Below are 119,884 nucleotides of genomic sequence, written 5' to 3'. Positions count from 1 at the left end.
GCAGGCTCTTGAGGGTTTCCAAACTTACTATGGGCTTTTATTAATTTTCAAGGGTCTCTCTCTCTAAACTTGGGGACCATACGGGCATATAAACACATAGAGATATCGTAATCTCAAAAATAACATTTATCATGTAATTCTACCCATTTGTAACTAAATCAAGGCGAAATAGTTCATCTTTCTTCCGATTCTTCTACATAAACCCAGTCAACAAAGATCATGTGATCCTATCCCTTTCTCTAGCCTTCATATGTGAGGAGCATTCACTCTATTCCTTATATATAACCTTTTTCCATGATAGGGCAGGAACCCTTTTTGTTATGTGTCAACATTGACTCATCACCTGCTCTCTTCCCCATTTGTTTGGTCCCCATCTCTGCATAAAAAAGGGGTATCACCCTGGTTTAGGTATCAAGAATCTCTTGAGAGGTTGCGGTCCAAATCAGCCAGGCGACTGGTTCAGAGTGGTTCCACTCATTTTTCTATATTCGGACTCTCAATTTAGCTTTTACCCTTTGGGCCTTCAACTCATTATTAAATACGATAAATAGAGGAAGTGGGTGTAACATGTGAAGATATTTCATCCAACACTTCCTTATAAATGGGACCCACTAACCGCCCCCATGGAGACAAAACTCAGAGTTGGAACTTGACTCAACTCAATCCACTCTTACTCTCAATAAATGGTTCAACCCAAACCAGGCTTCTCTTTTTAAACAACCCAACCCAGTTTGATACCCCCCTACGGTTCAATTTGTTTCTAGACGATGGAACGATAAACGGTAACGTGACCAGATCGATCGAATATCGTGCCGGATATATTTGGACTTCGCACCCGAACCAACAAACAGGTTTTGGTTACCGGGCCAGTATGATTCACAGTCGGAGCTCCGGAGAAAAGAGATAATACTTGGTTTAAAAAAATTGAGACATGAAAATGCTTTTGAGCAACGTACCAAATCGGTTCGTCTCCATCATATTCTACGTACATTTACATAATCCGATCAAAACCCAGGAGATATGGGAGAAGAAACACAGTCCTCTGTTCTTGCTTCCTCTTCACAAAACGAATCAGTATAAAACACAGCGAAGCCAGAGCTTATTATTATTATCTTATGTAACATCTGAGACAGAAACGAGAAAGGAGGAAGAAACTAAACAATGGCAGATGAATGCTATGCTCCTCTGTTTGGACGCAAGAGTTCAGCGTCTCCTGTTAGATACAGCCAAAAAGAAGAAATGGTATAAAAAATAAACAATTCTAAAGTAATTTTGGCGAATGTTGGCACATGGGAGGCACACAGGGAAGAACACACTTACAGGGTTTTGTTTCTCTTTGAATCGACTGCCGGTGACCTCCTAGTGGGGCGAGGATCTCCGTGGTGCCATTTTTAAGGGAAAGAGTGAGGCTGTCACAGCATGACCTAGCTAGGCTTGTCCCGAGTTTTTTTCGGAAAGATACTGTGAATATTTTCTTTCTGGCCATGAGAGCTAGATCATGCTGGCAGCTTCACTTGTTCCCTTAGGCACTCCTTTCATATACCCAACGTGATGTCCTCCATGTGAAGCTGTTTCTTCGGATGGAAGGAAGGGGATGACGAGGCAGAAACACATGGTGCTGGTCTGGTCAACTAAGTGAGATACTTCGAGAGCGGTGACGATTCGTTTTGGGGTTGCCGTGATTGAAGAGGAGAGGGCTGAGATGAGAAGAAACAAGACAGACTATGCAATTCTAGATGTGGAAACAAGCTGAAAACGAAGATTGTTTACGGAGACAACGACAAGAACATCACATGAGATGGAGTGAGATGTGATTTGATATTCCCAACAGAGTCTATAGAGAAAACATTGTCTGACCTCCAGATTGATAGATCCAAGGTGGTTTAAAGACGGGTCAGAGAGGAAAACAAGAAACGAAGAAACCCAAAAGAATCGATGACTCTAACAAGAACCTGGAACACTTTGAAGCACCGAGAAGGAACTTCGCATACTCCACACACTTGGGTGGGTGCGATTTATAGAGAAAAGAAGATCCATCGTCTCAGGGAGAGACTGTGTTCCGAAAGAGACTTGAGAGGGAGAAAGCTAAGGGAGAGAGTGGCAAGCGAGTAGGCATTGGTAGGGAGTGGAAGGGCTAAGACTGAGTAGGGCGGCACGGCAGCGGTGGGGGTCGCAGATATTGGTGCAGGAAGAGGAGGCCGTACACCTAGCTTTTCTCTTTTTTTTCTGGAGCAATTATTGGGTCGAAGTATCGATACTATCGATGCAAGGAGTAACCCTATTTAATGGACATAAAGCAGTCCCTCCTTCCGAAGTCCCTTTTGCTGGGTTTTGTTTTCTTCCTCCTAGTTACTTCTTAGGGTGGCTGAATTGCTTCTGCTGCCGCTGATGCTTCTGCTTCCGCTGCTGATACTCGTTTCTGCTGCCGCTGCTGATGCTTCTGCTTCTGCTTCCGTTTCTGCTGCTACAAGAAGCTGCCCCCGCTCTTCCATGCCAAAGCCAGAGTAATCCAACCGTCTGAAATTGCCGCAGGACAATGGGGAGAGGGAGACAGTAAAGTACCCGCCACTGCCAGACAACGAACCGGACCATCATCTCATTAGTCTTGTACCAGTCCATATCTTTGCTAAAGACAGAGATCATTGCTCTGAAAACAACATGATACCAAACAAGCGCACTTTGCTACAGTTCTTTTGAATTTGCAAAATACCATCACTGCAGTGGATAGAAAATCAACAGTAAGGAAGAAGAGAGAGAAGAGAACCCGATGATATTATTTATAGTTGTGAAAGGTTTGGTCGTGGATGTTGATATATACCATGCAAGCCCAGCATTTGATCTATGAAACCCACTCTACTGATCTTGATCTTGATCTATGAAACTGTCAGCAGAAAGGTTTCGATTGTTAAAAACTGAGCCCTTGCCACTTCCTTTTGAACCTTAGGATCAAACGGGGTGACAGTAAACAAATCGGAGGATTATAAAATTTTATGTCAAGATGGAAATGGAAGATTCAGGAGAAGAATAGGGCCAACGCTTAACAAACATGGGAAGAAAATGTTGAAATCCGTAATAGTAAATTTTAATCCAGACTTTACAAGTTAGAATATTAGGATTAAAAATATATCAGGATCTATTCCATAAATTTTGCCATACGGAATCTCTATGACGAACGATAAAAACGGATATGGTCTTCCTCGACTAAATCGCCTTATTCCTCAATAGGACTTTCGTCTCTCTTTCGGACGAGGAGGAGGGAAGCTGTGTATAATTTAGTATATTGGGGACCATAATTATGTTGTGTCTCTTTATATAGGGTTCTCATAATTCTCTATGGTATCTACTCAATTGGCCCATATACATGACTCATTCCTTAATGGGCTTAACAAAATTAGATCATTTAATTCAGCCCATTCTATTAATAATAAAAAATATAATTGTATAATACATATGTTACCCAAATTAGAATAGGAAATATGAATTTCCTAACAATCTCCAGACTTGGGTTACATATCATTCCTGAAATAATTATATCACAATTCTTTAGGCGCGTATCTGTATACTATTAATAATAGAACCTTCGTATATATTAATAACGGAACCATCGCGACTTTCATCACATTACATTCATGACTAAACCACAATGATCACCATACTAATACACTCAATGACATAGATCAAATATGGATGAGTAACATGGAAATTACATGCAATGTGATCTCAAACATGCTTATTTCCAACTGGTCTTTCTATAGTCTTTAGTGAGATCTTTCCATAGTCCTTAATGCAATGTGAACATTGCACATAGAAAAACACAAGCAAGTTCAAAAATAAAATAATAAGCAATCAATTTTTATTAAAAAATCAAATAACTCAATGTTTAAAGCAAACATATAGTACAAAAAATGACTCCCACTAAACCAAGGTATCCTCAGAAATAATGCTCATATGAGCAGTGTGCTCATGAAAGACCTTAGGCGGTAAACCCTTGGTTAATAGGTCTGCTAGCATAGAGTATGTCCCTATATGTTCTATAGAAATCTGCTTATTCTGAACTCTCTCTTTAACAACTAGAAACTTGATGTCAATAAACTTTGACTTCATCTAGCTCCTGTTGTTGTTGGAATAAAGTACCGCCAAGTTATTGTCACAATAAATCTTTAATGGCTTGTCAATGCTATCTACCACTCGCAGCCGAGTGACAAAGTTTCACAACCATATTCCGTGGTTGGATGCCTTAAAACAAGCAATGAACTCCGCAACCATGGTTGAAGAAGCTATGAGAGTCTGCTTAGCAGACTTCCATGAGATAACTCCTTCACCCAACATAAAGATGTAGCCTGATGTGGAGTGTCTGCTATCTTGGCATCCAGCAAAGTCAGAGTCAAAGAACCCAATGATCTCTAAACTGTCTGATATCTGATAAGTAAACATGTAGTCTTTTGTTCTCCTCAAATAACGCATCACGCGTTTGGCTGTCTTCCAATGTTGCATACCCGGATTACTCAAATACCTGCCCAGAATTCCTACTATAAATGCTATGTTGGGACGAGTACAAACTTGAGCATACATTAAACTCCCTACTACTGATGCATAGGGAATTTTCTGTATCTCTGTTCTTTCAAGATCATTTTTAGGGCACTGTTTGAGACTAAACTTGTCTCCTTTAGCGACGGGTGTGTCTCCTGGTTTACTATCTTTCATGCCGAATCTACTCAACACCTTATCAATATAGCTCTTTTGTGACAACTTAAGGATACCTTGAGAATGATCTCTAAGTATCTGTATACCTAATAAGAAAGAGGCATCACCAAGATCTTTCATCTCGAATTTCTTCGTCAGAAATTTCTTGGTTTCGTGCAGTAAGCCTATATCGTTACTAGCGAGTAGAATATCATCGACATGTCATATCAGGAAGATGTATTTACTCCTACTGAACTTATGATATACACAATCATCAACAACATTTGCCTCAAAACCGTACGAGGTTATGACTTGATGGAACTTGTGATACCATTGACGGGAAGCCTGTTTGAGACTATAGATGGATTTCTTCAATTTACAGACCATAGACTTTGGATCACCAGATAAAAAATTTTATGGTTGTACCATATAAATCATCTCATCAATGTCTCCATTGAGAAACACAGTTTTGACATCCATCTAATGTAGCTCTAGATCTAAATGAGCTACTAGTGCCATTATTGTTCTAAAAGAGTCTTTCGAAGATACCAGAGAGAAAATCTCTTTATAGTCTATGCCTTCCCTTTGAGTAAAGCCTTTAGCAACTAGACGGGCCTTATATCTCTCGTCATTGCCCTTTGAATCCCTCTTGGTTTTAAATATCCATTTACAACCAATGGGCTTCGCACTTTTAGGCAACTCGATGAGATCCCAAACGTCATTGTCTTTCATAGAATTTATCTCATCCTTCATGACATCAATCTACTTTTGAGAGTTAGAACTGCGCAAGGCTTAACATAAGTTAATTGGGTCATCTTCTATCAATCTGACGCCATCCTCATGTTCTTGGAGAAATATGATATAATCATCTGGAATCACATTTCTCCTCTCTCTAATGGATCTCCTTAATGACACCTCTTGAGGTTGTTGAGTTTGTACTAAAGGTGGTGCAAGAGGAAGAATCTCATTATTGTCTTGATCTGGAACAATGTCAGGAATAGGAGCCTGAACATTGTCCTCTAGTGCCTGAACTATGTCTTGAACAACAATAGGTATGAAGACCTGATCACTATCAATAACAAATTCTTCTTCAAAGACAACATTCCTTATGTTTTCTTCCCCTCCAAACTCAATATCCTCAAGGAATCTCACATTTCCCGTTTAAAAGAAGGATCGTGATGTGGGATCGTAAAACTTATAACCCTGAGAGCGTTCAGCATAACCAACGAAATAACAGCTAACCGTCTTTGAGTCCAGTTTTCTTTCATGTGGCCTATAAGGCCGGGCCTCAGCTGGACAACCCCAAATGTGCAAGTGCCTAATGCTAGGCTTCTTGCCTGTCCAAAGTTCATAGGGGGTTTTGGCAACTGTTTTGCTCGGTACCCTGTTAAGGATGTACACTGCGGTCTTGAGAGCTTCTCCCCAAAGTGACTCTGGCAAAAAGGAATGATTGATCATACTCCTTACCATATCCTTAAGAGTTCGGTTTCGTCGCTCTGCAACACCGTCCATGCTGGGTTTGCCCGACATGGTGTATTGCAGAACAATTCCACACTCTTTGAGGAAAATTACGAAGGGTCCTGGACGTTGTTCTCCTGATCCATCATACCGTCCGTAGTATTTACCACCACGGCTGGATTTGACAGCCTTGATTTTCTTTCCAAGTTGAAGTTCAATTTCAGCTTTGAAAGACTTAAAGACGTCCAGAGATTGTGACTTCTCATTTATTAAATATAGGTAACCGAATCTAGAGTAATCGTCTATGAACGTAATGAAGTATTGTTGGTCATTCCATGAAGATGTAGGGAATGGACCACAGATATCTGTATGTATAAGTTCTAAGACATCTTTAGCTCTTTCGACACCTAATTTTCTAACATTTGTTTATTTCCCCTTGATGCACTCAACACAAACTTGAAAGTTTGTAGTATCTAGGGGTTCAAGAATTTCATCTGACATAAGCCTTTGAATTCTTTTTTTAGAGTTATGTCCTAAACGTTTGTGCCATAATGTGGCAGAATTCTCACTTAATTTTCGCTTCGTACCACGTGAACTAATTTGTAATATTTCTCTATAGGAACTAACAACATCAAGCATATATAGATTATCAATTAAGGAACCGGAACCAACAAATTTTGAATTTTTTTAGAGACTAACTTTAAACTTTAATATTTCCAAAAGAACAAGAAAAACCTAATTTGTCCAAAATGGAAATAAAAATTAAATTCCGCCTAAAAGACGGTGCAACAAATGTCTCAAATAAATCCAAATAAAATCCAATGCTTAGTTGTAATCTGAAAGTTCTTATAGCTTCCACTACAACTTTATTGTCGTCGCCCACAAAGATGAATTTTTCAGCATCACTTGGCGATCGGCTCCACAGGCAACCCTGCAAAGACATACTAATGTGAGTGGTAGCACCAGAATCCACCCACCAAGTGTCTTTAGGTACAGAAGCTAAATTAACTTCAGAACAAACTAAAGTTAGAGGCATACCCTTCTTTACACGCCAGGTGGCGTACTTGGGACAATCCTTCTTCATATGTCCTGACTTCTTGCAAAAGAAGCAGGTAAACTCCTCAGCCTACTTCTTCGATTTCTAAGTCTGAGAAGAACCTACCGCAATATCCTTACCTCTCTTCTTCTTCTTGTACTGATAGGTGGAGGCCAAGTGAGCACTTTCAGTCTTATCCCGTTGCTGCCTCTCTTCCTCTTGCACACAGTGAGATATAAGCTCATTTAGGGACCATTTGTCCTTCTGAGTGTTATAACTCACTTTGAATTGGCCAAAGTGTGCAGGAAGAGAGATCAGAACCAAGTGCACGAGCAAGTCCTCAAACAACTCTAACTTAAGTGACTTGAGTTTTGATGCGAGATGAGACATTTCCATGATGTACTCTCTTATGTTCCCTTTGCCTTTATACTTCATCGAAATGAGTTTAGCCAAAAGGCTGCTCGCCTCTGATTTTTCATTCTTGGCAAAATATTGTTCAATTTCTTCTAGGAACTTCTTGGCGCTCTCGCTCTCTGTCATAGAGCCCTGAAACGCCTCCGGAATGGAGCGTTTCATGATCATCAAACACATTCGGTTAGAGCGCTCCCACTTCTCAATTTTAACCTCATTGAGGTTATCAGGAGTAGAAATGGGTGGCTCTGCCCGAAGTGCAAGATCTAAATCCATACAATCGAAGACAATTTCCACGGTATCTTTTCAAGCCTTAAAATTAGTCCCGTTTAACATTGGAATGCTGCTTATTTGAGCAGTAACATTTGAAGTAGTAGCAATAGAAACTGTATAAAGAACAAAATAAACAAGCATACTCACATTAACTAGCATGTCATATAAAGAAAAATAGACAAGTACAAAATAAAATCCAAATTGGGGACCCATCTCAAGATACTTAGTACAACATTAATTCCTAGTCCTTGGACAAAGAAATTAATTGTAAGTGGTTCTTAGTGCAATAATCAAATACTGACAATCAGTTATGTCAAACAATAGCCTTTCTTTGGACCGACTATTGTTCACATGAAAAGTCTTTATAATTGTCACGCATTTATCATCACAGATACGTTGTTTATTTGGCCAAATTGTGTCTTCCTTTGGACCGAGCACAATTTGCATAAATAACTTCGTACAAATATCTATGTATTTCTAGTTAAATTATTCTACACTACAGAGGTTACTTTGGCAATATGTAGCTTCAAACAATTTGATTGAAAATAATAGACCAACTGAACAAAATAATAAATTATTATTTTTTATTCAGTGGCCTAACACTGTGGCACTGCGGTGTTGACCTTTATTTCCTTGGAGCTGCAATAAATGTTTTGTAATATAATATATATAAACAAAATATTTAGTCAAATGTAACAAACAAATATGAGTAGCCTTATTAGGCATATACACCAAAAGCAAAACTTCAGCTTAGTCGAGCCAGCTCAGCCCGAGTTGACCCGATCTGCAGCAACCGGTTCAAATTGACTCACCCGAGTCAATCTCATTAGGTAAGTCTTACAAACCCCGAGAATAATTTTTTTTTTTTTATTATGGCGATGCGGTAGTTTGTCCAACGGACATAGTAGTGGGTCTGTTGCTTTGAATGGGCACAACAGTTGCCCAACGGACGCACACCCACTGCAGTTGCCCAACGGGCATGGCAACGCGCCCGGTGGAGGCAATGGGCGCTGCTGTCGCCCAACGGCGACGACAGCTCTCCCGACAGGCGCTACTACCACCCAAGGGCCACGGCAACGCTCTCGACGAGCATTGCTGTCGCCCAACAGGCACGACAACGCCCGTAGTGGGACGACACGACAGCACTCCCGACGGGACCTGTTGTCGCCCAACGGCACGACAGCACTCCAGACGGGACCTGTTGTCGCCCAACGGCACGACAGCGCTGCTATCGCCCAATTTTCCTTTGTCGGTCGATCTGTCGTCGCTTGTTCCCTTTCGACGACGAAATAGATAGCGACAACGAAAAAACCGATACCCAAACGGAGAGCGTTTTCGACGACAGGTTTCCTCTGTTGCTGCCCCCTATCTCTCTCGCCGGACGTCGCTGCTACAGCGCGGGATTTGTGTTTTTCCATCGCTCCGTTCCCCTACCGACGACGAAAAATCAATAGTGACGACAAAAAAACAACGCTGCCCAACGGACAACGTTTCACCCAACGTGTGTTGTAGCGTGCCCTGACTTCCTCCGTGGTCTTTCCCCCTTTTTCGTCGGACGGCGCTGCGACTTTTGCCGTCGCCCTCTCTTTCCCGCTGGACGTTGCTACAGCGTTTTCCAATGGATGTTGCAACCACGCGCAGAGAGGAAGGGGGCGATGGCCATGGCTGCAGCATTTCCCAACAAACGCTGCAGCGCGAGCTTGGAACGTCTCGGCCTCCGTGGCGACGCCGACCGACGCACACCTGCGAGACGAATTCCGTGGAGAAATTAAAATTTTCTTTTTCTGTGACGCTCTCCACGGAATTAATCCAGAAATCCTAATAATCTAACAGGACTGCTCTGATACCACTTGTTAAAATCCGTAATAGTAAATTCTAATCCAGAATTTACAACATGCTAGAATATTAGGATTAAAAACATACCTAGATCCATTCCATAAATTTCGTTTTCTGATGCGGAATCTCTATGACGAACAATAAAAACGAATATGGTCTTCCTCAACTAAATCGTCATTCCTCAATGGGACTTTTGTCTCTCTTCGGATGGGGAGAAGGGAAACTATATGTGATTTAGTATATTAGGGACCGTAACCATGTTATGTCTCTTTATATAGGGTTCCCATAATTTCCTATGGTATATACTCAATTAGCCTATTCATGGCCCATATCCATGGCCCATTCCTTAATGGGCTTAACAAAATTAGATCACTTAATTTCAGCCCATTCTATTAATAATAATAATAATTATTATATAATATATATATTACCCAAATTAGAATAAAAAATATAAATTTCCATACTGAAAAGCCTTTCCCGTAATTAAATGGTTTGCCTTAAGCTAACGGGCTTACGGCATCGTTACTTCACTGTAGCCATTTATTCAGTCAGTCTAGGTTGAAACTTTCTGCACGATTCATTTACACTGAAAACCCTAGATAGCGCAAAACCAGAAAGAAAGAATATAGTTTTACCAGAGTGGTCCTGCCTTTGGTGGTCCATTTCTGCAGCTTCTCGGACCCCTCACAGAACGAAAACTGAAAACGTGGAATCTCTCTTTCCATCTCTCTCTCTCTCTGTCTCTTTACGATTTTGGTGTGCAGATTTGTTTTTTCCTTCTGGTTGCAGATTCGGGGAAGTTCTGGAACGGATAATTCACGGGGAAAAGTTTCTGGACTGGAGAATTGCAGCCAATGGGTATGTGAGATATCTCTTCCGATTTGACTGTTCTTGGAAAATAAAATTTCCCGACTTTTTAATTAGTGGGCTCAAAACTTTTTTGTATTTAGAGAGAAATAATAAAATTCAGAGAAATTTTGATAGTAGAGGGGATGATTATTTTATGTATATTAATAATTTTAAAATTAAAATTTTCTTTTACACATAGAAATATTGAGATCTTTTTATGAATAATATATATGAAAATTTAAAAATTTAAACTCAGATATAACTTATTTTAAAAAGATATATCAATTCATTAAAAAAAAAACAACACCTCTACCACCTTTCTTGTACATGCCCATTAGACCTGAAGTGTTGGGTCCAGATTTGGCTCATTTCTCCAAGGAACCCAAGCTTTTGATCTAAATTCATATAGTGATAGAAGAGGCCTCCAACTAGCCTGAGAGAGTTATGGTCCATGGTGCCACCTCCCACTGGCAGGCTGCCTTAAAAGACATTCAAGAGGTGCTTCATTTCAGCTGAAGGAAAGGAAGCATAATGTATTTGCAGCATTAGCAACTCCAGAACGAGACACCCAAATGACCAAATATCAACTTCCTGCACCAACATGTTAATGGGTGATTAACAAAGAGAGAATGGAAAAATACCTGAGGGAAATCCTAGAATCCTAAGCAGATGAAGAACAAAAAATTATCAATCCTCGTGCTGCTTACTTCCTGATACAGCAGAGCACTGGAAGGACCATTCCCAAACAAAACATAGATGTGCAAGAATAGATTAGTTCCAGAAAATAAATGGAAGAGGGGGTTCTATATTAGAAATTGGCTTCCAGTCTCACCTAGGTATGGGGTTCAACATTCCCAAAACCCCAAAAAATAAAAAATAAAAATGCAACTAAATTAACAAGAACAGGTTAACAGGATGGCATCAGTTTAGTGACAGAACTTTGCCGCCATTCACAATCAGATAAAACTTAACAACGACACAAACAAAAAATACATCAAAACATATGTGAGTCAACAAATGCATGTAATTGTGATACAAACAGATATTCCTTTAGTAGAATTATAGGAAACACTTCAACACCTCCTTGGTGAACCTCATCTGGAAATCCTAAAAGTGACCTCAAGGACTACATCTACAAACTAGTGTGACACACATGAACAAAGGGTCAACTTGCGTTAGTGGGTAATATACTGAAGGGCATCCAGTTCAACCACTTTTTAAGTAAAAACACAATTCAGCTCTCAGCCAAGACACATGCTTAAAGCACATTTTACAATAACAATAAAGAATAAAGATGAACTTAAAACTTACCAGCCCATATCTGCTCCAAGTATGCATAGCCTGCAGCACCTCCAGCGCCATCCATTTACGTGTTCCAACACAAGCACCAGGTAGTGATGATTACAGAATGTTTGTGAAGTGGACTGAAGAGACAATGCTTCGTCAAAATCACAGATCTTGACAACGGGTGTCCCATCTGTTCTTTTAATATCCAGATCAATTAGAATATTTTCAGATTTGATGTCACGATGAATAATGAGCTTTGAATGCAGTTCAAGCAATGCACCGGCAACGTCTCTAGCAATAGATAATGCCCGCTTAACTGGGACATGCTTCTCACCCATTTTTGATAATTTCTCCAAGTAACCCTATTTGGGAGCAGTGCAGAAGAAAGATCAGACACGCAAGAAATTTCCGACGAAAAGTGGATGGGACACCCAAGAAATAATAAATAACATGATTGAAGACTTGAAGACCAAACAGAAAAGAAAACTCAGTGATGACGACAACTCACCTTCAGGGAGCCCCCTTCAATATACTCCATCATTAGTGTGAATTGCTATAGTCGATTCACTTTATTTCCCTCTGAAGATACCCACTTTGAAGACAGTTGGAGTCTATATATGTCCACAATGCAACTGTGGTTCCCTAAAGCACCTAACCTCGTAACCTCCCCTAAGCAATACTACTCAAATTCCATTTTTTTCTCTACTGAAGCCCCAAGTGCTTTAAAAGTACGCAGCTGCAACTCAACAAAGTATCACAAAAAATAAGAAGACAAGCTATTCTACCTTCGCAGCAGCTATATGTTTGCCAAACTTGCACTTGATGACACACCTTGATGTTGATTTATCAGCTTCCTTCCCTACTGAAACAGTAGGAAAGGCACATGCAGAGGTCTCAAAATGTTCACCCACCACATCAACGTGAACCCGAGTAAATGGGATACCTGATGAGAAAATAAATTTATTCATCAGTAAATCAGTGCTGTACAAACTGACATGATTACATTAGTCAACTAATAAAATAACACAGCTACGTCACCATTACTAAACAATGGTTCTCAACACATTGCCTTGCAAAGTGGAATACCCAACCTCCAAATATTACGTTGACAATAATCATACAAATAACATAACTTGTTTTTTCGAATAGAAGATAATATCACTTGGAATCCATAAGACTGAAGCTAATACTCATGTTCTACAACGAGCATTTCGTTTGGTGGTTGATATACACCAGCACTCTCAAGTAAGTGTTTACATACATCCAATAATGCAAGGGAACCCAGTTAATAGTGGATCCAACAGAAGAAATAGAAACTCACCAGCAAAAATATTCTGTATCTGTCTCTTCCCTAATATCAGTTGGATAACAAGCATCAACGATCATGCGCACCCCAGAGTCACCTTTCTCCAATGGAATGGAATTCCAAGCATGAGGCATGTAGTCCAGATATCCTCTTACAAGTTCACAGGGAATTGGTGGATCTGCCCGGTTACATAAATACTATACAAGATTTCGAAATTCCATCAGACACACCTTGATGATATCATAAATGACTAGAGCCCGAAATTGAATCTGCCCAAAACAAAAAAAAAAAGCGCTGCCCAACAAAAAGACTCACTTTCTTAGCAATGCCCGAAGTCTGCACACTCCAAACTGTAGAGTTCCTACTGGGACAATATTTGCATTACGATATCAACTGATTGATATTCTTACTAAGCCTCTTAGCAAAAAGTTACTTCAAAACATCTGCAACAAGCTGGTAACTAAATATCTATACTCCAGCTTGAGTGAGGAGTGTTAAAGACAAAGACTTTCTATATAAATAAATATCTTTCTAATGAGACTGTCATAATTATTCTTGAACTTAGGGAACAGGAATATATGATTTGCTTGTAATATTGTATAAAGAATAATGGCAAACTTACCCTTTCAAGTGTAAAAAGGTTTCTCTATTGATAGGATAATCAATCAAGTACAAGATGGTGCTCAATATTATAGGAAATATACTCTGTTTTACCATAAAACTTCATTCTACACAAATCCATAGTTTTTCTTCAAAATCAATTCAATCTTGTGTTGTTTCAATGCATAAGCACATCTTTATTTTTATTTTTTTACAACTGCTTTACATCCATTACAAACATTAAAATAAGAGCATAAAAAGAGAGAGAAAACTGTCAGCCTGTTTTAGGGTGTTATGAAATCCCACAAGTTTTCATAAAACTATGTGGATGCTTTTAAAAATGGCAAATCTGCAAAGGCATGTAAATGAAACTTTTGTTTGGATGCTGATTAAACATGCACACTACAGCCGAAACCTCTAATTAGGCATGAACTCAAGACCTCATACAGTAACCACAAGCACATGCAATTTACCTCAAACTAATAAAAAAGAATAGTAGCATTTAGAACCAAAGAAAAGTTCAGTGACAGGTGAACAAGGCATGAATAGAAGAAGAGAAGATAAAAGCATAAACAGTAAATAACAAGTTGTAAGTTGACAGCTACCTGGAGATTGAAGTTGCTTAGGGCATGCATAGAAGTAAGTTTGAGAGATTGCAACGTGCTCAGCCTATGATGGGACAAGTCAAGAGTCTCAAGCATTTTCAAAGAAGAAACAGCAGAAGGCAGATCCACCAACTTATTATTAGCTAGTTTCAATGACTTCAAAACACTCAACAGAGCTATTTTATCAGGAAAACTTTTCAGCTAGTTAAATGACAGATCAACATCCTCAAGTTTCTTAAGGCATCAAATTTCTGGAAGAAGGTATCTGCAAAATAAATGAAGTTCATATTGGTAATGGGAAACATGTCAAGAACATCCATTTTCCATCTCTACTGCAATATCTTTAAAGAACTCTTCAGCTCTCTCTACAACCTCAATCCAAAGCTTGCCAAACAGGAAAGAGAAGAAGATACTATGAACTTTAACCAGCTACAGAGGCTAAAATCTAAAAAATTGCAAACTGGACTTAGCTAGAGAATAACTAGGGTTGCAGGACAACTCTTAAATTAATCATGCTTATTAATCCATCTAATTCTATAAAAAATGACACGTTATCCAAATAGAATTGTGCTCAGAGTTCATATCATATCTCAACTTGGGAAAACTCTATGTTTCAGCCGGTGGAGGGACTGCCGACTACAGTGATCTACATTCCAACAACAACATATTTTTAATCACCATTGACAACTTTTATCTTGTCAAAATGCAAATAGAATATTTTAGTTGGAGTTCCTTCACCTTTCCTATTAAAGTTGGGTCAAGGTCCATTCCAAAATGACTAGCAAAGTTAAAAAACCTTTAACCAAACTAATAAATACAAAAAAAATTACTCTTTAATCCATGTGGGACTTTGCTTAAAACGTACCCACATGCATGTGCCCTCATTATGGCTCCTAAATGTGGACAGTTTTCGGGAGGAAGCCCATGTAGAAGTACTTGCTCAATACCTTGTTAAAGTGAGGTTCAGGTTCATCTACAAATGACTAGACAAGTTAAGAGATCTCTTCCCAACTAATAAGCACAAGATCTTTCTACTCTTCAAACTATGTGGACTATTCTTATCGCTCCCTATATGCATTTCTTTCACTACCAATCCAAACACAACTGAGCATGTGTCACCTCATATTGACTAATTAAAACCGAAAGGAAAGGGATAAGCGAGACAAAAATGCAAATCAATGCTATGTTGACATAAATTGTAGGCTCATAATAATGTATTTACTCAAAAAGGAGAAGGCTTCTCTATGTTGCTTTACAGAAAATTAAGGCAGATCCTCCAATGAGAACAAGAAAAAAAAAAAAAATCGCATTAACAAATTTCATTTTCCTACTTCACTGAAAGATTAACCGTATTCTGCAAGATGTTTTGAATTTTGCAGTACTTTTACAGAATGCATTAAACTGACAACCCCCTACGAGTTTTTTGTTCTGAAGCCAACCCCCCATGCATGGAGCAACCCATCCCCGCATGGAGCAGCCCATCCCCGTCTGGAGCAAGTCGGGTTGGTTTAATGGCAATGTATGTCAACTTTTTTCTGTCCCCGCCATTCACAAAAAGACAATTACTCAAGAAAATTATAGTCCTAAGAGAAGAAAAAAGGCTGCTCAATTACCGGAGAGCAAAATGGCAAAGAGAAAGTTTCGTCACGAACTTCAAACTCGCAATCCCCGTCAACAGGGAGAACTCTGACATTCTCGGGGGCACCTTCCGAAGCTCCAACTCCTTCAAAGACTTCAACTTCAGAAAGGGAATCGTCGAAATAGCGGGAGACGAAATTTTCACCTGCAAGCACTCAAGCTCAGCCAAATCCCCCACCTCCATGGGAAAAACATTGATCTAATTGGCGAAGAACTTCCCCGATCGCCCTGGGTATCAAATTGAAATTATTCTTGTAAATAAACACCGCATTGACGTTTTCTTTCGGTCGGTTAATGAGAGGAAGCTCCAAGGTTTCCTCCGAGACATCGACCTCAGTCTCGTTGTCTCCGTCCGACTTGACAGCAAGATGCTGCGGCGTATCCGCGTCATCCATTCCGGTGGAGGAATTTGGCGGGAATTAGAGACGGAAGGTGACAAATAATTATGAAATGGAGACTAGCAAAACCCTGGTAGAGGGGGAAGGGCTTTGCTGCCGTAAAAGAATTTCCAGGGGTTTTAGCTTTAAATCTCTCAAAAAAATCTATAATTTCTTTCTAATCATACTAATATCTAATAGAAAATTCTTATTAGATAGCTACGCAATTTTCTATTAGGGCATTTTATAGGATTTTAAATTAAAGATTTGTGGGAATCTTGTTACCAAGGGCACTAACGAGGAATCAGGTCTAGGAATTTGTTTGCCATTGAATAATGTAAATTGTAACGTCAAATGAGGATTGTGGGGCAACGTCAACGTGTTCGTGTGTACATGTTACGTAAAATTGTAAGATTTTCAAATTTTCCCGCTAAAACGGATTTTAACTTCAATCTGATGAATGAGGTTCAGTTCCGCCGTCTATAAATCACTGCTCGCTATTCTGCCACAGAAGCTATTCTCTTTCATTCCCCGTTTCAGCTTCTCCTCCACATCTCCCTCTTTGTTCGTTCCTGACTCTCAGAAACGAGGCCAATTACGAAGATGATAGATTTCAAGTAAGATTTATAGTATGATTTCCTTTCTAGTTTCAATTAGAGAATGGCTGAGTTGCTAATGATAGCGATCGAGCTTCCGTGCATGATTTTGATCTCAGATCTGAAGCCGAATGTCATCAGCTGCAGCTTGTGGAACGAGAAGATCTCGAGGAAGAAGAAGACGTCTTTGAATCGATCGATAGATGTAACCTCGATTTATATTTTCATCTCCTTTATAACGTAGATCTCGTTGCAAATGCTTCTGAAGTTCAATTAAAAAGAAGTCGTCATGATTTTGTTTTTTAGTTTTCTTGCACACGTGATTTCTTTTATCGGATTTTACGTCGATTGTCGAAATCTCACGGCAGGAATTAGATTTATCTTTAGCCAGTAGAGGCAGAATGTCTGTAATCAGTATATGAGAAATTCCTTGCTTTTCATCATGAGTTCTGTATTACCTCAGTGATATCTCAAGGCATAAATGCTGGAGACATAAAAAAGCTCCAAGATGCAGGGATCTTCACGTGCAACGGTTTGATGATGCATACGAAGAAAGTAAGCTATTTCAAGGTATTGAAGTAAATAGATCTCTGTGATTTTCAGGCATCAATTTTTTCTTTTTCTTTTTTACAGAATTTGACAAGCATTAAGGGATTATCCGAGGCAAAGGTCGACAAGATATGCGAGGCAACTGAGAAGATCGTGGTACGGACTCCATTCACTCCAGAATAATTATTAATCTGGATTTCTACATCAGTTACTCTTATGATCTTTAAGCCTGAAACAATTTCCTGGCATTGTACTCATGTCCTCTCAGAATTTCGGATACGTGACAGGAAGCGACGTTCTGCTTAGAGTAAGCTCTAATTTCTGTCATCTTAGGCTATCGAACAAGCTATTTCCCGCCAGGATTTAGTTTTGGCGAGAAATGAACTTAAGATATTCAACGGGTCTGCATCACTGACTGCAATTGCTCCTGTGTGCGGACAGCGGAAATCGGTGATCCGAATCACCACCGGCAGCCAAGCCCTCGACGAACTCTTGGGAGGTAAAAATTTGAACGAAGAAAATGTTTCCAGTTGCAATCCTTTTCTATTTCTGATTTAATAGATTTCCGCAAATGTGTTTTTGTAAAGGTGGGATCGAGACGCGGCAAATAACGGAAGCTTTCGGAGAATTTAGGTCAAACATTGCTAATTGATCGTTTTCTTTATTCCCAGGAAAATATTATTAATCCGTTTTTTGAATTTAGATGCTAAGCTGCACTTCTAACATGTTGTCTTCAAGTCCCTGTTTATTTTAATTACTGCGTGTTACTATTATTTTTTACATACATTACTACTTCAGATCGGGGAAGACGCAGCTAGCACATACTCTCTGCGTATCGACACAGGTAAACTTATCTTTGCATGACTCCTGCTGTCCTAAATGGTGCCTCTGCTAATAATTTGTATTTAATAATTTGGCGGGTAACTGGAACTGCCATGATTACCCCCTAAAATAGTTACATAATCGATACACGCACGTGTAATATTTTCTTCCACAATTGAAATTGTTCAAGAAAACCGCAGTGTACTTGGCTGGGGCTATCGTCTGTTAATCCCCAAAATAGAAATCTAGTTTGATTTGCTGACAATTTTTGCAGCTTCCACTAAACATGCGCGGAGGAAATGGAAAAGTTGCATATATCGACACCGAGGGAACTTTGTATCCTTTTTGGATTTCAGTTTCCAGCCTTCGTTCAACACTGCAATCGTCAACTTCACTCTTAGCTGAAGATTTAGGAGGGGTGACCCGCCTCTCCGTTAACAATGAGAATCCTACCTGTTCATTGTCATTCTGCACGTAACGGAAAAGGACAGTGCCCCCATACTCAGCCAATAGGCGACCAAAGATAAGCCGATTCAAAAATGCTTAAATAATGTTGTCTCCCATTATGAAGATTCATTTCGTTTCTATTCCTTAACCTTGTCTCATCGTAGCCGACCAGATCGAATCATTCCGATTGCAGAGAGGTTTGGGATGGATGCAGGAGCTGTCCTCGACAACGTAAGGCAATCGAGCTTTACTATGAAGGATAGTAAAAGGATTTGGCCCGTTTGGGCTATGCTTTACTGCGGAAAATCATTGAGTTAACTTGTTCCGAGTTTCCTTGTCAACAAGGACAAGTAGAGGATGCTAACTGTATTTTAACGAATTGCTTGTTTTTTCTTTTAAACGAGAAGATCATCTATGCACGGGCATACACGTACGAGCATCAATACAATTTGCTTCTCGGCCTCGGAGCAAAAATGTCCGAAGAACCTTTTAGACTATTGGTGAGTACTAGACGTGCCCAACACGAAAGGGCTTCAAATTCGCCCAAGCTAAACAAGATTGCCAAACAGACATTTAACGCTCAGACCCACTTGCAGATCGTGGACTCCATCATTGCTCTCTTTCGTGTGGATTTCAGTGGCAGAGGGGAGCTCGCTGAGCGTCAGGTGCGCTTTAATTGACAAAGACACCGGAACTATTTTTACATGCACAGCCCGAGTACCCCACGCCTTGACACTGCTGATGTATTGTGCAGCAAAAGCTGGCGCAGATGCTGTCTCGCATAACAAAGATAGCCGAGGAGTTCAATGTCGCGGTTTACATGACAAACCAAGGTTTGAGTGCGCAATAAACTCTCTTGGGTCTTCTCCCACAAAGGAAGGCGCCTAGTCGGTCTCCGAGCTAACTCTCTTTTAACGAAGCATATAATGAAGCATCCCGCGGTTTGATCTTGTGAGTTGTGTTGCAGTTATTGCGGATCCTGGAGGCGGAATGTTCATATCAGACCCGAAGAAACCTGCTGGAGGCCACGTGCTGGCACACGCGTCCACAGTTAGGCTCATGTTTAGGAAAGGCAAAGGTGAACAGCGCGTTTGCAAGGTCTTCGACGCTCCAAATCTCCCCGAAGCAGAAGCTATATCCTCATTTCACTACTCTCAATTCTTCCAATTAATAGCTCACATAATCAGTTTCTCAAATGTCATCTCCAGACATTTGGGTTATTATAAGTTGGATTTGCTGGTCTGCCTAGGTACAGATCTGATTCGTACACTAGTTAATTTGAAGTTGCAGACCAGCAAATCCATCTTTATCCTCTGTTTTCAATTAGGAAATCAGCAAACTGGGTTTTGTTTTTTTTGGGCTACTAGCAAGATTGATAACCTGGTCCGTTTCGCTTAACGGTAACACGTCTTCCAGATTACTCCAGGAGGCATAGCCGACGCAAAAGATTGAAGATGGTAGATCTTTCATTTTAAGCATGCCGTAGCCCCATTTGACTTCCAATATCACACCCGCTGTTTCATTACATCGACTAGCATCAAGGAGAGTGCCGGAACTGCGAGGACGAAGGTCAGATTTTGGTTTTGGACTGTGTAGTGTATTCCCGAACTCTTTAATATAAGATTCTCTACATGGCATATACGTCAACTTCAAACTCTTATCCCGTTCATCGACCATAATCAAGCCTTAGTCTTCTTAATTTCCACAGCCCTTCTTTATTATTTCAATATCATCAGAGAGCACAAGACTATCTTCTGAATTGGTCCCCCAGAAAAAGAGAGCAGCATTATCAGCCATCCTGAGTCCACAAACCAAAAGAATGTTAAGATGAAACATAACAGTTGGACAAATACAGTTCCTAAATAGTGAGAACTACGATCACCCAAACGGTGGACCAATTTTTTTTTTTTTTTTGAGACTGAAATAAAAAGCGATTAGTTTGGACCTGCATTATATACCTAATAGAGTTGTCTTACAATTCATAGTCACAACAGTGTTTTTTGTTGTGATAGAACAACCATAAACATCTCTTAAAATGCTGATGGAATTTTTGGTTCATATAAGCACTAGACTGAATATTGGTGCGCGTATCTCTCAGAAAAGCAAGTACAATGTGCATAAAAAAACTGATTTTGTATTAGCAATGCACTGGAGACATGAAAATCCTTTTTCAACCATGCTGTAAAAGTGGAAAGCAAACAAAAGATAACAATTACTCACAGTTTGTTTAGAGCAGCAACGAAGATAGCTTTGGAAGAACTCTCAAAGAGAACAAACGCCACAAATGGTAGTCTGGCACTCGCACAGGCGAGCTTTCGGCCCCTGGTTGACCGGAACAGACCCAGTGTTAGGAAATGAGAAAGTTACAGTGTTTTACGTAAATTCGATACTAAGACGGGCCAACGGCTAACGTAATAGTATTTTAAACTTTTAAGGGGTGATATGTAATTAACCTTAAGTTTATCTTCTCGTTCATTATTAACCGTCGGATCGTCCATTTTGTGATCTAAAGGATGAGAAGGCCCATATTGTAAACGGGGCAACTAGGCTTCAGAGAGAAAACCCGTAACGTCGTTCCCGCCCTCGATTACCTGTCCGGCTCCTTTCATCCTCCTCCTCGGAGATGATTCATGCTTCATTACTCGTTGAATACGATTCTCAGGTCTCGTGTTTCTGATTAAAAATGATGGTTTCCTTCTCTTTCCTCTGTTTCTCTTCATATTTTTGGCGCAAGTGTGAACTTGCTTGTTGTGGACCTTTTCCAGGTACGGTTCTCTCATTCATATCATATTCCTTCTTTCTTCTCCTGCTTTATCTCCCTTCTGTCCTTTCTGCGTTGTTCTATTAGTTTCCTACGATCACTCAGGAAAAAAAAGAAGCTTTTTAACGAGTTACCGACGACGGATATATCTAACTACTGCAAGAGCCTCTACCTGATTTTCTGAACCAGTTATTTGTTAATGTCCAGTTTAATTTTTGAGACTGACGCTGTTGCTCTATGGAGTTTAATTTTATGTAAAATATTTGGGTCATGTCAAGGATGAAAGTTATCGGTTTTGATTAGCATACAGGAAATGTATGTACTGTAGCTTTCTAGTTCAATTGATCTTTCGAAAAGAGGACTCTTTGAATTTCCTTGTTATAAAATTAATTTAGCTAGTAAGAGTATAAGAGCTGACTAATCGACCTTTTCAATTTATCCACTATTTTTGTCCTAGTTTCCAGGGCTGGATTTGCTTCACTGGTTGCGTGAAGTTTTTGTGACTTAATATGAAAATAAAATTGTATCCATTGGATTCTTTTCATCACCAAATGCATCCCTTTCTATCTCTCTTGTTCCCCTGTTTTCCTATGTGAAGTTAAAAATGACTAGCCATCTTAAGAAACATCTTTCCTAACTAATAAACTCAATATATTTGTTCTCACTAATCCATGTGCGATTATTTCTTAACATCCTCTTCCTCCATCCATCTCTATTGCTTTGATCTATTCAGCTCTAATTCTTTGCTCTATCTTCAGAAGGAATATTATCTTTTCATGCTTGAAGGCATCTAAGAAGAAAGCCAGGATTTGTTCGTATTCTGAGGTAGCAGCAGGGTAAACTCGAAGCATCTGAATTCTGTTAAAAGATGGTCAATTTATCTTTAGGAAACAAGGAAATTGAGGCTTCATGTCCCTTTCATATGGGTAACTGTGATTCTGATGTTCTAATCGTTGTCTTGAAGAACCAAATGTCCCAAGCAACATCACTTCAAACCTTTTCCGATGGAGGTAATGCTAATCTTCTTACTTCAAATTGATTATTTTAGCTTCCTTCAAGTGAAAAGATGTGTCAGAAATGGTTGGAGCCAAAACTTTCTTCTAGAGGCCTTTGTTAAATAGTTTTGAGAGTAACATGGACTTATTTACAGTATTTGCTGCAGGGGTCTGTCATACTAATTTTTTCTTGTCACATACAAATATAGACGACTTTTCTGCAAAGAAAAATGTAGTACAAGTTGGAGAATAGCCTCTATTAGGTCCCTTTGGATCTGACCCTCCTCAGACAAGTTCATCATGTATATGAAACATGTCTGTAAACCGTTTGTTTAACTTGAAATATGAGGAATGTAATTACGCTATCCAATCTTTATTGAGCCAACGATCATACAGATTGGCATATGATCTAAATTCACTCGCAAATTCTTTAGTTAACTGGGTGATCCCTATTGATTTTTCAGGGTTATGCATGAACTGTATTTATGGGATGTCACAAATGATCCAACCATTGAAATCAAATCTGTGATGAAGTAAATGTAGGTAATACGAATGATACTAAACCCTTTCCACAAGTGGTTATGTTGAAACACTAATCCTATGTCATTATTTGCTTTTTAAGGGTTGTGCTTTTGACAGATGTTGTCGCTTTAGAGACTAAGTATGGTTTGGAGTTTGGTTGATAGTCCAAATTCGAGCTTCTCACAAAAGTATTCCCTAGTTGCAGAAAAAAAGAACCAGATGCAATTGGGATTCAACAATTAGGAAAAATTTTAGTGATGTCTGTAAGGAACTATCAATGAATAGAGGAAGGACAAAAGATGTGGATTGAGGTTGTTATGAAAGACTTAAAAATGTCTACCTACCAATGGGGCTAGCAAATGTTAGAGCTGAGTGGATGAGGATTAATATAGTCAACTGCAATATAGTTGGGATGAGGCAATCATGATGATGATGACATTGATGATAATTATGTGGCTATTTAAAATTCCAAGCTGATGATTTCTACTCTTCCAAATGCAATCCCTTCAACAGCTTCTCACCCCCCTGAAAGCTGCTGCTAAACACCAAAATACTTCCCAAACCAGGCAACTCCATGCATGTATTGTGAAGATAGGGTTTGAAAACTTCCTTCCTCTTTTAAATAGTCTTCTTAACGCCTATAGCAAATGTAGTTCTCTACAAGACGCTCTCCAGCTCTTCAATGAAATCACTCCCCGAGATCCTTTCACCTGGTCTTCCCTCCTTTCACTTCTCACCCACTCAAACCTTTCCCAGGAAGCTGTTACCCTCTTCTCGACCTCCTTCTCCCTTGATAACATCCAACCTGATGGTCATGTCTTTGCCTCTCTTCTCAATTCTTGTGCAAACTTATCGGCTGCCAAGCAAGGCAAACAAATACATGCTCAATTTATTACCTCCCAGTTCCCCTATGATGATGTGGTGAAATCTGCCCTTGTTGATATGTACTCAAAGTGCCGCTTTCCTGATGATGCAGGCAAAGTGTTTGATACAATTAGGATAAAGAATAGCATTTCTTTGACAGCAATGGTCTATGGATATTCTCTAAATGGGAGGCATTCGAAAGCTATTCAAATTTTCGAGGAAATGCCAGTAAAGAGTTTGCTTTCTTGGACTGCTTTAATTTCGGGTTTTGTCCAAAATGGGGATGGGGTTAATGCTTTAAAGCTGTTTAAAAAAATGAGGTGCGAAAGTATTCATATCGAGGACCCATTTGTGGTCTGTAGTGTTGTTGGGGCTTCTGCCACTTTGGCAAGTTTGGCTCTAGGAATGCAGCTTCACTGTCTTGTGATTCTCATTGGGTATGAATCGAGCATATATGTGAGTAATGCCCTGGTGGATATGTATGCAAAATGTAGTGATATTTTTGCTTCAAAACAGGTTTTTGATGATATAAATAGAAGAGATGTAGTTTCTTGGACTGCCATGATAGTTGGTGCAGCTCAGCACGGTTGGGCTGAAGTGGCATTGGGATTATTTGAGGAGATGGTTATGGAAGGGTTGACTCCTAATGAGGTTACATTTGTGGGCCTAATTTATGCTTGCAGCCACAAGGGTCTTGTTGATAAAGGTCGTCAGCTTTTTAGTTCAATGGTAAATGATTACGGGTTGAAGCCTTCATTGCAACATTATACATGCTTATTGGATCTTCTTAGTCGATCTGGACTGTTACAAGAGGCCAAGCATCTAATTATGGACATGCCTTTCAATCCTGATGAAGCAACTTGGGGGGCTCTGTTAAGTGCTTGTAAGCGAGAGGGAGATACTTGGATGGGAATCCAAATAGCTAATCATCTATTAAGCTTGAACCCTCAAGAACCATCAACTTACATACTTCTATCAAATACTTATGCTTCTGCTCAGATGTGGGACCATGTGGCTAAAGTTAGGAAATTGATGTCATATATGGCAGTAAGCAAAGTGCCTGGTTACAGTCGGGTGGAGTTGGGGATGGAAAGCTACATGTTTTGTGCTGGGGAACTGATACACCCTATGAGAGATGAGATTATTGGCTTGTTGGGGGAACTGATGGGGAAGATGAAGGGGAGAGGTTATGTCCCTGATACGAACTCTGTTTTGCACGATTTGGAACAGCAAGAAAAGCAAGAGCAACTGTTCTTGCACAGTGAGAGATTGGCTGTTGCTCTAGGGCTGCTTAAGGCTAGCCCTGGGACTACTATTCGAGTAGTAAAGAACCTTAGGGTGTGTGGGGACTGTCATACCGTGCTGAAGTTGATTTCTGACATTGTAGGCAGGGAGATAATTGTGAGAGATGCAAACCGGTTTCACCATTTCAAAGATGGCATGTGTTCTTGTGGTGATTTTTGGTAAAACTTGGATAGACTGCAATCTTTTTATTCTTTGAACTCTCTCTTCCACTAGTGATTTTGTTGAATAATGATATCTCAGAAATGCAGTTTCATGTTCCCCTGGTTCAGGTAATTTATGTATACGTGTTTCACGTATCTTAGATCTCTTATGCTCTGTTTCTCTTACTTCATCATTTTCTCTTTTCATCTGAATGACTCAAGCCATCTCATCCTGAATGTGTCTTTATTTGCATAAGTGATATGCAGCTTCCAAATCTTCTATATTGTTTTGGAGTTGGAGAAGCATAAGGGGTTTATTAACTTTCTCTTTGCTTCACTTTCATTTACACTAGAAATTCCCAGATGAGAATGGAATCACAGTTTTCTGTACATGAATTTGTGTTTTCCACTTACACATGTGCTGTCTTTCAATTTGAGTGATGAAAGTGTTTGTAGGTTCTTAGGGGAGGGCAACTGATCTGTGAATTATTAAATGTCGTAGCACTACAAGTGCATGTTTCCACATTTTATTCATTCTCCTATGTTTCTTGCAACTAAATCTACTCAATCGCTTTGCTGTTGCATATATGCCTTTCTTTTTTCTTCTATTACTGTTTTATATTGGGTCTGACCCTGTTGTCTCAGATGCATGTTTCTGTGCTTATCAATGTCAATTGATGTAGATGTATATCGGAGGGCTTTGTTAAAATTTGTGAGGCAAATGGTGTATTGTACTTGAAGAACTGTACACAGGCTACATGTATTGCTAGAAAGGCAAGTTTCAACTTTTTATTTAAAAAGAAGTTATCATGGTCCACCATTTTGCTTTGTTGTATTCTCATGGTTTCTGAGCCATTTTATTCGTCTCGTTCTCAAGTTCAATATGCTGCCCTGCACTAGACTTCGGTTTTCATTCAATAATTTTAGAAAACAGTGAGTTTTCTTAGCATACCTAGATTGGGTAAACTACTATTTTAGAATTGATATATAAGAACATAGATTAAGACATTAAGTACATTGAAATTAGGATTGTTGAACAATAAAAAATAAAGATAGAGGTGTAATTATCTTTCTACAAGAATCAATAACTATCCACCCTATGACAAGGCTTTCTAAAAATAAAATTTAAATTTATGCTGAATTGGAGACTAGAGTATAAAAATTGATTAAGAAAAGAACAAGTTAATTCTGCAGTGTAGGGTATGTTTATAATTATTCTAAATGCAAACATATTTATATAGATGAAGGTGAAGAGAAAAACATATACTTCCTAGATGTTTTTTTATAGAATTATCCTGGATCGCTGGGATGCAAAACTTGAATGAAAATTGCTTGTAACGAATATATTGAAGAGGGGTCTTTGCACACAGCGTTCGTTCCTCTGCAGCTAAGGTGTGCAACAAAGGGGAATCCACACCCATACAGAGGAGAAAAAGGAAGAATTAACAGAATCAAACAGAACACAATCACCAATCCTTTCAACCTTTCTTTCCTCAGTCTGTACATGTTTACAAATGTTAGTTGACGACTGTATATACACCAAAACCAGTAAAACTCTTGTGGAGCGAAGAGCTTCACTCTGCTCCTGCATCAAAATGATTCCCCTGCTCATGCCCTGTATTTCCTGATCTCCCAAAACTATGGTCAACCGAGCTGTCTGCATACCCACAAGGGTTGAATAATGTTTTTCTTTGTACCAGCCTGAGGGAGGTTGGGTTTCAATGGATGTCGGTACATCTTCGTTTATCCCCATCATTTTGTACTTCCGAGTCCCTTTGTGGCACAATGGAGAAACTCCCTCTCCGTCAAGAAACAGGTATACCGGAGTACCGAATTTTCCCTCAGGTAGACTTGGAATAGTGATGACCCACTATGATGATAATGATCATCCATGATTGAATGAACCCTTGAAATTCTCCTCTGGAAGAGTCCACGACATCAGATTCCCACCGGAATCCCCACTCAACAACTGCTTCAGGTCACTTGTCAGGTGCAAAGCTGTGACTGGATGCATATGCCACTTGAGTACCTTATACAGGACCAATATGTATTCAGGACCCTGGTCACCCTGCCCCAGAATACCTGTACCATGATTGCCCAACTTGCTTCTGCCAGTTGCTTCATCATCTGTGTGATGGACCATGTGCCACACCTTGACTGCACCACTCTGGTGGCCTGTCACGTACCAGTTTGTCTCCCACCAATCAGAAAAAGTTGTACTTGTGACTGAGAGAATCAAATCTGATGGCAACTGTGAAGTGTTCACCACAGCCAAACAATCCCCATTAATGCTCCAAACAGCAAGAACCACCCCAGCTGCGGTCAAAATTTCCCCAGTCAAGTCATTGACATAAATAGCAGATATAGGGGCAGGAAATTCTGGGAGCTGCTTCACAAAGACCAAGCTGCTTAGATCCCAAATGATCACAGTACAGTCAGCAGATCCACTCACTATTAAGGTATATGGCTGACTAACATAGAGACAAGTGACCTTGGCTGTGTGGGCACAGAGGGCTCGCTGCAAATTCAAGTGCCTCTGCCCACGAGTCCCATTCCCATCCTCAGTGATCCGCCACACACACACCAATCCGTCATTACCACCTGTAACCAAAGTTTGCCCATCTTGGCTTATTCGAGAGCAGTGAATTTGGTTTCCTAGATGTAAATTCTCATGGGTAGAAAGGAGTTTATCTTGGTCATAACCCAAAAATCTCAAGCTGCGGTCAGGGAAGCCCCATGCAATATACTTGCTATAAGTGGCAGGTTTTAGCAAGTGGTTTGGACCTGCAACAAGGACCTTGTCATTGAAAGTTACAATCTGAGAGATGGATGAAGAGGTTCGGCGAATTATATGTGGCTGCAGATGATTAGAGTAACGAAGTGGATGAGGAAGCTTCCTGACCCATCGTCTCTTTACATGAGGCTTCTGAAATAACTGCTTTGGGGTCTGTCCAAAGTGATTAATTTGGGCCAAAATGGAAGCCTTCATAGCTGGATCTGAAACTGCATCTATATCTACATTACCTTCATATGTGTAATGATAAAAAACATTTAGAGCTTCTTCAGCAGCCTGTATTTCACAAAGAATCATGCCAAGTAAGCAGCCAACCTCACTAAACGACACTAGAAAAACCAAATTGGGAAGACAAATTAATTTCTGCATGTGGGAGGAGGAAATAAGGGTGGCCATTAGGTAGGTTAGGCTCACCATTTGACAAAAAGAACAATTTACATTTGACTTAAGCAGTTTTATGCCATACAATGCTTTCCTTAAGTCTGTAGAACATGGTGAGAGTATTAGGCAAATAATTCAATTGTTTTGGGAACTCCCTCAAATGGCAGGTCCAGCTGATATTTACATGTTCAAATCCACAGGCATCCTTAGGTATTCACAATGTCATAAACACAAGGAACAGCCCCATGGATACAATTGAAAATGAGAATAAATCAAAATACTAATATTACTCACCTTCCCTCGCTGCTTATAGCCAAATATAAGATCAATCCAGTGGTGCAAATTTTCGGAAACATAATCTGATTCCAAAGCTTCTCGGTGTTTTTTAATAAACTCCCTGTTACTTCCCTTGGCCCATGGAGGTAGCAGAACATCGCCAACCTGGAAAAAAGAAACCATAAGATTCTGCAAAATATCAACTAAGTTAATATAAAAACAGAAATCTATTCAAACAAAAGACAACCTTCTCTCCTGATTGTTTTACACCCAAGTCAAGATTGAACCGATTTTCCAAAAACTCTGGCATGTAAAAGAATTCAGGAATCAATTCCTTCACATCTGAAGTGTTACCCTTCCCTGCTGCACTTGACCATGTATCTCGCACACTGTTGAAAAGACGGTCTGCATGGTCAAATTGACCACCTTGTAGTTTCAGGTTCTCTGTACTAAATGGCGGCAGGCGTAGAAGGTAGAAAAGCACTATCCCAGCACTTGAATAATGTGAGCCATAGTGAAACTTTGGAACATCAGGATCATCCCAGCTCTCGTATCTGAGACATGAACATTAAGCAAACTTACTGAATACATGTGATGATCCAGATCCACAATAAGGTTTATCATGAATGGTGATTATTATAAAGAAAAAGAAAATACTACAGGACGTGCATCACCCAACGAACCCAACGAACAGACTCACAAAGAGCCAGGTAAAAAAAGCAAATATGGCTGCCTAAAAAAAATTATAACTTGGAGAAAATGAACGGAAACCTTTTCTTGAATTCTTCCTCTCCTTCAGGTGTCTGGCATCCCATTGGTTTATCAAGCTTACGGAATGTTTTTGGGTTTGTCAAGTCAAGAACTTCACTCTCATAATTTGCAAGGATCCATGGAAATACTGGATACTGGGTGAGATTACTATATCCACGTCCAGCAAGTGTGTTGAGATGCATGAGGTACTGGAAGTTGCTTATTTCACCATTTTGCCAACGTTTTGAAAAGGACTTAGCCATGATCTTGAATAGACGACTACCTTCATTACTTTCTTGCTTTGATGCTCCTGAAATAGTTGTGTCTAACCTGTTGCATGAAGTGTGGTCACAATCGTTAGCTCGTCAAAAATTTCAATGTTAAAGGAGGCACAATAAATTTGAAAAGGCAAACATCAAAAAATATTTTGGGACTATAAATTTTTGTTATAACATCAAATTCAACCTTTATAAATTCAAAACAAAAACTAATGGCAATTTGTCAAATAACTGACTGGGTCTTAATTTCCACCCAGAGAATCAACAATTGTATCACAGGGAGGCATACTCATTAAATGGCAAAAGAAATTGGGTAACCCAGGATCAAGCAAACATGCACAGCACTAGAAGTTTACCTCCAAAGTTCACAGTCCATGCATTATGTTAATGGTGAAGTTGCAAAGTAGCTGTGGATTTGAAAGATTCTGGACTCACAAGATGCAATCTCCCTAACCCACTGCCAAAGTGGGATTTTATTCCCACAAACACATATTTCAAGGAGACGAAGGAAAGCCAAAACAAAACTTTTTTTTTTTTTTTAATCCTCTTAGCAACAATAGGGGTAAGACGGCATATAAGAAAGCCAATGGTTCAAATTGGTAACAAGCATGTAATGAAGACACTCAGTAAAAACCTAGTGTATTTAACTCTCAAATCTTGAAATGAATGGATAGTCTTAGCAGTCCCTCAAAAAGGAAGTCACTTAATGGTGGAGAAAGCATTAGACTCATATGTAGTTGAATGACAGGGTTAGGATCCTCTGCTTGCCATGCCCCAAAATTCAGGTCCCAACCATAGTTGGACCCAGATGAAACATGCAATTGGCATAAGTAATGCTGCATAGTAGAGACAACGCAAGCAAACACTTTACAAGTAGAGAAAAGAAATAACTGGGATACCAAGACAGGGGGTGAAAATGCATACATTTTGCTCCGTGGAAGATTCATAGAAATCAAATTTCTGAATACTTCATCCCTTTCTTTCTTGTGGAAAACCAGAAGATCGTTACACCCATCCATGCTAAATATCTCAATTGCAACAGGACGGAGCTGGTAGTCCCGTTTCAGGAGCTCATGAACACTATCAAGTTTCCACATGTGCCACAAATGAGGCATATTACCACTACTGCAAACCTTCTCTTTTCCCCATGCTCCGCCATTGTATGCCCAGGCTCTTCCCCCGATGGAGGTTTTAACACCACTCCATGAAGGAGGAGATTTTGACTGGAATTCAGAGCTGCCAGTAACATCTTTTTTGACACCCAAAACTTGATCAATCACAGAGAGTTCATCTTCACACCGCTTTTCACATATGCATCCTGTGTTGTCAATATAGTAATTTTCTATTACATATAGACACAGTTCCCCAATGAGAAATATGCCATCATGCTTGTCAAGACCAACAACTCTTTCACAGTTGTATTTAAACCTTATCTTCTCAAGAGGCTCCAAATAAGGCCTAATAAGACATTCCCCGTTATCAAGAAGCTCCTTCTCTGGCTTATCTTCAACAGGTTTCACTTCATCAGTTCTCACAGAAGAAGATTGCCAAGGAGAACCAAGATCAGACTTTGCATGCATGCTATCAGTCATTTGAAATGAAGCAACACTAGCCTTCAACCCAAATTCAAGTGCTGAGTGAAGACTTGCTTCATTTACGCTGCTGCATCGGTCATCATTGAACCCAATTCGAGCAGAAGTTGAATCACCATCTTTAAAATCCTCAGCTTCTTGGAAATAAGAATCATCACATTCAGGGCCATCCAAAGAGTTTTGCTCAGATGCATATCCCGGGAGATGAAGAAATGAACCAGAACATATGTCAGGATTACTCTCATTTTTCTCATTAATCAGCTCTGAGTCTACCAAATCAAATTGTTTGCAAATAATGCTTTGTATATTATCAAATTTTAAAGTGCATCGCTCGAGCTTTTTGCGCATGCGGTACGGACCTTCAATAGGACATAGTTGCCATTCCTGTTCAACACTCAAGAAATTGTTTCTCATTGGAAATATTCCTCGCTCATGTACAAGTTGCTGGAGATGTGTTTGCCATTCACTCTCTGCATGCAGAACCCACCCATATTTGTCCTGACGGACGACTCTCAGCTCTGTAGACATGGCATCACGAACCAACTCCAGCGCATACCTACGCTCATTGATTTGTTCCCAGTGTCTCAAGTCTAACTTAGCAGCATCTCGTGATCTCCTACCCATCTCTCTTTTTCTGCGGCCTTCCATGCCCTTTATTCTCACACCAGGAAATCTTGTGGAACCAGAGATATACTGGACCCACACGATGGCAGCATACTGATCCAGCACTTTATTTATGGCCTGTTCAGAAGATTGGAGCCATTCTAAGAAATTTGAGCAACTACCAGTCAGAAGTTTATCAAAACCTCCATGTAAGACATCCAACTGCTGCCCTTGGTTTGGTTTGGAGACGAGTAACTCCTCAAGTGATGCACGGCGGTTCAAGAGTAGATACTTGATTATCTCTATTGCCATATTTTGTGCACTTATCCGTGCATCCCACAGAAGAGATATCAAGTTTATGCAGAGACAACAAATGAGATCTGTATCAAGATTGCTTGGACAGATTACAAGCCTCTTGTTTGCAATTAGTAGCTGCAAAATGGTACAAATATTTACTCCTGACTCATCCTCTGAAGAATTAATGGGTGGGTCCAGCTTCCTGGCTTCTATCTGCAACCCCAAACATGAGAGGCAATCATCTTCTCCAATTGTGCTTAAAAAAGAAGGCAAGAAACAGTACAATATCATGCGATTTGTATTTTTGAGAAGTGCATGTACATAGGTCTCAAGCTGGCGACTTCCTCTTGTTATGGACAATAGGCCTTTCCCAGTAGGGGTCGCTTCTTCAATCCGGCCATCTTTATTGGCAAGCTGTAACATAGATAGAAGAAACTCCAAGGTTCTGAGTACTCCCCCAGGCAGCGGGAAGGCTCCCATATATACACGGTCCACAATCATCCAGCAGAGACTATCCAAATTTACAGACCAGCGATTCTTATCAAGTTTTTTCTCTTCTTCCTCATCATCACGCAGGAGGCGTCTTTCTAGAAAATTCATCAATCTACTGAGGCAAAGACCCTGAAAGACCAGTGCTGGTTCTGCATCTACATATAAAGGGATGTTTTCAAGAATCGACTCCAAAATTGGTGCTGCTTTTATATGCTCAGTTACAATATCAGCAAGAACTTCAGCTATGAAATCCAACACTGCAGTAGCAGCTGAGGCACATGGGCCACCACCATAGCCCGATTCCTCTGTTTCAATTAAAAGCTTCGAAGTTATAGCAAAAAACATATTGGCAGGAGAGGGTCCTTGGGAGCCAAACTTCGAATCTTGAGTTGCATGAAGTTCAGATTGAGAAGCTGAAGAACCCACCAAAGGAGTAGCAGATATTTGAGTTTTCACTTCACTACTATTGCCAGCATTACTGCCTAGCCATGCTGTTAGTGCAATCACTGGAGGAGTAGAAGGGGTGAAAACTAGTTTAGAGTTGGATTTCTCAGACATAATAGGAGAATCAGGGATGATCACTGATGTTGAACTAAGGGAATCTGTCATTGGAAAGGCATCTGTAGTCGCACTGATGTTATTATAGTGGCCAAACTCACGGGCACTGGAGGTTACAGAAGGGGTATTTTCCAGACCATCAAAATCAGAACTAGGAACAATCTGGTACCGCACTCCCATTAAGGGCTCACTTGATTGCTGAGAAGGCAAGCCACATAGGTTGTCAGAATCTTCCACCAAGTCATTACGGGATCCACCCATGTCCTCGGAACTAGTGCTTTTCTGGGCTGCAGGGAAGCTTCCAATGCTTGTTGAAGTTTTTGAAGATTGTTCATGTTCTTGAGGTAAGCTGGAGAATGTGTGTTGAGAGCTGTGAGTATCATCAATATCATGCAAGTTCTTCTCATCAGGTACCGTTACAGAGAGGCCTTTGGCCATCTTCACTGCACATGTAGCCCTGAAATGGAAACAAATCAGTTCTGACAGAACAGACAGTTTTCAGTAGCAACATAGAAGAACACTGACAAAGCACATTAGAGGCACCATTTCACTGTTTTTTTTTATGTTTCTCTAATGCCATAAATTTGACCAGATAAAGTGAAAAAGTCTAGAATGAGGTAGAAGGAGAATAGAAATTATCCAAAGTTTGCTAGTACATCTAGATCAACTTCATAGGGCCTAACCCTCCACTGCTCAAAGTCAACAAAGTATCAATTTAAAAAAACCCATGTATCCAGACCATTTTTATTAGAGTCTCTAGAGCAACAAGTCTTAGAGCCAAAAAGACATTGAGAAACAAACCTTACACAAGAAATATACAGGTCCACACAGCTTTCAAGGAATTCAGGCCTCCGGCATACAGCAGAGAAACGGGGGCACATTTTTGCAAGATCCACCATAAAACGCAACACCGAAGTAGCAGCAGCTGGAGCTGCTGCCTCCCCACCCATTAAACGCGCTGCATAAGTCTTATGCATTAGAGCTTCTCCTTGCAGCTCTCCTGTCATGTCCGCTGTACCGTCCACAAGCTCAGCCACAAGGGTCCCACCAAATTGTGAAAGATTACCTGCTAGGTGGGCCATCATACAGTGGATACTCAATCTATCAAATGTAGACTTTGCCATAGCAATCACAGATTCCAGCAGCTCCACAAACTTCAATTCTCCGTAGCTTCCATCACTTCTCATTAGGACATGAAAGTCTAGCATCCGAACTTCGGGCAGTCTTGGATAAACAGGCTTGCCAAATATTAAACAGAAAAGAATGTAGTATATTTCCGGAGAATCATAGAAGCTTGGTAGAGTACGCATCAAGCCTTGGTAGCCCCCACTACTTCGAAATTTAAGTGCAAAAGTTGGAGATGAAGCAAGACAAACCCCAAGAAGTGTCATGACCCATCTCATACTAGTTGGATGAACAGCTTCATCAAGAAAATATGTGATTAACTTAGACGAAACAATCTTATGCCATTGTTCCAGCAACTCTTCTGATTTTATTGTAACTTGCAAATCAATAAGCATTTCCAACAACATATTTCTTACTATAACATGTTTCCCCATTGGTTCCCGAAGTACTTGATGGCGAGGTGTCAATTCTGGAGGATCAAATGTCATAATTACAAATCTCACAACATGTTCCAACTCAGAAGTTAAAAATCCATCCTCCAGTACGACTCCAAGCAATATTATCAGCTTTTCTATAACAGGAACCTCCACATCACCCCTCTGAAGAGTTACAAGCAAATGTTGAACAAGATTGATCCGGCGTAAGACTGTAAGGTTATGGTTCCTGTACCAGTGCATAGAAACCAGGCGCTCAAGAAACCCCAGAAGTTGCACTTGAATTTGAACTGGAGCTATTACCCACAATGTCCAATCGAGTAAGACATGTTCAACCATGTCTGCATTCGACAGAACAATGCAGTTTGAAGATTCTGCTGCCTGAAAATCCACATTCTCAAGCTCTGAAATGTGACTAAATGAATCTTTCTGTACAGAAAAATCATCCAGATCCCCATGGGACCCAATTGATAAGACTTCGTCAGAAAATTTTGACAAGGTCATGTCTTCATAGCTGCTCTCATGTGAAATGTCAACAGGAGAAGTAACAGCAGGAGCAATTGGTAACTTCTGTGGTTCTGGGAAAGAAGCTTCGCACGCTGCAATCTGGAAAAAGATTTCAAGACACTGCTGGTCAAACAATGACATTCTACGATGCAGGAAGAGTGCAAGCAAATGATAACCTCTGTAGGCTTGCATATCGTGCACATTTTGAGGGCTCTGATGAAGTGCACAAGCAAGTAGGGCCAGAGACATGTGCAGCATATCCTTAGTTTCAGAAGCTTCAAGCAATGCTAGTACAACAGCCATACCACCAATAGTCCGAATGCTATCTCCAATCACACATTGAGCACAGATGTAAATATCCCCATGAAGTCGGCCAAAGCGCGGAATCCCTATAAGAGTAAAAGGACAAGACAGCAGTTCAAAGAACTCAGATTTTAAAAGCCAAAAGGAAATATTTGACTACAGAAAAAAAAATCTGAAAAAAGAGGAAAGAATAAAACCTCACCACCAATGGGAGAAGCAGCAGCTGACAATGGATCTACGAGATTGAGAATCGATAAAATTCCAGATGCCCGAAAGGCTTCTGAAGATGTTCCGTCAAATGCAAATACAAGCTTCTTCCCACAGAGATGTGATGACAGGTTGGTTAGTCTCTCTAAGTCCCAAACAATCCCACTACCATCTGCTTTGGTGCTGCTCCTCAATTTACTGGGAACTTCAACTTTTTGCCCATTAGAAGCCGCAGTCAGCTCTGTTTCCAGCGAATCCAAGATAGCCATGCTGCCACCACCACATGCCTGGTTAGGCACAAACTGTAGAAGATCTGTATCTTGGAAAAGTCCTCTATACCCCCGACCAAGAATGTACATGAAACATATACTACCTGACGTGAGCACTTCATCAAACAGATAGCAGCTCCTAAGCCTCCAGGACAGTTCAGTATTTTTTGCACATGAAATTGGGGTACCTATGGCCACATGTAGAGGCTTTCCTACAGGGGATGGTGAGTACCCCAGTTTGCCAGTATGTTTCAGCTTTCCATTGAGATAGACATAAGCTACACTAGCCTGAAAAAGTCCTGCAAGGGCATTAGGCTTGCTATGAACAACCGCAAGATGATGCCACCTACCTTCTTCAAGTTCAAGGCCTGAGAAAGACAGTGAACAGGAGTTGCTAGTCGCAAGAGTTAGGACTCCATCATCCTGAAGGTAAACTTCAGCGTACAACATATTTTCCTCATCAGCTGCACCAACGGAGAACATTCGAAGAACATTTGGCATGGAAGATTGTTGCATTCCAGATGGAGGCTTCCGTTTAGAAGGGCTCACCTTGCAAGGTTGTTCAGCTTCCTTTGTTGCATGGTTTTTAAGGAGATTATGAAATTGGAACCAACAAACAAAGGAATACCCAGCAGCAGGAGGCCATGTCCTCTCCCCTAAAGATACTTGTACAGATGCATGACCAATTCTGCACATGTCCATCTCTACAAATGGAGCTAGAGAAACATTCTCAGTAGTCATGCCTTCCATTTGAACTAATCTCTCCATCATATCTACAAGAATTCGACCTGAACGCATCAGCCTCGTTTGCAGAATGTATCTGACAAGTATTCGAAGCTCAGAAGAAGATAGCCTACAAAAGCAAGCAGCCAGTTAGTATTCTCCTCAAGCAAGTCAATAAACATTTATTTGTTGCACAGATAACAGAACAGATGCATCCCACCTATATGCACCAAGCACCTCCACAATTTTCAATGCATGTACGAGTAATGGGGAAGAACCCGCAAGAAATGGTTGGATAGTCTCCAAAAGAAGTCCAACACAACCTACGTCACAAGAAAATAAAAAATAAACAGGCAATTTTCAAATTTAAAAGGAAAGAAACCAAAGTTGACAAGGTAGCATGTCACATACCTACGGAAGTCAAATTTTCCTGATTGAAAGGACCCGCTCGTGCAAGTTTCTCAATGAAATTTAGTACTTCAAGCTGTACCTTTGGAGTAAAGAGTAATAAACAACGTATTAACATTAGCACAGCACTGGCATTATATACACGCTCACTGTCTGGTCTACAAGTACCCGAAGGAGTACTTAGAGGGAAAATAGTGGACCCTGCTTGAATGATATCAGATGACTGGGCACTTTCATCATGCAAGGCAGAGGAAGGAGGGACAACAATTTCCAGAGCAAGCTCCAGCAGTAATTGAATAACTTGCCTTTCACAATCCACACAAAGCAAGCCTGACTCACAGAGAAGATCATAAAAGGTCTGGGATGATAAGTTTGTATGAAGCTCTAACCGGTTAATGGGATTATTGCACACTCCAGCAGTCACAACACGAAAAATAAAACTAAAGACTTTCAAGTGAACCATTAAAGAATAGTCCTCCATGTCTCCTTCAATACTGTGGAAACTATTGAGTGTTGTGACCAGAAGGGAAAATCCAGTAGCATCTCCAAAGACCCTTTGTGCTTGATTATTAACTCCAAGAATTCGCCATAAGGCCCCCAATATATCACATTTTGCTTCATTGTGAAGTTCGTGCTGAGATCCAGAAATACTAGTCACCATGCCACTTTTTAGAACTTCAATCAAAGAACCCAATTCCTCTGGGTGAGCCTGATATTAACAGATTATAGATATCAGTTTATCACAAATAGAAGAATGAAGATATGGAAATTTCAAATTTAACTAAAAATGTATTTCTAATAATAAAATGTCCACATTTGAAATATATAAATAACTCAATGTGCGCAGACACATAAAAGTTCTCTCTCTCTCTCTCTCTCTCTCTCTCTCTCATGAAATACATTTTATATATACAGAAACATATAAAATGCATCATTTCTCAAGCAATTAGTAGCTCTACAAAGAATGATATTACCTATCAATGCCTGATTCAAAGTATGCCACCTTGAAGTGAACACTGCTAACAAATAAATAGTCCAAATAGTGAATCTCAATATGGTCATTCATTCAATCTCACTTTAGAATTAAGAATTCAAAGAGTATATGTTAAAGTCTCTATTGTTCTGTGTTTCCTGTAATTTGCTGTTTTAGTTAAAGTCTCTTTTATTCTGTGCTTTCTGTTATTTGTTGTTCAAGTACTGTGTGAAGAATGAAAATTGAGTGAAGAGAGGGAAAGGAGAGGAAGAAAGCTGACATACAGCCTGCTGGATGGGGAGAAAGTTGATCTGCATCTTCCCTATATTTCACACTTAAGTGGTTTGTACAAGAAATCTAAAAAGCCCCTCCATTAAGGACTTAAACATAACTAAAACACCCTTCTAAAGTTACCACATTTACACAATAACCACATCTCTTTAAACACTAATGTGGACTCTTTTTTCCTAACAAATTACAAATCTACCTCCCAAAATACCCTTGATCCTTAGCATACTGAAATGTCCTCACTTTTATGTTACTAAGAGAAGGGTAGTTTGTCATTATATAAACAGAAATCTAATAAAAGCATTAGGGGTCGAGCAGTTATAGATTACATTCCTTAACTCCTCTCTCGCTCTCGCTCTCTTGTTTCAACACACTTGAATTTCTCTCTCTCTCTCTCTCTCTCTCTCTCCCTCCCTCCCTCCCTCCCTCCCTCCCTCTCGCTCTCGCTCTCTCGTTTCAACACACTTCTCTCTCCCTCCCTCCCTCCCTCCCTCCCTCCCTCGCTCTCGCTCTCGCTCTCTCGTTTCAACACACTTCTCTCTCCCTCCCTCCCTCCCTCCCTCTCTCTCTCTCTCTCTCTCTCTCTCTCTCTCTCTCTCTCGTTTCAACACACTTGAATTTCTCTCTCTCTCTCTCTCTCTCTCTCTCTCCATTTCTACTTTTATACCACGAACTTGCGATTAGGTCGCTTCCCACTTCGGCTTTTTCCGCTAATTCACACCTAGGGCTGCTTTTTAGAGCGAAATTACTCACCTGGTCTCTAACTCTCCACGTTTCCCTTTCTCTCTCTCTCTCTCTCTCTCTCTCTCTCTCTCTCTCTCTCCCTCCCTCCCTCCCTCCCTCCCTCTCTCTCTCTCTCTCTCTCTCTCTCTCTCTCTCCCTCCCTCCCTCCCTCTCTCTCTCTCTCTCTCTCTCTCTCTCTCTCTTTCTCTCTCTCGCTCGCTCTCTCGTTTTAACACACTTGAATTTTTCTCTCTCTCTCTCTCTCTCTCTCTCCATTTCTACTTTTATACCACGAACTTGCGATTAGGTCGCTTCCCACTTCGGCTTTTTCCGCTAATTCACACCTAGGGCTGCTTTTTAGAGCGAAATTACTCACCTGGTCTCTAACTCTCCACGTTTCCCTATTTCTCTCTCTCTCTCTCTCTCTCTCTCTCTCTCTCGCTCTCGCTCTCGCTCTCGCTCTCTCGTTTCAACACACTTGAATTTGATGCCAATACCCTTATAAAGGTCTAATATTCAGATTCCTTCATTAAAATACATAGTACAGACAAGATGCTAGAATATTAGGATTTTTACCATTTCTGCGGAGAAAACATTGATTTGCACCCATGTTAATATTTGCAGATGTCAAGTGGTTGAATGAAAAGAATGGTCAAATTCTCTATCTGCACTGGAACCTGCACCGTAATTTGCAGTTTAAGTAGTTAAAGTCTCTTTTATTCTGTGTTTTCTGTTAGTTGCTGTTCATGCACTGAGATGTCCATATATTCACACCTTATTTTTAAAAAAAAAAGTACTGAGATGTCCTCACTTCAAGTTATTAAGTGAAGCATAGTTTTGTTGTTATATAAACAGAAAACTAATATCAGCATTAGGTCAAGCAGTTTTAGATTATGCTCGTTTAGGTTCCTTCTTTTCCTCTGTAATGTTCTGCCCTCTCTCTCACAACTCACTCATTGTCCATTCTTTCTCTTCTCTGATCTCTAACCACAAGAACAGCAATTTTCTGTTTAAGTAGTTGAAGTGTCTTTTATTCTGTGTTTTCTGTTAGTTGCTGTTCAAGTACTGAGATGTCCTCACTTCAAGTTATTAAGTCAAGCATAGTTTTGTTCTTGTATAAACAGAAACCTAATATAAGTATTAGGTTGAGCAGTTTCAGATTATGCTCGTTTAGGTTCCTTCTTTTCCTCTGTCATGTTCTGCCTTCTCTCTCACAACTCACTCCTCATTGTCCATTCTTTCTCTTCTCTGGTCTCTAACCACTAGAACAGCAACCTTTATCTTCCTTTTCTTGCTTTTTACCAGAATCTTACAAAATATGGGTCCCTAAAACTTCAACACACTAGAATTTGATGCCAACCCCTTTTTAAAGGTCTAGTATACAGTCATTTCTTCTGTACTGATATTCAGATTCTCTCATTCAAATACGTAGTCAGACAAAATGCTAGAATATTAGGATTTTTATCATTTCTGCAAATATTAGCAGATGTCAAGTGGTTGATTGAAAAGAATGGTCAAGTTCTATATCTGCACTGGAACCGGCACTTGGATTAATTTAATAAGCCAATAAGCATATCTAGTACATAGGCAATCAACTAACTGCATGGTCAAAAGCCACTCAAAGTCAGGTGCAAAACGTAGGGCTACATGAACAGTTCCAGCAATATAGATGCAAAAAAATGCACAATTAGCAGTCAATTATTTTTTAAATGTACATGAAGAGATATCTTATATACAGGCCCAACCAATTAAAAGCATGACCTGAGCCCATATAAGATTGGGCACACAAATTATGGCCATTGGATGACTCAAATTATTAGGCAAACAAAGAAAACTTAATGTACTTGTGATAATTGACAGTAAAAGGCTGCTAAAAAATGTAAAAGGAGCAAAACGTTTATACTTGAGCTGTGTCTTCAATTATCAAGCATGATAACATCCTGAGAGCCCCTGTACGGTGAATATCGGAGGCCAACAATGGGAGAATAATGGTAACACCGTATACCGAGCGGAGAAATAATTGATTAGTTGCAGATTTCTTAATCAAAGAGACAAGACAATCCCATGCAACAGCTATTGTTCCATTGTCTTCAAAAACAGGGAACTTCTCTGAACCAGATCCCACCAGCTTTGGTGACGAAATAATTGCATCCTTGTCCTCCATGTGTTTCTGGAAACTGTCTGAACTAAAGTTCCTTTCTAATAGTCCAGAACTATTATGAGACTGCTCTGAACCCAAGAGAAACTTATGCATCTTGAGATCGTCAAGAAGGACTCCCAGAACACCCACCTCTTGTAATACCCTCTTGTATTGCTGATCAAAGGATAACAGTTTCACAAAAAAGCAAAGGATTTTATGCTTCAATTTGGTATTTATAGGTTGGTGCAATAGAAAGCATAGAGTAAGCAATTCCTGATCAGGTACACAGTTCACAACTGTTACAGCATATTCAAGGATTTTTAGGATTATCTCCTGAAGTGATGGAGGAAACTGAGCCATGTTGTGGATGAAGAGTGGCACTGTCCTTAACTGCTGACACAACTTGTAGTTGTCAAGGTGACTCGAAAATATTTTGAACATTCTATTCAATACCTCTGCTTGTACTTCTACATTATTTGCTTTGAGAAATATGTCCTGCAACATCTGAACTGCTTCAAGATCTCTCACCTTTGTGTTTCCCTTCTCCCATATTTCCTCATTAATCTTATCAGAAGATGAACGATTTCTGCCATGCATAATATTCTTACTAGCAGTAGTCTTAGAGCCCCTACCACCAACTGCGCTGGTGGATTCCATGGGACCAGTTTGAGCAAGAGTAACAAGAACATCAAGTAGTCGGGAGAGTGATGGAGAAAAATGTAGGGGAGAGGTATTTCCATTTCCAGCAAGATGCTCTTGTGCTACAGGGTAAGCCCTCTGGAACTCATCTGAAATGGAGGGTTCTACTAATGGTTGTGATTGGATAGATTGAACAACCTGGCATGTCTGTGGGGAAGAAAGTACCAATGCAAACTGAATAAGGAACTGATAGCCATGAGCATTATGGATATCCTCCCTAAGCTTGACACCACCAGCCTCTACAAACAAAAATCAAGAGAACTTTCCTGTCAGCTGCAAACCCATTTGGAACAGTTTCATACCATCAATAAACCTATATCTAAAAGAACCTATATTATCCAAAGCTTTATCATGTCAAGATGGTAAAGAGCAGAAGGAATATGAACTCGTCCAAGAACAACTTCAATTACTACCACTGCTTACCAGGCCTGTATGATAATTCCACACATTCAAGTAACAAGTCAACTATGCCCATTGTGTATGCAGAGTCACCATTATCAGGGTCGAAATCTTTCACAGACATTAGAAGGACTTTGATCTGAAATGAGTAAAGGGAGAGTAAGAGGCATGTCTAATTGAAAAGCACTAAAGACAAAATATCATTTGTTAAGTGCAACAAGGGAATACAAGATGATGCTTGTGAATATATTTTGCTGTGCTCCCATTGTCATTGACCAGCAGTAGACCAAGTATCTGTGGGAAATGAAAGATTTCAGATAAATTACTAGAATAAATCTGACATGCTGTTTTTTCTTTGAATAGAAACAAGTTCCTATTTAGGATGTTGATCACCCAAATGGCAAAGAACATATTTCTGACCATAACACACCTGCATGGCATGTCGATGAAGCTGAATGGCATGCAAAGACAGAAGGCTCTCTCTAAATCGAGGGAAAACAGTCAAAGATCCATCTACAACCATCTGAAACAGAACCTGCAGTGAGTCATCCTCAATCAAACTCTGTGGAGCTGAAGGATGGCTTGACAATGCTTTCATAATGTGTACCAGACTCCCCTCAACCTGCATAAACCAAGCGTTTCAACACTAAAATACAGCAGACAACTACATTTAATCAATAATTCTTACAGATTTAGAGGTATATTAAATAGTCATGCTAGAACAGTCTTGGCACAAAAGGGTGCATTTGAAAAGAGATTTCTATGCATACTCATAAAAACAGGCAAGAAGATAATTTTTGCAAGCCCCCCAGATCATTAAATACTTTTTTAAGTCCTAAGCATATGTAAAGCACCCAACCTCATCCAACCCTTATCAGATGCCATTCTCCACAGGGATGTCAACTGTCCCTTTTATTCTGCAGATTAAAAGATATTCCACAAATTGCACCTTCTCTCTCTACAACATATGCAATAATGATTTTTACAAATGTCTTCAGTGGAGAACAAAACACGGTTCCATGAACTCTCCAGTACACAAAATTCTATTTAACCCTGAGGAATCAAATTTCAAGATAATACAATCTCATTCTAACTTTGTAATTTGGCCCTTTGGATGGCCATATTTATACAGTTGACCTCCATAACCATAAGAAGGGATTCTGAGAAAGCCTCGCTCAATTCAAACTTGGTTTCTTTCTTTTACACCCCTTACACTTACTGAGACTTGAACCCCAGATCTCAAGTTAAAAAACTTGTTTCTTTCCTCTCGTCTCTTTCTCTCTCCAATCTCTCTTCTATGTCTCAGTTCTCCCTATTTTACACCCTTGATGCAGCAATTGAGTCAAACTATCAAAACACAACCCAATCTCAATTCCAGGCAACTAACTAGACAGAGATTGAAAATAAAAACATTGTTACAATGAAGATATGTATGAGACAAGAGGCAAACAGAGATTGTTACATTTAGGTGCTTGGGTAAAGGTATCCAATGTCCCTCTTCAATCAACAAAAAGAAGACTAAGAGGAATAACCTAGCACTGGTTTCTAATCATAATTCACAGGGTGCCACACCTCAAGTCGGCGAGTATGAGCAGAATGGTCTTCTACTGTTGACTCATCTGAGTTTGAAATTTGTCTTTGATTGGTTTCAGCAGGGAGGAGAAAGGCATTGAAGATATGTATGAGACAGGATAAGATGCCAGAGTCTAAAAGAGGTTGCTTGTCAATTGGCTGTAAATAAAAAAATAAAGTGATAGAGAAAAAAAAAGCTAGATTTAAAAAGTCTGCCAAAATAGAGATCAGACTCAGTAGAAATGATAAAAATTGAATGATAACTTCAGAAACCATAGTTCTCTTCATTTCAAGAAAGGCCAGGCATACCCCAGACACAAGTACTTCTACTGCATACAACAGATTTGAACCAGGATTAATGCCTTCCTGCATAGATGGATGGAGTGACTTATGATTAGGAGATGTAACCAAGTCTGAAGAGGCACAGTTCAGCAGGAAATTTAAGAGGGGAGCTATAAATATGGGGGGGAAAGAAAAAACCTTTGGGGCTTCTGAAAAATATCTCATAAGTTTTGTAACATCCAAAGATCTTGTTTTGCTAGAGATTTTTAACTTCTCAACATCTGTCACAAATGCTCTCCCCACAACAAAAGAGAATATGTGGGTTTCAACTAACCTGCAAATTATTAGTGCCTAGCAGTTAGCTTACTTGAAATATGTGTAAGATTGGCAGCCCATAAAACAGCCAGAATTAAAGAATAAACGCATTGACAAATGCAAGTTGAAAAACTCAAGAAAGTGCCTGTGTGAATCCCACAACATATAACTAGCAAAAGGTCAGCTTTTATGTCTTTCAGTGACAGTTCACAAGTCATTCTGCTTCCTGCCAGCCGACAAACCCCCCAACAGATCCCTATTCTTGAAACTAATCTCGCTCCATAATATATTCTAAAGAAAAAAGTTGTCTTATTCCCACTATCCTTCCTCTAAAGTATTCTCAAAAAGTTCATCATTATCAATCCTCTGAACTCACTTTTTTGGTTGTGGATTGGGACTTCAGGCTCAATGGCTTGGGAGAGTTTCTACTGTGAGATCTTGGGTTCAAGTCTCACTGGGGGGTTTATTTTATTTTCTTTTCTTTTCTTTTCTTTTTTTTTTATTTTTTATTTTTTTTGGTATCGTTTGCTAATCTGTGGCTTTGCACTTTCATTGTTATTTGTAGGCCTTGTTGGTTTTAGTTGGCCTTGCATTTGTAATTTTTTAATCGCTTTTCTCTCTTAATGAATTTTCACAGTTCTCAAAAAATTATATTTATAGTTTAAGTAGAAACATATCACAGGTATATATAGGCCCACAAGAAGTGGGAAATCGAGCTCCTTAATATTTGATGCAGCTTAAAATAAGGTAAAAGCTATCAATCAGCAAGTTCAGAGAAGCCACTCAGACTGGCCATCAAATAAAAGGAGCAGTGTCGTTTTTAAACCGGTTAGCCTGTAATATAAAATTGCCTTCTTAGATCTCTATCCTCTTAACAGTTTAGAGGAACAAACAAATTGTCAGTTTAAAAGATTATCAAAAAACCAAAATGTAAATAAATTTCTAAAAAATGTATCAAGAACTTCTTGCATTACAAAGACGCATTCCAAACTGAAGCCTTAGCCTACCATAGATTAATCGTTACACGACAAAGCCGTGGAAAACTATAGTTTTTGGCCTTGTGGTCCAGCATCAAAATATTCTGCATAGACAAGGTCCAGTGTTGGTGTTTGCATGTCACAATGTTGAAGGGCTTTTTGGCTTTTGTTACACCATTGTAGAATCATTTTCAGCTTCGTGCAAGAGCAAGGCTGAACATTTCCTAACAATCCAAGTGGTGCTGCTCTCTTTTCTTTTGAGTAGGTTTGGGGTTCCGTGCAAAGTTTTTAACTTTTTTTTGTCATGTTCAAAGATTGACCTACAGATCTAAGCTCGCCAGTTTTTTAATGAATTAAAATAGCTTGAAAGATAATAGCCCACTGCATTTTTTTTCTTTTTTTTTTTCACAAGTACTTTACTTCTTTGTTTTTCTGTTAACTCAAAATAAAAGAAAATAAAAAATCCTTCCTTGTTATTCTATTCACCATAATTTGGAACATATACTTCTGCATGTGGTTGTATCACTGAGTAGTGCAATTACACACCCAAATTATGTTACTTCTGGACTTCATGGATGCTCTGAACTTGTGCAGCAACAAACTAATAATCTAAAGAACCAAAAGAGAGAATTTGAGTAAGCAGTTTATTTTCTTAGGAGAAACTGCAAAACTTACGTGGTAACTAAATGAGCTACATTAGCTTGCTGCTTCACTAGTCTACAAAAAACTTCTACAGCCATGTTTAAGGCCGCTTCTTTCTCCTGCATGTAAGAATTTTCAAAAACATCACAACCTAGAACTCACATAATGAACAAAAAAGTTAGTATGGCAACAGAAATACATACAAGCTGCATACCTTTTCGGAGTCGGAAGACCGAAACTCTTCCCAAAACCTCTTAAAGTCCAACTCCAGTTCATGCTTGTCTCTGCTTCACAAATAAATACAAATAAGAACAGGTAAAATAAGATAGTGTTTTAACCATCAACCATCCTCAAATGAGAAGAATGTAATCAGCTCTAACAGCATTATATCTTATCTGTCAGCAAATCCAAGTACTACAGAGAGGTAAATAACAATAATAATAGTAACAATAACAACAACTTGAAAAAGGAAAAGGCAGAAGCAGAATGAGATGGTGGATTAAAAAGTAAGGATCTACTAATGCATTCTAAATGTTAAAGCAACCTCAGGCCTTCAAATATGAGATCCTACTCATTATGATGTGTCTGTCCAAACCATGAAGCTTTATATATCAACATTAAAAGAAAAAAATAAAATAATAAGAAGAAGAAGGTGATACAGCATTGTCACCAAGTAAACACATGTTTGGCGAGTTTCTTGCCCCTTTTGGTTCCAGAAATACTTTCAATCATGTATACTACGTACCACGAAATTACCTGATAAGAGCTTCGAAATATATGAAAAGAGAAAAGGGAAGCTTGTAATGCATGGTACCAATGTTTCGATTTAGCATCGCTACAGAAATTCGAGTGAAATGTATAGACAGAGAAATAGAACACTTCCAAGTTTTCAACCATATGGTTAGATCCATCCAGCACATAAAGACTCAATTGGTGACTAAACACGAAACTGAAGCAAACAATATCCCACTGAAACAAAATAAAAAATAGCGTTTTTCTTCATCCACAAAGCCCCAGTCAAACAATGTTTCCATCAGAAAACCAGCATCGTTAACGTCCAAGCAAATCGGTTTTGAATTCATTACACCAGTCTAGCATATATACGAAGATCGGTCAAAAAATGGCGGACCTGGACGGCGACGAAGACTCGAAATCATTCCTAGCAGAAAGAGGTGACCCTCCGGCAGAAGTGGCAGTCGGCGACGGGGAAGCGGATTGAGAGAGGCCGACCTTCTCCTTGATCTCTTTAAGCAATGAAGCCCATTTCATTGTTTTCCGAGATGACTGAAACATGTGAGGATCTCGTCATCCGAATCTCCTCACAACACTCATTCCCAAACCAAAACAATACAAATTCCTTCGGACAACGGCCCAAGAAAAAGAAAAGAAAAGAAAAGAAACGAGCTCCCTCCACCACAACCGGATCAATGAACCTGAAGACCAAACAAGATCCTCCAAATGGAGCAAGATCAGATTTTTCCTTTTCCTTGTCTTTTTTGCTGCAATGCTCTCTCTATTGCCCAGCTGAATCTTCCGAAAGAAAAATTAACACTTTTAACAGTTTTTCTTTGCCTTGTTTTGCTTTGGATTATTAAAAAAATGTGTGCCCTAAACATGAAAATTTTGTTTAAAAGAGAGAGATTGAAGCCGCGGTTTCTGCTGGGAGAAAAAAAAGGCCCGCCGAGCTTCGGTCGATCTTCTCCTCGCACCTGCGATGGGCGCTATATCCCCTCCCGGTCGGTGCCACATCAGCTCCAGACCTTATGCCACGTGGCTCATTTAGAGATCTCCTTCTACATGACCCCACCGTCGGGCTGCCGATTGGCTCCTGGTTGACGTGGTCGAGCGATCCATGGTCTGCGAAATGACAAGACTGCCACGTTTTATAGTTGATTTTCATGGTGGCAAATGCCAGCTAATCATTGCGCAAAAAGAAATCATAATCTGTTAGTGCCAAACAGCGCGTGGACCCACCATGACGCTCCTTCCATCCGTCCCCACACACCAAAGATCCGACGTGGGAGATCTTTGTGTCTCGTATCATGATAGAACTTCACACGTGTGGTAAAAGCAAACACTATTTTTCTTTTTCACGAGAAAAAGCTTTTAAAAATTAAAAACTGAATAGAAATTACATAAATAAGAAATATGGGAAAAATTAACAAATAAAAAATAATAATAATAATAATAATAGGGATCGAGTTAACAAAATAATCGAATAAAAAAATTATAAGTAATTAATTACTAAATAATTAAAAAATATCTTAATTAAAGTTTAAATAAAATAGGGATGGAACCAAGCAACAACCCCTTTTTTTTTCAGTCGAAAGCATCCAATCGGAAAAAATATTCGTCCATAGTGTCATATTATACGTATTATATAAAATTTGTACCCATGACCGATCAAACATTGAACAATTGAATCATTCAATTTGAATAAAATAAATGCAAAATTTTGCATTTAAAGAAAAAGGGGGGGGGGCGGGGGGGGGGGGGGGGGGGGGGGAGAAGGGTGCTTTCATATTATTTTTTTATTATAAAGTTTTATATGGGTTGGTTATATGTCACACTCAAACTTTCATATGTTCACAATAAATAAATAAAATCTAATTACCACCTTCATTTAATTGTTTCATTTTCGTGGGAGGATCCTAAAAATGATGTGGTCCACATGAAATTGACATACAATTTAGTGGAGTTTAAATGAAACAGTTGATCCGTGCACGTATCCATCACCTAAATGCGAAACGGTCCTAGGTGAGAAAGGAAGAAGTAACGAAAGCCACTTGTCCTAGGGTGCTCTTTCAAACGTGACTTGGACGCGGGAAATGCGCATGGAGTGAAAAGTGAAAAAGTCATAGGTGCAATATGTGCAAGTGGTTTTTGTTTCTTCTCTCAAAACCTTGTTGAATAATTTTTGTTGTGGGATTTTTTAATATTTAATTCTTTGAATTGGGCAATGGAGTATGAAAACAAAAACTTGTTTTGCAAGTGGTGTCTGATGGTGAAATATTGTAGTAGTTTTCGATAGTAAAAGAATACTTGTTGCAGATGAATTCGTAATGACTTTTGGATAGTCTTAAATATAGCCTCCTTTGATTTAGTAATTCGGGCTGCCACTGTCTCGATGTTGAAAGTGTATTCATATGTGTGAGTGTATGTGTGTGATTTTCTCCTTCAAGCACAAAGAGAGTACTATTATTCACTTTGCAATATTGTTCACTTATATTGGTTTAGTTGATTTGAACCCCTTTTTGTGCATAAAGAAACGAAACCCTTTCTTCCAACCCTACCTAGGATTTTTTTTTATTAGTAAAAATTTAGGATTTTTTTTTATTAGTAAAAATTTTAATTTTTAAAATAAATAAAATATAAAATTAATAATACATTAGTTCGTATAAATTATAAAAAATATATTATAATATGTATATAAATATTATTCTTATTTTTAAAATATTTTATTTATTATATGTGATAAAATATTTCTATTTATATTATTTTATATAGATAATAAATTATTATATATATATATGTAAATGAATTCAGTTTTAATATTAAAATATTGTGTATGACATGAATATTCATATACACACTAGTATTTATTATATTTAATAAGTAATTATTTATTAATTTGTACATGTATTTTATATTTTTAATATTATTTATTAATTGTTACGTATATATGATATTATAATAATTTATGATAAAAAATATTATAGAAAATGTTGTATTGTACCAAATTATGTTATAAAGAATTATACATTTTATAAAAATTGTATCTTTTCTACAATTTAAAAAATTATTTGAAAAATTATAATAAAATTATAAAAATTATTAACCGTCCTTAAAATACCGAATGGAATTGAGTCTCGATTAGATTTTGGTTTGAGTTGAGAGGACTTACTCAAAATGAAAGGGGGAGTCTGACCCTCCCGTCCCCAAGACCCCTTCCCAAAATTCGGTCAAGTGGGTCGAGTTGCGGTTGACTTGGCGTGTCAAAACACCATGGTAATTTATTTTTTATTTGAGACAAGATAATTGTTATTGTTAGAGATGATAATTTTGCTTGATTATTTGATTTTTTTGATTTTTTATAAAAAAAAAACTCTACCCATATATGGATTTGGCTAGTTTAATTGTAAGGTTTGGAAGACACATTAGGAGATAAGTCTGATTTATTATCCAATCATTTATACTCACAAAAGTCTAAGTTGATTACAAGATAAAAGCACGTATGAAGCTTACAAGTAAACTAGCCACGTTTGGGTGGGGTTATTGCATGTTCCCAAGAGTAGTGTAAGAAACGATCATACTCCCTGGTGCCAGCCACTTCACATGAAGCCACTGCCTCGGAAATTTCCCTCAAATCTTCTTCGGTGAGTGTAATATTCAGACCACCCATATTCCTCTCTAAGTTGCTGATCTTTGTCGTCCCTTTTGATGGTACAAACATAAACGATTCAATTTAATAAACCCATTCCTTAAAAGTTATACCCCAATTTGGTTCATAGGCACAAGGTGGGTCTAATATCAATCATAAAAATTGGCATTGACTTTTATGTTATAAAAACTAGACCCCAATTAGCTGGTTAAATTGGGTTTAATTAGTCGGTCCTTCGTCCTAGTCCCTCAAAAAGGCTAACAAGACTTGGCCAGGTCACAGTCGGGAGATGCTCGAAAGGTCGATGTTGGTGGCGGACAAGCCCCCATTACTAGTCAACCCATAGTCAATAACCTGATGAAATTGGGTTGAATTGGATCGATCGCCTCAACGAATTGGTGACTAAGTTAAATTTCATAACATTTATTAATTTTAAAAAATACACACACGAAATATTTTAATAATTTTTTAAAAAATTAAAAAAATTATATTGATTTTTTTATGTGTAGTAGAAAATTGTTATTGGAATATGGCAATTGGGATTTTATTATAAATTTTCATTTTTTTTTTTTTTGGCTTCATAAGTGCTACATAGGTTAAACTGGTGAATCAAGTGACCTGATGAGTTAGCTAGGTCACAGTCGAGAGATGCCGGGAAGGTCGATGTAGGTGGAGGACAAGCCCCCATTACTAGTCAACCCATAGTCAATAAGTCGATGAAATTGGGTTGAATTGGACCGACCGCCTCAACGAATTGGTGACTAAGTTAAATTTCATAATATTTATTAATTTATAAAACTATACACACGAAATATATATATTGCTTCATAAGTACTACATAGGTTAATAATAATAATATAATTATAACCCCATTCAAAAGAAAAAAACAATAAATTTCCTTACCAGGTATAGGAACCACATCTTCTCCTTGATGAAGTAGCCATGCAAGAGCCAGTTGAGGAGGGGTACAAGAGTGCTTAGAAGCCAATATAGCAACACGTTCATAGAAGAGTTTGTTCTTGTTTATGTTTTCATTCATGAACATTGGATGGTAGACCTAGGTACAAAAGGGTAACTAAATTAAAGGGCTCTCCCCAAATAAAATTAAATAAATAATTGACAATCTAAAAAATTCAACTTACATATATGTAAATGAAATATAAAGACATACTTAGCACAATTTTGAATTATATTAATAATAATTTATTATCGGTTTTAGACCACATACCAACAAACTTTCTGTAGGTAAGCTTTCTGTAATAGCCTTTCCACCGAAGAACCCGCGACCAAGGGGACTATATGGTACTATCCCAATGCCCAACTCTCTATTAAATAGAAGGATAACACTTAATCGAGTCGAAGAATAGAAATCATATCAAATTGTTAATTTTTTTGTATTTTTAAGCAAGGGGGCTAATTTTACTTAGATTATATGTTCTAGAATTGGTAATTTGAAGTAAAAAATTACGAAAACATAAAAAATTTAAAGATAGATTTACATTGAATTTTGCATGAATTGATTGGGAACAAAAATATGATTAAACATATTAAAGATAGCCTTAAATTGATGTTTGAACTCATGAACTAATGGTTAAAAAAAATCATTACTACACTTTGATATGATATATGATGTTATCCTCGATGAGGGTTTATCCGATACGAAAAGTCATTTGGTGTGAAATATAAAATGGCTATCTCAACCGTCCAATCATGATAAACGGTTACCTCGGCCATCCTTTTAGTCATCCAATCACGATCAAACAATTGAGATAATCATTTGGCATGTTTTGCACCGAATGGTTATTGGATTAAGTGGTGAGAGTTCAGGGTTTTTCACTCTCGAGGGAGGTTAATTTATACTTCTTATGGACAAAAGGATTGATGGAAATAAAACCTGCAAATGGGGACTATTTCTTCTCCAATATCTCGAGTCCACGAAGACCATTCCATTTGGACAGCAGTAATGGGGTGAACTGCGTGTGCACGCCTTATAGTTTCTGGATTTGCTTCTGATAGTCCAATATACTTTATTTTTCCTTCTTCCACCAATTTCTTCATCTCATACACCTGCCATATATAAAAATTGGTTTCACCAATACCTTAAAAAAAATGGAAAAGAAAAGCTGATGAACACTTACAGTAGCTTCAATGGGTACCGAAGCGTCTACTCGATGTGGATAATACAGATCAATGTAATCCACACCAAGATGCTCAAGACTAGCCTCACAGCATTTCCTAACATACTCTGGGTCACCTCTCACTACTGCTTCACCGTTCTCTGTCATCGTTATCCCAAACTTGGTCGCGACCTGGATTCTTTCTCGCGGAAGATGCTTCAAGGCCTGCAAATTCAACAGTAACTTCGATAGAGCAGAATTCATGCAATTGGGGAATTTTTATTTGCTTTTTTCCCCTCTTAACATGTCCAGACAACTGTGAATCAAAAGCAAGCACCTTTCCGACGAGGATTTCGTTATGGTGATTCTCTCCGTAAAGATCAGATGTGTCAAAGAATGTCACTCCTTTGCTGAAAGCGTATTGGATTACTGATCCTCCCTCCTCGTAAGACAGAGGAGCGTTGTAGATTCCGGAAAGTCCTCCACATCCAAATCCCAGTCTGGAAACCTGTAAAAACAGAAAATCCCAAGTCGAATTTGAAACTTTTTAACCAAAAGTGCGTAGTCTGGGTCGTGATCTGTTTATGGAAGAAGGAACTGAAGAGAAGGATAGCCCAAAAAATTTTCAATAAAAAAGTTCAAGACCCAGAAATTAACAGAGTCGGAGTACAGCATATCAGTTATTTTAAACTTCACCCATTTTCTTCCTCTGTTCGTGAGTCAAGGAGTGTTCTATTCATTAAATATAGAGCAGAGATAATGAAAAACCGAAAGCAGCTAAACAATCACCGACAAATTTTAGCTTCAAGGGCTTCGTGCTGATCTTATGAATCTGAATTGAGAAATGAGTAAGTGAGGAATTAGAGGTTTACCTCCAGACCCTGACTGCCCAACTTCACTCTTGGGACTCTGATTTGCAGCTCTTCGGCCATCTTTCTTCTCCGATGAGCACCCGGCAGGTTTGATACAATCACATCCTAATGAACTGATCGCAGGCTATTCATTTAGATCGGAAAGTTACTTAAATGACTGAAAGGCCATCTGCTTGACTTTCATTAGAGCCTTTAATTTGATAGCCATTAGCTCCATCGGAGAAAGAATCTCCAACCACCTAAAAAAACAGCAAGAGCCACAAATGATTCATTTGATTATTATTATTTTTAACTACAGTTGGATCTGCATAATTCTTTTATAGAACAACTGTTTTTGTAAAGGAATAGTCTACCATGGATTAACGAACGAGTACAAAAATTTTTAGTTTATTAGCTAGGGAATAGGTTTTTTAAGTTGGCTAGTCATTTTATAATGGGTCTTAGACCAAACTTCATAGTTTTTTGGAAGTCAAAATCAAGCAAGGATGAGCGCGTATCTTTAAAAAATAGCAGTGAAGCTATGATTGCCATGAATGACCATTCATCAGGCATTGTTCGAAGCAATCTTTCTTGTATAAGGCTGTGCAATAAATTCGGAAATCACAATTAGGGAAGGGGTCATGATACGAAGGCTGAACTGTTAAAGAAGACATGTCGTGATAGGTAAGGTGAACAGATATTTAACTTACATTTGAACTCCTAAACTCTAAACCTTAAACCCTAAACCCTAAACCCAAAATACATTGGTTATTTTATTATTTATTTGGTTACTACTACATGAATTGTTTTAGAATTGTACTCCTAATTTTTTTATTCATTGTTGTGGTGGGAGAAAATTCAATTGCTACAATAGTTCAAATTTCTTTGTTGCATGAGTATACTTCAAGCTTGGGGACCGATGCCTTGATGTATATTATATGCAAAAATCAAAACACCTTTGTCTCTTAGTCCAATATAATCAAAGTTTTGCTTATCTTTGGCTCTTCCATAAATTCCACTAGTACCTCTCTTATCAATGTCATATTTTTTTGTTGCTTTAGAACAATGCTTATAGGCCTATTACACGACAAACACAAGAGTTTGTTCAACATGTAGCTTGAGTAAAGTAGAGCTAGTTTGTTCTTCACCCTTAAAAATAGTGAATTTTGAGGAACTCGTAAACACTTAGTAGACTCTTTCTAATGGCCTTAAAAATGGTTTGGTTTACCTTTAGAATTGAACATTGCTTTCTGACTTAGACCTATTTTTTTGATTGGTATACGAAGTCTTCTTGCTTGATTAGGGGTTTTGTTCTCTCGTATTAGTTTTCAGAAAGTTGGGTTTCTTACAAAAGAAGAAGAAGAAGTAAATCCCTAGCATTAGGGGAATAAGTAGAAGGATAAGAATAAAGAAAGAGGTGATTGGTAGAGCCTACAATGAAGAATTTCATGAGTTGTAGTGAAAGTTTTTTTTTATTACATGTTATTTTATTTAGTAAGTTATATTATGGTATAATTGGGTGACTTAGAAATTAAAGTTAGATTAGAATCAGAAAACTCTCAATTATATTAATAAAAGGCTATCTTGAGAGAAAGAAAACACAAGAATGTTCTTTCTTCTCTTTTCCAATGTGCTCTTCTTTTCTCTCTTTTATCTCTCTTGTTCTCCTCTCTTTTGCTTACTCATCCTTTCAAATTTTAACACAAATACGAGTCCTAGGTATAATTTCTTGGATTTTAGAACTAATTTAAGTGGCTGATCCAGTCCAAATCTAATAACACTTGAAATGTTTCAACCTTTTTGTATTTGAACTACCAAAATATTTAACACAAATGCAAGTCATATGTAGAAACTACTTCTTCTAGACTCATATCTTATTGCACCACAAATGGATCCACGAGTAGTCTCACAGAGATGTCTAACACACCAGGCTAGATGTCTCACCCTTTGTATCAAAGAAATGATACGTAATCTCTTACCTAATATGCTTGAAACTTGTTGAGTTGTGACAAAAGTAATACAATTGAAACACATCCATCCCTCAATTGAGGTACATGTGTCACTAGGTCCCAAGCCAAAAATCCTTTAAACATTGTTTAAATTGTGCACCCAAGGTTGATCATCAAAAAAATACTAATAATATTTCAAGAAAATTTTAAAATTTTTTAGGCTCACATAAAGCTCAGTCATGTTTTGGTGGGGTATTTGCATATTTCCAAGTGTAACTTGTAAACAAATCAAGCACACGAGATCCGGCCACTTCAGCTAAAGGCACTGCTTCAGAAATTTCCTTGAGATTTTCTTGTGTGAGTTTTATCTTCAAGGCACCCATGTTATTGTTGAAGTTACTAATCTTTGTTGTTCCTGTTGAAAACAATAATAGCAGTCATGGATGAAATAGACATACCTTGAAACATTTCAAGATATTGAAATGACATTTATTTCAAAGAGAGAGGGACTCTTCCAACCATTGTAATCCCAACATCAGTAAAATATTAACTCAAAATGTACTAACAAATGAATTTGTTATACAAAATATATACTAGAAGAAATAAATTAAAGATAAAAAGATTGTTTTACATATATTGAATATATTACTGTCCTGAACTAAAGGGTAGGCATGGGTGGGGTTTTTGAAACCTTGTCACCGCTAAAAGTCGTCATGGGTTTGAAAATCTAACCCCCACGCCCACCTCGTGATACGTTTACCAAGGAATGGGTTTCAAGTCAAAAGTCTGTAGGGTAGGGATAAACAATAATAAATTTGAAATTATACATTAAAAATAATTTATTATAATAATCCATATATATCCATTTAAATTGATGTCTAACAACGAAAGCTACTAATAAGAAGTTTTTATTTTCTTGTTAAATTTACATTTTTTTAAAATATATCATATAAGTAAACCTTGTGAGTCGAATTAGGTGTGAGGATGGAAAAACTCAACCCTTTCAAGCAACATCCTCACAAAAATTGAGTTGAATCGAGTCAAATTCCCTCCTTTACTCAATCCATGCCACCCCTACGATAAACTAGTAGTTCCACATTAATGATATTTTAACTAATAAATGTGTATGTAGTACTAAATTCAAGATTACATTGGTGCATTTTTACCATTAGCCTAATATTAAAGTTGTCAAATGCGGCAAATGTTATTTTTACTAATGAAGCACACCATTTCCTACTTAATCACACCTAGGCATAATAAATAATATTTTATTTATTCTTTTATATGACGATAGAATGAAGATAACAACATTGCCATGGATACAAAACACAAGCTTGACATTTATAAAAATACAATAGTTTTTTAAACAGATAAAAATCAAGTGTGGCCAAAAGCTAGTTGGCCAAAGCCTTATCTTATTAAAGTTTGGATTTTTCACCATTATTATTCTTGGTCTCAAAATTTCTTTTGAGATTTTTTTTTAAGATAACAAATACTTAAGAAACTAATAATACCTATTAAGTACGTCCTATAGTTTAATAAACCCTAAAGGAAATTACTGGCAACATATCCATTTGATCAACAACGAATTGTTTGAATAACTCGTATAAAATAAAAAGGGAAGCAAATAACTCATGTCAAAAAACATATTGTCTAGATGGCCGAGTGGGCTTAGTACAATAAGCAAGGCTAAAAAAGTAGAGTTGTTCAACTAGACCAGAGAGAGAAGAGTCTCTATTGAAGACCGTTCACCCAAATGTTAGAAGAACAATCAACTAAAAACGAGGCAAGAAGAGTAAATCTTGGCAAAAGGAGTACACTTCATGCATAAGAATCGAGTACTTCATTAGGGATGATAAAGGCGAAAAAAAAGTCTGAGTATATGTAGGGAGGAGTCAACTCCTTCAATTGAAGAAATTAAGAACTAAGGTTAAAAGGAGTTGACGGTTATAACCAACGAGTTGTGAACTTAAAATAGAATTGACCATTCAATAAGAGATCTAAAGACTTGAAGCAAAAAAGTATAGAGGACTCAGACTACATAAAAAGGAGCCAACCCCTTTGTAGTAGAGACAATGACAAAAGAAGTCGATCCCTCAAAAAGTGAGTTTTGAAAATGAAAGGAGTCAACCACTTTGTGAGGGTACATCAAAGGCAATGAAAGGAGTTGAGTCCTTAAAATAGTGAATTTTAACTTGGAAAGGAGTTGACCCCTTATGCAAGTAGAAGAACTACTTAGATAGAAAAGGAGTCGGGTACATTAGAGGAGTCTACAACATGCATCCCAATGAAGAAGGCCAAAAATTCTAAAAGAAGTGGACCACTTCCAAACAAGTCAACCCCTTGCTATAGAAATTCAAATTGACATAATTTAAAAATTAGATTTGAAAGTTGTAGGTCTCTAAAATGTGCAAGTGATCTATCACTTCTTCAACAACAAAAAAGAGATGTAATGTATAATTTTTATAATTTTTAGATTTGATTTAGACCCCTTTTTGTTACATTGCAACAAGTCACTTTTTACCCATAATGACTTGTTTTTTAATATTGGGGGAGCTTCCAATTTAAACAAACTCACCCCAAAATGTTGTGATCTCTTAGCCAAAGTATTTTCTAAGCCTCCTAATCCCTCACACACGATTTTTAAAATTTGGAGGCTTTTGCAGCACTAATAGAATTTGGGAGGAAAATTAAAAAATCAAGTATTTACATAATTTTACTTTGAAATCTATTTATTATACTTGGTTGAGTATAGTGAACTAGTGTCATTGCACTTTAAAAATCATTCTTTAAAGTTCAAATTACTACTTGTCAAGTACAATTTTAAATCATTTATTCAACTTAGTTGCTCCGTGTTTTCCCCTAATTTAAAAAACCAATCCTAGATTCTCCCTAAGCTTATATTTTAAAATCACTCATTAAGGATTATTAGAGGTACTACTTCATAAACAAGTATATAGGGTTGAGTGTGCTAATATTTCTACTTGAATTATTAGAAGCTATTGTAAAATAGCTTAATTATAAACAAACATCCCTTGCATTATTTGGTTAAGCCTTGGCAAGGCAAGAATATATTCACATTAATTTAATTGTGAGAGGACCATGTGGTTAAAGAGGACGAACTTTTAAATCTTGTTTTTTGTTGTGAGCAATAAATCCTTGTGTAGGCAAACAGTGCTAAAAATCCCTTGGTAGGTCTGGACTTGGTATGCCTAATGAGTTGTTGCTGCAACAAAATCTCTTGGTAGATCTTTGTAGGATTGACTAGTTAGCTACTTGAAAATCTCTTTATGGGTCTAGGTTGGATACTGTTGCATCCATATTAGCAGGGTAAGTTGTTATAAATTGACTATTGCGATTAATTGAGTGGCTATCCTTGTTGGGTAATATTGTAATTAGCCTAGGAGGTAATTTTTTGTAAGTGTTACGTGACAACAAAGCATAGTAAATTAACTTCAAGGTGAAAATACTTGGGCAATGGAGTAGCAATTGACATAGAGGAATGTGAATGAGCATTTACTTTGAAATCATTTTGACACATTAGATTAATTAGATCATGAAAATAATTAAATAATTAATTAAATAAATAAATATCTAATTTTAGTAGCACAATTAAATAAACTTATTTAACCGCTCTAAGTTTGTTCCTTATCGGACCTAACAATCATCACACTAAGACGAAAAATACAAAAATGCACATGAATGGAGACAGATAAGAAAAATGCAAAAATGCAAAACGAAAAATAGCAAACCGAAACAAATGAACTGAGGATTATTTTTAAGGAAGTCTTCTCACCGGGGATAGGAACAACATCTAGGCCTTGATGAAGTAGCCATGAAAGAGCCAATTGAGGAGGGGTACAAGAGTGTTTAGAAGCCAATCTAGCAACACGCTCATACAAGATTTTGTTCTTGTCCATGTTATCTCCCATGAACCTTTGATGATTGATCTATAAAAAATGTTACACAAAATAAAGATGATAAGTAATAGAAATTATTCATCTTATGGGAGAATAAGAACTGGTGTTCTGAAAGAAAATTTCATCCCTTAAAATCATTACAAACATCAGAAAAAATTCCTTTATGATTCCAATTTGTGCAAACATGGGCAAGAACAAAAGAGGTTTCTAATGCATACCAGGATACTTTCATTCGGTATGTTTTCTGCAGTAACTTTGCCACCGAAAAATCCTTGGCCGAGGGGACTGTATGCGACTATCCCAATCCCAAGCTCTCTATTGAAACGATAGTTTCAGATTTTATGGATTGGTGATTGAAATCAGTGTAAACGAGGGGAGAAGAAAGGATTAGTAAAAACCTGCAAATGGGAACTATTTCTTCTTCAATATCACGAGACCACAAAGACCACTCCATTTGAACAGCAGTAATGGGATGAACTGCGTGTGCTCGCCTTATCGTATCTGGACTCGCTTCAGATAATCCGATATATTTGATTTTTCCTTCTTCCACTAATTTCTTCAACTCAGACATCTGCCATAGTAGAGTATCTTAGCACCCAGAAGATTTGTTTATCTTACGAAAGTGATGATCAAGACTTACAGTGTCTTCAATTGGAACTGAAACGTCTACTCGGTGTTGATAGTACAGATCAATGTAATCCACACCAAGACGTTCAAGGCTAGCTTCGCAGCATTTCCTCACATATTCTGGATGGCCTTGCACTACCACTTTCCAATCCTTTGTCAAGCTTATCCCGAACTTCGTTGCGAGTTGGATTTTTTCTCGAGGAAGTTGATTCAATGCCTGCAAATGAATACGATATCTTATTCGATATTGTACTACTTAATATGAATCTGATTTGACTGTTAAATATGACGGAGATTTGATGAGTATAATCAAGAACCTTTCCGATAAGAATTTCATTATGATGATCAGCTCCATAGATATCAGATGTATCGAAGAAAGTCACTCCTTTGCTGAAAGCATATTGGATTACTGAACCTCCCGCCTCATACGACAGAGGAGCATTATAAATTCCGGAAAGCCCTCCACATCCAAATCCCAACCTAGAAACCTGTGGAAGAAAGAAATATGGACATGGAGGGAGAAATATAAGACCAAAGTTCTTCACAGTTTCAACCAAAAAGTACTCGGAGGTGAGCTCAGAAACAAACGCAACTTGATCGGAACTGAAACAGGTAGCAGATTGTAACTTCACTGGGACTCATCCTGAGCTCAGGATTTTTTAATTGAAATTGGGATGATCGTGGGAATTAGGGAAGGCTTACCTCCAAACCTTGACTTCCCAACCTAACTCTTGTCACTGGAATTTGCGGCTCCTCTGCCATCTATGAATCTTTTCTTCTCCGATGAACAGTCAGCAGGTCTCTGACTAAAATGGTACTGCATTGTTTATGTTATTCGAGAAGCAGTATAACATTAATTATTCCGGCCGGCCGGGTACTGTACTTCAGGAAAATGACAAGAAGCTAAGCTCCAGCAGATGGTCACGCTCTGCGGGGAAAGATTCTTCAGTGTTATTCGGCGCAAAGGATGCCACTCACGACATGAAAGCTTCTGGCCTTGAAACCTCCTCAATGCTGCACTCTAATGGAGTGCACCCTCTGACGCATTTCGATTGCAGAATAATCTTTATCTTTTCTGAATATTTGAAAGAGAGAGGTTGAGAGGGTTGGGATAAGATAGTAGTAGAAGAAAGGCAAAGATTTGTACAGCCTTGCAGGTCCAATTAGCTGGGCGATCATTGGATTAGTATATATGCAAATGGAGTTTAATCTTGCTTAAGGGGTAGGTTGGAGAGATAATATAAGTGAGGTTTTGATTGGATGGGGTAGGTTAGTGTTTGTATTTGGAAAGTGAGTTGAGTTGGGAATAAGGGAGGTAATTTGTCATATGGTTCTTGGAAGGAATATAGTCATCACGAGGGTGGGTGGCTCGAAGAGTAGCTTAGTGGTGCAAGGTTTGGTGATTTATTTCATGATTTGTTTGGAGAGGGAGTGATTGAGATGGACGGAGAATATGAGAGAGTTAAGTGAGTTATATGTAGGACATTAGTGATCAGTATGAATTTGGGTGAGGAGGACAATAGTGAGAGTTATTTTTTGTTAGATGTAATGTGAATGATTGGAATTGGGAGTCGGTTTAGAGGTGAATTGAATTGAGAGTGAAAGTGAGAATAAGTGTTTAGTGTGTTAGGTAGGTTTGGACTATTATGGCACCAAGGTGGGTGGTGGTGGGGGTATATAAGTGGTGTTTTGAATTGATTAAGTTGGTGTGGTGAAATTGAAGATGGATAGGGTAGGATTTCATGGTTGGGTGCAAAAGTATAGATGAAATTAGTTAGGTGTGTTGTCGCTGTAATGGAAGAATAGAAAGAAGTTTGGGGTGTTGGGTGGTAATTTTGGCTCGGTAAAGAGGTGCTTTGAGGGGGTAACGTTTGGAAAATTTTGGTGGTGGTGAACAAGAAAAGTTACCAAAAATAAAATTTATTAAGGCTTCATAATGCATTGCGAGGTGACAAGAGGTTTTATAAACCTTGTTTCCATGAAGGATTATAACATGATTGATATATATATATATATATATAATTTTTTGGAGAGGTGATTTTGGAGGAGAGAGAGTGTTTAGGGGGGTTGTGGCTTTGAATGAAAACAAATGGGGAGAAAAGTTAGGGGTTGGGAAAGAATATAGGAGGGAGGAGTTTATTTCTCTTAAGATGTAGGAATATGAAATTCTTTTTATGGATGAGTGTAGAACTAATGGGACTCTAAAATGAGTGCAACATGTGGAGTATGGTGAATAACTTTTTTTAAGGGCTTTTAGATAATGGGAGAAGGAAGGAGGGCTAGGTCGAATGGGCTCAAGGAAGAAAAAAGAAAGTTTTAGCAGAATTTATGTTTTATGACTTTTGATGATGATATCTCAAAAAATATATCTCATAATACCAAATGGATGATACTGGCTAAAGAAATTAAACTCGGAGATTTTTAATTTGGTATATAATTTGATTTGTAAATCTCTCACCTTAAATACTTTGTTATGTTGAAAGACCATAGTCGACTTCCATAGAGATATCTCTTTATATAAAATATTAGATTGTCTTGAAACTTATTCCTATCGAAATTATACTTTGATATATTTCATTGAAATTAATATTATCACATAAAATATACTTCTTTTGAAGCGAATAATCTAATAACTTGTCAGATTTATAGTTTGACCGAACTAATCTTAAGGTTCCAAAGAACGATTGCTTTGATACCAATTTATATGAATCTACTTATAAAAAAAATCCTTATTTCTTCAACAGGTAAAGAATATTTGAAAGAGAGAAGTTGAGAGGGTTGAAATAAGAGAGAAGGGAAGATGGGAGAAGTAAAATAGAGGAAGGGAGGAAGATGGAGAGAGAGGTAAAAAGAAAAGAAAATATCATAGTAAGGGTATTTATGTAATTATCTACCATGTAATTAAGAAAATAAAAATGAGTTAGAGGCGAAAGACAATGACATATTGCCTTGTCTTTAAAGAATGGATTTGTGAACGATAAAATTGACTGGAACCTAGAAAAAGGTCAGATTGTTCCTGAAGTGGGTTCCATGCAGTTTGGCGTTTCCTGCTGAGCCGTTTCCATGTTCTCTCAAATAATGAATAGATAGATGCAATCGACAAAAAGTGACAAAAGAACATGTCCAGATGTCACATGAAAATAACAAAAAGAAGGGTTTATTTTCTGCCATAAGATGACTGATTGAAAGAAAGGGTGGGTAACTATCCAACATTACTTCTCATGCAGGGACAGGAAACCAGAAGGCTAAGAACAGAAATCACTGGATTTAGCTCTGATAAAGTACACAACTGCTATCAAGATACAACATCAGAACAAGTAAACACTCTTTATCATGCAGTGATACAAAACTAAATGTCAAAACTGAGATCACTAATTTATCTTTTTAGAGACATCTGGAAGCTATTGGATAGCCTCCTCCTAATAACACTTCACATTATTGCAAGACAAAACAGAGAAACAAAATTAGATTATTTGCTCTGGAGCCTCTCACTTGCCCACAGATTTCTCATCATCATCTCATTGACAACATTATCACCTCAGAGTTACCACTTAAGATCTCCCAAGTATTATCCTCTGGTTCACAAATCCTGATTAACTGCCAGTGGTGAAGATCAAAGCAACAGGTATCAGATGCTGTCATTACCACAGAAAACCCAGAATCTTGGCAATTATGACTTTGATGAACTCTCTGAGCCCCAACCTGTGCACTACAAAGTTCTATTGATTGGGAAGGCTGTTTACATCTGCTGACACATGATTGTTTCCACTAGTTTCTCCCTCCTCAACTCCACCAACAACTGTTTGAGTTACAACACCAGCCACATCTTCCTCAGTCTGAGATTTTACCTCGACGTTTTGAACAGTGAGAAGCTCCTGGCTTCCCTGAGAAGATACATCCTCAACCAAGGGAACATATTTCCCTTCAATAAACCCCATTGGATTCAGAGTACTCATGAAACGGTATGTGACTCCCTGCTTTGGCTGAATGTTCCTAGCAAGGCTGGTTTTAGAGATGGAAATCTTGCTCTCGATGAGCTTGTCTTTGAGGTCCTTTTTCACCAATGGAGTGAACTGTTGATCCAATGATCGGGCAGCAGCTAACCATGCAAGAACAATAACCAGTAATATGCCTCCAAGATAAGGTGTTGAGTTTGAAAGGGATCCAAATGTCAAAATAAGAAATTGTTGTATCAAGGCACCCCCTGATTTTCCTAAAGGATTGCACACAACGTCAATTGCAGCTTTGCCTTTAACCTAGCAAAGAGAAATGTTTGTCCATTAGCTCATCTCACACCTTTCAACCTTCAAAGAGTCAGCAGTTAGACATCAAAGTGTAAAGAGGTAGATCTTAACAAATTGAAGTGCAGAAAAAGATATATTAATCTCCTACTTGACAAGAAAAGTAGGAGATCAGGTGGATATGTTGCAGGGGGCACTAAAAATTACTGTAATGCCAATTTCAAGGACTCATATTCTGAAACTACAAATCAAAATTACATAACTACATAACCATTAATCAAGTTTGGATTTTATCATTCCATGGAAGAGAGGGGAGCGGGCGTGTGAGAATGTAAAGGGAATATGTCAAATCTGGTAGACTTTTTTTTTTTTTTTGGGAGAAAGAATGCTTTCATTAAAAGAGCCCGAAGATCAAAAGCCGGTAGAGTTTGAATAATGAATGAATAAAATTCACTTTTCCTAACTGCCATAAAAAAAGCCGAAAAACTATGCAGATATAAATCTAAGATAATTTAGACAGTAGAAAACTTGATTAGATCATGTAATGTCATTTTAGATCATAATGCCAGCTTTGGTGCTATTTATATAAGCATTACTTATACTTCTTTCTCTGAATGAAATGATAAAACAATGACTTGTACCTTGGTGTCTTCATCTAGAGGGATGTAAGCCATCTCTTTGCAGGGGTCAAATAAGCTGTACTTGGCACTCTTGCTGAATATATTCTGCATTGCCCCCACAAAAACTGCTGCAAGAAGTGGAGTTAACCCTAGCTTTGCCAGCAGTGGAGCTAAAGGATCACTAAATAGTATAAGAGAGAAAAATCCAACTCCAGTAATTAGTAAAACTGTTGGTGTGATGGCAGCTGCTACACCCCATCCATATTTACGAAAAATGACTCGACTCAGCAGCATCATGGTGAATGTAGCAATTCCAGTCCAGGTTGAGAAGTCACCCATAAATGAAGAATATTCATTAGGGCTGGGGAACTGCCAGAAGCAATTTCTTTTTTAAATCAGTAAGAAAGTTTTCAGCTTTATCAAAACAAAATATTAAGTTCAACTGGATAATTTGATCATATTCCAAGAAAGCTACAGAAAATATGGTTACAAAAGAACTTAACCCTGTACATATTCAATTGTGGGTGTACGGAATGGGCAAGAGAGAGAGACAAAGTGAGAAAAGAGTTTTGTCATTTCTTCTAACCTAGAAAACGGAAAAATTAAGTTCGGTAACATGGCTATCATGATAATACGTTGGCCTTCCCAAAATGCATTGTTAGAACTCGTCCTTGTTTAGCAGATGAGTCTTTGCTCAATAAACACAGGTTGCTAAACCGGAACAAGGAAGAATATGTAGTTTTTTTTCAGGTACAAGTAGACAATAAAGCATCCAACTACCTGAGCCTTAAGCTTGGATTTCCATGTGACTTCAACAAGGTTGATACTGATTCCATACGCCACCACCAATGTGGCAAGATCTCTAATATATCTTGAAGATAACAAGAACTTCATGCTTTCCATCATTGTCATCTTTGCTTTCTCCTGCAAAAAGACAACATGAGGTTGCATTGGCTTTACAAGATTGTATCAATGTTAATGGATTCCGATCCAGATGTGGCCCTCAGCAATTTGAAAATCATAATCAACCTACCTTCTTCTTACGACTTTCAGGCTTGGGAATTGATGGATCACTCAGAATAAACTTGTTTACTCCCCGGTAGATTGCACATATTACAAGTCCTAGCAGCACGACAATGGTCATCATCCCTTTCAAAGAGAGTGCCCAGCCATCCACCCCCGGACCCAAATTCTTGCGCAAGTTAGAGAAATACTTTACAGTACGGCCTGAGAAAATAAGAGCAACATTTGCACCAAGACCAAATAATGGGTAGAACTGTGATGCTTCATCTACAGTAGTAATCTACAAATGGATAGCCACAAAACCATAAGGAGAAGTTAACCTCATTTTTGAAAGAAGAAAATGTTAATGTTGTAAAAGTTCAATCTATTTTAAAGCTGCTTAACAAATGAATCATCGACATGCACAAAACAATGGTTCACATGTCAATATTAAATGCATCAAAGGATTCAAAATATTATGAATAGGATTTCAATATCAAGTAGGACACAATATAATACAATGTTGAAAACATCCAAGCTCAACATTGCTAAAGAAGAGAATTAAAAAGGTACTTACATCCATGGGATATGCAACTGATCTTATTAATAAGCCCATTAAAGAAAGAAAAGTAATTCAATGGCACAACCTCAAAGAGAATGTCTGCAGTGATATGAAGTAGATGCATGCAAAACAAAATTTTGAGGCAGAACCTGAACTATTTATCAATGTGGTACTCCCAGTTGATAGTTTGTGCTTCAGACATCAATAAAATGATGCTGCCAATTTACTAACACTGCAACATGAGTACATGATTAGGTGGGAAATTTTAGATAACAAATTTAGTACATGGCTACTGGATGAGCGACATGAATCTTCAGGTAACTATGCCATCACATGGTTTTGCAGCTACTTGTAGCAGGATCTTGTTCATATGATAAGAGGATAAATGTATTTTCCCTCATGAAGTAAAGGAAAATTTAAAACGATCACCTGATCAACACACCCACAGTGAAGTTTGTACTGACCGCAATCAATCAAACATGAAGCGAGTCTAAGCAGTAGGAAGTAATTATCAACAGCATGCACTATGCAGTTGAACATAGTAGTGAACGGAGGAAAACAGTTTCCATAACAATATCTAAGCCAAAAGAGGGAAAAATAAAGTTAACAGTGAAAAATAAATATTTGAAACAACTAAAAAGATAAGTCATACAGAATAAAAATGAGGTTCACCGATCAAAACATTAACCAAATCCCATACCCAACCATGACAGAAAAAATAATGAATAAATAACTCCCAATATTGTTAGTATGAAAGTCACCACTCACCTGGTTAGCAAAACCCCAGAAGAGCAGAGACACCACAACACTTCCCCAAAGCTCGGACATGACATAAAAGAGACAAAAGCTCCAAATCCTCAGAATCGCAATCGGCCCAAGGAAGCTGGGGCCGAGAATTTCCAACAGCCGGTCCGCCAGACCGATCGGATGAATCAGATGACGATTCGGATATAGTACAAACGCAAACGCACCAAAAAATGCAATAAACGGGAACATACACGAATAGAAAAGCATCTCCTTTGAAAGAACATTGGACAGTTTCGTGTACAGGAGCATGAATCCTATAGCCATGGGCAAATTGACCCACGTCTTCAAAAAAGGGATAATCTCTGCGCTGCTTCCTTTGGCCGTGATAACAAGAACATCTTTAGTGTCTCGGAGAATGGTATAGTTAAAGAGAATGCAGAAAAACATGAGACCGAGGGGAACCACCTTCTTCAAGGTATTAACTTCAACGCCCAAGAATTTGGCAGGAACCGGTTTAGGAGCAGAAATCTCGGCTGCAGACGAGGACCCAGAGTTGCAAACCGGCTGTAACCGGCGTTTCAATGAAATGGGTTCCGGCCTTGGGAAAAAGGAGACAGGAGAAGGACAAGTTGATAATGGGTTGAATTTGGGACCCGGAAACCCAACATGAGCTCGATTTACGCGAGGTGTCAGATACCTCTGGGATAAAGAAAAGTGGAGAGAAGGGGGAGAGCGAAGAAGAGCCTCCATGGAGGGTTTGAATTCTTGAGTAGAGAGAGATTCAGAAACAAAAGAGGAGTAACCCAAAATCCGTCAGAATCGGGCAAAATTGAAAGAGAACTCCGAGTTGGATTATCTGCAACTAGAACGAGAACACTGATAACACGGAGAAGTGACCAAAGGAGGAGAGAAAAATATCTACTTACCGAGGAGTGGGAAGAGAGACTCTCCCTTTGCCTTTTGCCAACAAACAGAGAGAAGGCTGTAAAAACAGAAGAAAAAAAAAATTCAAGTAGAATAACGACACACTAGAGAGATTATTAGAACCAGAAAACAACAGAACTGATTAAAATCTAATGTTCCTCAATCATAGTCACTGATCTTTCCATTAAAACCTTCCAATTTTACTACTTCTTTCTAATTATAATTCTGCAAACAGAAAGAAAATGCTCAAAAAAATCTTAAAAAATATATCATGAAAATCTATCGAATTATAGCCTTATTATATGTAAATTATAATAGACTTAGGAGTAATGTCAGAATTTTAAATAATGGAAATTGAAGGCTGAGCACTCTCTCTAATAATTTAATACCTATATAGACCAGCCTATAATATTTTATTGTTCATTTGATTGATTTATTTAATACTTTAATTTACCAGTAACAAGTAATAGCCCTTTTTTCTTTTTTTTATCTGGCATGCGATCCACACTTTGTCCCACAAATCAAAATTGCGTATTATTATTATAATTAATAAAAATAACATCAACGGTAACCTTCTTCTCTTTGTTAAAAAGTGACATTCATTCGTTGCGTCTGCCGGGAGTCGAACCCGGGTCTATTGCTTGGAAGGCAATTATCCTAACCGTTGGACTACAAACGCCATGTTTTATATATAAGTTTTCATTTTTAATCATTACATGATGTGAGACACTTATAGTGAAATGGAAAGTTAATTACTTTTTTGTGTTAGTGTACTAAGTGGAAATGATAGATTTAATTTTATTTAAATTTTTAATTAATAATATAAGCAAAATATTTCAAATTTTAAAATAAATATTATTTTAATTAACTTTTAAAAAAATACTTTTATAATGTCTAGATACGTAATCAAATTTTGACTTTTACAATATCTTAATTATCAATCTTAAATTAGTAATTTAATATAATATTAAAATTCATTAATATAATAAATAATTAAATATTTTTTTATTAATAAATATATATTTCAATTTATTATAAATTAATATAGTAATTTCAAATTAAAATGAAATTATTAATTTAATTAAATATACAAACTAATATTAAATCAGAAAGAGAAAATATACACACTTCCTAGATTTAACTTGTTGCTCTACTTCCTCCCAAGTTTCCCAGAGATGCCGAACATCGACCGGTTCTACAAAACTACACAACCACGCAAGTGAACAAATTTGTGGTACCGTAAATGATCTATTCTTACATAAATAGGTACACAGGATTAGGTGTGCTTATTGTTTGTACTTGAATTGTAATATGTGCTATATTAAGAGTGTTTTTTTAATTGTTAACAAATAAACCTTACATTGTTGGGTCAAGCCTTGACAATGTAAGACTATCCTCACCTCGAATTAACTGAGACAAACCTACATGTTCAAAGAGGAAATTTTGGTATTTTTTTTTGTTATCGTGTGAGTCATAAGACCTTGTGAATGCAATGGGTGTTGAAAATTTAAGTGTCGGTCTGAAAATCCAAGTGTCTTGGTCTAGGCTAGTGAACTTATGAGCAACTACAAAATCCATGTATGGGTTTAGAGAGAATTGTCTAGTTAGCTAGAAGAAAATCCATTTTGAAAGTCTAGTTGGATAACCTAGTTTGTAGTTGTACTCGTATGTGAGAGTGAAATTTGTAATATTATGGTCAATTGAGTATCGTAAATCCTTTAGTGGATAATATTATAATTGGCATTAGAGGCAATTTGTTGTAAATATCATTTGACACCCTAAACATAGCGAATTAGCTCTAAAGTGCAAACACTCATAGCTAGGGGTGGCTTTGAACCGAGTCGGCTCGGTTCAATTTGGTATACCTAGATCTCGAACTGAGTTCGAGATTCAGATAAAGCTCGTTTGTGTTAACGAGCCGAGCTCGATTGAGTCATGATTTGGTTCGAAAGCTCGCGAGCCGACTCGTTAATGGGCTTGAGAATCGGGGACTCGGGAGCGAGGGGGGCAAATTTTTTCCTCCCCTTGTCACCGTCGAGCCCCTCCGTTCACTGTTGTCGCCTTCGCTGCTTGGTTCCATTTTTTCTTTCAATTTCTTTCTCCCCTCGTCAGTCTTTGCTTATGTTTTCGTCGCCGTCGCCGCCATCATCACCAACGACAGGGCCTGCGCTGCTAGACACCTTCCCTTGACGTCGTCTCGGCAGAGGAAACCCCCCCCCCCCCCCCCCCCCCCCCCAAAACAAAAAAACTCTTTCTTAAACTTCAACTGTCGCTTCCTCGTGGCTCTTGAATAAATTGAACATACATTTTAGTAGAAATACATTTCTAGGGACTATTAGTGGGTTTTTTTTAGTTGAAAATACATTTTTAGTAGAAATACGTTTCTAAGGACTATTAGTGCATCATATTTTTTGAAAATATTTTTCTAATTGAAAATTCTTATTAAAAAAAATATAATTTTCTAAGTAAGATTTTCCTGCCAAGATGGGCAAGAAAACTGTATAAATTTTTTTTGAATAAGTATTTGACAATTGATGTTGTAATACTTTTAGCATGAGGCAATTTTCGTAACAAATTTGTGTTTGACATTTTATTTGATTAAGAATTTATCAATAAGTATAGTAATATATTAGATTGATTATGAATTTTTATTTATTTTCCTAGAAAAGGCAATAAGAAGTTCATTTAACTTTCCTAATAAAATTTTAAAATATTTATTGTAATTTTTATAGTAAGTCACTAATAGTAATAGGATTTTATTTAAAGGACTTTTTGGAAATATGTAACATAGGAAAATATTTTTAGTTTTTCCTATAATATAAATTTTCAACCAGGGGCACTAAGGAGGTCATAGTAAATTTATGGCCAAATTCAAAAATTACAAAATAAGCTAAACAACATTTGGGGTAAAAAAGATTAATATTGGTGCGTTCTAATCTATTATCGAGATTCAATCCTGAACCTCCATATCATTTTTTTTTAAATGTATGCATAATTTTATATATAATATATTTGACATATATTTTATTTAGAATATTAAATGTAGGTTAAGCTCGAACTCGAACTCGAACTTGATTAAAATTATTAGGCTCGGGCTCGATTACAATTTTAAGTTTGAGGTTTGGTTGGCTTGAGCTCGAGTTTGAAATATTTAAATCAAGCTTAGCTCGAACATAGGAAGGTTTATATTTAGCTGGATTTGATGCCACTTTTATGCCCAATTTTAAGTAGAGGTCATGCCCAATTTTATGTAGAGGTTATGTCTAATTTTATGTAAAATATATACCCAATTTTATGTAAAATATATGTATAATTTTATATATAATTTATTTGATATATATTTTTTGAAAAGTTTTAAATGTATGTTGGAGCTTGAACTCGAGACATGTATTTTTTGAAAAGTTTTAAATGAATGTTGAAACTCGAGCTCAGTTAAAATTATTGGGCTCGAGTTCGAGTTCGAAATATTTAAATCAAGCTCGGTTCGAACATGGCTCGTTTGGATGCCACCCCTACTCATAGCAACGTCTTTGAACAACTATAAATCTTCGTGTATTCATTGGGTAGATGTTCGAATGTTATTTTGAAATCATTTTGACACATTGAATTAAATAAACAATGAACATAATTGAGGGTTAAAACAATTGAAATAAAAAAGAATAACGTTTAGTACAAAAATAATCAAACTTATTCACCTCCTTCCTTCTCCCCTCGTATTGGTTTATTCATCACTCCTTTGTGACAACGGATTAAGTGAAGAAATTTCTTCCCTCGATTCTAATTTGTTTATTTTTATTTTTAGATTATGATGTCCAGATAATGTCATTTGCCCCTTTGTTCAGGTGAAGCAATTGCCTCACTCCAAACGCCAGAACCCAGTAGGATGATTGCATGCTTCTGCTCAATCGCCCCTTCCGCTTCATATCTGGTTCCAACAACCCGTCAATGGAATTCCCCTTCTCGCCGTCGAGCTCAAGTTTTTCCAATCTATATAACGAAAAACAGTCTGAAAAAGCCAAAAGTTTTGCGAGAGGAAATCGAAGTCGAAGTCGGTGAGCGTGAGACTATTACGCAGGACACCGAGAGTGAGGCAGAGTTTCTCGGAGTTAATGGAGTTTCAGTGGGCATTGAAGAAGATGAAAGGGTGAAGCTCCCGTCGCGAGTTAGGAGTCGGGATGGGCAGCAGGCGGAGGATGACGATAGTTATGACAGATACAAGATGTGGAATGGGAGGGAGGTAGGCTCCTTCTTATTTATGCTTTGAATGTTCAATTGGCCATATTAAAATGTATTTCAGGACCTGGGGATGCATTTCCGAGGGTATGTTTACTCAGTAATAATCTCTTCAATGAGCTGTCTTAAATTTTCTACTGTCTTTGTCATCTGGCACGCGTAAATTGTTGTTTTTAGAACCTCGATTATAGTTTTGTAGCTCTTCTGGTTACTCTAGCATATTAGATTCAAATTTTGCTTGCGAACTCTAGCTCGTTCCTTCCGTAAATTACAGGTGTTTGAAGAAAAAACTTTCCTAGTTGGCGTTGAAGTTAAAGGTGATGAGGGTCTCTTTGGTATTGAAGAGTCTTTGAAAGAATTAGCTCAGTTAGCGGACACTGCTGGACTTAAGGTGGTTGGTTCAACATACCAGAAGTACGTGAACATGGTGCTTGTCTTATCCAGATAAAATAAAAATTATAGCAATTTGATATGCATTTTCTGATTTTTCATGTTTTAATGCTAAACTACTGATCCATATTCGCAATTGTGGCTCGTGATCAATATATTAGTCACACGATTCACCATCATCTCTATATAACATTGTCTATTTTTTTTATTAGAATAGAGTTTTTTCTGTGCATCTTTTATGGCAGATGTAGATCAGGTAGTAACTAATTTTTTATTAGAACACTGTTTTTTTATGCATCTTTAATGGCAGATGTAGATTGGATAGTAAGTTCCTCACTGAAGTTACCAAGCTATGTAGCATTTGTTAATTACAGCAGTAACATTGCAGGCTTGGTCATCCTAATCCACGGACATACATTGGCTCGGGAAAAGTTACTGAAATTAAGAGTGCAATCCATGCACTAGATGTTGAAACTGTAATATTTGATGACGAGTTATCTGCAGGGTAAGCTATTTTTTGACTCACTATTGGCTTCTTGTAATCATGGGTTCAATTTTTTTATAATAGTGAGAAGGTGGTACCTTAAATTGAGATACCTAGTTATCCACTCTCAAAAGTTTCCTTGAGTTTAGCTATTATTCTGTTTTTTCTACTTTATTTGAATGATTTATTTTTTCTGCTATTGTTGCTCTTATGTCTCTTTTTTGGCCATTGACTAATTTTTCACTGGGCTTTGCATTCTTTTATGGTCACGGTCTTGTTACAGTATGGGTTTGTCCCTTTTAATGTGGATGACTATTTTTGGATGGTTGTGGTATTCGCTTTGATGCAGAGAATTGGATTCTGAGCTACCCATTTGTGACTCCAAGGGTTGTATCTCCTCATCAGATTATGTTATGAATTCTCATTCAGTGTGGCTTTCTTGATTTCCTTTGTTCTGCTTTGGAAAATTATCTCTTTGGAACAGTTGAGCTGGCAAGCATTGAAGTCCTTCAAGGGTCAGGACAACTAGAAATTTTGAGAAGCTTTACAACAGCTACAAGTTTTAACAGTTGATAATGCACTTTCACTTGGCTGCATTCCAACTTGAAGATGAAAGCTTGCAGTTGGGTCATAATGAGTTACTCATGTCCTGGAGTCGAGTGAGAAAAACTAGAACAGTACTGGGCCCATATTCTCAGTGAATACGGTGGATCTGATTCAGTTAGGAGGAGATGGTTAAGTTAAAAGAAAGCAAGTTTGACAGAAAGGTGAAGTGGTCATTGCAGGAACATTTTTGCTGCTACTGTCACACTATTTATCTGAAGATTGTGAAAGCTTAAGTTGAAAATTTTCCCTCTTTTGTATCTTAGAGATTCCAAAATGTTATATCTATTAGATGATGCTCGTATTCGTAATTTCCCTCCGTAACGTGTCATTAGAATTCTATTAGAGCTTCAGCCTTCCCGACCGATCAGTAGTTCCCGACAGCTGACAAATAGGGGTTTAGGCCGTAAAAGAAAGGCACCAGCCCCCCTTCCTCTCCTCCCTCTCTCCCCCCCCCCCCCCCCCCCCCCCCCCCCCCCCCCCAGGATTTTGCTTTCCTTATCTAAAGAAGCTGAAGTTGCAGACTTGATGATTAACATGTTAGCCATTCTGAAGCGACCTGACCAGCCGAGAATCAAGATTGATATGGTCCACTGACCAGGCTTTCCAGTCTTCTCTTCTAAGGCAAAGGCTCTTTTCCTCTGAAGAAAGAAAGAAGGTCAGGCAAATCAGCCATTAAAGAGCCATTGGTAAATTGGGCAAAATAAAGAAAGATTTGGAGGCTATACACCTCATTTTGCTGGGATTGTAGTTTAATCAATCAGAGCACCGCCTTGTCAAGGCAGAAGCTGCACGCATCTGGTTTTCCCGGGGGCTGACGCCCCCTTATAGTTGTATGGGGCCAGGCATTGATCTGCGCTAAGTTCTTCAGGAGTACTAGAACCTAAAAAAAGAAGATGATCCGCCTGTGAGATTTTCTCAATCAGGAAGAGATTTTTGAAAATAAAAGTTGGGAACCGAAAAGTCATCCCTTGATTTGATCAGTTTGATCTTTGATGTCAAATCAAATAAGTAAAGTTCTTCAAATAAGATCTCTAGCATTACCTTTTTTCTGTTAGACCATTGATGTCTTTGGGGTTGCTAAAAGATATTCACTACCGCAAGTATGTAAACTCTTTCAGGAAGCTATCATGCAAATTGAGTTATTGTGGGTATTTCTTGCAACAAACACCTCTATTTTGTCTTATGAACCTTTTTTATACTGGTTTGGCATTGTACATTGCTGACTACTAGCATTGCTTATAATTAACCCCCCACATTGGCATTCTCAGTTTTATCCACATTTTTGCTGCATTTAGGACATTGTTGGAGTTTTCTCTATTACATGGCATTTAATTATTTAGTATTTTTTTACGGACATTTTTCCTCTTTGACGTTTTCTGTTGCATCTTGATTTATTTTTTTCTTTATATTTTTTGTTCCGAACTCCAGACAACTTCGTAACTTGGAAAAGGCTTTTGGTGGAGATGTTAGAGTTTGCGATCGAACTGCCCTCATTCTAGATATCTTCAATCAGCGTGCTGCAACACATGAAGCCAGTTTACAGGTAAACATACTTTTCTGTTACTTATATTAGTATTTCATGCAAATCCAATATATCATTGTTCTGATGTGGTTGATTACATTGTAACTTTTGGCATCAATTTTGTTGCAGTGTGGCCTTCTCTTTTTTCTTTCATTTATTATTTATTTATATAATATATTTTTTGGGGAGGGGGGATTTAAGAACTCTAGTTTCTCATACAATTAAAATTATAATTAACTAATTGACATACTAATTAGGAATTATTCATGCTTACGCTTCATGGCGTTTATTTCAAAAGAAGAAAGAAAACTATCAGGCTGCTACCTGCATATTGTTATAAAAATGGCAATAACATGGGTGAAAACAGGTGTTGATGGTGATATGTTCAATACAGACAACTTTGTTAATTTTATAATCGTTGATAATAACAAATTGTGATATATGTACTATCGCAATTTGTGCTTTAGGAGTTCTATTTTTATCTGATGGTGGAATTGTCCAATATGAATTGATATAAAAATATAGAGATGTTTGTAACTGAATGAAGTATTGACGTGAGCATTTGAGTGAAATTTGTGAAGTTGGGTCCAAGGCCCATTCCAAAATGACTAACCAACTTAGGAAGCCTCTTTTCCAACTAATAAACTCAACATCTTTCTACTCATTAATCCATGTGGGATTATTCCTTAACACTCTCCCTCACATGTAGGTCTTTTTTGTGGCTCTATATGTGGATAATTTGGGCGGAGGCCCACATATGAGTACTTGCTCTGATACCATGTGAAGTTGGGTCCAATGCCTATCCCAAAATGACTAGCCGACTTAGGAAACCTCTTTTCCAACCAATAAACTCAAGATCTTTCTACTCACTAATCCATATGGGACTATTTCTTAACAAAATTATGAAGAGCTCTGCTTTAAACTGCCATTTATTGTTAGTATGGTGATAAACATGGAAGATGGCGGGGAACAGTGAACTGTCAAAGACCAACATTCTTTTTTTGTTTAGCTGGGTACTTAGAATGTTTGTTCATAGAGGTCTTCAACACCTGTAAATGGAATTTGTTAGCACTACTTGCACACTAGTAGTTAATTCCTAGTCATCTGGTCAAACACTTAGTCTTTGAGATGTATTATCAGGTTGCCGATATTTAAGGCTGGCCTGAGGAACCCCGGATTTCCATCATCAACAAGCTGCTATAGCATGATAAAGTATGGGTTGTCAGCATATCTAATAGGGTCTGTCAGAATTAAGAGTTTGATTGAGATCAGGTCATGTCTAGCCTGAGAGAGATAGTTTGATCCAAACATGCACAACTTCCCCTAGCATCACTTCAAAAGCTTAAACTGTTTAATCTTTTCTTTCTTCAAAAGATTGTATCCTTTCTGTAAGAAAGCATGGGCAATTCTGTTATGTTTTAAGACAGAAAGAAAGAACGATTCTTTTTGTCACCCTAGGTTCTGGACTAGACAGGTCTTCTGGAAGATGTTAAAGAATTACAATATTGGGAGTACCAACTTGCCTATGAAGAATTGGATTTTTTACATACATTATGCATTTTTTAAAGAAATGACACTTAATAGGTAACTGTCTATTGTGCTTATACTTGTCATAAATCTCTATCTGTGACTGATGAAATATGAATACCAGACTTCCATGGGTTCATCTAGTTATGTTTCACAAGGAAAAAAGTGCAAAACACCAGGGAACGTGTACAAATGCATTGATTAACAGGAAATTATTGTAATTCAGGTTGCATTGGCACAAATGGAATATCAATTACCTCGATTAACAAAGATGTGGTCCCACCTCGAGCGTCAAGCTGGAGGCAAGGTGAAGGGAATGGGTGAGAAACAAATTGAAGTGGATAAGCGTATTTTACGGACCCAGGTAAGTTGCTTGTTCTTGCTGGCTGCTATCTTTGGCTACTAGCTAGGTTTCTTGTTCCCAGGAGCTAGAAAGCATGAATCCAACTAATATGATAGGTTATGAATTCCATGTCACCGGTCAAGTTGGTTTTAGCTGGACCATGAACTGGACTGGAAGTTGTCTTCTTTAATCTGGCTGTGAGAACTCATGGCAAGTGGCAACATTGCTGGGCATGAATGCCTTATTTAGCAAATGATTCAATCTTATTTTCGATTGACTAATCGAACCTTCTCTTTTCTACTCATTTTTGTATAACTAGAGAAATTTTCTACTTCTTGACAGATTGGTGCACTAAAGAAAGAACTGGAATCTGTTCGGCAGCATCGGAAGCAGTATAGGAACCGCCGTTTGTCAGTACCAGTTCCTGTAGTGTCTTTGGTGAGTGCAGATGAAGATGACTGAAGATGTTTGTATTTATTTATGCATTTATGTTGTTATGGAAAGTAAGTCTTTTTACTCCGTTGTCATTGTCTCAAATTTTACTTAATTTATGATGTTTGATAAATATTTAAGGTTGGATACACAAATGCGGGAAAAAGTACACTTCTGAACCGATTAACTGGAGCAGATGTTCTTTCAGAGGATCGGCTATTTGCAACACTAGATCCAACTACAAGAAGGGTGCAGGTCAGTTGCATAGATCGGATCAGAAGTAGATATGCTAAGGCATCATGTTATTTTATGTTTTTTAGGATGAATCTGTCTTCTGAGGTATATTATGGGTGCTATCATCCTGATGTAGATAAAACTGACTTATAATTATCCATTGCATGCCATGGATTACAGTTTTGCAAGGCAAGTCAATTTTGAATTGTTCCACTTGTTGTATAGATGAACAGTGGGAAGGAGTTCCTTTTAACAGACACTGTGGGTTTCATTCAAAAGCTACCAACTACACTGGTGAGCCATTATCCAAGTGAAAGTTCATTCTATTCTTCAGAATTTCTAATCAATACTGCTCATGCTAGCCAAATTGAAAACTGGGGGTTGACCTGTTGGAAACCTGGATTCTGCCTCAGTAGTAGTTGCACAATATTTTGTGTAATGTTATTCAAGTCTTTAACAAAATTGAGATGATATTGAAAATTTTCAAGTGATTGTTATGATTTTTTTTCAAATGATACCCTCCGCAGAGGAAGCAGAGAGTGAGGGTAGGGATGTTATGGATATATGGTTAAATCATTGCTTCTCCTTGGTTAAATTGTTGTTGCAACAACTCCCAAGAATAGTAACTCACCGTCAAGAAACTAATTGAATTATTACAGGTAGCAGCTTTTCGAGCAACATTAGAGGAGATATCAGAGTCCTCACTTTTAGTTCATGTCGTTGATATCAGGTAGACTTGCAGTTGCTGTAACCTTTTGTACTAGTCAATGGACTTGTTTTGCCCTAAATGTATTGACTCAAATACATTTTTTTTTTAATGTGGGTCAAAGAACAGTCACCCGCTTGCGCAGCAACAGATGGATGCTGTCAATAATGTCCTATCAGAACTAGATGTGGAGTCAATTCCACAAATGATGGCATGGAATAAGGTAAGACTAGACATGAATTTTTTACTTGGATTTCTTTGTCTTCCTCCATTTGTACACATTCATTTATTGACACTTCGATTTTTTTTTTTTTTAAAAAAAAACTTCTGACACTTCGCATACAATGTTGATCTTGAATAGTTGCCTAGGCTATTGCACTTCATTTCTCATTGCACAAATGTGTGTGTCTGGCCTGATTTTGTGCATGAAATGTGCAAGTTTTTCACTGCAAAATGAGAAATAGGTGAAGATTGCGTTCATTCTGAAAATCTGTGAGCTATTGCAATTCAGGAAAATATTACAGATGTTTTGGCAATTTTTTTCTGTCTGCTATATAATGGGACCGTATCTTCCTGTATGATTCGATGTGTGATCCAATGGGGTTTTAAAGAAATCAATGGATTCATTACCTTCTTACCGTGTGGGAGGATTCATTTGAAGCTGACCTTGCCCTATTTATAGCAGTCATGAGGTTCCCAAACCTGATAGCCTTTTGACTATTGTAAATACTTTGGGACAAAAAGTATGTCTAATCATATTGTTGAATTTTTGAAAAAGAGAAAAACTTCACTAACTTGTTGTAATCTGAGTACATGATCCCCTATTTATAATAAAAAAAAGTAGTAGAGTCCAATTATAATTCAACTACCCTTGTCCCAATTACTCCCAAAGTTTAACACTTAAAGATAAGTCTTAACATAATTAAACAACTGAACATAAATAGAAAGACTAACATAACTAAAACACCTTTTATCTGAAACTCTTCTGTGAGACCTCATTCCATAATAATTTTGGTCATGTAAGACTTCTTATTGTGAGAGTCATGTAAAACTCTTCCATATCTGCTCTTCAACACTCTCCCTCAAGTTAGAGTTTATAACTTCATTTTGCAATGAAAAATATATATATTTTTTTTATGAAATGAAATGAAAAGGATTCTTGCTCTTCAATTTTCTTTTACTGAAAAAAATTCTTCACATATGCAATTCTTCATAGATGCAAAAACTTCCATATTTTGTGTTTCCCCTTTCTTGAATATTTTGGTCACATAAAAATTACCACAACATGTGGAATAAAATACCTATTTCTTGTATTTCTTCTTCCACTACTCTCCCTCAAGCTGGAAGGTATCGGTGTAATCCGAACTGGAAACAAAAACATAATTGTATTTATTATTTCCTCCATCAAGGTGTCCCGAGGATAAGAACTCAATCGGACACAAACTCTCAAAAAATAAAATGGGTGATGTATGTATAAAAAATGTTGAAACTAACCTCATAGGATTCCAAACAAAAGTAGTGATAATAATCACTAAAAAGGATAACGCCTATTACTCAAAGGATGACGATAAAAACCCACTTAAGGGTACTCATAAAAAAGTCTCAATAGACTTAAAACACCCATATGTATATAAAAAGAGAAACCAACCAAAGCAACGCACAAGAGGTTGGCCCAAAGGGGTATGTGAGAGTAAAAAAAGAATGGTAGGAGAAAAGTAACCGATAAAAAGGGGTATATGGGGAATGTAACGAAGGAAAAACAACCACTTCGATAATAAGAAGGAGATTGTAACTAAAACACCTTTTAACTGAAATTCTTATGTAAGACTTCCTTCCATATCTGTTTTTCAGCACATATGGCAATAACATTTTTAACTGAACTGTGCATGAAGAAATAACTGCCTAATTTATAGTCAGTAAATACATAGTTAAAAATAAATGTTGCATTCAACTTGTCTTGGAAGTATATGACACGAAAAACCAACTTCTGCTGGAAGGTGGTCCATACAATTTACTGAGACTGGACAAAGAGAATATAAATGACGTGAGACCATATTTTGCAGGTTGATCAAGCAAGTGATCCCCAGAAAGTAAAAACTGAAGCAATGGAAAGAGGGGTTATTTGTATATCAGCCCTAAAAGGTGATGGATTACATGACTTCTGCAAAGCTGTTCAAGAGAAACTGAAGGTATGGATTAAATGTCTTTCTATTTATTCTAATTATCTTTTCGTTACTGATATGTGATTGGGGAGACACATCTACATTATAATCTTGACAGGATTCTATGGTGTGGGTTGAAGCTATGGTACCATATGACAAGGGAGAACTTTTGAACACCATACACCAGGTTGGGATGGTAGAGGAAATGGTCAGTATTGTTCTTGAACACTGAACTTCATGTTTATATAGCAAATGAAACATTTGGGTGCAGATGGTTTTTTTCTTTTTCATGTTGATTACACAAACTCTACATCTGAAACCCTGTGAAATTTAAACCCGGGAAGTGGACAACTCTCTCTCTCTCTCTCTTACACACACAGGTCCCTCTGAATGATTTCTGAAACACAGGATCATGGCCAAGTGATTAAGTTTGCTTTGAACGGAACTCGGTGTCTTTTTTCTTTTTAGATGCTGACCATTGTTTGTCATATATTTTAGGAATATGGTGAGAATGGTACTCTGGTTAGAGCTCATGTTCCTCTTCCACTTGCAAGATTGCTCGCGCCTATGAGACAACTCTGTAAATCCTAGTCTAGGCAAGGCTGCACCATCATCCACTGCTGTGTAAAGATGTCTTTGATTGCGCTAGCCACACCTTTGTATTTCTTTTCTTCACACAGAACCTAAATTTTTTACTTTTCTTTTTGGTTACTTTTTCTACATATGAAAATGCAATTCTAGTGTAAATATCGCAAGTCGCCTTTTACCATTTCCGGATGCGAACAACTTTATATTATTTGCAGAGTTTTAAGATCTGAACTGTAACCTGTAGACGCTAGAACACAGTTTTTAAGTCAAATTGATGGCTTTTGGGCCGTAACGGAAAGCATGTAATGCTCGTAAATGGGATTCATTAATTAGAAAAAAAAAAACAGAGAAGAAACAAAATACAGACAAGAAGAACTACGTTGAGCGATTCTCCTAATCGTTGTGGACTGCTCTCAATTCTCGATTGCTTTCCAGTCTCTTGAAAACGCCATGGACTTTCTGGCTGTCTTCTACGTAGAGTTCTCACATGCAGTTGCAGAACGATCCTACGAAAAAAAAACCCGGAGAGAAGCAAAATAATCAAGAGTTCGAATCAGCCTCTCCCTGCGTTTTTCAACAGCTTGGTTGAACAGCAAAACGACCATGAACAGGTCGGCAGAGAGATCATTGCCGTTCAAGAAAGCTGTGGAAGAGCGCAAAGAGCCACTCATGAAGAGACCCCACCAGCAGCCACAATCAGAACATGGATCAGAGAGGAGAATATTGCACGATAGATGGAGAGAAGAAAGGTATTTATAGAGTGGAAGGGAGCAGTTTCTGCAACTCGGCCATAACTGAAGAGCATGTACTGGTACGTTTGGTACTTCAGTCTCCATCTTCCTTCACTGTAACGCGTATGTATCATACCGGCCCATAAATATCGGTATTTAAGATTACCAGTATGGAAGGAGATGCTAGCTCTTGAATCTAACGCGTAAGCGTAGGTGAGTCTTTTATAAAGTATTTTAAAAGAAAAATTAGAAGTTTAAAGAAACCAGAAATCCCAGAAACGAAATAGCACGATAAAGAACAGATAATTGCTAATATGTTAGTCACTACCCAGACCTTCAAATGACGAAATGAGAGAAGCAGAGAAAGGAAATTAATCGATAGTTTGGATCAGCCTCTACCTACGTTTTTCCACAGCTTTGTTGAACAGCAAAATGACCTCGAGAAAGCCGAGAAAGCCGGGAGAGATGCCGTTCAAGAAAGCTGTGGAAGAACGCAAAGAGAGTCAGTCATGACGACACCCCACCGGCAGCCACAACCGTGACTCAGAGAAGAGAAAATTGCAGAGTAGAAGACAGTTTAGGGGAGAGAAGTGGATTGGTTGGATATTGGAGAGAGGAAACTAAGGTATTTAAAGAGAGGAAGAGAGCAGTTTCTGCAACTAATTCCGAGAAGAACGTCCGGCCATTACTGAAAACCCCGAAACTGCCTCTTCCTTCTTCCTGTCTCTTCGCGGACGTCGTGTTGAGATTGCAATCTTTTGTTTCGTTTATGGGATTCTAGATGATCATGTTTGTTGGAGAATGAATTTAAGATGGCTATGTAGAAGCCAGAGCCACAAAAACCATGGCTTTGTCGTTCTAAGAGGTCGTCCTTCATGGACAAAATTACGTAGAAATGAAACCCATGCATAATGATTTTAATTAAACATTAAATATTTAAAATTAGTACTTGAATATGGCAATGCTTGTAAATAAAACTCCTAAGAAGAACCAAAGTAAACAAAACAGTAAAAGACCTCCTTTTATAATACTATTTCTTATAAGACTCATATTTTTTTTTTCTGTGAGAATCACATAAGATTCTTTCATTTCTGTTTTTTCAACCTTCCCCCTCAAGCTGAAGTCGTCTACTTCACCTTGTAGAGAAAAAAATTATCGGTTTTCAATATTTCTTTATGTTGAAAAATTCTTCTTTTGTTCTCTCCCTTATTTGGATATTCAAGAAACTCACTTGTAAGGAAATAAGAAGCTTAACTTCAAAATTCTCGCATGCCTCTTATCAGCTTTAAGATGCCATCCAAGGGCCCACCGGATCATAGAAATCTAATGGTCAAGAATGGTGCTGGCACACTAGACTATCATGCAGCAATTTCAATTGTGAGACGCGTCTCACGGTAATGTCAGAGAAAAATACGTCCCCCTCTTTTTCTTAGCTGACTGCTCGGTCTTTATTTGTAAGGAAATGGAAGGAGAAGGGATGTTTTTTGGCGCTCTTTCCTCTGGGAGAACAAGGGCAACTCTCGAGATTCTCTTCCTCCTTTATTCCCACAGCAAAACCCGTTTTTGATTTCTACCTTCTTTTATCTGTTGCTGCTTCTGCTTGCAGTAATGGCGTCCGGGAAGGAGTTAGAAGTAATCAAGGTGCGCTCCCTTTTCTTTTCTCTTTTCGTCATTGTCTCTCACTCATGCTTTGCTGCCAATTGCAGTGAATTTGATGGTATTTTTTTTATGAACTGTTTTTACAGGGCGCAAAAGTGCTCATGGTTGGCGCAGGAGGCATTGGTTGCGAGCTTCTCAAGACTCTTGCTCTCTCCGGGTTTCAAGATATCCATATCGTGAGTGAAGTGGTCCTTTTTGAAGTAATTTCGTTATGTTTTGAGGTCCTTCCGTAATAAAAAGATTTTTTTTGGTTTAATTTAGTCTGTCCTTTTCGGTGTTTTGAATTTTTTATTCTCATATGTTTTTTGATGGATACGAAGTTGCTTATTTTGCATATCGGTTTATTAGTAAGTTTTTTTTCTTCCCGTTCAGCTTTATATAAGTTCGTCACTGCTTATCAGCGTTCGAGAAAATTGGGTGTTTCATCCAGACTCTCACTTCGTTTATTGAAGATATTTCAGAAACTTGTTAAACAGGCTTTTTTATTTTATTTTATTTTTCAAAATGACTATGGCAAGGGTTTGTAACTACCAGTGTTTATTTAGCCATTTGAAATTCTGGTTATGATTGGATTTCTGACACTTAAGCTTCATGGAATAAAATGTATTCTTTGCATTGGTAAAGCTTCCACGTTATTTTCAAGTCTGATTTCGTGCTTATTTCTGCAGATTGACATGGACACAATAGAAGTGAGTAACCTAAATAGACAGTTTTTATTTCGCCAATCCCATGTAGGACAATCGAAGGCAAAAGTAAGTGAATCCTGTCATACTGTATCATGCCTTTTGCTTCAGTATTAAGTAGGCTTTGTTAATAAATACAATGTTTTTATCCAGGTTGCTCGAGATGCTGTATTGAAATTTAGGCCCCACATAAACATCACTGCATACCATGCTAATGTCAAAGACCCTGACTTCAATGTTGAATTTTTTAAGCAATTCAGCGTGGTTTTGAATGGCCTTGACAATTTGGATGCTAGACGACATGTGAACCGTCTTTGCTTGGCTGCTGATGTCCCTTTGGTTGAAAGTGGGACCACTGGCTTCTTGGGACAGGTTTTTTTCTGGTTGTTTCTCTTTAGTTCTATATTTTCTATGTTTTTTTGTAACGATGTTTAGCCCTTACATTGTTGGACCAAGGCTTTGATATCACAGTGATGTTCAACTTTACCAGTTAAATAAAAAAAAAATGTTCAACTTTTCAAGAGGAGAGCAAAAAGTGTATTCATCTCCTACATCGGATGTCTGAATCAATGTGGAACTGACAATTTCTAATTTCATTTATTCTGCCTTGCCATAGTTAATGTTGTGTCTCACACATCTATAAAATTAGTTGATTTTTTTTTTCCTAAAAAAAGGTTGATTTTTCTCCCTTTTTTTTGAGTGGGGCAGGGTGTTAACCGTGTTTCATTTTGGTCTGTCAAAAAATTACATTCTAATTTTTTTTCCTGTTCAGGAGGCAAATTGGATTTCATAAATAACATTTTAGTTGGACAATAATTCTAAAGTTAGTGTAATCTTATTAGTGGAATTACTAGAGAAACATTCTTTCCTATAGTTCTGGGTTCCTATTTTCACTCTATGAGATTGAAATTAGAATTTTAGAAGGGGAAGAAAACATGTTATTATTTTACCTCTCTAATATTTTGTGCTTCTTTACACAAATTATGAAGGTTTTGTTGTACCTTATTTTATAGAATTTTGACAAAACTGCCCTTGGGACTAATTTTTCTTTTCATCATTCTCATACAAAATGACAAAAAATACCTTTTTAAACATACTTTTAATACATGTTGTATTGAATGATAGAAATATCTACTACTAAAAATGGAAATTGCTTTTTTCATCTATTTTCTCGTGCATATATAGAACAAAAATATGCTTTTTTTTTTTTAAATTTGAAAGGGAGAAACACCATTTTTGGCCTACTTTTTTCTGGTCTTAGAATAATGTAAATATCCTTTTATCATATATTTCCATATTGTTACTAAAAATAATGAATATCCCATTTAAACTGTCTTTAGTTTTTTAATAAGTTTATGAATATATCCATTTAACCTATTTCCATACATTTTGTATCAGTTCTATTGTGTATGAAAGAACAGTAATACCCTTGTAAGCAAAAAATTCATTCTTATCATCTAAAGTGAAACTTTACCATTAACATTAATTACTTACTGTTTACAAAGAATACTAATTTTGATGTATGAAAATATGAATTACTCCAAAAAATACACTATCTAGTATTCTGTATTTTATGAAATTATAGAAATCAGCTCTTTTATCTATTTCATGGCATCAAGTACTCAGGTAGTAAACTTTGTATGGAGTCCCTGGTAAAAGAGGGAGTCTCCCATGTGTCAAATCATATCAGGTTATCTCCTCTCCTTGTTACCGAGGCTTGAGTTGTCTTCCCCCTCTACCTCTAGGGCTATAAGGCTCTCTCTGAAGCTGTAATTTTTTCGTTCTTTAAATTAAAGCAAATCAACATTTAAAAAAAAATTACTGAATTTTGTATCATGGAAATATGTATTCTAGAAAACTGTATTCCAGTAGATATTTTCCTGTACTGCAATTCTAAACATGCTTCCGCCCCTCTAGTCAAAGAAGAGTTGGCTGATGAGGTTTAAGTCGTGGATATGGCTTTATTGAGCTATACGAATTCTGACAGGTCCCTTATTATAGTAGAAGAAACCTTTATGAATGTGATAAAATCTTTAAGGAAAAATTTTATGTTTTTTTTTTTTTTTTTTGAGAAAAAGGTGAATATATTAACATAGAAAAACGAAACTAAATGCAAAATTCAGTGGAGCAAATTCCTAACAACAAGGGATTGAAGGGTTGCTCCCTGCTTGGCAAGCACATCATTTGCCGAATTAGTGGATCTCGGAATACGAGTCCAAATACAACTAAAGTGGGAAACAATATCCGTAATCTCCAGGGAACAATACCAGTGGGGCCACGGGGGGGGGGTGGTGTGGGGGTGGGTGCTGAACTGCCCTCACAGTTGTCCTTAAATATAAGAAGCTTGTTAAGGAGACCATATAATTCAGCCGTTGTTGAATCCGAAATTCCCAAGGGGGCCGCATAGTAGAAACACCGATTGCCTGAGGAGGAGTCAGTAATAACTCCCCTGAAGCCTGCAATCCCGAGATTACCAAATGAAGAGCCATCTAAATTTAGCTTGAGGAGACTAGTCTCGGAGGGGTCCATTCCTTCACAATAGGGGACTTGATTCTGATACGTAAGTGAGCCAAACAATTCCAATTATCTCGAATAGAAGAGCCCACGAAAGGGAAAAAAGCCTTCTTGGTAAGCAGCCAAGAGGAAATGTGCCCTAAGATAAGATCAACTACTCTCTTCGAGGATTCACACTTAGCATCGAAGTGTCTGCATTTACGTTCATTCCAAAGACCCCACGGAATGAAGGCAGTAAAGGCACATAGAATCAACTTTCCCATCCCGGGAAGAGTAGCACCAATGAGCATTCTACTGGAAGTAATTAGATCCTCCGCCAGACAAAATTGGATTCCGACCTTGAAAAGAATGGAGGTCCACACGAGCCACGAGAAGGAGCACTGCAAGAGGATATGGCTAGTTGATTCCTCCTCCGAATTGCTGAAAGGACAAAGGAGATCAATAGAGGGGTGGCCTCTCTATCTAAGCATATCCGCCGTGAGGATTTTATTGAGGCATGCTCTCCACATAAAGAATTTTATTTCGGGTGGGGCACAAAGGCGCCACATAAAATTTACCTCGTGTTCCACTCGATGGGAGTGCCATCCTTTGATGTATTCGTAAGCAGAAGCCACTGAGAATACACCACTCTTATTAGGCCACCAAATTTGCTTATCCTACGATAGAGACCACAATCGAAAAGATTGAATAAATTCCATTAGATGACATGCATCCAAGGCCTCAGTATTAGACATACCCCTCTTGGGGTGGAGGTTCCACCCACCACCTTCAAAAGCCTCAACCACCGAAATCTGTCGACGAAAAGAAAGCTGAAATAGATTGTTGAAAGAACTCTAGTAAGGTTCCTTCCCTGCCCTCCAATCTCCACATAATTTTAAAGATTGCCTGTTACCCGCATAGAATCTGATGCTTGGGGAGAAGGTCAGAAGAAGAAGGTAGATGGATCTCTAAATCAGCGATAGGAATCTTTTGATACCTCCCGAAATCCACCAAGGAGAGGAGCATCCGAGTTTGGAAACGACCATTTCCTTCCAGCGATTGAAAGAGATGGTTTTGAAATTCCAAATCCACTTCAAAAGCAATGCCTGATTCATGTCTTTATATTTCCGGATACCCAAACCCTTAAATAATTGGGGATACAAACTTCTACCCAACTGACCAGATGGTATTTAAAGGTATCACATGAGCCCCTCCAGAGGAACCTTCTTTTGATTCTGTCCATGCTTTACAAATGGGGGCGGGGCAGGGTAGGAAAGATGGGAAGTAATTTGGAATACCGGCAATTCAAGATTTTAGGAGGGTAAGTCTACCTGCCTTGCTGAGAAATCGACCCTTCCAAGTCGCAAAGCGAACTTCAAGCTTCTCTACCACCGAAGTCCAAAGGCCCCTATTGATGCGTCCGTTGAATAGAGAGAGCTTGAGGTAAGTGGTCGGAATGCTGGAGGCATAACAACCAAAAAGACTCGCCATATCAGAGATCAGTTCGAAGTTAATGTTGAAACCCATCAAAGAAGTTTTTCCCAAATTAACTTTTTGCCCGGATGTAATTCAAAAAGGTCCAAAACCGCTTTGATCCTTCTAGCTCCTTCCATGTTGCCAATCCCAAAGATTCGTCCGCATACTGGAGGATGGGAACATTTTTTATTTTATTTTTAAATGATGCTGATTTTTATTAAGACAAAAACTCAAAAGAGCATATTACAAAGGATGGAATCCTTCCCAAACAATGAGAGATTACTAGGAAGTTCCGAATTCTGCCAATTTATCAGCCAAAAAGTTGGCTGATCTAGGAATGAGATTCCAATTACAATGTGTAAAAGATACAATGTCAGCAATACTATCAGTGATTGGCCAGTGGCGCCAAGGGAGAGGCTGTCCTTGGAACACCAACTAATAACCATCTTTGAGTCGTCTTCAATAATTAACTTGTCATGGAGACGATCCCTGAAGATTTGGAGGCCTAACAGCAGAGCACTAACTTCAGCAGTATTAGAATCGGCAATGTCCATCGGTCCAACATAAAAAAGAATAGGGTCTCCATTGTGACCTCTGAACACACCGAGGACGGGAACATTAAAAGCCGGTAAATGACTAGTAGGGGTCAGCCAGCCAAGCTCCATGGCCAAATAGAAAATGGAGGATAGGAAACATTAAATGGTTATGGTCACATTTTGAATTCTGCATTTCTTTTATTTGAATAGATGAACTTCTCCTTTATTCATAAGATGCTTAACGTGTTAAGTGTGTTTTTCTTATTTTTTTGAATGATGATTCATCACGATAGTTTTATTTCTTTGAATGATGATAGTTTTATTCATTTGAAGCAAACCCATGTTAGCCGCCACGTAAACAAGTTTTTTTTTTTGGTTTCTCAACTGATTAAAGAATTTCATTCTAGAAAAGTTCATTTGCTATCAAGCTCCATAAAATTCTTCAAGAAGCCTCCTTATGTACTATTAAAATGAACAAAACACCATATTAAAGAAAAAACAAAGTAAATCTCTGTGGTGCCTTTTCTCTACCATCGTTGTTTTTTATTCAGAAATTATGACTTCCTCCAGTGTCATTCTTCCGGTGATCACCATAGTTATTAAAATATTATTTTTCGGCTTTTCACAGTAAGAGCAAGAGCAATTTTTGTTTGGTGGATCTCTGGTTAATATCATTTGTTCTGAACCATTGATCTGAAACTAAACGAACACTCAATGGCCAAAAGTCATTCTGTTATTGGTGAGTAATAACAATACAAACTTGGCTTAATTTGAGCTTTATATTTATGGGTTCTATTGGCTTGTATACATCTCCTTACTGGATTAACAATTGGAGCTCAGATTTTACAAGCATCACTCTTTTTATTTTGGGTTAATAACGGATAACTTTGATTGGGCCAATGTTTCCTTAAAAGACAGCAGTAGTGGAGTCTGATATACCCGGAGGTCCTGCATATGAAGCTATCACCAATCCATCATGAAGGCAAAAGCCTCCTTCATAGCCTGCAGGACTTGGGTGCCCTTCTGCATTGATATTAAAATGTAACTTATTGATTTGTTTAAATTATTTTGTAAGGTAGCTGTCGAAATTGATTAGTTTCCTATCTTAGTGGGATGCATTTATTTGTTTAAGTTGTTCTAAGGATATTTGTTATCTTACAATTCCCTGCTTATGAAGCTATCACCAACCATTCGTGAAGGCAAAAGTCTCCCCCATAGCTCGCATGACCTGGATTACCTTCTTCATTAATATTTTTTTTGAGTAAACCTTCTTCATTAATATTAAACTATAAAATATTGATTTGTGTAAATTATTATGTAATTTTGCTATCTAAATTGATTCTTTTAAGAAAGGTGATATTTTATTGCAACAAGAACACAAAACAGATCAGGAGAGCACCTCTTTACAACAAGGGACTAGAGGGAGGCTCTTTGTTTAGCAAGCAATCTGCAATTTGATCTAGGAATGTGAGGCCAACTACAAACGAGGAGAGAAATAATATCCATAATCTCAAAAAAGACATACAAGTGGCGTCAAGCTGGGAAAGAATACGATGAGCACCAATCAACTACAACTTTTGAGTCTTCCTCGACCAAGAGTGACCACTGAGGTGGTTCCGGTAGATGATGAGGCCCTGAAGAAGTACATACAGCTCAGCTAAAGTGGAGTTAGAAATTCCTAATGGGCCTAAGTATGTGATAAGGGGCGTGCCCTCCGATTCACGAATTAATCCAAATCCAGCTTTTCTCGGATTTTCAAGAGAAAATTGAGTTTGCGAAGACCCAACAGAGGCGGTTGCCATTCTTGTAAAGTAGGGGTCTTAGTGGGGATGGACGTTTGTGCCATGACACCCCAGTTGTTGTGGAGAGAAGTATCTCTTAAGGAGTCAAATTCCTTTCTTGTATGAAGCCAAAAAGAAATCTGCCCAATGATACTGCTAGTAATCTCCTCTACACCCAAATTTGCAGTTAAATCTTCTTTATTCCTCTCTTTCCATAGGCACTAAGGAATAAAAACAGCACTCGCTGAAAGTAGCATTTTACCCAATTTAGGGATATTAATCCCTAACATCATCCGACTAGTGGCATTAAGATCCAAAAGCAAACAAAGCTGAAGCCCAATATGACTGAATTGGGGGGTCTAAATCTGCTAGGCAAAAGAGCAATGAAGTAGGAGATGACTTACCGATTCCTCCTTGGTACTACATAGCAGGCAAAGGATGCTCGGGTTGGTGTTGCCACTCCTTCGGAGATTGTTGCTATCTAAATTGATTAGTTCCCCATCTTAGTGGAATGCACTTATTTGTTTAAGTTATTCTAATGATAATTGTTTTTATTTCTTTAGGAACATGAGCTGATTATTATTATTATTATTATTATTATTATTATTATTTTTTGGTTTGTGAGGAGCAGGTCACTGTACATGTGAAGGGTAAGACAGAATGCTATGAGTGCCAGCCCAAGCCTGCCCCAAAGACATACCCTGTCTGCACCATCACAAGTACTCCATCCAAGGTTATTGTTATGTTTTTCTTCTTATATTTAAACTTTTTATTTTTAAGATTTCCTACTGAGTTGTCATGTTTCTGACCTGCATTTATTTATAATTTTTCTTTGAAATGTTTTTCTGTTAATGCTTTGAATCATTCAGTCTCCATTATATTGTATAATCTCCAATTGTCAAATGGACAGGTGTGTTGACTATTAAGGGAATGAACAAGTTGGTAAGTCTTTCAAAAAATAAGTTGGTAAGCATTTGTCAGAATTTGAGAATGCTGACCTAAACTTTGCTATCTATGTAATTGCCATTATTAAATGTGAAAGGTAATGCTTGTCCATCTAACAGTGGTGAAATCTTTCTTAATTTAGAAGTATTTGCTAACAACTTTTAATTGTTATTGATTTCTGATAATTTTTTTAATTAGCTCTATTTTGGGTGTTGTAAAATTGCTTAGTATTTAAGCTTAATGATCAATCTCATCTTTCCTCAATTTGGCTAGGTGTTTAAATATATTTATGTGTTTAAATATATTTATGTAAGATTTGATTTAAAGAGTCCTGTGGCACAGATCAAGTGATTGAGCTTTAGATGGTTTTCTCATAGCTTGATTTGTTTTATTGGTTTCTGAACATGAAATTTGTTGCTAAAGGCTAGAACCTTCCTGCAGATGTTGATTCTGTGAGGCTTCTTTTCTACCTTGGATTAGGTTTTGTTCTGTCATCTATCTTTTAATTTTGTGGATTATTGGTCATGGTTGAGGCCGTCTGGTTGGGTTTTTGGCTGTATGTCATGAATCTTCTGTATCTCATGTCATGCCGAGGTCATCATGGTTTCCTACAAAAATGTTATATGTTTGATTACATGCACAGTGCACCCTTTTTCCCCAGTAAGATCTGAACCCAAGACCTCAGATTACCCTCCCATGTGGACATTGAGCCACAGGCACAATCCACAAATCACAAAAGTATGAGTAGGCTGGATCTGGCTTGTGACCCTTTCTGGTCCTATATTAAGTTGGAACTCCGATCTCATAGGTTTAGCAGATCACAGTCTAGGGCTGGTCCTAACACAATATAAGGAAACGATCACTCACTACTAAACATTGATGGATTTGATCACATAAATCTTGGAGGTTTGGCAGCACGTTCTTCATTAGCAAATCCATGCCATTCATAAAAAAGATGATATGTATTATCATGGTATTCAGGTCAAGATACTTCAAAAGCCAACACTATGGGAAAATTTTGTTGAGGTGGATTCGTCTTTGGCTGAATGGCATTTGTAACGGCCACTCTAATTGGAAGGTTTCCTTTAAAGCAACACTTGGCATTGCCAATTGAATGGAAGGCAGTGGGAAAAATTTGTTCTGACCGACATTTTTTTTTTGTTTTTTTTGAAACTGATGAGCTTTATTGAGAGAAGTGCATAAACAATTAGTAGAGCGTTCCTGTAGAGAATAAGAGATTATGATTTATGATTTAGCAGAGATGAGAGAAGAGAAGATGGAAGAACCAGAGAAGAATCAGTTTGTGTCAAGAGGAAAAGCACAAGCTTAGGGTCTCTATATGACCATCTTCTCTAAATACATGGTAATACAATTTGGATGACTGAAATACAATGTTGTCCTTGACTTTTCTCTTTGTTTTTCTCACTTCTAAGTCATATAACCAAAATACCCTTAATTAAAATAAATTAAACCTATCTCAGAACTCTTATTACAACTATGCCATCACTCTCAATACTCCCTTAATGATAAAGCATGAATCTCAAACTACCCAGCTTGCTACAACAAGGGACAAACTCTTTTTTAATGTAACGCTTTGATTACCACATCAGCATGTTGATTTGCTGACTTCATGTAAGGTGTTGAAATGACTCTAGACATCGCAAAATCATGTACAAAGTGGCAATCAACTTCAATATGATTCATCCACATGTAGAAAACAGAGTTACTAGCAATGAATATAGCTGTCAGGTCGTGACATCGCATCTCCATGAGCTTGTTAATTGTAATACAAAAATGCGGATAGGGGAGATGGTCTTAACTTTGTACTAGGCTTCTGCACTATTTTAAGCAACAACTAATGTTTCCTACTCTTTTTGTGCTAAGATTACCTCCTATACTTGCAGTAACAACTGTTTAATCTCTTATCTGACTTTGATCTCACAGTCACATAAGAGAAACTAAAAATGTGAAGATGGCTGTGAGACTTACGATTTCGACCTTTCCTTGGGGCTCCATTTAAGTACCATAGTACTTGATACATAAAATGAGACTTCTGTGGTTGTTTAAGATAAACAGATTGGTACTGCCTATTGCAAATGAAATATTTGGCTTTGTAACAGTAGCATAAACTAACTTCTCAACAATTCTTTTGTATTTAGTTTTACCATTAAGTTGTGGATGCATCATGAAGATCAAAGTTTGCTTCCATAGGTAGATAAGGGCTTTGCACACAACAACCTTGCCTTTGACAACATTGTCAATAATGTACTTTTGTTGTGATCTAGGGTTTGCTCTACTTCAATGCCAAGGAAGTAATGTGTTGACTTGGATCTTTTGTTTGAAAGTTTTCTTTTAGATATGTCTTTGTCTTTTCAACACGCTATGTGTGATTACCAGACAACACAATATCATCAACATAAACAATTAGTACTTCCTTGGTACGTTATAACTTAAACATTTCTATAGATTCCCATAGGACAAACACAAAGTGATCAACATGATTCCTTCATAATCCAAATTCCATTGCCGCCTTGCGGATGTTGTCAAACCAGGCTATTGGACTCTTCTTTAAAACATAGGTAGACTTTAAAAACTTGTCGACTTTACCTACCTCCCTTGATCAATAAATTTTGGTAGTTGCTCCATATACACCTTCTTTGCAAGATTACAATAGAGGAAGACATTTTTTACATTTTTTATATCTAATTGTTCTTGAAAGAACTCAGGCCTTTCTTTAAGTAAATAAATAGGTGGTTTTGTACAGATTGTCATAGTCAGTGAACTAGATGAACAGTTTGACTTTGCTGCAGCTATCTAGAAATCCTTTTGTTCGTTATTCTTTCTGTTTGCCATTTGCATCAAAAGTTCCTGAGATTCTTTCACTGTGTATGGAACTTCAACAGGGGAGTTTAGTCTTGTTTACTTATACTTTCTCCTGTGCTTTAGGCTCCTGGTTCAAGTTCATTCAAGTAAAATGGGGAACAAATTTCAGTCTTCTGTCATTTTGTGAGCTGACAGATAAGGCCACGGATCCTTTGTGCTTAGTAGCTTCATTAAATTGACCTATATATTACTGAAGGATTCTTGGATTTTCTCATACAGATAATTGGTAGATTTCATCTTTGAATTTTTATCTTTTCCTTTATGATGTATAATTTTGCCTCATCTTGTTATCTTAAGAAGAGTGGTAATGAATGACTGCTGCCAGGCAAAGTAACGTAAATAAAAATAAAATTGTCACAACAGTTAAGACTTCTCGAAAGAACTACAAATGACAGATATTTCAAAAGAAAAAAAAAATGGTATTTTGTTTATATTGCATTATTTTTTCTTCCTTGTCAAGGAAGAATATGTATGTCGTTCTCTCTTTTTTCATGGGTACCTTGAGAAGAGGTCCCTCTAATCTTCTGCTACTTTACTTGTTGCTCATGTTAAGTAATCGCTTGGGTAGGTTTTGAATTTTTTGTTTATGTACATTAAGTTAGACTTATTTCCATCAGAAGCATCATGGTGGTTCATTTTGTGGAGTCACAGTGCATTTCAGCATATTGGCTGATTGCGTTCTATATTGAAACGTCAAAGTTTGCATTTTGTTGGCCTTAATAGAGGATTCTTGGGTGTCTAATATGTATATAATGAACCTTGAGTGGGTGTTTAGAATTACTATTCTTATAGGAGTCCTGAAATAGTTCTATCATGACCTTTATGTTAGTTTGAATAAGCAATTTGTTTGTTTTTCCATTTTCATCTTCAGTTTGTTCACTGCATTGTGTGGGCCAAGGACCTTCTCTTTGCAAAGTTATTTGGAGACAGAAATCAGGATAATGATCTCAATGTGCGCTCTACTGATGCTGCTGATTTGTCAAAACAAACTGAGGACGTCTTTGAAAGAAGATCAGATGAAGATCTTGACCAATATGGGCGAAGAATATATGATCATGTCTTTGGATACAATATAGAGATAGCCCTAGCTAGTGAGGAAACATGGAAGAAACGAAACAGACCAAAGCCCATTTATGTCAAAGATGTCCTTCCTCAGAAACATACTGAACAAAATGGAATTGCAGACCAGAATTGTGGGACTGAAAATTCCCAGATATCAGCAATGTCTTTTCTGGGCTTGAAGAATCCACAGGATGTATGGGGCATTTCTGAGAACACACGGGTCTTTCTAGAGGCACTGAAACTGTTCTTTGAGAAGAGAGAAAAGGTCTGGTAACCGTGCTTTCTTCTGTATCTTTTTCTTACAGTGGCCATGGCCATGACTGTGGGAGTTTGCTCTGTTTGATCTAGTAGCTTCAGACTGATACCAAAGCTATAATTGTTGTGCAGAACCTAGGAGTTATCAGTGAGCAAGACTTTGTTCTACTCACTGATACCTTTGATATGATGATCCTTTCTGTATATTATTTGTTTTCTTTTGTCATTCTTGAAACTTGAATCTTTATTTGGTTTCTTTCTTTTTCATATATCTCCAGGAAATTGGGAGCCTCACTTTTGACAAAGATGACCAATTAGCTGTGGAATTTGTTGCTGCTGCTGCAAACATAAGAGCAGCTTCATTTGGTATTCCTCTGCATAGCCTCTTTGAATCTAAGGGGATTGCAGGTAATATTGTGCATGCTGTTGCAACCACGAATGCTATAATTGCAGGCTTAATTGTGATTGAAGCAATCAAGGTGCTTCAAGATGATGCTGATAAGTATAGGTGAGGGCCCTGTTATGTTGGTCTGCTTCAGCTCTAACATATGGTACACATGTTTTATTTTCTGTAATGGCCTGCCCCTTATAGTGGTAAGCCTGTCAGTGTTTTGCATCTGAGACTTCCCTTGCTTGATGAATACTTTTTGTTACCCTTTTTTTTCTATTCATTTTGCGCCTGTTTGGTATTGAACTTATTGTTACTAAATATCCCCATTTATTGTTTTGCAAACTGGAAGGGGCCATCAGAGTGTGCTTGAATGGTTGAAATAGTGTTTTTCAGTTAGGTCAGTGCTCAAGGTATTCTATCACAAGCCAACTGGGTTTCCCAGAATAGAACTAAATCTAGCTTCTAGATGGTGCCACATCTAAACATATGGTTAAATCACCCTGAGATTCAGCATCAAGGGTAAAGAAAAAAATACTTAGAGACATAAACTTGCAGTGGCAAAAAATTACAAAGTGTAAAAGATCCCACAACATTTATTATTGCAAAAATGGAAATTTACCAATCATAAAAACAATGAAAGATCTCCACAGCCTTACATATTTCATCGTGAGAACCTTACATATTTCATCGTGAGAAACTATGTAAACATCCTTTAGCAGCCTAACATCAGCTTCTCATATCTAATGTTTCTTTGCTACTTTGTTTTGGCCTTCTAGGCTCAAGTTCTCATTTTGTACCCCCAGGCCTTGTTAAAGAAAGCCTGAAATTTATGTCCTATTTGGAGCATATTACTATTTTTCATTTTTGACAAGCCTCTTTTACTTTCTACTCCAGTAATTGTTTGGACACTCCAACCATGTGTTGAAAAGCTCCTCTGGTATCTGGATTACTAGATCCTTCAAGGGGTGGTTACTGGCCTACATTACAATGTCATATCTCACTGGTGTTTTATTGATATCATCTTGTTTCTCTGCAATTAACGTGGGCCTGATCTTTGTTTGAAAAGAAGTTGTCCCTGATTTAATCAGGCTTTTTTTACAGAATGACGTATTGTGTGGAGCATCCTCTGAAGAAAATGCTTCTGATGCCAGTGGAGCCATTTGAGCCTAACAGATCGTGTTATGTCTGTTCAGAGGTATCAATGATATTATCTTAACAAAATCTGAGAGTATTTCTATAACATGTTGCATATTGGTAATTTGCAATATCTGGTTGAAACAGACACCCCTTTCACTGGAGGTTAATACTGATCGCTCAAAGCTGCGGGACTTTGTTGACAAAGTTGTTAAAAAGAAGCTTGGCATGAACTCCCCTTTGATTATGGTTGGCTCAACCTTACTCTACGAGGTTGGGGATGATCTTGATGAAGCAATGGTTGCAAACTATGAGGCAAACCTAGAAAAAGTATCAATAGAGTTCTGCTTGCATTTTATATTAATCCATTTCTGTTTCATGTGGGTTCTTTAGTACCAAAATGCCACTTAGAATCATTTGTTCGTATTTTTGTAGGCATTAGCTGAACTTCCAGTAGCAGTTACCGGTGGGACTGTGGTTAATGTTGAAGATCTTCAACAAGAACTAACATGCAACATTAACATCAAGCACAGGTCTTTTCTTTTCCACCTCGTCTGCTCTTAGCTGTGCAATGTCTACTACCTTTGCTTTTTCTTTGGACTGCCTATCTCATTGATAATGCAAGGGAGTAAAAAAAAACAAAAAAATAAAATAAAGGATCTGTAGGTTTTAATTAAGATTTTCTGGTTTTTCACTATTCCATTTTCAAGTCTATTTCTTACTCTTTGTAGCTAACTGAATGAAGCATGATTGCATAGTACCAATTTGGGTCTTGTTGTTTTAAACTTGTTTCTGTTATGGAGTAAAACATTAACTTGTTTTAAGAAATCTTCATGTTATGGAGTTTACCATCCGCAACTGAAAAAAGTAGTGCTGTTTTAGTCTCATGTTCAAGTAGAATCTCTCTTGTATAAATCAATATACATCAGTATGTTTGAAGCATTGTTTTAATTCTGAGATTGTAAAATAGCATACTATGAATGATAAATTATTTAAGGTACAAATAAAATTTGGTATCTTTTGTTGCCTTGAAATCTTTCAGGGAAGAATTTGATGAGAACGAACCAGATGAAATGATTTTTGCTGGCTTGAGCCAGCCTCCAGCTGAGAAAGATGACAAAACCATAAATAATGGAGAAGAGGGCACATCAGATGCTGCTAGAGTGTTGAAGACAAAGGATTTGGATGAGATAGAATTAGTTCCAACCTCAGAAGTGTCTCTGGTCGGAAGTAAGAGAAAAATATCTGAGTTATCCAATGCAGTTGATAAGGATGTCATTTCAACTGTTTCTTCTGTGCATACATTAGCAAATCAGATGGAAGAAATTGATGATGATGAAGATGACGTGGTCATGTTAGATGAGAATCCTGATCACTCGAAGAAGAAACGATTAGATTAAGATTCTCTTACTGCTCCAATTGACTTGGAGGTTTTGGGCACATTCTAATTTGTTCAAATAGTTGATATCATTTTTTATAATCACAGTACAATAGATGTCCTCTGTGCAACAGGGAACAAAGTCTCTCTTGCAAGTTGTTAGTCACACCTGTTACTATCTTGTAAAAGTGCTCCCTTGATGTCAGTGTATCAAATATGTAATATGTTTAGGAGAAAGTTTCATCCTGTAATGTAATATGTTTAGGAGAAAGTTTCATCCTGTAATGTAACTGATCAATAGTTTTGATTGTTTTTGTTGATGATCATTTATAAGCAACAGAATAGATGAATTTTATTGAACAATTGGCCCTGCAGTTAATTGCAGAGAAACAAGATGATATCAATAAGACTTTGCTTCGTACTCTAGTTATACCGGAGAACTACGAACTTCTCTCGTCTTCAACAGAGAAATGATTTATCCTTGATGAGCTCATAAAGGTTAAAAAGGAAAAAAAAAAACTCACTCAATTCTTATAAATCAACCTTTATTTCTCATAATATGGAAATAGTACATTTCATTTCATGATAGACTATTACACACTTTTGAATGCACAACCCCTGTTACCAGCATGATCTTCGCGAAAATTATTGGGTTGCTTTGAATCACCATCGGATGCTGGATGCTGGATGCTGAAAGAGCTGTAAACCTGTAAATACCAAATCTGATGAAAATGTACTAATAAAGTAAGACTTAAGTTGTAATGGCCACAAAATTTCTTGGTTTGTGGAAAGGGAGTAAAGGGAGAACAAGTGAATTATGTTTTATTTTTCTTAGTTTTTAGGACTAAATAATTGTTAAATGGAACGTTGTGAATTTGATAAAAAAAAAAAAGATTTAATGAGGGTTCAATAACAGAGTTATGAGTTTGCATCATTGCTTGCTTGTTGCATTTTATATAATGGGAAGTTAAGGCCATGCGTTATATAATTGCATCAAGTGAAGATGCCTCAAGGAACATGGGTACAAAAGGTTTTATCAAATGATGATTGTTCGACTATAGTTAAAGAAAAGATGTTTGGTTGCGGTTATAAGACCGATGAACATCCTAACTTGGAAAAGAAAAAAGGTGGAAGTTATCAGAAAGAGCAAGGGTTTACCATTAACAACAAACCTGTTGGATGGCTTGTTAGGTACGGTTGAAGTTGATAAATGAAATAAATTATTAGAAAGTCAAATTTTGGACTTACCAAAAACCAAGGATCATCTACTCCCTGCAATGATGCTTTGCTATCTCTATTTAAATCCAATTCTAAAATGTTGCTTCACATATACTACCACCTGTTTCAAAAGAAGGAAATCATCTATTTATAAATGGCATAGGGCTTTATTGAGGCTAATAAATATAACCAGATCGAAGACATTACAAATGATTATTTTGATAATTCGGTTGCCAAACATTTTTTCTCAAATTCTTGATGATAAAACTTATAAGGATAGATACTGTATGATGCATGACCTTAATTTCTGACCTTACTGAGGTCTTGGGAAATATTTTTTTCAAGATCCAAGGGGAGACTGGGATGAAATAGTCAATATAAGAGACTAGATAGTTTCCATTGAGTTCGCCACCATAGAACTCAACGGTTTCGCCTAACTATATTTTGATTCTGCCCTTCTAAATGGAACATCGGCTTGCACGATTCCATCTCCGTCTACCAAAACGACTAGAAATGTTTTAAAAAAAAGTAGCCGTACGGCGTACAAAAAGCTCATGCCCTAACCACCCAACAACTATTCCATCCCCGTTGTCCATTGATCAATACAAGCCTGTTAGTTTGACCCAAAGAATGGATTGAAGAAGTATATAGAGGAGATTTGACCAAATGATGTAGATGAAGAACACCCTCAAACTCCTTTCAAATCCTTTTAGTTTGGTCATCGAACAGACCATAGGATACTCTTATTTATGGAGATAGTGACTCACATCCTTAATATAAGGAAAGTAACCTTCTCTAGATTGACCACATGTGACATCTTTTGGCTCTTTGGCATTGACCCAATGGGTCGTCCCTCTTGACTTCACCCTATTTCGCTTGGACGCTGGTACTATTCCGCTCCTTCAATCATTTCTCTTAGTTATGAGGCGCCGTAGGCTCTCTTACTACAAGGGGCTGCGCAGCTTTACTACAGAGGAGGCTTATTTGACTGCAGGGGCCTTCTTTTGAAGCTTGCTGGGATAGACTAGCTCTACTTGCAAAAGGGAAGAAATGCCAGTACACAACGAGGACGTAGGGACTGAGGCCCTTCTTGAGACAAAGGGAAGTGATAATGTACATCCCTGCAAACCCAAATTGCACGAAGATCATGGCGGCGTAGGGTTTCGCTTTGCTCATGAACTCCCTCATTGTTAGCGCTGAAAAGGTGGATTCAGAAACGAGAAACAGAGGGCTGCGGAAATAAACCTCTTCATATAGGCAGGAATTGCGGATAAAAGTCAAACAAAAAATCGTGCATTGTTTGTTGTAACGGAATCAGAATCCACGCCTTTTAAACTTCTTCTTGCGTGGATGTATAGCTAACAATGGGGAAGTTCATGATTGTTTGTTGCAACAGAATCAGAATCCACGCCTTTACTGTGTATGGAACCTTCAGCAGGGGAGTTTGGTCTTGTTTACTTATACTTTCTCCTGTGCTTTAGGCTCCTGGTTCATCTCCTTAAAGCTAAAGGAGAAGCACTTTTTCTAGCATTTTTTCTCTCCCACGTTCAGGCACTTTCAAGTTCCACGCATAGGACACGTTTGTAGCAGTCAAATGGTGAATTTAATAACTTTTCCCCAGGCTCAAATGTGTTGGCCACAACACAAAAGCTTACATTGATCCCTGATGTCAATCGTTAGATAAAGCTCTGGCTAGGAGGATAAGATGAAAAAGGAACTGGTAAGAGTTTACATGATCCCATTTTGGTACACTCAAGTGGTATAGAGAAGAAGACATGCCCTTCTGTCATCTTCCCCGCAGCACTTCATAAAGAAACCAACTACGAGGATAACACCATCAGTAAAGAACAACTGTTCAAGAGCTCATCCACAGTTCCATGCAACTGTTGTTAGTTCCTTAATCGTACAGAATTTGTTCCCATCTACTTCTTCGCCTTTCTTTTCTCTTTCGTTTTTATTTACCAGGTGCTTTGCGTAGTTGGCATTAGTGCGATTAAGTGTTGGACAGAACAAACTTTTTCCAACATACATCAGTATGTTTGAAGCATTGTTTTATTTTTGAGATTGTAAAATAGCATACTATGAATGATAAATTATTTAAGGTACAAATAAAATTTGGTATCTTTTGTTGCCTTGAAATCTTTCAGGGAAGAATTTGATGAGAACGAACCAGATGAAATGATTTTTGCTGGCTTGAGCCAGCCTCCAGCTGAGAAAGATGACAAAACCATAAATAATGGAGAAGAGGGCACATCAGATGCTGCTAGAGTGTTGAAGACAAAGGATTTGGATGAGATAGAATTAGTTTCAACCTCAAAAGTGTCTCTGGTCGGAAGTAAGAGAAAAATATCTGAGTTATCCAATGCAGATGATAAAGATGTCATTTCAATTGTTTCTTCTGTGCATACATTAGCAAATCAGATGGAAGAAATTGATGATGATGATGAAGATGATGTGGTCATGTTAGATGAGAATCCTGATCACTCGAAGAAGAAACGATTAGATTAAAATTCTCTTACTGCTCCAATTGACTTGGAGGTTTTGGGCGCATTCTAATTTGTTCAAATAGTTGATATCATTTTTTATAATCACAGTACAATAGATGTCCTCTCGTTCCCGCAACCGTCTCTCGTTCTCTGCTCCCTCTCTTGTCTCCACCGTCCCTCTCCGGTCTCCCTCTTTACGGCGTCCGTCTCACTGCGAACGTCCTTTCGGCGTCCTTCTCTCCGTCTCAGACTCGCTCTCCCTCTGAACCTCCTGCTCGATTTTGACATTTGGGCTTTGATTTTTTTAATTTCTACTTCGATTCGTCATCGATTTCCCCATTCGGCTTTGATTTCAGCCATTGACTTCGGTTTAACAGCCATCCTCCCTCTCCTCTCCCTCTCGACCTCCGCCGCAGAGCACGGGAGGTTGAGCATTTGTTGCAAAGCTTCTCAGCCTCCCTCTCTTCTCCCTCTCGGTGTACTGTCGGAGCGCCGCCTCTGTCGGTGTTGCCCGCTACCGTTGCCGGCCGTCGCCGTCGCCGTTGCCTACTAGCCCATCGCCGTCGCCGTTACCCGCTGGCTTGCCGTTGAGGAAGACGACGATGGTTTAATTTTTCCTAAGTTAGGAAAAATTAAAGTATCTCCATAAAAATCATTAATTTATAATTTTATTTATAAAATAATTATTTTTATTTATAATATATTTATTTATTTTTATTTAATATATTTATTTTACAATTACTATATTAAAATAGTGATTTAATAGTCATAATTAAAATATTGTTAAAATAAATATTTGATAAATTATTTTGGCATAATTATCTGATTACTATAGTTAATTAAACCAATGGTTTTAAATTTTGTGATAATATATTATTAATTAATAATACATAAAATATATTATATACAAATATATAGTGTGTTAAGTTATGATTAGATCAATTTTTTCTCTTAAATTATTCATTTTTAGGTTAAAGTATATCATATGTTATTAATAAATTAATAACTCAACGTATTACTTTCGTTTTTGTTATTTATAACGTTATTTATTTATTATTTGTAATTAATCATGTACGTATTTCATTGGCTCATGTAATTACCATATTAACGCATAATAAAATATCTAATTCAATTAATAAATATATTAATATATTTAATTATACATTAAATAACTTATTCGTGTAGTAATAATGGTTGTTTTACCTAATTTGGGGTTTAAGGATTACGTTGTAATTAAGTGCACTGTAAAGGTTTAGAGATTCTCTTGTTTTTTATGTTTTTCTCATGTTGGGGCACTAACACTGGAAACTGTTTTCCAGTGCACATGAAGTCGTCAACACTAACACCAAGTGCGAAGATGATCTTCATGTACATGACTGACATGATCTTCATGTTGGACATGAACTTGAACTTGAAAAATCTATTTGGGTAAAGTGTAATTATGTAATTGTAACTCTTTTCATTATTATTAACATACATTGAGGGGAAGGATTAAGCACGTCACCAAAACCTAATCCTCCTTCAATCCTCTCATCTCTCCTAGCCAATTTCTCCTCTCCCCTTCTTCTCCTTTTCTTCTCAACCGATTACCTCTTCTTTGTCCCTCACTCTTGCTACTCTCTTCTCACCATTAATCTAGTTCGTTTACTACTCACTAAATGGGACCCTAAATCTAACATGATATCAGATAATTAGGTTTAGGATCTCGAGGATATGGTGCTCATCGGTTAAAGTTTAATCTCCTCGGTGGAGTTTGTTTGCTCGATGGAAGATGAGTATTCCTCTTATTTCTTTTCATTTTTGAAGATAGTTGTTGGTACATGACTCGTAATGCTGGAGTTTTTAGCAATCTTTGATTCAAAAAATTTCGAAAATACTACTTCTTACATGTTAGCTTCAGCGTAGAGATTGATTTTCCGATATGATCACTCCATGCTCTCTTCAAAGGTTGATATCAGTTTTGTTTCATGATTATGGAATGTTGGATGTTATTTGATTTAAACTAGGCTCGTTTATCACTTATTTCATGAGTTTGTGATTAAAGGAAGCCACTCTTACATGATTAAGAGCTCTTGAGGTTTCATTGTTTGTTGATGTTAAAAAAACTCATGAAAGTATCTTGAAGTGTCGGATTTGTTTTTGTTAATAGAGGATATATGCTGGTTTTTCCCTCTCATTGGGAAGTATTCCACGTTGAGATAGAGGGTGGATTAACGTACCAAGAATTCATAGAAAAAAAGGAAGTAGAAGGCTTTTTTTGGATGATAATTGGTGCCTAATTCATAGAAGGAAAGCTTCCTTTCATGAAAAATCTCTAGCTTACTCAAGATCCTTTGTTTTGGTATGATTATTACTTGCCCTGATTAATTTTTTTCTTGCCTTAAATAATTAAGACAAGTCAAGATTGAAATCTTTTGGTGAAGTGGCACTATAACTCAAAAGGAAAGTTTCCTTGGTTATTTTTTAGAAGAAGCTGAGTTAGTGGAAGATCTTCCACATTTTGATTTAGTGGCTGATTTTATTTGATTATGTCCTTAATTATTATTCTTTCTTGATTAAGAATGACATATGTTTAACTATTTGATCTCGGCTAGCATGAGGTTTCCTTACTTATGCATGATTGATTGCGATCTCGAGTTGGTTTGGTTAGCTAGAGTCTGATTGAGATCTCAAGTTGGTTTGTGTTAGGTTCCCTCGCAATAGATCGAGTCACCCGACGATGACTCCTACCTTCCAGACTTGTGACGTTGAAGGAGACTTGGAATTCTTTGATCGACCAATAGTTGGAATGTTGAACTAATGAAAGGATGAATATCTGAGTTTGTGAAGGGAAGCTCACCCTGGACCTCCTCGTTAAGAAAGGGAGAATCCGACCTTGTACTAATTCTATTGATCAAAGCTTCTTTACATTCAGACTACCTTCTTTCTTATAACAAGAAGGACCATGGCGTTACACTGCCGAATCCCCTCATTTCCCCATGGCATCCACTCATTTCCCAAGCTATTCTATTCCCATGACGTTCATACATTTCCCAAGCCATACTCTTCCCAAAGTCTGACGCTAACCACCATTTTCCAAAGTTTGACGCTAACCAACTTAACCACTTCCCAAAGCTTGACTCTAACCACCATGACGAGCCCCACACATAACTAAATTTTAAATTAGACCCAACCCTTATCCTTACTTGCAAGTGACCCCACCTAAGTTCTGCGTCTAGCAATGACTCTAGATGCTATGGAGTTCATAACATCACTCCCCTCCTGGAAAAAGAGTTTGTCCTCAAGCTAAAAGTTGGGGTAGAGGGTCTGAAACTCCGCCAATGGTTCCCACGAGGCTTCCACCCGATCCATCTCTACCCACTGAACTAAGATTTCCCAAAGATCATTGACACGACAAGCCTGGAAGACGCAGGCTGGAGTGGGCAAGACGCGACCATCATGAAGGGTGTGCAACATCGGCGAGTGACCTTGGAATGGCTTTAGCAGTGATACATGGAATGTTAGTGTTGGTGATCTGTGATATGACCTGGTCTTTCGCACCTTAAACGGTTAACTTTTTTGGGTTGCATTGGCTAGTTGTCTAACATGGTATCAGACCAGGTTGGTCTTGAGTTCGAGTCCCGCTTCTCCCATTTGTTCTATCTGTTCCGTCTGTACAATCTGTACACGGGTGTTCCTCGTGCGGGGGAGTGTTGGAATGGGTCTGTCTTTAATATGCAAGTTGCCCTTTTGCTAATAGGTCAATCTGTTGGCGCAATGGTTAGTAACATGGTATCAGAGCAGGTTTCACTCACCCCGCCTTTGAATCCTGGTGTGTCTGCTGCACGAGGAGGGTTTGCATCTGGTTTGGTTCAGTGGACTCTCTGAATCTGGCCCGGGTTAGAAACCCGGGGGATTGGTTTGCGGCGGAGTGTTAGTGTTGGAAAAGATGGTGGGCAGTAAGGCCGACGTGGCAGGAAGATAGAGCCGTTGTTTGTACAAGATAAGGTGGTCCTGGATGGCCCGGTTTCTGTCCATGGTCTGCTAGTCAATGTTGTGCTATAAGGCGAGGAGGTCCGGTGTTTGTTGAATTTCATCCCGAATTAAATCCAGCAACAAGAACCGAGGTTGACTGATGGCATTAAGTTGTGGTGCTAGTACATCTTTGTGTGACAAGACATCGAAACCACGGTTGAGTTGGCCTAGTTTGAACTTCTCCCGAAAATTGAACCCATTAATTTGTTGAGCCAGTGTTGTTGGGGTGAAGTGGTAAGGCGTTGCTCGAATAAGTACTTCAGACTGCAGTGGTCGGTTCGAATAAGGAAGTGACGGCCCCACAGATATGGTCTCCAATGTTGAATGGCTTTGGCTAAGCCAATAAGTTCTCGCTCATAAGCCGCCAATTTGTAATGATGTGTAGCTAGTTGTCTGCTAAAATAAGCAATATGATGGCCCTGCTGCTGTAATACCACGCCGATGCTGCCCCCAGACGCATCACATTCAATAATAAAGAGATCCTCAAAATTAGGAAGATGGAGCATTGGTGCTGACGCTAAGGCGTGCTTGAGTTGTGCAAAGGAGGAAAATGCGGCCTCGGACCATATGAAAACATTTTTTTTCAGCAAACTTGTCAGTGGAGCTGCTATTTGGCCATAATCTTGTATAAATTTGCGATAGTAGCCTGATAAGCCCAAGAAGCCCATTAACTCAATTGTTGATTGAGGAGGGGGCTAGTCAATAATAGCCTGAATTTTAGTACTGTCAACCTTGACGCCCGAGGCTGAGATAACATGTCCCAAATAACTAGCCCCCTCCTCAATCAACTCTGATACCACAATGATAGGTTCCCTCGCCATAGATCGAGTCACCCGATGATCACTCCTAACTTCCAGGTTGACTTGTGATGTTGAAGGAGACTTGGAATTCTTTGATCGACCAATAGTTGGAATGTTGAACTAATGAAAGGATGAATAACTGAGCTCGTGAAGGGAACCTCACCCTGAACCTCGTTAAGAAAGGGAGAATCCGACCTTGCACTAATTATATTGATCAAAGCTTCTTTACATTTAGACTACCTTCCTTCTTATAACAAGAAGGACCATGACGTTACACTACCCAAACCCCTCATTTCCCAAGCTATTATATTCCCATGACGTCTATACTTTTCCCAAAGCTTAACTCTTACCACCATGACGAGCCCCACACATAACAAAAAATTACATTAGACCCAACCCTTATTCTTACTTGAAAGTGACCCCACCTAATTTCTGCGTCTAGCAATGACTCTAGATGTTATAGAGTCCATAATAGTTTGGTTCATATTTGGGTCAGCTTGTTGGAGTTGTTTTACTTATCCATTTAAGAAGTGAAGTGAGACTTGCTAAGTCTCAATTTTCTCTTAAACCTCGGTTATTTAGGCTTGGATTATATCGGTTATTGATGTTTCTTCTTATATACTAAACAAGAGTAGTGTTGTTTTGATACTTAATGACTTAACAATACACGATAAGTAAAAGTGACTTCCTCAAAATTACTACCATACCCTTGAGAGGGTTGTCTAATTACCTGAGTTGGTCACAATCGGTTAAGAGGTTTCTCATTACTCGAGACCTCTTAGGACATCTAACCAAATCAACTCCACCTATTGACGAAGAGGACAACTCTTATATTAAACGGTTGAAGAATGATACATGAGGCTCATAAATAGAATGACGGAACATGTGGCAAACAATGTGGTTCACCTTGAAATTACTAAGCAGATATAGGATACATGTGTCAAGTTATACTCTCAAGTAAAGATAACCTACAAAAATTATATGATGTTTTCAAAGCATGTTTAATACAAAGTAAGGGAAAAACTCACATGACTATTTGGCATAATTCAGAGGGCTGATTCAAGAATGGAAAATTGTTCAACCGTAGTCCATTCATTTTAATTAATCCAAATTGATATCTGGTGCCAGCGCATACCTTTTGTCGATCTGCTTCACAAATCAAATAGAAAATATTTAAATAATACCTTTATGATGCCTGAGGCTTGTATGCACTGCCTTCAAAGAGATTCACCTCTGATAGTATACCGGATGTTGACGATCCCTTCTAATATGTAACAGATCTTTTTACCCTTTTGGACATGTACAATATTAAGCGGACCCACAAACTCTACTGGGTTTTTTCATATATGTAACCAACTAATATGAAGGTTCAGAAACCCTAAACCATTTTTATCCCAATGGTTGGATCGGATGACAAAAGTTCATCTTGTTTTGGCCCTGTGTAACATGCAAGCCGACCCAAGCATATACGTGAATATGTTCAAGATCACATGGGAGTCATAAGCGAGGATAGAAAAAAAATTGTATTTAACTCAAGAAATCCTTATTATTTTTAGTAATATAGGAACAAAGGGAAATAAATCCTGGAATAAGTCTCGATCCTGCAACCTCTATAGGAATGAATACTTTTTGTTTTTAAATGGAAGAAGAAATCTCATCCACGCAATGAATGAGAAAACCTCCACACGTGTCTCTGCCCATGCCCGTATACCAGATAGCCTTCTGGGTGGATCTCATTTCGGAGGCTGTATCGGCCTGGCCCGGAAACGACCACCCGCTTTGTCTCGTTGTTCGCATATAAGGCGAACCCAGCGGCTCTGGTCAAATACAGCTTAAAAGATAAGCCAACATGACATGACGAGGTAGAATCGATTGCAGATTAAAAGATGTTACGGATCGGTCCTGGCTGGTTCGGCGGTGAGTCCTTTCCCGGTGACGACCCCCTGACTCACCAGCAAAGCGAGGAAGGCGGAGAGTCAATGCACCGTCGCCGCATCTGAGCCGTACTTGCTGAAGGTAGTCGCATCTGAGAAACACGGATAATAAAAGCCAGAAAGGGAGAGAACATGAAGTTGATTTTACAAATATTACAGGGGAACAATCGAAAGGGAGAGAAGAGAAAGAATCAAATCTTACAGACGAAGGTGATGAGACAGAGAGGAAACGAGTGGTCGAAGAGAAAGGCGGAGGGCCACATTCGGAACGAACGAAAAACAAAAACGGTAACTAACGAGGGGGCATGAAACGTCGTTACCGTTGTTCTCACCCCCTCGTAAGTATTTGACACCCAGTGCTTGTCCTCAAATACAACTTCCACGATAACCCAACATTCAATGTGGGACTATAAACGAGGTAGAATCGATGGCAGATTAAAAGCCGCAGCTTCGAGTCTCCTTGCGTTCAAATATGCAGACAGCAATGGCATCTTCTTCCTTTTTCTGTTTCCCTTAGGATAGTTCGTGTTTGGAAAGGAACCTGAATAGTTCGATTGTGTTCTCCTTCCAACCCTGATTCTTGTCTGATCTTCACCTTTAGACAAGGGGGTATTAGGAGTCTTTGGTTGTTATATTCATGCTGAGTTGCAAAGTGTAATGCTAAGTTACGTTGCTGAGTTGTATAGTTTAACATAGTGACTTACTCGTTTTATGTTTCTGTCCATAAATACTTACAGTAGCTTCTGCTACGTTACTCTGTTCTTTCAATAATAACAGAAAGAGGTCTCTGTGTTTTACTCTGTTTTCGTACTAGCTCCAGAGCAGATTTCTTTCTGATACAAATTCCAGAGTATATTTTATCAACCTTCACTTGAATTCATCTTCTCCGAGTTGATCGCCATCATGGGTTGTCAGTTGCCCGTGACTCTGGCGAGCATATGGGGTCCTTGCTCTTTCCCTACACCACTGCATAAAGGCCGACTACAATGACAATAGCTCCAATCACCCTGAAAGAAATTGGAATCCGCATCATGACCTTGAAACCTAATTCATTTTCTGAAGCAAATTAATACTTCCCATCGCTGTGATTTGAATATATACATACCTTCCTAAGCTGAGCTCGTCGCCTAGTATGATGGAACCCAGAAACGCCACGATAATCATACAGAGAGGATTAAAAGCTGTGACAAAAACTGGGCCTCGTTCCTTCATCGCCATCCCTTGAATGTAGTATGCCAACCCAGAATTCACTATGCCCTGCGCAGAAAGAGATAAAAAAGATCAAGCACTGGGAGAAAACCTAACAACCTGAGAACATGAGGCAAAAAAGAGAAGACTGTACCGAGTAGATAGGAGCGAGGAGCCTGGTGTCCCAGGCGATGGACTATGCAGCAGCATTCCTTTCCACGATAAGAGCCGCCGCAGCGCCTTCTACGATTCCCACGAAGCATACTAATGCTGACAGCGACAACTCGGCGGGGTATGAATCTAGTGTGAACGACTAGACTAATGCATTTCTCGTATTTGAATCCACCTTTTCAGACGAGTTGGAATCTGGTTGCATCGCTAACAATGGGGAAGTTCATGAGCAAAGCGAAACCCTACGCGGCCATGATCTTCGTGCAATTTGGGTTTTCAGGGATGTATATTATCACTTCCCTTTGTGGCCCTTCTTGAGACAAAGGGAAGTGATAATGTACATCCCTGCAACCCAAATTGCACGAAGATCATGGCGGCGTAGGGTTTCACTTTGCTCATGAACTTCCCCATTGTACCGAGTAGATAGGAGCGAGGAGCCTGGTGTCCCAGCCGATGGACCATGCAGCAGCATTCCTTTCCTTGATAAGAGCTGCCGCAGCGCCTTCTACGATTCCCATGAAGCATACTAATGCTGCAATCTTGATGAAGACGGAGAATGTCATCTTGGGCCTCACTTTCTTGAAGAGAACCGAATGGAAAGAATCAGAATAAAGAGGAAAGTGAGGCCTGATATTCTGACTGTTTCCATTCGGTTCTCTTCAGGAAAGTGAGGCCCAAGATGACATTCTCCGTCTTCATAAAGATTGCAGTCCTTGGCTTTCTGGAGTAATGCTCTGAAACTCTTGCAAAGACTGATTTTATGGAGAATATCTTTCACTAGTTATTTTACAGTTTACCCATCTACTCAAAACATGCTATTCCCATGTTTTCACGGGAAAATCGTGCATTGTTTGTTATCAAAGAATCAGAATCCACGCCTTTTAAACTTCTTCTTGCGTGGATGTATGGCTAACACGCATTGACCATCTACTCAAAACATGCTAATCCCATGTTCCCTTCTGGTTCTCCACCTCCCTTCAGCTCCATAAAATTCTTCAAGAAGCCTCCTTATGTACAATTAAAATGAACAAAACACCATATTAAAGAAAAAACAAGGTAAATCTCTGTGGTGCCTTTTCTCTACCATCGTTGTTTTTTATTCAGAAATTATGACTTCCTCCAGTGCCATTCTTCCGGTGATCACCATTGTTATTAAAATATTATTTTTCGGCTTTTCACAGTAAGAGCAAGAGCAATTTTTGTTTGGTGGATCTCTGGTTAATATCATTTGTTCTGAACCAAATATTTATGGGTTCTATTGGCTTGTATACATCTCCTTACTGGATTAACAATTGGAGCTCAGATTTTACAAGCATCACTCTTTTTATTTTGGGTTAATAACGGATAACTTTGATTGGGCCAATGTTTCCTTAAAAGACAGCAGTAGTGGAGTCTGATATATGAAGCTTTCACCAATCCATCATGAAGGCAAAAGCCTCCTTCATAGCCTGCAGGACTGAGTTGTCATGTTTCTGCCCTGCATTTATTTATAATTTTTCTTTGAAATGTTTTTCTGTTAATGCTTTGAATCATTCAGTCTCCATTATATTGTATAAGCTCCAATTGTCAAATGGACAGGTTTGTTTTCTTGGTTTCTGAACATGAAACTTGTTGCTAAAGGCCAGAACCTTCCTGCACATGTTGATTCTTTGAGGCTTCTTTTCTACCTCGGTTTTGGTTTTGTTCTGTCATCTATCTTTTAATTTTGTGGATTATTGGTCATGGTTGAGGCCGTCTGGTTGGGTTTTTGGCTGTATGTCATGAATCTTCTGTATCTCATGTCATGCCGTGGTCATCATGGTTTCCTACAAAAATGTTATATGTTTGATTACATGCACAGTGCACCCTTTTTCCCCAGTAAGATCTGAACCCAAGACCTCTCAGATTACCCTCCCATGTGGACATTGAGCCACAGGCACAATCCACAAATCACAAAAGTATGAGTAGGCTGGATCTGGCTTGTGACCCTTTCTGGTCCTATATTAAGTTGGAACTCAGATCTCATAGGTTTAGCAGATCACAGTCTAGGGCTGGTCCTAACACAATATAAGGAAACGATCACTCACTACTAAACATTGATGGATTTCATCACATAAATCTTGGAGGTTTGGCAGCACATTCTTCATTAGCAAATCCATGCCATTCATAAAAAAGATTTATCATGGTATTCAGGTCAAGAAACTTAAAAAGCCAACACTATGGGAAATTTTTGTTAAGGTGGATTCGTCTTTGGCTGAATGGCATTTGTAACGGCCACTCTAATTGGAAGGTTTCCTTTAAAGCAACACTTGGCATTGCCAATTGAATGGAAGGCAGTGGGAAAAATTTGTTCTGACCAACATTTTTTTTTTTTTTTGAAACTGATGAGCTTTATTGAGCGTTCCTGTAGAGAATAAGAGATTATGATTTATGATTTAGGAGAGATGAGAGAAGAGAAGATGGAAGAACCAGAGAAGAATCAATTTGTGTCAAGAGGAAAAGCACAAGTTTAGGGTCTCTATATGACCATCTTCTCTAAATACATGGTAATACAATTTGGATGACTGAAATACAATGTTGTTCTTGACTTTATACCCTTAATTAAAATAAATTAAACCTATCTCAGAACTCTTATTACAACTATGCCATCACTCTCAATACTCCCCTTAATGATAAAGCTTGAATCTCAAACTACCCCAGCTTGCTACAACAAGGGACAAACTCTTTTTTAATGTAACGCTTTGATTACCACATCAGCATGTTGATTTGCTGACTTCATGTAAGGTGTTGAAATGACTCTAGGCATCGCAAAATCGTGTACAAAGTGGCAATCAACTTCAATATGATTCATCCACATGTAGAAAACAGAGTTATTAGCAATGAATATAGCTGTCAGGTCGTGACATCGCATCTCCATGAGCTTGTTAATTGTAATACAAAAATGCGGATAAGGGAGATGGTCTTAACTTTGTACTAGGCTTCTGCACTATTTTAAGCAACAACTAATGTTTCCTATTCTTTTTGTGCTAAGATTGCCTCCTATACTTGCAGTAACAACTGTTTGATCTCCTATCTCACTTTGATCTCATTGTCACATAAGAGAAACTAAAAATGTGAAGATGGCTATGAGACTTACGATTTCGACCTTTCCTTGGGGCTCCATTTAAGTACCATAGTACTTGATACATAACATGAGGCCTCTGTGGCTGTTTAAGATAAACAGATTGGTATTGCCTATTACAAATGAAATATTTGGCTTTGTAACAGTAGCATAAACTAACTTCTCAACAATTCTTTTGTATTTAGTTTTACCATTAAGTTGTGGATGCATCATGAAAATCAAAGTTTGCTTCCATAGGTAGATACGGGCTTTGCACACAACAACCTTGCCTTTGACAACATTGTCAATAATGTTGTGATCTAGGGTTGCTCTACTTCAATGCCAAGGAAGTAATGTGTTGACTTGGATCTTTTGTTTGAAAGTTTTCTTTTAGATATGTCTTTGTCTTTTCAACACGCTATATGTGATTACCAGACAACACAATATCATCAACATAAACAATTAGTATTTCCTTGGTACATTATAACTTAAACATTTCTATAGATTCCCATAGGACAAACACAAAGTGATCAACATGATTCCTTCATAATCCAAATTCCATTGCCGCCTTGCGGAAGTTGTCAAACCAGGCTATTGGACTCTTCTTTAAAACATAGGTAGACTTTAAAAACTTGTCGACTTTACCTACTTCCCTTGATCAATAAATTTTGGTAGTTGCTCCATATGCACCTTCTTCGTAAGATTACAATAGAGGAAGACATTTTTTATATCTAATTGTTATAAATGCTGCCCAATATCTAATTGTTATAAATGCTGCCTTAAAACTGCCCAAGGGAGGGAAGGGCTAGAGCAGGCACAAAAACAAAAGAATAGCCTTTATCTACTCCCATCTCCTCTCCCCCAAAAAGAAAAAACCAGTTTTATTGATATTTTTTTGACTGGCCCGCAAGCGCACCCGCTAAGGCACAACCTTCCTAAACTCTATTACAATTTACACTCCTTAACAATTTACACCATACATACCTCTAATCTGACTTGTCATCACCATTTAATTCACAGTCATGGTGAGAACCCCTTACCGCTTACTCATTCATAAGACCCATGAATCGTTCACCATCGACCTCCTCCCATTCTCCTTGTCATGATATCTTTACACCCAGAAACAAACCAATTTGAAAGTGCGAAGCTGATAATAGAACTGAACAAGAATGTCCATAGAAAGCCGGAATCCTTGCCTCTGCTTGCAGCCCAGAATTGGTTACAACCACTGCAGTAGTGAGAATGGCCGCCTCCAGAATTATTTTTCTGGTTTTGCAAAAGATTCAACAGAAGAAGACCAGTTAATGTCGTGACAGAGAGCAGAAACTGCACAGCAGGGGAGTGCAATATACAGTCAGTAGCAGCTAATATTTCCCTTGACAAGATTTTTATAAGTCATTCTATCATATAAGATGGAAACAGAGGATAGGATCTTGACCACTTCTGAATGCACTAATGATGTCGATCGTTGCCATGCTGAAAGAGACTGTAAGGAGACCGAGGAGGATGAAGTTGATGGGGTGCTTCTGATGGAAGTGATACAGGGGAAGTGGAACTGCAAAAATAGACAAGAAAAAACTGGAATCAGAAACTGTACTAGGCGAGAAAAAAACAGAGCCACGCCATTGATAGGAAACAAAATCCAGATGAAATATTACGTATAAACAACAGAACGCATAGAAGGGTATCTGAATAGAGTAATCTGTTTCCCATTCATTTACCGGGCAGACAAGTTTCCAAGAAAAATCACAGCAGTCCAAAGAAATGTTTCAAGTAAAACATATTCAAGAGAAAACAATATAGATATATATATATATATATATATATATATATATATATAAAAAAATTAAAGACACGGTACGCAATTTTCTGATACAAACAGACGAAGAAAATGAAAAATAAAAATAAAATCACAAAGACGTTCAAAGATTAACAGAAAATGAAATATGACGGCCAGGGTATGACTCTGCCACAATGAACCGAAAAGAGAATTAAAACCATAAAAATCTCCTAATGAATATGCAATCCTGGAACCATTTTCTGATAAACACAAACAGACAAAGAAAATGAAAAATAAAAATAAACTCACAAAGATGTCCAAAGATTAACAAAAAAAGATGAAATAAAACGGATTATCGCAGCTGCTACCGTCAAAGAAGGATGAGAAGAGAAAGAATTGACAAAGAATCGAAAAGAGAATTAAAACCATTAAAATTTCCTAATGAATAAGCAATCCCGGAACCATTCGGTAAGAAATCAAAGAAGCCGAAGAAGGCAAACAGAGAAACAAGGTTAAGATTAGAAGGAAAGAACTAACATATTTGTTGTTTCAATCCGCAGACCACCGTCGTTGCAGATGACAACGAGCTCCGACAAAGAAAGCCCACTGCGACCGTATTTGTCTCCACCGGTCCGACGCGCGCTTGAGAAACTCAAACCATCCCTGGCGCCTTTTCTTCTACATTGTTTTCACGTGCCTTGGCGCAAAGAAGACACCGCCGGACCGCCGATGGCTGACGAGGACACGACTTAACAAGAACAGAAACGGAAGCGGGAAAGGCGATTTGTGAGAGACCGAGACAAGGTGGGTTTATATAGAAATGTGGACGTTGTAGCTTCCGTCATTATGGAATTAGACTCATAAGAGAGAAAATTATTTTTCAATAAAATTTCTTTTAAAAATTCCAGGTTGAAAATGTGAATTCGATTTTATCAAATTTTTAAAAATAATTAAAAATCTAATCCCAACTTCTCACAGTAATCCTGCTAACTTACAACAAATATGAAAATCAATTATCGAAAAAATATAGGAATAATTAATTTTTTATTATTTAATATTTTCATAATTAATAACGAAAAACAATATTTGACATAGCTGAAGACAATCCCATCTCCCACAGTTCAACCCAACAAAATGGTCTCTCAATTTGTATAGAATTACGTCCATTTGAAACACTGTCGGGAGGGTCTCTATCATAACAGTAGCGCTAACCCTGCAACCTTCTCCACCCTTTCAAATTCACAATTCCATATCTTGGCCTCTCTTCTATTTTTAATTTTGGTATTTGAATCTAGACCAAGAGAAATACCAAACTATTAACTAGGTCAATAGGTGGAAGAAATTAGGATCCATTAATTGTTGTAAACCAGAATTGTGTAGATGGTGGCGATCGTGGTATGAGCGTTCAAAGTGTAAACCATCATGGGATGCCGAGGAGAGCAAGAGATTCATTTGCCAAAAAATAAAAATAAAAGGGCACCGGGGTGCGAAAGGAAGAGGATGCCGCTTCCTATTTGTAGATCCAAGGAGAATTCTCCGTTTGAACTTTTTTATCCTTTTTTATCCTTTTTGCATCCAATATAAATGAGGTGTTGGAGAAATGGGAAGAAATTGTTGAATATGGTAATGTCCTTAATTTGATAGTGTTGGTGGAAGTGCACTCGAAGATATTGGAAAGAGAAGATAAACTACTTCTTTTGTAAATGCAAATGACATCTTTGGACGAGAAGGTGATAAGGAGAATATAAAATCTTTACTGAAATCAAAAGAATCTTCTCTAGAAGTAATTTAATTATGATTGTTGGTATGGGAGGAATCGATAAAAAAACCATTGCTAAATTGGCGTACAATGATTTTGCCCAATTCAATCTAAAAGTCTGGGCTCATGTGTCTCATAAAGTTGATTTCGTAAGAGTGACCAGAACTATGATTGAAGCTATAACAAATGCTAAATACGAGTTAAAGAGCTTTGGACCGAATGCAACGCCACCTCCAAGAGTTGGCAAAAGATAAAAAGTTGCTACTGGTGCTAGATGATATGTGGACAAAGAACCTTGGTGATTGGGAGACTCGTTTGGCCCCTTTAAGATTTGTCTAAAAAGGAAGTAAAATTATTTCAACAATGCGAAGTGAAGATGACTCAAGGAACATGGGTACAAAAGGTTTTATCAAATGATGATTGTTCGACTATAGTTAAAGAAAAGATGTTTGGTTGCGGTTATAAGGCCGATGAACATCCTAACTTGGAAAAGAAAAAAAGGTAAAAGTTATCAGAAAGAGTAAGGGTTTACCATTAACAACAAACCTGTTGGGTGGATTGTTAGGTACGGTTGAAGTTGATAAATAAGATAGATTATTAGAAAGTCAAATTTTGGACTTACCAAAAACCAAGGATCATCAACTCCCTGCAATGATGCTTTGCTATCTTTGTTTAAATCCAATTCAAAAATGTTGCTTCACATATACTACCACCTGTTTTAAAAGTTATACATTTCAAAAGAAGGAAATCATCTGTTTATAAACGGCATAGGGCTTTATTGAGGCTAATAAATATAACTAGATGGAAGATATTGCAAATGATTATTTTGATAATTCGGTTGCCAAACATTTTTTCTCAAATTCTTGATGATAAACCTTATAAGGACAGTTATTGTATGATGCATGACCTTAATTTCTGACCTTACTGAGGTCTTGGGAAATATTTTTTTCAAGATCTAAGGGGAGATTGGGACAAAATGGTCAACATAAGAGACTAGACAGTTTCCATTGAGTTTGCCACCATAGGACTCAATAGTTTCGCCTAACTATATTTTGATTCTGCCCTTCTAAATGGAACATCGGCTTGCACGAATCCGTCACTGTCTACCAAAACGACTAGAAATGTTTAAAAAAAAAAGTAGCCGTACAGCGTACAAAAAGCTCATGCCCTAACCACCCAACAACTATTCCATCCCCGTTGTCCATTGATGTCCATTGAGCAATACAAGCCTGTTAGTTTGACCCAAAGAATGGATTGAAGAAGTATATAGAGGAGATTTGACCAAATGATGTAGATGAAGAACACCCTCAAACTCCTTTCAAATGCTTTTAGTTAGGTCATCGAACAGACCATAGGATACTCCTATTTATGGAGATAGTGACTCACATCCTTAATCTAAGGAAAGTAACCTTCTCTAGATTGACCACATGTGACATATTTTGGCTCTCGGCATTGACCCAATGGGTCGTCCCTCTTGACTTCACCCATTTCATGTTCCTATAGATGGTAGATGTAGAGAACAACGTCAGGGCATATGGCCAAGGGAAGAGATCTACTCACTCACCAAAAAAAAAAGCCCATAGGTAAATTGAAGGTGAGCAAATTTGGTTTTGAGAAAGTAAAAGGAAGATAGGTGTTCAAGCACTCCCAAGGGGAAATAAATTGAAAGAAAAATTCTTGGGCAATTGAGAAAACCTCCTATGCCCAAAGCAAAGTGGGTATGATAGATAGGTCAGGGTGATCACAATTTGTTAGCAATTATGGTTCCCTCTAATCAACAATTGTGATTGGTCTAGAGGGTTGGAGTCCCATGCCACTAAAATCTTAATTTGATCCCATTGATGTTTAAGGGGGGTTAGTCAACAAAATGAAAATTTGAAGTTTATCTTAATCTCCAACATGAAGTTCATGTTAGTCATCTACATGAACTTCATCTTCGCACTTGGTATTAGTGTTGACGACTTCATGTGCACTGGAAAATAATTTCCAATGTTAGTGCCCCAATATAAGAAAAATATAAAAAACAAGAGAACGCCCAAACCCTTACAATACACTTAATTACAACATAATCCTTAAACCCCAAATTAGGTAAAACAACCATTATTACTACAGGAATAAGTTATTTAATGTATAATTAAAATATATTAATATATTTATTAAGTGAATTAGATAAATGATTGTCCATTAATATGGTAATTACATGAGCCAATGAAATACGCACATGATTAATTACAAGTAATAAATAAATAACGTTATCAATAAAAAAAAGAAAGTAACATGTTTAGTTATTAATTTATTAATAACATATGATATACTTTAACCTAAAAATGAATGATTTAAGAGGAAAAATTGATCTAATCGTAACTTTAACACACTATATATTTGTACGTAATATTAATTAATAATAAATTTCCTTTTAAGTTGTATATTAATTTGAAACCATTCATTTTATTAAATAAAAAATGGGTTAATTAAACCAAAATAATTGATTAAATGTTTGATTTAACAATATC

The 119,884-nt window shown here is 37.8% G+C and overlaps 10 protein-coding genes and 1 non-coding gene across 12 annotated transcripts; 4 read left to right on the top strand and 7 right to left on the bottom strand.

Moving 5' to 3' along the window:
• Positions 1–11,026: 11,026 nt before the first annotated feature.
• On the bottom strand, positions 11,027–12,371 carry LOC137948477 (uncharacterized). The gene is made up of 4 exons (XM_068794560.1): positions 12,342–12,371; positions 11,858–12,195; positions 11,254–11,272; positions 11,027–11,137 (listed from the first exon to the last, which is right to left on the bottom strand). The coding sequence occupies exons 1-4, from the start codon at positions 12,369–12,371 to the stop codon at positions 11,027–11,029; spliced, it is 498 nt and encodes a 165-aa protein (XP_068650661.1).
• A 4,517-nt stretch (positions 12,372–16,888) lies between these two features.
• LOC137948339 (meiotic recombination protein DMC1 homolog) lies at positions 16,889–20,635 on the top strand. Its single transcript, XM_068794399.1, has 15 exons — positions 16,889–16,976; positions 17,075–17,160; positions 17,419–17,510; positions 17,589–17,660; positions 17,773–17,811; positions 17,946–18,003; positions 18,092–18,137; positions 18,303–18,348; positions 18,601–18,662; positions 18,938–19,004; positions 19,181–19,273; positions 19,370–19,438; positions 19,528–19,606; positions 19,741–19,851; positions 20,190–20,635. Exons 1-15 carry the CDS (start codon positions 16,963–16,965, stop codon positions 20,246–20,248), a joined length of 993 nt encoding a protein of 330 aa, XP_068650500.1. The 5' UTR covers positions 16,889–16,962; the 3' UTR covers positions 20,249–20,635.
• Positions 20,636–21,387: 752 nt separating this feature from the next.
• LOC137948635 (pentatricopeptide repeat-containing protein At4g14050, mitochondrial) lies at positions 21,388–25,811 on the top strand. Its single transcript, XM_068794747.1, has 4 exons — positions 21,388–21,538; positions 22,293–22,544; positions 22,994–23,072; positions 23,152–25,811. The coding sequence occupies exon 4, from the start codon at positions 23,547–23,549 to the stop codon at positions 25,380–25,382; it is 1,836 nt and encodes a 611-aa protein (XP_068650848.1). The 5' UTR covers positions 21,388–21,538; positions 22,293–22,544; positions 22,994–23,072; positions 23,152–23,546; the 3' UTR covers positions 25,383–25,811.
• An 866-nt stretch (positions 25,812–26,677) lies between these two features.
• LOC137949003 (protein SPIRRIG-like) lies at positions 26,678–48,136 on the bottom strand. 2 transcript variants are annotated; one of them, XM_068795254.1, is made up of 19 exons: positions 47,497–48,136; positions 46,582–46,651; positions 46,401–46,486; positions 44,632–44,767; positions 44,461–44,517; positions 44,152–44,310; positions 43,010–43,201; positions 42,808–42,873; positions 42,604–42,718; positions 41,245–42,419; positions 37,361–38,066; positions 37,170–37,272; positions 35,953–37,079; positions 34,183–35,836; positions 30,764–33,838; positions 29,583–29,891; positions 29,059–29,365; positions 28,830–28,976; positions 26,678–28,430 (listed from the first exon to the last, which is right to left on the bottom strand). In XM_068795254.1, the coding sequence occupies exons 1-19, from the start codon at positions 47,658–47,660 to the stop codon at positions 27,246–27,248; spliced, it is 10,833 nt and encodes a 3,610-aa protein (XP_068651355.1). In that variant the 5' UTR covers positions 47,661–48,136; the 3' UTR covers positions 26,678–27,245. The 2 variants fall into 2 exon arrangements, with proteins under 2 accessions (XP_068651355.1, XP_068651356.1); XM_068795255.1 differs by lacking the exons at positions 44,152–44,310; positions 44,461–44,517; positions 44,632–44,767; positions 46,582–46,651; positions 47,497–48,136 and having other exon boundaries at positions 46,401–46,453.
• Positions 48,137–50,606: 2,470 nt separating this feature from the next.
• Positions 50,607–53,904, bottom strand: LOC137947853 (probable aldo-keto reductase 1). Its single transcript, XM_068793663.1, has 7 exons — positions 53,738–53,904; positions 53,203–53,373; positions 52,887–53,090; positions 52,643–52,815; positions 51,977–52,073; positions 51,652–51,805; positions 50,607–50,801 (listed from the first exon to the last, which is right to left on the bottom strand). Exons 1-7 carry the CDS (start codon positions 53,795–53,797, stop codon positions 50,620–50,622), a joined length of 1,041 nt encoding a protein of 346 aa, XP_068649764.1. The 5' UTR covers positions 53,798–53,904; the 3' UTR covers positions 50,607–50,619.
• Positions 53,905–55,694: 1,790 nt separating this feature from the next.
• On the bottom strand, positions 55,695–61,291 carry LOC137947972 (probable aldo-keto reductase 1). Its single transcript, XM_068793850.1, has 7 exons — positions 60,915–61,291; positions 60,530–60,700; positions 60,226–60,429; positions 59,984–60,156; positions 59,804–59,900; positions 59,462–59,615; positions 55,695–56,080 (listed from the first exon to the last, which is right to left on the bottom strand). The coding sequence occupies exons 1-7, from the start codon at positions 60,972–60,974 to the stop codon at positions 55,899–55,901; spliced, it is 1,041 nt and encodes a 346-aa protein (XP_068649951.1). The 5' UTR covers positions 60,975–61,291; the 3' UTR covers positions 55,695–55,898.
• Positions 61,292–63,356: 2,065 nt separating this feature from the next.
• Positions 63,357–68,329, bottom strand: LOC137948694 (ADP,ATP carrier protein 2, chloroplastic-like). Its single transcript, XM_068794833.1, has 5 exons — positions 67,406–68,329; positions 66,107–66,376; positions 65,854–65,997; positions 65,095–65,442; positions 63,357–64,468 (listed from the first exon to the last, which is right to left on the bottom strand). Exons 1-5 carry the CDS (start codon positions 68,132–68,134, stop codon positions 63,932–63,934), a joined length of 2,028 nt encoding a protein of 675 aa, XP_068650934.1. The 5' UTR covers positions 68,135–68,329; the 3' UTR covers positions 63,357–63,931.
• A 586-nt stretch (positions 68,330–68,915) lies between these two features.
• On the bottom strand, positions 68,916–68,987 carry TRNAG-UCC (transfer RNA glycine (anticodon UCC)). Its single transcript has one exon. It is a non-coding gene; the product is annotated as a tRNA-Gly (tRNA).
• A 3,181-nt stretch (positions 68,988–72,168) lies between these two features.
• LOC137948302 (uncharacterized) lies at positions 72,169–81,737 on the top strand. Its single transcript, XM_068794341.1, has 13 exons — positions 72,169–72,545; positions 72,816–72,955; positions 73,320–73,436; positions 75,450–75,564; positions 77,297–77,434; positions 77,756–77,851; positions 77,987–78,100; positions 78,305–78,373; positions 78,739–78,809; positions 78,915–79,008; positions 80,849–80,974; positions 81,066–81,155; positions 81,446–81,737. Exons 1-13 carry the CDS (start codon positions 72,192–72,194, stop codon positions 81,536–81,538), a joined length of 1,617 nt encoding a protein of 538 aa, XP_068650442.1. The 5' UTR covers positions 72,169–72,191; the 3' UTR covers positions 81,539–81,737.
• A 2,013-nt stretch (positions 81,738–83,750) lies between these two features.
• On the top strand, positions 83,751–99,302 carry LOC137947981 (SUMO-activating enzyme subunit 2-like). Its single transcript, XM_068793861.1, has 11 exons — positions 83,751–83,907; positions 84,012–84,101; positions 84,594–84,677; positions 84,762–84,980; positions 91,526–91,627; positions 95,594–96,049; positions 96,318–96,547; positions 97,532–97,625; positions 97,712–97,894; positions 98,000–98,097; positions 98,607–99,302. Exons 1-11 carry the CDS (start codon positions 83,875–83,877, stop codon positions 98,962–98,964), a joined length of 1,947 nt encoding a protein of 648 aa, XP_068649962.1. The 5' UTR covers positions 83,751–83,874; the 3' UTR covers positions 98,965–99,302.
• Positions 99,303–110,352: 11,050 nt separating this feature from the next.
• Positions 110,353–111,316, bottom strand: LOC137948473 (WAT1-related protein At4g08290-like). Its single transcript, XM_068794555.1, has 3 exons — positions 111,170–111,316; positions 110,500–110,651; positions 110,353–110,401 (listed from the first exon to the last, which is right to left on the bottom strand). The coding sequence occupies exons 1-3, from the start codon at positions 111,314–111,316 to the stop codon at positions 110,353–110,355; spliced, it is 348 nt and encodes a 115-aa protein (XP_068650656.1).
• Between the last annotated feature and the right edge of the window lie 8,568 nt (positions 111,317–119,884).

This window comes from Aristolochia californica, unplaced genomic scaffold (genome assembly GCF_029961685.1).
Source record: "Aristolochia californica isolate CCGP_79_NKW_82.1479 unplaced genomic scaffold, dmAriCali1.0.hap1 SCAF_13, whole genome shotgun sequence".
In the NCBI taxonomy this organism is placed as follows: domain Eukaryota; kingdom Viridiplantae; phylum Streptophyta; class Magnoliopsida; order Piperales; family Aristolochiaceae; genus Aristolochia; species Aristolochia californica.
The sequence above is the reverse complement of the archived record's forward strand: the minus strand, read 5'-3'. Positions and strand labels throughout refer to the sequence as shown.

What these genes read in the sequence shown, in the direction of transcription:
- LOC137948477 (XM_068794560.1), bottom strand. Translation starts at nt 12,371, where the DNA reads ATGGAGTATATTGAAGGGGGCTCCCTGAAG. An exon ending in TTGAAGGGGGCTCCCTGAAG is followed by an intron (nt 12,196 to 12,341) that starts GTGAGTTGTCGT and finishes GCTCCCAAATAG; the next exon opens with GGTTACTTGGAGAAATTATC.
- LOC137948339 (XM_068794399.1), top strand. An exon ending in ATCGACACCGAGGGAACTTT is followed by an intron (nt 18,663 to 18,937) that starts GTATCCTTTTTG and finishes GTCTCATCGTAG; the next exon opens with CCGACCAGATCGAATCATTC. An exon ending in CATGTTTAGGAAAGGCAAAG is followed by an intron (nt 19,852 to 20,189) that starts GTGAACAGCGCG and finishes CACGTCTTCCAG; the next exon opens with ATTACTCCAGGAGGCATAGC.
- LOC137948635 (XM_068794747.1), top strand. Translation starts at nt 23,547, where the DNA reads ATGCAATCCCTTCAACAGCTTCTCACCCCCCTGAAAGCTGCTGCTAAA.
- LOC137949003 (XM_068795254.1), bottom strand. Translation starts at nt 47,660, where the DNA reads ATGTTTCAGTCATCTCGGAAAACAATGAAATGGGCTTCATTGCTTAAA. An exon ending in GAGGTGCTTGGTGCATATAG is followed by an intron (nt 37,080 to 37,169) that starts GTGGGATGCATC and finishes TTGCTTTTGTAG; the next exon opens with GCTATCTTCTTCTGAGCTTC. An exon ending in GCTATAAGCAGCGAGGGAAG is followed by an intron (nt 28,431 to 28,829) that starts GTGAGTAATATT and finishes TGTGAAATACAG; the next exon opens with GCTGCTGAAGAAGCTCTAAA.
- LOC137947853 (XM_068793663.1), bottom strand. Translation starts at nt 53,797, where the DNA reads ATGGCCGAAGAGCTGCAAATCAGAGTCCCAAGAGTGAAGTTGGGCAGT. An exon ending in CGGTACCCATTGAAGCTACT is followed by an intron (nt 52,816 to 52,886) that starts GTAAGTGTTCAT and finishes TATATATGGCAG; the next exon opens with GTGTATGAGATGAAGAAATT. An exon ending in AGATGTGGTTCCTATACCTG is followed by an intron (nt 50,802 to 51,651) that starts GTAAGGAAATTT and finishes TACCATCAAAAG; the next exon opens with GGACGACAAAGATCAGCAAC.
- LOC137947972 (XM_068793850.1), bottom strand. Translation starts at nt 60,974, where the DNA reads ATGGCAGAGGAGCCGCAAATTCCAGTGACAAGAGTTAGGTTGGGAAGT. An exon ending in ATGAAATTCTTATCGGAAAG is followed by an intron (nt 60,430 to 60,529) that starts GTTCTTGATTAT and finishes ATTCATTTGCAG; the next exon opens with GCATTGAATCAACTTCCTCG. An exon ending in CAGTTCCAATTGAAGACACT is followed by an intron (nt 60,157 to 60,225) that starts GTAAGTCTTGAT and finishes CTACTATGGCAG; the next exon opens with ATGTCTGAGTTGAAGAAATT.
- LOC137948694 (XM_068794833.1), bottom strand. Translation starts at nt 68,134, where the DNA reads ATGGAGGCTCTTCTTCGCTCTCCCCCTTCTCTCCACTTTTCTTTATCC. An exon ending in TCTGGGGTTTTGCTAACCAG is followed by an intron (nt 66,377 to 67,405) that starts GTGAGTGGTGAC and finishes ATCCATTTGTAG; the next exon opens with ATTACTACTGTAGATGAAGC. An exon ending in CTGAAAGTCGTAAGAAGAAG is followed by an intron (nt 65,998 to 66,106) that starts GTAGGTTGATTA and finishes GTCTTTTTGCAG; the next exon opens with GAGAAAGCAAAGATGACAAT.
- LOC137948302 (XM_068794341.1), top strand. Translation starts at nt 72,192, where the DNA reads ATGATTGCATGCTTCTGCTCAATCGCCCCTTCCGCTTCATATCTGGTT. An exon ending in AAATGATGGCATGGAATAAG is followed by an intron (nt 79,009 to 80,848) that starts GTAAGACTAGAC and finishes CATATTTTGCAG; the next exon opens with GTTGATCAAGCAAGTGATCC. An exon ending in CTGTTCAAGAGAAACTGAAG is followed by an intron (nt 80,975 to 81,065) that starts GTATGGATTAAA and finishes TAATCTTGACAG; the next exon opens with GATTCTATGGTGTGGGTTGA.
- LOC137947981 (XM_068793861.1), top strand. Translation starts at nt 83,875, where the DNA reads ATGGCGTCCGGGAAGGAGTTAGAAGTAATCAAG. An exon ending in GGTTTCAAGATATCCATATC is followed by an intron (nt 84,102 to 84,593) that starts GTGAGTGAAGTG and finishes TTATTTCTGCAG; the next exon opens with ATTGACATGGACACAATAGA. An exon ending in TAGGACAATCGAAGGCAAAA is followed by an intron (nt 84,678 to 84,761) that starts GTAAGTGAATCC and finishes GTTTTTATCCAG; the next exon opens with GTTGCTCGAGATGCTGTATT.
- LOC137948473 (XM_068794555.1), bottom strand. Translation starts at nt 111,316, where the DNA reads ATGACATTCTCCGTCTTCATCAAGATTGCAGCATTAGTATGCTTCATG. An exon ending in TCCTCGCTCCTATCTACTCG is followed by an intron (nt 110,652 to 111,169) that starts GTACAATGGGGA and finishes CTTTCTGCGCAG; the next exon opens with GGCATAGTGAATTCTGGGTT. An exon ending in GACGAGCTCAGCTTAGGAAG is followed by an intron (nt 110,402 to 110,499) that starts GTATGTATATAT and finishes AATTTCTTTCAG; the next exon opens with GGTGATTGGAGCTATTGTCA.